Here is a 121,896-nt window from a genome sequence, read left to right on the forward strand (position 1 = left end):
TCAGAATTTAGCATGCACTTTTTCATATTTTGAATGTTTGAGAAGTTAAATTGGATAAGTGAAGGTATATACTAAGTTCCTAGACTGGTCTTGAATTAGATGGTTTTAAGACTTGGCATTACATAGTTTGGAGTGACTGGCATTGTTAATTGTTTACAGGCAACAGCGAATGACAAAGTCACCAGCACCCATGCACCGAGGAAATTCCTCTTCCCCAGCTCCCGCTGCCTCCATCACGAGTATGGTCAGTGACGTTTAATTAATTGCTTGGCTTCAAGATTCTTCATCTGGTTATCTGTGTTGCACCAGTGTGTTAACTATATATCTCTGAATGCCTTCTAGAGGAATACTGACCTCTCGTAGCTGTCTGTTTACTACATCTTTCCCTAACCCACTATTCTAGTAAAGAAAGTATGCTCTAGCAGATAGGTGAACTTATGCCACAGTACAACTCAGCTTAAAAAATAGCTGGGCCTGGCTCGGTGGCACGCACCTTGAAAGGCAGAGGCAAATAGAATTTAAGGCCAGTGTGGGCCTCATGTGAGGGTCTAGTGTGACCCTCCAAAAATAAAACCAAACCAAAAATAAAATAGCTGTTATGGGAAAGTAGAAGGACAAATATGAGGCAGGAAATGAGAGGAGTGACTGTTCACATGGCGGACTCCAGTGGTGGGTCTGTAAATTGTTCTCCTTTGGGTTTGTTTTATCTGTGATGATAAGTCTAGCTTTACCAGTGGGTTGGGTTTTTTGTTTTTTTTTGTTTTTTTTTTCAACCCGATACAGATGACTTATCCAATCAAAGCTGATAGGCAAAGGGGAAGAACAATTGTTCTGTGCTTCAGGACTCACTCCATAGGGGACTCTGCACTAAATACCTTGCTTTAGACAAACTCTGGAAGGAATTTTATTCATGAGTTAGGTCCTGTCTCTTCCTTTATAAAGTTCACTATAAAATTATGTAACATCATTATAAAATAAGCAAGAACAAAGAACCCTTAAGTAAGTCCTGGTAAGGTGACAAAACCTGTAAGACAATTGAATTTTCCTATATGTAATTTTAAAAGAAAAATACGAAGAACAAGGATTCTGAGGTTGTCTCTGGAACATTGCTTCCCCATTTATTTCCAGCCATGCTCTTCCCGCTTACTAGCCCTATTTCAGGATTGAGAAACATGGGAACATACACAGGCCCATTTTACAGGGTGGCAAACATGTGTTTGAAGCTCCTCAAGCAATGACTACTTTCCCCTTGGTGTTCTCTTCTAGTAGCTATAGACCAAAACATTAGCGTTGCCTGTGCCAATCAATGTAAGGCAAAATGGGGACTCTTCACCATGTTGACCATGACCAGACTAAGGGCAAGTGCTTCCAAGCATGTGTAAGACCCTAGATTTAATCCCCAGTGTCCAAAAAAGTGAAAAATAAAACACTGGCTTATTAGTATTAGGGAAAAGACACTTGAGTATGCTGATGTCTGCCTCCTCTTCTTTGCAGCTTTCTCCTTCCTTCACCCCTACCTCAGTGATCCGCAAGATGTATGAAAGCAGAGAGAAAAGCAAGGAGGAAATAGCACCCGGAACAGTGGTTCCTGGTGATGGTAAAGAGGATGCTCAGAAGGCCAGCGAAGGTACTGCTGCTCACCTTGTCAGAGCATAGGCATGCATGACTGCACTGTGAGGGAGAGGAGGTGATAGGCTCAGTCAGACTTGCTCACTTGACACTGGCCAGCTGGGGTAAAGATGTGCTTTGGCTTATGATTCTTAGTCTTCCACATTGAATGACAAATTCATTTAGCATACTGATATAGCTCAGTTCTTTGTTTAATACACGTGTTTTTCCTGTGAGTATGTCTGCACCATGTGCATCCAGTGTCAAGAAGGCATTAGAACCTCTAGAATTGGAGCTAGAGGTGGTTGTGAGCCACATGTGGGTGCTGGGAATAGGTCCTCTTCAACAGTCTCTGGGTAGATGGATGCAGGTTTGTCGTTCAGTTGTTGTTTCGGTTACAGGTTTTACTTGCAACAGGATCTCACTGTGTAGATGTGGCTAACCTCAAATTGACAGAGATCTTCTTGTCTCTGCCTCCCACGTCCTGGGATTAAAGGCACCACAACTACACACCTGGTACTTGTGCTTTTTGTTTTGAAACACTAGTCAGGAGGGTTTGGGTTGTATCAGAAGTCTCTGTGCACTGGGAATGCAGCTCAACTAAGCAGTGGAATACTTGCCTTGCTGTGTACAAGGCCACGGGTTCATGTTTACTTCCCAAGAAAGGAAACAACTACAAAAGAATTCCAACAAAGAATTTGAAGACCTTGTCATCCTTGGGCTGGAGGGATAGCTCAGGGCCATGTTTGCTCTTCCAGAGGATCTGGCTTCAATTCCCAGCACCCACATGATAGGTTACCACCTATGAATCTGTGACTTCAGCCCTAGGTTACCTAGCACCCTTCCCTGGCCCCTATGAGCACTGACCTCATAGGCATGCAAACATACATGCAGGCAAAACACCATCCACATACATAAAATAGGAAATCAAGGTAAGCAAAATTTTGGCATTTAGTCCTAGCTCAAGGCCTAACTACTCTGTGACCATAACTCAGCTCCTGGGGTTTTAGAGAGTCGTAGGTTATGCGTCTGTCTGCATGACTTTCCACAAAAGCATCTAGCCTGATTAAGAGGAAACAAGAATTGTCAGATTTTTAAAAAGATTTGCTGGGCTGTTGGGAATTGAAATTGATAAAGGATATCAATACCAACATTCTGTGAATGAATCCTTACAGAGAACCTGCTGTCATCCAATTCCATATCCAATTCTGATCAAGACTCTTCTCCTACGGCAAATCCTAAACTTTCAACATTACAGCGGTCTTCATGCTCCACCCCACTGTCCCAGACCAACCGTTATACCAAAGAACAAGATTATCGCCCTAAAGCAGCTGGGAGGAAAACACCTACCTTGGCATCCCCAGTCCCAGGAACACCTTTTCTCCGCCCTGCCCACCAAGTTCCCCTCGTCCCTCATGTTCCTATTGTTCGCCCTGCACATCAGCTTCACCCAGGATTAGTCCAGAGGTTGATAGCCCAAGGGGTGCATCCACAGCATCTTCCAGGTTTGCTCCAAGCTGGTGAGTTTCTGACTAGGTGTGGGCATTGGTTATTGGTCCTAGTATTAAATCTCCTACATTTTGCGTTGTATAAGGTATTCCAAAAAGGCATTACTAGAATAAGATTCTTCCACCTACTTAAGTAGTGGGCCCAATCCATTGTCATTCCCTTAGTGTGCAAAAAGATGGGAAATAAGACAGTGGGGGTACAGCCTTTAACCCCAGCACTCAGGAAGCAGAAGCAAGTAAATATGAGAATGGCCAGGGCTACACTGAGAAACCCTGGCTCAAAAAGCCAAACAAAAAAATGAGGAAACCTGGCTTTGTTCATTTAAAACTGTCTGTGTATGTATGCTCATGTATATATGCTTGTGTATATGCATATTTGCATACCTTGGCACACCCACCTCCTTAGAAGTTTCCAAATCAACAAAAATGTTTGAGAAAATTGTAATTTTTTTTTTTTTTTGTTCTTTTTTTCGGAGCTGGGGACTGAACCCAGGGCCTTGTGCTTCTACCACTGAGCTAAATCCCCAACCCCAAGAAAATTGTAAATTTTTAGGAACATTAACATAACTCAGAAACTCAGAAGTTTCTTCTTTCTCCCCATCAGGTGTGCTTCCTCCTGGGATAGACATGGCTCCTTTACAGGGACTATCTGGCCCACTCCTAGGTCAACCCTTGTACCCTTTGGTCTCTGCTGCTAGTCACCCTCTCCTAAACCCTCGTCCTGGGACCCCTCTGCATTTGGCAGTGATGCAGCAGCAGCTACAGCGCTCAGGTAAGGTTTAGAAAAAGGCCAGTGTGGCTGACCACACTGCAAGTTTCTGGGATAAATACTACTGCAAGGACAGTGGGAGCCAGGCAGGCATGCTCTGGCTTTGTACTTCACCTCTTAAAAGGCTGAGACTCTGCTGAAAGCCTTGGTGGGCTTTCCTATGTCATCTGGCATTCTACACTTTAGGAAGCTTCTGGTTAAATCCTGATAAACTTCCCACCCCCAAAAGTAACAAACCATTCAAGTAGATCAGAAAATACTGTAAATAGAGCAGGTCTTGGGAGTGAGAATCCAAGGGCCTTCTTTGTAGACATGTGAGGTTCTATGGGTGAGTGGGTGAGGTGTAGATGAAGGCCTAGTGTAGATCTATGCACTGACACTCTTCTCTCCATAGTTCTGCATCCTCCAGGCTCTAGTTCCCAGGCAGCAGCTATCAACGTTCAGACTCCTCCGAATGTACCCAGCCGGTCAGGCCTGCCCCATATGCACTCCCAGCTGGAGCATCGCACCAGCCAAAGGAGCAGCTCCCCCGTGGGCCTTGCCAAGTGGTTTGGCTCAGATGTGCTACAGCAGCCTCTGCCCTCCATGCCCACCAAAGTCATCAGTGTAGATGAACTGGAATATAGACAGTGAACAGGGCAGGCTGGCCCACCCATACCTGGACCTGCGGTGGCATCCTGGCCATGACTTTCATTCCCCATCTTTGTAATGGGCTTTTTACATTGGAGCACGCTGTGTGAGAATGTTAAGGGGATCCACATACCTACCATGATCTACATTATGACAAAAGGCTGTTAAATAATCGAATGGAGCCTACATGGTTCAAATACAAGGGACACAAGATTGTCAGTCCTGGAAGTCTTTCTTTTATAAAATATGTGAATGAAGTGTTGGTGTCTTCTAGAGGTGACACCTAAGGGTTCTGAGAAAATAAAATGTATAGACCCTTATGTACAGAACTGTGTATAAACTTTTGTACATACAAATAGGATAGCTTTTTTGAACTTATACATACAGCTGTACATAAAGTAACTATCAGTTAGGCCTGTGTCAACTGTTTGGATTTTTTTCACTTGTATATTTGGGACTTTTTCTTTGGTTTATTAAAAGTTGCATATGCCACGCGTGTGAACCATAAAACTGGTACTGTGATTATTTCCTCAATGAACTAAAAGACAGTTTACTTCCTTTCTTTCATGTTTTAATTTCACCTTAGAAATTCTAGAATTTTCTCCTGCACATAAAGTTCTGATAGCATCAGTTTAAGCTGGACTAACCCTGAAAGTAGCTGTGGCAAATAACAAGGAATCAATATTATAATCTTTACAAAACCAAACTGACCTTTAGGGAAGTCATATATGGTAATTTCTCTGAAACTTACTGGCATAGTTAATCCAGCCTATATTAAGTCTTTATCTTGCCTCTGCTGTATTAGTTCCTCTCAAAATTTTTACTTATGGGCTGAAGAGATGGCTCAGTGGTTAAGAGCACTGACTGCTCTTCCAGAGGTCCTGAGTTCAAATCCCAGAAAGCACATGGTGGCTTATAATCATCTGTAATGGGGTCTGATGCCCTCTTCTGGTGTGTCTGAAGACAGCCACAGTGGACTCACATAAAAATAAATCTTTAAAAATTGTTTTTTTACTTAGAACTCGAGGTCCAGTACTATGTAAATTGTATGTAAAGCATTCTGAAAGATAGTACACTGATTGCAGGTTTTCCAGTCCTTTTGTTATATTTACTCTCAGGTTCATTATTAATTAGCCCAATCATTGGATTAATTGTGGATTTGGGGCCATAAATGCTATTTTAATTCCAATGTAGAGATTAAAATAGTCCATTCTCCATTCTGTTGGGCTTTCTCTGTAGGGCTCCCAAGTCTTGACGATACTGATTATAATCCTTCAGCTGCCCAGTCTGCTTGCTCTGCACTGGGACACTTTTCAACAGAACCTGGCCGTGAGTCAGGGCAGTCTGGGACTTCCAAGCTCATTATATGCCGCCATGCTCTCAGTGACTCCTCGGTTTCTAGAGGAATCTGGAAAAAGCAGTTCCACAGCTTATCCTGTGTGTCCTGCTGAGCCAACAGTGGTAGTAAGGTATGGGTAGAATTTGTCAAATTATTTCAGGCTGAAGCTGGTGGAACAGATAAGACAAAGGCAAACACTAATTGGCCAGATGAAACACAGAGGGAACAGAATATTAAATGTGTGTACAAGGGCTGGAGAGATGGCTCAGCGGTTAAGAGAACTGGCTGCTCTTCCAGAGGTCCTGAGTTCGGTTTTCTCATGACCATCTATAAAGGGGTACGATTCTCTTGTCTGGCAGGGTGTACTTGCAGAGCATTCCTAAACATAAATGAAATGTAAAAAACGTGTACAAAAGCTAACTGAAAAGGTGGAAGGAACTCGAGTATTCAAGATAAGCCCTATATATAGTGAGGTTCAAGGCAAGCTTTGTCTACCTGAAACTTAGTCTCAAAAATGAATGCTTAGTCTTCCAGGGGATCAGAACCTTACAGAAAAAGCAGAAATGCCTAGGGCAATTTCCTGGTGCCTCACACATGGAACCCAATTACTCAATAAATTTAACAGAATAACCTAGAGCAAGGCATTCCTGTGTCAGAGAGGGCAAGGGCTCTTTGGAGCAACGTTGCAGTCATCAGGTATGTACTGCATAAGTTTAGAAGCATTTGGGGCTAGAAAAATGTGAGAAACAAAGCTTTAAGAAAAGTTAAAAATTAAAATAAATAAATAAATAAAAAGCAGCAGCTCTGCCTGTTCTAGAGGACTCAAGTTTCATTTCAAGCACCCAATGGCTCACATCAGTCATTAACTCTAGTTCCAGGGCATCTGACACCCTTTTCTGGCCTCTGCAGTGATCCAAGCCCACATGTGGTATGTAGATATATATAATCAAAACACACACATATTTAAAAAATAAAAACTAACATTAAAAGAGGGCAAGTGAGCTGTCCCAAAGGAAGCTGAAGAACCAGGAGTCCTTGGGAAGATAGTAGAAATTAGAAGTGGGAATAGTATTCAGGGACCAGGTCTTGCCATGTTTATAGGCTAGGCTAGTCAGTGATAGACACTAGCCCTCTTTGCGACATAATTTATAGGACTAAACACACTTCCCTTTCTCAGCAATTTTTTTTTTTTTGGAGCTGGGGACCACTGAGCTAAATCCCCAACCCCCTTTCTCAGCAATTTAATGAGACGTAGACCCTGTCTTGAGCAAATACTCTGTATGATATTCAGCTCAAGGCTCTGCGGACATTTTGTTTTTTGAAGGAAGCTAGCTGACCAAAAATGCCAACGAGCTGTAGTGAACAGAGTAGATGAAAAAATCTGGCTTATTTTAAATTAAAAAAAAAAAAAAAAATCTGGCTTATTGAATGATCTAATGAAAGCCATGGGAGCACCATGACTTCTGTGAAAATGCCTTTTCAACCACTGAGCTTGTGTTAGCATCCTAACTAACGAGTGGTGCAGAATAGTGGGTCTGCTTAGCTATACTAAAGCCAAGAAAACAAAACAGGAAATTCATTCCATGTCATGAGATTCATACTCCCAGTCTTCCTCAGGCCTCAGGAGAAAAGTCTGGCTGTAAGGACACACCTCAGTGGATGCAGTAAATTACACCTTAATCCATACACTTGGGGGGCAGGAGGATCTCTAAATTCAATTCTAGCCAGATAAGACACACACACATACCCACACCTTTAGTTTTGGGTTTGTTTTGTTTTGTTTTAGTGGGGTTTTTTTTTTTTGAGAACAGGTTTTTCTATGTAGCCCTGGATGTTCTAGAATTCCATCTGTAGACCAGGCTGGCCTCAGAGAACCACTTGCCTCCTGAGTGCTGGGACTAAAGATATGCACCACTACCACCCAGCTGTGACCTTGTCCCAAGCCAAAGAATGAATGAGAGAACGAACAAACGAACGAACGAACAAATGAATAAGTAAGAGTGCAACTCCAGCAGCCTGAGGCAGGAAAGCCTAAGAGTTTGACCTGAGACCCTACTTGGTTTGTCTTCCGCTTGTCTTCTCATAGTGGACTCTATACCAAATACACTATGCACTTACTCCTCTCCTAACACCAGAACCGCTTTCAAACCTTCAACTGCAACAGGCTACGCACATTCCCACAGCTGAACAAACGTGGCTGCCTGTGACGATAAATCTAGAAAGTTCCTCTTAAAGGTATACCATGTTTTATAGGTATGAAGGTATAGAAGGGCTGTCCTGGCCTTAACAGGTTCTGGGTATATATGAGTAATGCAAACTGTCTTCTAAGTAACTTTTAGGGGAAATTAATAAACCATCTTATGCTTACTCATGATTGGGCACACAGATGACTAAAATGAGATGTAATTTGGGAAGTGACATATGCAATAGAAAATGTAAAACCTATAAACAGGAAACACCAAGGCAGGCGTGGTGAGACACACCTTTAATTAGCACTCGGGAGGCAGAAATGGGATCATCTCTGTTAGTTCAAAACCAATCTAGTTCCAGGACAGCAAGGACAGCAGAGACCTGCCTTGAAAGAAACATTTTAAAACTTTTTAAAAATAGAGGACCTCAAACTCTGCTCATTTGGTAACCCACCCTTCCTTTCTTTAGACACCTTGAGACCCTAGCCTTGGGTCCTTGAGTACCCAACTCACTCAGCCTGCAGTTAATCTTTGACAGTGTATCCTTCCACAATCTACACTACTGTTTTGCTCCAAACCTTGCTCCTAGTGCAAATCCATGTGAGGCCCTAGTTTCGATTTTTTGGATAAGAGCCTGGAACCCTGGAAACACCTGACACAGATCCCAAAACACCAGCAGCACAGTCCCAGCTGGTGTATCTGACACAAACTGCCTTCCCTTCAGAACCATCAAGTCTAAGCCCCAAAGAAGGGCAAGAGTGAATTAACGTTTGTTAGAGGGCTGGCCGGAGATAGCATTTCATGAAGTCAAGGCCAGCCTTGAACCATTATGCATGCCATTGAGCACGGTCTTGAACTCCTAACCCTCTTGCCTCTACCTTCCAAATTCTAGAATTACAGGCATTTGCCACGCCAGCTTCAAGTAAAGCTTCTCAAATGTGTGAGACTGGCAACTGGGCAGGAAGGTGGGGGAATGGAGAGGGGAACTAAACAATGGACTCAAGGCCTCTTTAAAACCACTGAGGCCTTGCACAGGATTTGGACTTCCTTCTTTCTTCAGCATCCTGAAGTGCAAAGTTTAAGCAAAGTGAATCTTGCTTGGCCTAACTCCCAAAAATCTAGGCTCTCACTAGGGATGAAACCTAGCTGGAAATTCCGCAGTTCTGAAAGCCAATTCTTCTTCATCAAGCATAACTTTCAAGCATAACTGGTTTGTCACTGGGACAAACCAGTCTATATTCTGAGGCTTGAGGGGCCTGCCTGAATCCAAGGACAGTGTTAAACGCTAAGAAAAAGAGCTAACACTAGGGAGCAGGCCAAGCCCTGAGCAAAACAGAGTGTGTGGTGTGCCCCACAGCTTTCCTCAGACTTCTAAAGGCCCTAGCTCGTCTCCTTTGAAGACAAAAGCAAAGTTTGCTTTCCTACAAGCCTGCTCTTGTTTTTCTCAAGGCCTTCTCTATCAGCCCTTCAAACTACATTAAAATAACACAGAGAAGCCCTAACCCACCCCTTAATGCCAGCAATCCCAACTTTAAAATGTAATGCCATTGTCCCACTGTCCCTGAATTACACAATGAAATTGAGGCTCACAAAAACTGAGTAATCTTTTTAGGTTTGTGGAAAACTTCTAATCAAACCCCCCTGTCTCATTACAGCCGTTCACTCAACTGCTATGCATATACTATACAGCCTGAAAACAGAGCAGCACTGGGGAAACACGTAATTAACTTTACCTAGTACACCTTCCTCTCTCCAATGTCCTGAGAAAGGACCACTTGAAAGGACAGAAAGCCAACCCCAGGGGAAAGCCTATCATTACTGCACACCACCAATGGACACATGGGACACCACATGTCACATTTTCTAGGTCCCTTTCCTATGACCTTATGACCGAGCAGACGTTTTCTCAGTCACCTCATCCCACAGCAAATCTGACAAAAACAGTGAATGACACATGGCCAACAGGCCCACCAGGTTTTTATACAGCTCAATGACAGTGACACCAAAGTAGGGAAGGTGACATTGCTGAGGTGTTGCAGGCACAGCATCAGCACTTGAGATGGAGGCTGATGAATAAAGAATTCAAGGCAAGGGGTTGGGGATTTAGCTCAGTGGTAGAGCGCTTGCCTAGGCAAACTAAGGCCCTGGGTTGGTCCCCCAGCTCCGAAAAAAAAAAAAAAAAAAAAAAAATTCAAGGCAAGCCTCAGCAGCAAAGAGTTCAAAGCCAGCCTGAAATACATGAGACTCTATCTTTAAAAAAAAAAAAGAGTGGTGTTTCAGTTGGAAGTCTCCATCCCTATATGCCAATCCAGAGGCTGCCAGAGACAGAAGGGGCTGAGGAAGGTACTTGGTCATAAGGAACACTGCTGTGGTCGGCCAGCAGACAGGATCAGGATTTCACTTCTTCACGATCTGAATGACGTCTTCATCTTCCAACGTATGGTCTTTACCCACTTTCTGAGGATTATGTTTCACAGAGAGACCCCAGACCAAAGCGCTGTACAGAAAGGAATAAAGAGTCAGTGGAGAAACAAGCAGCTGCTGCCCTAACCGCCTAGGTGCCAAACATCAAATTTAGCTTCCTGGATCTTAAAGGACACTGAACTACAAAAGCCCTCCTTTGTAGAGCTTTCTGGAGCAGTGTTGCACACTAGGTCATGGGATTGCTGTCATTTCATAGCCAGTTAAAGTTTAAATGAGCTGAGGCAGAAATGGAAGATACTTTTAATCCCGCACTCAGGAGGCAGAGGCAGGTAAATCTTTGTGAGTTCCAAGACAACCAGGGATGTTACACAGAGAGACGACATTTCAAAAACAAAAGCAAAACAGGCTAGAAAGGTGGCTAAGCAGTTAAGTGACTTACAACTTCGCCAGGAGGGCTGAGGCTGCTAGCCATCAAGCTTGCAGTCGCCACCTGTCTCTAACGCTAGGCTTACAGGCATGTGGGCCATGCACAGCTTTTATGTGACAGCAGGGGATTTGAACTCAGGTCTTCTTGCTTTCAATGCATGCACTCTTATCCACTGAGCCATCTTCCCAGCCCCTAAAACTAATAATATCTGCCAAAAAGATGAAAAATAAATAAGGACAAGGCAGAAATCTATGTCCCACCAAACACTCCTGAGTTGAAGATGCCTCTGGAACTCCTCTTGCTCCAACTAGGCATGGCTTTAAGAACATACTAAGAAAGTTAGGCCATGGAGGTACACATCTTCAGTCTCAACACTCCAGGGGCAGAGGCCAGCCTGGTGTACAGAATGAATTCCAGGATAGCCAGGACCACACAGAGAAACCCTGTTTCAGAGACACTGAGAGGGAGCTGGAAAGATGGCTAAGTGGTTGCGGGCATTGATGCTCTTACAGAGAACAAAAGTTTGATTCCCAGCATCACACTGAAACATACATACATGCATGCATGCACACACACACACACACACACACACACACACACACACACACACACACTAAAAAAAAAAACCCATTAAGAGGAGGGTAGTCATGGCAGTACATACATATAACCCCTGTTGTCAGAAGGCAGAGGTAGGCAGATCTCAGTGACCGGTGAGCTCAAGGCCGGACTAGCTAGAGCTACACAATGAAGCCTTGTCAAATTACAAAAAAAGAGAGAAATCAAGAAATCTCTTCAGAAGCCTCTTTGTTACCTGGTTTCTTTAATCCTCCTCTAAGAATTAGTACTATTAATGAAATCAGGAACTCGTAAGAAAAGGAGACAACACGTGCCCATGATTCTTACTATTTAAATTCTTTGATCAGATTTTTGTGAATCTTCATGCAGAAATCTTCCACCGTGGTCCTAGAATAAGGCAGGACTACTGGAGACGTGTAATCTGGTAACTGGCCTTTGGGTTTGGTGTAACTAGAATAGAAAAGAGACACAGGGTTGCTGCCTTCTTAAAAGCGTGCATGAGCTGAACATAAACCAACCCTCTATCACTCTGAGACCAGGCCAGGTGATCTCCAACCTGAGGACAGAGCCCTCAACATGACCAACTGTCTATAGGAAGCACGTCACTTCTACCTCCAGAAAAGAGCCATTTTATTAAAGCTCCCCAAAAGCTATCATTAAGACTCACATTCTCACTAGTTTCAGATAGTCCCAGATCTTCTCCAAAAGGTCATCAAAATTCCAGCGGTGATGAGCAGAGATGGGTACACAGTGAGGCACCTTATATATAATATCCAACTCCTCAATGGAGATCTGATCAATCTTATTTAATACATAGATACAGGGAATATAAACTCTATGGAAGAAGAAGAAGAAATGGTAACTTGGATTGCTGACAAAACAGTGACTACCACGAGCGCTCCTGCACCTAAGCCCCAAACCCAGAGGCTCCCCAAAGCATCCATCATCCTGGGTCACAGGAAGTAGCATATATAAGTACCTCCTGGGCAAGCCTGATGCCGAGTCTGATCCCTAGGACCGAAGGTGCAAGATCACAGTCAATATATTTCTTTAGTTCTCTACAGAAATGAATGCAAGCAGCTAGAGAGAGCTCAGCAGTCGAGAGGACTTGCTGCTGCTCTACAAGACCTCGGTTTGGTTACCACCACCCAAACTGGACAGCTCACTACCGCCTGCGACTCCAGTGGATACCCCCTTCCGGCCTCCGTGGGCACTTGCACACGGGCACAGGCACATGAACATGAAAGTAGAGCTCTGTGCATGGTAGGGCCAGCACTGAGTCAAGGAATTATAGCCCCAGCTCATGGTAATTCTTAAAGACTAAACTTTTATTCTTTGAGACAGTTAGTCCATGCTGTCCTAGAACTCAATCTGAGACCAGGCTGGCCATCAACTCAAAAGATCTGCTTGCCTCTTAAAGATGTATGCCTTTATTTATTATTTATTTTTAAAGATTTAGTTTATGAGTACACTGTCACTGTCTTCAGACACACCAGAAGAGGGCATCAGATCCCATTACAGATGGTTGTGAGCCACCATGTGGTTGCTGGGAATTGAACTCAGGGCCTCTGGAAGCACAATCAATGCTCCTAACCAATGAGCCATCTCTCCAGCCCTAAATTTACTTTTAAAGTATATCATTTAGGGGTTGGGGATTTAGCTCAGTGGTAGAGCGCTTGCCTAAGAAGCACAAGGCCCTGGGTTCGGTGCCCAGCTCCGGAAAAAAAAGAACCAAAAAAAAAAAAAAAAAAAAAATCATTTAATAATGTTAAACCTCTAGTGTCCAATCAGTATCACCAAGCTAAGATTACAAGTAATTAGGCAAGTTGCAACTTCTCAGTGTTTAACTGCTTCACTTAAAATGCCCAAAGCATTTGTTTTCAGTTAAAGTCAAATTCTTCTTATAAACACAAAAAGTAAGAAGATTCTCTGTAAATGTTAGGAATAACTTCAACAGAGTGGTTCAAATTATTCAAGTGCTAACAGTAGTAGTATTTCACAGAACAAGGGTTCAGCTCTCTTGACTGCTGCAAAATGGCCTATACCACTGCTCATTTGGGCAACTGGAGAGCAGACCGACCTCTCTCTTTAACAGCCACTAACAGAGCTCAAGAGGAGGCAGCACAGATCACAGCAAGTAAATGAATCAAGAAACATCATTATTAATCAAACTGCAGAGGGAAGAAGTTAGAAATGGAGACCAACCCACACCTGACAGCTGAAGAACTCAAGGCTCCACTGTAAGGGACACCAGCTCAGCTGGGGTTGTCTTGACCCAGATCTTCCAGATCCATGGCCCACCATTTCCTTCAAAAGCTTTAAACTCAGCACAAAGTCACACTAAGTACCTGTTTCCTTCAACCACGTCGATGAGGTCATCAGCTGTGGCATCACTACGCAAAGTTACATCAGCATTATGAATTTTATATTCAGCCAGAATGCTCTTCACCGTTTCAGCATCTAGTTCACTCTGAGGACACTGCACAGACAGAGTAAACAGTAAGAAATCAGGAAGGACGGGCAACCACGTCCTTTTCTTTTTGAGACAGTATCTTAGTACATAGCTCTAGGTGGCCTGGAACTTACAGACATCAACCATCCTCTGCCTGGGTGCTGGAATTAAAGGCATGCACCACCATGCCCAGCCTCCATGCACTTTACTCTTTCAGAATGATTTCAAATTCACCAAGTAGCCAAGAATGACACTGATCCTAACTATAATTCCCAAGTGATTGGACCACAGGCATGCAACCCCATGCTCTGTTAATGTGGTATTGTGAATTCAACCCAGGGCTCTGTACATGCTAAGCAAGCATCCTACCTACGAGCTGTAATCCAGTCTTACACCTAAAAATTCTAGCTTAAATTTAAAGTCATTACATTGCCCTGGACGAGAGTTAATAATTTATAGTAGACCATAACTGAAACCCCTTTCTAAACTCAGAGGCAGTGTGTAATGTGCTAAACTGTATGATGTACCCTCGCCCATTCCCCGTACTCATACACTTTAGTCCATACTCCGTATCTCAGAATATGACAGTAACTGATGGCATCATCTTTAAGGAAATAATCAGAGGGTCATTAGGACAGAGTCCTAGTTTCAGTATCAACCTAACAATCACTTTGATAATTCTGTTGTTCAAACCACCTAACAGAGTTATTTACAACAGCTATAGCATACTAAATTCAAAGATTTCATAAATTCAAATATTATAACAAAATAAATGGGGATATCTCCTGGGAAAGATAGCTTAACCTTTGTTCATCTGAACTCTCAGGTAATTCTCAGACCTTAATTCATTGACCAAAACTGCAGCATTTGATTACACTGCTCAATTTCCTTCTACCGGAAACATTTTCTTTACTTGGTCTCAATAACAGTCTAATTTTCTCCAGTTTTCTTTCTTAAACCATCTTGTCTTAATTTTTTTTTCTATTTATACTAATATCCTTAGTGATATCAGCTAGGCTTCTGACTACCACCAAACTTAAATCCTCCTCCAGTCTAGAGAACTCCAAAGGCATTCCTAAGAGAAGCACTGGATATCTAATTAGTATCTCAAATCCACTGTCCTGCTCTTCCCATGACTTTGCCCTGCAAATGTGTTAAAAAAAAAACAGTGCAAATATATAATAAAAGTACAGATGTGGGGTTGGGGATTTAGCTCAGTGGTAGAGCGCTTGCCTAGGAAGCGAAAGGCCCTGGGTTCGATCCCCAGCTCCGGAAAAAAAAAGTACAGATGTATAAAAGTTCATTTTTCTAGTTCAGAAGAAAATTCATAATCACCTTTTATACTACTATACTACAAGACCTAGTTCTTCAGAGAAGCACAATCACCTCTTATTCATAATGAGGTTCTAAGTCCTACTGGCTGCATTCAGAATCACCCACCTCTCCTCCTGTTACAACCCCGCTTTAAGAAGTTAGGGAGGGGGCTGGAGAGATGGCTCTGCAGTTAAGAGTACTTGCTGTTACTGCAGAGAACCACAGTTCATTCCCAGTGTCCACCTAGGGAGGCTCACAAACACCTGTGACTCTTTTTTTTTTTTTTTTTTTTTTTTCCCGGAGCTGGGGACCAAACCCAGGGCCTTGTGCTTTCTAGGCAAGCGCTCTACCTCTGAGTTAAATCCCCAGCCCGTGACTCTTAATTCTAGAGGACCTGACACTATCTTGATCCTTGGGCACCTGAACTCACAAGCAAATACTGGACCCCTCCACATAAACACAAAATTAAAAAAAAATAAAATGAAGACATTTTCAGGGTGAGATGCTCGGTAGGCAAAGGGGCCTGCTGCCAAGCCTGACACCCTGAATTCAATTATCAGGACCTACAGTTGGAAGAGAAAACTGATGTCTGCAATTCCTCTTCTGACCACAATGAACACCCACTTCACCACTCCCACACACATACAAAATAAAATGTAATTTTTTTTAAAAAGATGTCATTCTCTAGCTTTGGTGATGGACATTTTTAATGACAGTATCAGCAGGCAGAGGAAAGCCTCTTTGAATTCAAAGTGCTCTTTTGAATTCAAAACCAATATGGTCTCCAGAGACTTCCAGGCCACCTAAAAAAACCATCCTTTGGCCTCCTAGCACCAAGCATACAAGTCATGCACTAATGTTTCATGCAGAGAAAACAGCCATATGCATGAAATAAAAATAAAACCTTTATTGTTGTTGCTTTTTTTTTTTTTTCAAGATAGGGTTGCTCTGTGAAGTTCTATCTGCCCTAGAACTCAGGAGAACAACCGGCCTCTGCCTCCCCACTGATGCATTAAAGGCGTGCACCACCACCACTGCCCTACCAAAGCCTTTAGTGTGTGAGACAGGATTTTGCTATGTAGCCCAAGCTATCTTACAATTGGTCTGCCTCCATTTCCAAACTACTGAAATTACAGGAATATGCCAGTATACTCCAAGACATAGTTCTTCAAAGAACCACTGTAATACTCTCTTATGTGGTTCCTTCATTCTATCTCTTAAACCAATTCAACACAGAAGCTTATTTGGGTAGCACTAGAACCTAAGTCTAAAAGTCAGGTGTGGTATCATATGCCTATGACTCTAACATCTAAGAGGTGAAAGGAGAGTCAGGAGTTAAAGGTAAGCCTTGGAAACATAACAAGTTCATGGCCAGCCTGGTATATAAGAAGCCTTGTCTCAAAACACTAAAATATAAAGTAAAAAAATAGGGCTGGAGAGATGGCTCAGCGGTTAAGAGCACTGACTGCTCTCCCAGAGGTCCTGGGTTCAATTCCCAGCAACCACATGGTGGCTCACAACCATCTGTAATGGGATCTGATGCCCTCTTCTGGTGTGTGTGAAGACAGCGACAGTGTACTCATAACATAAAATAAATACATAAATCTTTTTAAATAAAGTAAACTAAAAAATAAAGGCTGGGGTGGCGAGACGGCTCAGCAGTTGAGCGCTTGCTGCTCTTGCAGGAGACCTGGTTTCAGTCCCCAACTCACAAGGGGTGTGAGACTCCAGGGAACGAGGTGCCCTCTTTTGGTCTCCTCAGTCACTATGCAAATGTGATACACATAGATGCAAGCAAAACACTCAGACACATAAAAAATGAATAAAAACTTTTAAAAATATTCAAAAGCGGGGTTGGGGATTTAGCTCAGTGGTAGAGCGCTTGCCTAGCAAGCTGAAGGCCCTGGGTTTGGTCCCCAGCTCCGAAAAAAAAGAAAAAAGAAAAAAAAATATTCAAAAGCATGCAAGTCAGTCAAGGTTACTGGGCGGGCGGGTCAGAACACAGTGAACAGCCTATGCTGTTTCTGGCTACTTTTCCAGGCTTGTTCACTCTTCCTGTCTATACAGCAGGAACTCGCACCTCACCAGCACCAAACAAACTCCCCAGGATGTGCGACTGCTTAACACCCTCAGGTCACCAGGGAATATTTCACTGACAGTGCACTTGGAAAGGCAGCCCCAAAGCCAGGTATGGTGACACAGGCCTTTAATCCCAGCACTAGGGAGGCAGAGGCAGGCTGACCTGAGTTCAAGGCCAGCCTGGTCTAAAAAGCAGGTTCCAGGACTACAGAGAAAAACTGTGTCTCCACAAAAAAAAAAAAAAAAAAGGAAAGAAAGAAAAGGTAAAAATGCACTTAGGTAGGATACACAAAACCCTGGGTTCGATCCCCAGAAAGCCCATAAACCAGGCACAATGGGCCACACTTTTCACCCCAGCTCTCAAAGAGGCAGAAGCAGGAAAAGCTGGAGTTCACTGTAAGTCTGAAGCCCACAGACAGTGTGGGGAGGGGACAATTCCAGCCTCCTCACTTTCTCTATTTTCCTCTGCATCTTAAACTTCTCAATCTATTTATTTCCTCAGTAACTGTTCACTTACCCAAAACCAGAGTCCGTGACTACTTTGTGCCTTCCTCTATATCCTCCCTCCCTTTGTCACTGTCCAGAGCTTAAAATAATCCTTAGCCTCTGGTTAGCTCTTTATAAGTCACGATAAATAAATGAAAGCACAAGATATTGGCAACTAATTCGTAGAAATATTGTTCCAAATGTCTGCACCATCCTAGGTAGAGAACCAAAAAGAAGAAATAAAGTTGAAAAAAGTAAATCTGAGAATAACTCCTGTCTTAACTTGTCTTTATCAGTCATTAAAAGGTCACAGAATGATCTCAATAAAGACAGGAGAAAGCCAGAAAATTCCCAAATTATCCATTTCTGCACATTTGAATCCACTCTTCACCGCAATCCCTCAGTCAGCGGATCTGCCCCATGTCACCTTCCCTACTTACAGTGGCTGTGAGATTAATGCCTCCCTTGTCTTTCTTCTTAAAGCCAATGTTGGGGGGTTTGCTGTTCAAACGAATCCCAAAGCCTTCCAACTCATTTTCAATTATCTTCTTGTGCCCCAAGGGTTTTAGGACATCCAGAACAATCAAGATCAAATTACACGTTCGGGCCACTGAGGGTAAAAAAAAAAATGATACCCTAAGTTGAATACACACAGCCTCAAATAGAATCCAAAACTCAGACACAAGTGTTTCTGGCCCTGGCTGAGATGGCTTCACTTTGTTATATACATATAAAATGGTTAAGATTTCCAAATATTTATACTATCAGTTTGTAGTTATGTCTTACAGTCACCAGGCTACCACCCAGAAAACTGGCCCATCTTTTATATATGATTAAGACAATCAAAAGAAAGATACACATTGGTCTTGAGAGATGGCTCAGCGGTTAAGAGCTCCGACTGCTCTTCCCTCTGGTCCTGAGGGAAGGTCCTGAGTTCAATTCCCAGCAACCACATGGTGGCTCACAACCATCTGTAAAGAGATCCGATGCCCTCTTCTGGTATGTCTGAAGACAGCTACAGTGTACTTATATATAATAAATGAATAAATCTTTAAAAAAAAAAAAAAAAAAAAGAAACACATCAAATAATAAACTACAAATAAGTTTAGGAACATTTTTGAAAAGTACAAACTCTAAAATTCCATTGTTTTTTTTTTTTTTTTTTTAAGATTTATTCATTTATTATAAAGTACAAACTCTCTGATCTCTTTACAGATGGTCAGGAGCCATGTGGTTGGGAATTGAACCCATGTTTCTTAAGAGCAGTCGGTGACCAACTGCTGAGCCATCTCCAGCCCAATTCCATTGTTTTAATGTGACCAAGTGTCCGCCTGAACACTCTCCCTCCCAAAGGCCGGAAGATCCAGAAACCGGAGACACAGAGGGCTGCAAGCTGCCATGTGGGTGTTGAGAACCAAACCCGCATCCTCTGCAAGACCAGATCTTAACCACTGAGCTCTCTCCTGCCCTCAATTAACATAATTTAATCAATCTTACTGAATTACAATTTCACAAGAACAATTTGTAGCAGATGGTTTAATGATATATAATCACCACAGTAGTCAGGACAGTCAAGATATTTGTAGCGATAGACACTTGCAATCCCAGCACAAAGATCAGGACAGGCTCAGCTACATAACAAATTAAGGTCAACCAGGCTACATGAGACTGACTATGGTCAAAAACAAGCCAGTCAGGGCTGGAGAGATGCCCTCTATTACTGTAGGTAGTTTGTACCTTTTAGAATTTCACAAAAATGCAAATGTCACCTTTTCTGCTCAAATCTTTTAATCTGACACTTAATATTCAATCACATTGTATACATGTCAGCCATTTGTTTCTTTTATAACTAAATAGTAATCTATCCCCTGATATTACCTATGGAAGGACATGTATTACTTTTTACTTGGAAGTACAATTTGAGTCTGCTATAAACAGTCATGGAGAAGTCTTTCTGTGGGTAAGTTTTCATTTTTCCTAGATAAATACCAGTGAAACTGTTGTGTCAAATCACACACACACACACACACACACACACACACACACACACACACACACACACAAATGATTAGAAACTGTTAAACCGTCACTTAAGTGTTTATATCAGTTTATATTCCCATTAGCAGTGAATAAAAACTCCAAGTACTTCACATCCTTACCAACAGCCAATGGTAATACTAATTAGTATTCAATGACTTCTCTTGATGGTGGCAATGACAATGTTGAATCTTTCTGTGTATTTATTAGACTGTCCCCTCCTCATCCTCTCTCTTTCCCTCCACCTCTTCTCCTGACCAATATAAGATGTTGTTAGGTCCTCCCTGACATATTAGATGGACAGCTCTTGAAACATCAAGCCAAAATAAATCTTTTCTCCTTTTAATTTTTTGTGACATATTTTGTCACAGAGACTAAAAACATTATAAATATTAACAATATTAAGTTCCAGGGCTGGAGAGATGACTCAATGTTTGAAAGCACTTGCTGTTCTTGCAAAGAACCTAGGCTAGGTTTGTTTCCTAGCGCTCATAACTACCCATAATTCCAGTTCTAGGGGATCCAATGCACTCTTCTGACTTCCACGGGCACTAAGCTACACATGCATACAAACTAAATGCTCACACAAAAAATAAATAATAACAATGAAACTTAATGAAAGATTAAGGATAAGAGCTTCCAAGGCTGGGGAGATAGTTCAGTAAGTAAATACTTACTTCAGATCCTGAGTTTAATCCCCAGAACTGATGCCGAAATTTTTTTTAAATTTTTAAAAATTAAAAATAATAAAAATGCTGGGCATGGTGGCAGGCCCTTATAAACTCCAGTTCAGGGGCTATGACCACCTCTTCTGGCCTCCCCAGGCACTAGGCACACGTGATACACACATATACATGCAGCCAAAGCAATCCTTATAAATAACATATAAAATAAATCCAAAAAATACTAGAGGCAAATTACAATCTATCAAAATTAAGGATTTCTACTGAATAAAGATCACGCTGGGAAAAAAAAATGAAGATGACCTGTGCACTGGCCAGAACTCACAGGAGTGGGTAGTTAAAGAGTGTTAACAGAAGCGATCTGTGATACCCCAGGGGATAGCCCCAGACCACTGACCTGCAATGACCTGACGACCTCTACCTTTCCCATCCTTGGCACCTTCAATAATACCTGGGAGATCCAGGAGCTGCAAGATTAAGAATGGGAAAAAAAAAGAACAACCAATTATTGACCAATCACACTGACAAGTATCCTCTTTGATACTCGTATTTCTCTAATATCTAAAAGTTATTAGAACTAAGTCCAACCTTTCTTTGTGTTAGGAGCACAAAGGTCCTTGAACTCACAGATAACATTAGTGAACCCAGAAATGTTATGCTCACAGGGTTGTCTTTTCAAAGGAAAAAAATGGATAACCTGTTTTCTGCCCTTAAGACTGGGACTAGAAGTGGCTAACAGCCTAGGTGATCCTTGTGCTATCTGAAGGGCCAGGCCATACCAAACTCACACAAGCCGACCAGACAGGGCTATCAGTCTATGCGACCTCTACATTATCTGTGTAGCCAGGGGCTCCCCCAGCTCCCACAATTAGACCAGAGGTGTAATGGTCTAGATAACCTCTATACTACCTGTATGCCTGAGACCAGAGTTCCAGGACAGCTAGGGCTACACAGAGAAACCCTGTCTCGAGAAACTAAAAAGATAAAACAGAACAAACAAACAAAAACTTTCTAATGGTCAAAGCTGGTAAAATGTGAGTATATACAACACTGATTTATAACTCATAAAACAAAATATCCACAACCCAACATTTATATAAATTATTGAATAAATGGGCAAATAGCAGCTCTTACATTAGAAATCCAGTTAACAATTGCAATTAAAAAAAACAAAACAAAACAAAAAAACACTGAAAGTCACAGAACAGACACCAAAAAGAAGTAGAGGAAGTTTAAGGAATGTGCATGATTCGGGGTTGGGGATTTGGCTCAGTGGTAGAGCGCTTGCCTAGGAAGCGCAAGGCCCTGGGTTCGGTCCCCAGCTCCAAAAAAAAAAAAAAAAAAAGGAATGTGCATGATTCTGAAACACATATATGAACAGTGCAATAATACAAAGGTTAAGCAGTTGGAGAGAGGGCTCAGCACTAAGAACACAGGCAGGGGTTCAGTTCCCAGCACCCATACGGTTGTTCACAATCACCTGTGACTCCACTTCAACACTCTCTTGTGACTCTACAGGCACCAGACATAAGAATGGCACACAGGCACGCATGTAGAAAAATACTAGCACACATAAATAAATAATAAAATTAAATCTTGAGAATTACAATGCAGATTTTTTTCAAAGTATTTCCCTGGAAACATTTACTAACTTTAAAGCTCTGCAAATACCACTTTAATAAACTCACAGAAACTAACATGCCCCTGCCTCCAGAGTACTGGAATTAAGCACATGATAGCCATGTTCAATGTATTTTTACTTTTCTGGCTGGTGGAATTCTTCATCTTGCTGCCTAGTCTTAGGCCAACTTGACACAACCTAGAATTATCTGAAAGGAAGAAACCTCAATTCAGAAAATGCCTCCATAAGATCCAACTGTAAGGCATTTTCTTAGTGACTGATGGAGGGCTCCAGCCTATTGTAGGTGGTGCTACCCCTGGGCTAGTGGTTCTGGCTTCTGTGAGAAAGCAGGCTGAGAAGCTGGAGAGATGGCTCATCTGGCTACTCTTCCCAAACCCACAGAACAGCTCACAACTGCCTATAACTCCTGTTCTAGGGATCCAACAACCTCACAGACATACATGTAAACAAAACACCCATGTCAATAAAAAAAAAATAAAATAAAATAAAATAAATAAGAAAGCAGGCTGAGGGCTGGAGAGATGGCTCAGCGGTTAAGAGCACCCGACTACTCTTCCAGAGGGCCTGAGTTCAATTCCCAGCAACCACATGGTGGCTCACAACCATCTGTAAAGAGATCTTCTGGTGTATCTGAAGACAGCTACAGTGTACTTACATATAATAAATGAATAAATCTTTAAAAAAAAAAAAAGAAAGCAGGCTGAGCAAGCCATGGAGAGCAAGCCAATAAGCAGTGCCCACCCATGACCTCTACATTAGCTACTGCCTCCAGGTCCTGTCCTGACTTCCTTCAGTGATGGGCTATCATGTGGAAGTGGAATCTAATAAACTCTTTCCTCTCCAATTGGTCATGGTGTCTGATCACAGCAATAGAAACCATGACTAGGACATATACTAACTTCAAGACACTGCCAACCCAAGTATAGTGTCACACACTTATAATTCTAGCACTTCACAGGCTGCATAAAGGACAAACCTGGGAATTCAAGGCTAGCCTTGACTGTATAAGACCTTTCCTTGGGCTGGAGAGACGGCTGAGTGGTTAAGAGCGCTGACCGGTCTTCCAGAGGTCTTGAGTTCAATTCCCAGCAACCACACGGTGGCTCACAGAGAGACCTGATGCCCTCTTCTGGTGTGTCTGAAGACAGCCACAGTGTACTCACATACATAAAATAAATAAATCTTTAAAAAAAAAAAAAAACCTTTTCTTGGGCTGGAGAGATGGCTCAGCAGTTAAGAGCACTGGCTGTTCTTAACCCGAGTTCAATTCCCAGCACCCACGTGGCAGCTCACAACTGTCTGTTACTCTAGTTCCAGAGGCAACTACACCATCACACAGAATTATATTCAGGCAAACCACCAACGAACATGAAATAAAGATAAATAATAAAATTTTTAAAAAAGACCTTTTCTTAAAAAAGACTGACTTCTACAAGTCATTTTATGTATAAAGTCCTGTCGCAGATGTTCTTCCCTCACTGTCAGATGAAAAAGAAACCCTATTTTCTTATACTTTCATGAGCCCTCGTTCACTGTAATAACTTTACTGCTAAGTGTAGCAACTGTTAAGAGATGAGGGCTGACATACTGTGGGCTACTAATAAAGTGCTTCCTCAATGAATGAGAAGAATGCATTTCTTCCCTTTCTTGGCCTGAAAAATCGTACTCACCTGGATCTTGGCCCCTTTGTATCTGATGACACCAGGTACTGTGGTCAAAGTAGTGAACTCGTAGGCTGCCACTTCAGAATACACTCCTGCTAAGTTACTTAGCAGAGTTGACTTCCCAACAGAGGGAAAACCCACAAACCCAATTCGAGCATCACCTGTCTTGGCCACATCAAAACCTAAAACAGTAAAGAAACATCAAAAACACAGGTGTTTTCCTTAAGTGTAGTACACCTCACCTAATTCTTTTCATATTGTTGCTGGTCTGGTTTTCTTTCTAACTTACTTCTAAATACAACTCAAGCATGAAATTCACAATTCAATTTAATGAAGTACTTGACTAAAACAAAGAAATCCTTTATCATTTGAATTATAACAGTTTTGCATAATTTTTAAGGCCCAAAGACTGCAAAAGAATTCATCTGCCAGGCAGTGGCAACACATGCCTTTGACCCCAGCACTCAGGAGGCAAAGGCAGTGGAACACTGAGTTCAAAGCCAGCTTGGTCTACATAGTGAGTTCCAAGACAGCCAGGACTATACAGAGAAACCCTGTCCCAAAAAAAGAAAAAAGGAAAAGAGGAAGAGGAGACAATGATGATGAAGGTTAGCCAGGCATGGTGATACATGTCTATAATCACAGTACTTGAAAGGCAAAAACCAGGAAGAACTAAAGTTTAGAGGCCAGCTTGGAATAGCTGAGATCCTTTCTCAAAAGCATGAAGCACTGGGGCTGGAGCACTGACTGCTCTGCAGAGGAGCAGACTCAATGTCTAGCACTTCATCACAGCTAATGAGCATCTGTGCTCCAGTCTCAAGGGGTCGGACGGATACAATATGCCCTTCTGGCCTCCAGGGGCCCTTCACACACCATACAAACACACAAGATAGCATAGGGGTTGGAGATGGCTCTTTGCTGCTCTTGCAAAGCACCCAGGCTTAGTTCTTAGCATGTGTAGCTCTATGTGCAGTTCCAAGGGATTTTATTCCTTTGTTCTGGGCTCTGAAAGCACTGGTGCACATACAAACAAGTAACAACATACACACACAAATTTATTTTATTTGTTTTTTTTTAATTGTTTCTTTTGAGACAGGGTCTAACTATGTAGCTCTGGCTGTCCTGCCCCCTACATGCTGGGATCAAAGGAATATACCACTAGCCCTGGCACATATATAAACTTAAATTATTAAATTAAAAATATCAAAACCATAAAGCCAGGATTAATGGTATACACCTTTAATCCCAGCATTCTGGAGTCAGAGGCAGATGGCACTGTGAGAGTTAAGGCCAGTCTAGTCTACAGAGTAAGGGTGTCTCAAACAACAAAACCAAACCACAAAAAACAAGATGCAGATTTGGGGCCCTGTGTTTAACTCTGGTTTGGAGTCTCTCCTGTCCCTGGGAATGGTATGATCAGATTTTTTGAACTAGGATATACCTACGTAGCCCAGGCTACACCGCAAGGCTGGATTCTGCACTCTCCAGCCTCATTCCTGAGTACCGTGATTACAGGTATGTTAGTAGCTTTTGAAATTGTGTGTGTGCGCATGTAGCTAGAAGCTGATATCAGTTTTCCTCCTCTACCCTCTAGTTCTCACTTCTAGCCACCACTTTCCAACTAAAAACATCAATTACAGCCTGATGTGTGGTTACACACCTTTAATCCCAGCACTTGAGAATCAAAGACCAGCATATTTCTTTGAGTTCAAGGCCAACCTGGTCTACAAAGAGAATCCAGAAAAACCAGGGCTGGTTACACTAAGAAACCCTGACTCAAAAAAAATAAAATAGGGGTTGGGGATTTAGCTCAGTGGTAGAGCGCTTGCCTGGGAAGCGCAAGGCCCTGGGTTCGGTCCCCAGCTCTGAAAAAAAGAATAAATAAATAAATAAATAAATAAATGAATAAAATAAAATAAAAATAAATATTAATTACACAGGCAAGATAAATGAATTTTTAAATGTTAAAAAATTATTGGGGTAGGAGACAGCTCTGTGATCAGTGTGCATGCGGACCCAATTGGGTTCCCAGCACCCACAGGTAAAGTTTGGCTAAAGGAACACGCACCCGGAACCCACTGCTGCTCTCCAGAGCCTATGAATTCCTCGAGGGTCTAGTTGAACTGGTGAGTTTCAGAATCAGTAAGACACTACCTCAATTTAAAAAAAAAAAAAAAAATAAATAAAAGTAGTAATGTCTGGTCTTCCTAAGCACATAAGCACACACAGACACATACTCAGAAGCCAGGCATAGTGCTGTGCACTTTTAATCCCAGCATTTGCGAGGCAAATGGATCTCTGTGAGTTTGAGGCTAGCCTAGACTATATAGTGAGTTCCAGGTAAGAGGTATATAATGAGACCCTGTCTTGAAAGGAAAACCAAAAAAATTCTATGGCCATATGAATAGAGAACACACAGATACATACATTAGATAATTGTATTAGCTTAACAGAAACCACACATCCATATTACGTATATGCACACATTACATGGAGCTACAAACCTTCTCCTGGTCCACCACCTCCGCCACCTTTTGGAGTGATAAGCTCTCTTCGAAGCTTAGCAAGGCGAGCCTTAAGCAGTCCAAGGTGATGTGCTGTAGCTTTGTTCTTTTGAGTCCGAGCCATCTGTAAAGGAAAAAAAAACACAGCCATAAAATCTGCATTTCAGGAAAAAAAAATCCTGAATGTTCCCAAAAGCTGAGAACATTATGTTTTGGTTTTCTAGTTCCTACTAATGTCAGTGTAACCATTTTAAGATTTCTTGAGACAGGGTCTCTTTATGTAGTCCTAACTGTCCTAGACGTTCTATGTAAACCAGGCTGGCATCGAACTTGTAATATTCCACCGGCCTCTGACACCTGAGATCCACCTAAGTATTTTTAAAAGAGAAAAATCCAAGCCTGGCTAATGCCAGCACTCTGGAAGCAGAGGCAGATCTGAGTTCAAGGCCAGCCGGTCTACACAGTGAGATCCATGACATCCAGCAAGACCCTGTCTCCCCACAAAGGAGAGAGAGGGGAGAGGGAAAAACCATTGGCCAGTTAGGCAGACTCAGAGTAAGTGGACTTGCTGCCAAACTTGAAGACCTAAACTCAATCCCAGAAGCCATGACTGAAAAGAACGATTTCTTCAAGTTTATATATACATACACATATATAGAGACATACACAAAAATAAATTCTGAATTCCCTCTTCTCACCATCCAGTTCATTTTCTTCACCACAGAAGAAATGAGGCCCAAAGTGACAGGACCCAAGGTCATTCCAATTCCTATCCACAGATGGAATTAAAATCCATCTGCTGATTGCTTTCTACCGGACCTGACCTAAAAGAAGGGCGCCTCTTTACTGACTTTAAAAAGCCCTGAACTTCTCAGGGACGACACACTATCCAGGTAGAATCGATTAACTTCCAGATCTTACCGCCACAAGCAGTGACGTGCAAAAGGGGCGAGTAGGCAAGGAATAATGGGACACGATCTTAAAATACGTGATCAGGTCACGGAGTCTGGGAGAGAAGTCGTGTGGCTCAGAGAAAACCAAGAAAACCTGAAATAATGTCGAGACACGCGCCGAGCACCAGAGCGAGTATTGGCCAAGGGCTGGGTGTGGGATGTGGGAGGCAGAGCAAAGGAGCTGGCTGACGGAAGCTGAGAAGCCCAGAACCAAGAGGACCTCAGGGAGGGGGCTGCATGGGTAAGGGGCTGAAGCGGTAGTGCAGGTCTTGACTGAGGGAGCGATGGGAATTGGTGGACTTGGGTCGGAAACCAGGCCCTGACGCCGCGGATGGAAACACCGGAGGAGCGGCGGTGCCGCAGAAGTGATGCTCGGGCCGGCAGGGAAGCGCCGACTGTGCCCTTTACCTCGGCTTCGATCTCCGCAATCTTCGCTAAGGTCCCACTCATGGTGGCAGGGGCTCAAGGCCGAACCGGCCTTCACACTAGCTAGATCTCCTTCACGCGTCAGCCGCGCCGCTGGCCGCCGCTGCAGTGCGCAAGCGCGGGACTTGCTGATTCTCGCAACAGGATTCCGCGAGAAGTCCGCGCTGACGCGCTCGGTGCCCGGCGGTCTCCGCCTTCTCCACTGACTCCTCCCAATTCCGCCAGCCAGAGCGGTGTCATAGAGCCCACGGCCGCGGTGACCAGAGCGGTCGCTCGGGCCAGCTTCCCGGAGCGCGCCGAGGGTCGCGCGCAGCTCGGCCCCACCCCGCCGGACCTGCGCTCGCCTGCGCTCGGCCTGTCGGCTCCGTGCAAAGCGTGCGAGCCGTAAAAGACCTAGACCCGGCGCCCAAAAAAGTGCGCGCAGATACTGGAGGCCCCCTCTCCTTATCAGGAGAGACGCCCGGGTAACCTCGGATTCCTGGCTTGTGGAGATCCGTGGGGGTGGGCGCAGTTTTTGAGGAATCCTTTGTTTACTAGGAACCCTGAAGAAAGAGGGTGGCACTCAACAAGCCACAGTTAGTGGATCCAATGAGCTATTCCAGAGAGAACCGTTACTTGCAACAGCTACAGTGTTGAAAAGTTGGAAATTATGTTAGAACTCATTAGAAGGGAATAGATATAAAAGCATCTCTGTTCTGTAAAATAGGGTTACAGCCCCTGAAATGTGCTCATGTGGTCTGACTTGGAAATGGGTCCCAGGCTTGTCAGATGGACAAACAGAACTGTGCCTCATATCACTCTACCCTTTAGGCTGCTTGTTAGAAGTACGCTTAGATGGCAGTGGCAAGAGCATGAATGCGAACACCATCACCAAATGAAGCCACCTTCTCCCTGTCCCCGATGTAATGTTAAATAAAGTTCCCGCCTTATTTTTTCCTCAAAGAAAAAAAAATTACGCTTAGAGAGGCGTAGTTAAAAAGTACACGAATCTGTTTCATGGTGCTGATGATAGAACCTAGGGGTCTCCTGCGTTCAAGGCAAACACTCGACTACCACACACCAGGTCAGGAAGTACATCCTTGGAAAAGTAGCTAAACCAGCACGCCTTTGATCCCAGTAATCAGGAAGCAGAAGCAGGTAGATCTCTGTGAGTTCAGTTCCAGGCCAGCTTGGTCTACAGAGCAAGTTCCAGAACAGTCAAAGCAAAGAAACCTGTCTCAAAAAGCAGGAAAAAGAAGAAAGGGGTGGGGGGAATAAAAGAATGAATCCTAAAGCAAGGTTTTTCCTGTAATGCCAGGGACTCATGAAACTTAAATCTGGAGGGTCCCTTGGACCCAGAGGGAAAAGTGCTCAGTCTCCTATGGGTATGAGATGAAGGACACAGAGGGACCCTTCACCTTGTGTAATTGTTTACTTGGGCTTTGGGGGGCAGGGGTGTGTATTTTCTTTTATCTCACTGTAGCTTTGGGTGACCTGAAATTCATTATGTAGACCAGGCTGGCTTGCAACTCACCCAGATCCTCTGATTCAGTGCTGAGGTTGAAGGAGTATACCACCACTCTACTTTTTACTTTTAAGTTTTTGTATTAGTTTTACACAGACAGAAATCTCTGTGTAGCCCTGGCTGTCCTGAACTTACTCTGTAGACCAGGCTGACTTCGAACTCAGAGACCTTGCCTGCCCCTTAGTCCTGACTGCTAGGATATTTTGTTTTCTGATTTTTTTGTTTGTTGCTTATTTTTCTTGGTTCTACTTCCTCTTTAAATTTTTAAAATTATATATTATATTGAGGGTATGTATAATTTATATATGTAAAATATATAAATTATATATACATAAATGATCTTTATGCATTGGTGTGAGATACATGCATGGTGGTGAGAGCTGTGAGGTACATGTGCGTGGTAGGAATGAAACTTGGATTGTCTGGAAGAACAGGCAGTGCTCTCGATGTCTGCGCCATCTCTCTAGCCCCATCTCTGGAACTCTGTGCTCCTGTGGGCCTGGGGATCAAACCTGGATCCTCGGGCTTGGCAGAAGGCACCTTTACACACAGAGCCATCTCACTGGCCCCATATATATTCCTGTCTTTCCGTTTTATACAAGATCAGTGCTCCCACAATTACTATGTAGTGATAAAGTTTAAAAAGACTTCTCGGGGTTGGGGATTTAGCTCAGTGGTAGAGCGCTTGCCTAGCGAGCACAAGGCCCTGGGTTCAGTCCCCAGCTCTGAAAAAAATAAATAAAAATAAAAAATAAAAAGACTTCTCGTCTTCAAGTGTCTTATGGAAAGGGAGCCAGCGTACCCAGGACTGTTCTGCTGTTCTCTGAGCAGCTTGTTCTGTATACGTGAGTTTGTGTTGATAGATTAATCCGTTGGGAATGGACGAAACAGGCTTACCCATACAGATGGCCTCCGCCCCGCCCAGAGATGGGTTTATTTATATTAGTTTGTAAATAAAAACTATTCCAGCTTGCCAGAGGTAACGATGAGAAATTGTATCTGACTGCAGGGAGGGGAAAGGGAAAGAAAAGCTTTTACATAAAGTTCCCAAAGGACCAGGGGTTTGCTTCTTTTCTTTAACCTCAGCCTTTTCATAAATAAATTAAGGAATAATGAGGTAACTTGATCCAGCACCATTAGTAATGGAGAAGGGAAGAGGAGGCAGGAAGTCCAGCTGGAAAGGGGCGTGATCAAAGATCAGTCTTAATAGACAGATAAAATCAAATCAGCGGCCCTTCCAACCTGAGTGCTCATGGAGCATGGGACACTCTCAAAGCATCTTCTCTCCGAGGAGGTTCTCAACGAATCACTCAATAGGGCCTGCAGCTAGATTAACCCCTTGTTCAAAGGCACGCTGGAACACACTGTCCACAGTGTGCCAGAGGGGAATGTTAACCTTTAGAGCGTTGGGCAGCCTTCATATTCATCCAGTAATCATTTACTGAGCACTGATGCTACCGACACTGACAGGTCTGGGGACAACAGAGAGCAAATCAGACACTGTCCCTAATGTTATTAAGTGTGCGTATCAGGAGCAAATCTAGGCCCTGCAGATTCAGCTCTGTACAGTCATAGCCTAGGTCCACTCAGTGTCACTGGCTTGTTGCGGGGAGACCCTGTTACCCCGGTTACCAGAGGACGGGGGAGGGATGAACCTGCAAATCTGGGCGCAGCGGCTCACACTGTAGCTTCAGCACTTGGGAGTCTGAGGCACACAGGTGCTGTGGGTTTGGAGCTAGCCTGGGTTACATGTTAAATTCCAAGATGGACTGCTTCAAATAAAACACCGGCGTTAGATGTGGCAGCATACCCGTACTTGGGAGGTGGAGGCAGGAGAATCGGGAGTTGGCAGGGTGTTATATTTGACCTCAATTTAAAAAAAATAAAGGCGAAAAATAGAGGAGCCTCGTTTCTTGCCAGGAGACTGGGGGCAGGAGGTAGGAGGGGCTGGTTGGGCTTCTCTATATGACTGTCTTGGAACTCACTCTGTATAGACCAGGCCTCCTGAGTGCTGAGACTAGAGGTGTGCACCACCAGCAGCCATCTTGCCGGGAGGTTTTAACTGTTATAAACTACAGTTGTCAGGCTTTCTGTTTGTTTGGTTGGTTGCTTGCTTGCTTGTTTGGAGTTTTGGTTTTTTGGGGTTGTTTGTTTGTTTGTTTGTTTGTTTGTTTTTTAAGGTGTATAAGGTTTCTTTCGTGAGACAGGGTCTTATGTAGCCCAGGCTACAGCATTGCTTTTGTGTGTGGCACTTCAGCACATCTTTCTGGTCAATGCTTCAGTGTTTAAGTGTTCCTTGGCAGTCGAGGCGGGGTAGCGGCCATATCTTTTGCTTCCCCAGTGGCACTTTTTTTTTTTTTAAGATTTATTTATTTATTATATAAATAAGTACACTGTAGCTGTCTTCAGATACACCAGAAGAGGGCATCGGATGGTTGTGAGCCACCATGTGGTTGCTGGGAATTGAACTCATGACCTCTGGAAGAGCAGTCGGGTGCTCTTAACCACTGAGCCATCTCTCCAGCCCTCCAGTGGCACTTTTGTTGTTGTTGTTTTCTTTAAAAAAAAAAAAAAAGTGCCGGGGTGTCTAGTGTTGTGTAACAGTGGTTCAGCACTTGCTGCTCTTGTAGGGGACCCTGGTTTGATTCCCAGAACCCAGAACCATCTCATAACCATCTGTAACCCCACTCCCATTCCAGGGGATCTGATCAATGCTCTCTTCTGGCCTCTGTGAAGACCAGGCACGAGTGAGGTACACAGAAACACAGAAATATATACAGGCAAATTAATTCATATACACGAAGTTAAATATCTTAAAGAAGTGTGTGTGTGTGTGTGTGTGTGTGTGTGTGTGTGTGTGTGTGTGTGTGTATACAAGCAAAGATGAACATCAGGGGACAACTCTTTTCCACTCTGAGACCCAGGATGGATGCATGTCATCAGATTTGAGCAGAAAGCACTTTTACCTAATGAACCATCTGCTAGTCTTTGTGGGGAAGATACATGGTGAGATCTCCTGCAATCCAGGCTGACTTTTGTTAGGTTATAAAGCACAGAGTAAAAGAGACAAAAGGCAAGAAAGAGACCAGAGCACCTTCCTCCGCAGATGATACTGTGCTTTTGGTACACACACCGAGGGACATAAACCTCCTCAGGGACGGAGAATGGAGGGTTTGAAGGGTGAGGAGTATTTGAAGGTTATATAGAGGGATGAGGAAATTGATGTAGCAGCTGTAGGAGGCTACTGAGATCTGCAGTCTCTCTCCCAGAGCTGTTGGTTCAAGCAAGACAGACTAGCCTCTGCTACAGGATATTTGATCACTGTGAACCCTGAGACTGGGTTATTTCCTGGGGGGGGGGGTGTTCCTAGGTGTGGTATGGCTCAGCCCTTAGCACACGCATTTAATCCCCTGGCTGGAATACAGATACCATGCCCTTGGTAAATACCTTTAATCCTAAACAGTGAAGGTAAGGTTAGTTTGTAGAAGGAAACAACAGCCATGTTCAAAAGTGTCATCTAGTTGAGAAGCAAAGTGATGAATCAGAGAAAGATTTGACTAGAATATACCCAACTCAAATGAGAAGAGAGAGGACAAAAAGGCTACTTAAGAGAACAGCACAAGGTTGGGGATTTAGCTCAGTGGTAGAGCACTTGCCTAGCAAGCGCCAAGGCCCTAGGTTCGGTCCCCAGCTCCGAAAAAAAAAAAAGAAAAAGAAAAAAAAAAAAAAGAGAACAGCACACACAAACACTCACATACACACACACATGCACACACACATACACACACATACACACACACAAACACACACACACACACACACACACACACACACACACACACACACACACACACACACACACACACACACACACACACACACACACACACACACACACACACTCACACACACACACACACACACACACACACACACACACGAAGTGGGGGAGGCAATTTTCTCAGGACAGTTATAGAGAGACAGGTGAATATAGAATGAGCCAAAAATAAGAAGGATCCAGAAGATTAGAATAAATTCTCAGTTAGTTTGAGACCAAGCAGAGCAATTCACAGAGAGAGAGAGAGAGAGAGAGAGAGAGAGAGAGAGAGAGAGAGCAGATTGAGCCAGACAGACAGACAGAAATCAGAAAGAACTAGAAAGAATAAGCATATTCACTCTCAGAAGCTGAAAATATTCTAGGCCTGGATTAGATTGTACGAAGGCCAGAAGCTTCCAGGACAAGGCATAATTCTCATAGATGACAATTACATCAAGCAAATAAAAGGTACTTTTACAATCTTTGGCTACAGGCTGTCTCAGCAAACATTTGTCTCAGGATTGTTCATGTATATGGTTTAGCAAGGTCAGCTGTAATAGAGCAATTCTGGTTTTACAACCAAGGCGCACTCTCAGCTTTGAACTTGGTTAGCTGAGAGTGCTGAAGAACAGGTATGTGCCCCCACGCCTGGTTTTTATGTGCTGCTTCGATCCAACCCAGGATTTGTCCTATTTATGTATTTATCTTTCCAGGGTCTGTGGTGGTTTGAATATGCTTGACCCATGGGAGTGGCCCTATTAGGAGGTGTGGCCTTGTTGGAGGAAGTGAGTCACTGTGTAGGCAGGCTCTGAGGTCACCTGGTGCTCAAGCTCCACTCAGTGCAGAAGAGACCCTCCCTCCTGGCTGCCTGCAGAAGACAGGCCACTTCTGGGATGCCTTGCATCAAGATGTAGAACTCTCCCTCTCTCCCAGTGCTGGGATTGCAGACATATGCTAAAATGCCCAGTTTAAAAAAGAATTAGGGGGGCTGGAGAGATGGCTCAGTGGTTAAGAGCACTTGTTCTTCCAGAGGTCCTGAGTTCAGTTCCCAGCAACCACATGGTGGCTCACGGCCATCTGTGATGGAATCTAATGTTCTCATCTGGTGTGTCTGAAGGGAGCAACAGTGTACTAACATACATAAAGTAAATAACTGAATCTTAAAAAAAAAATTAGGGACTAGAGAGATGGCTCAGTAGTTAAGAATACTGACTGTTCTTCTGGAGGACTGGGGTTTGAATCCCAGCGTTCACGTGTCAGCTCGCAATTGTCTGTAACTCCAGAATCTGACGCCCTCACACAGACACACATGCATGGAAAACCACCAGTGCATATAAAATAAAAATAAATCAAAGAATTTAGCTAGGTTTGGTGGCACATGCCTTTAAGATCAACACTCAGGAGAAAGAGACAGAGAGATTTCTATGAGTTCCAGGACAGCCAGGACTATGGAGAGAAACCCGGTCCCCCAAACGCTGAAGTAAACAAAATGGCCCAGCAAACAGACGCACCTGCTGCTGACACTGCATTCGTTTGCAGCAGCCATGTTTGCAGCAGCCATGTAAACGGACCAAGAATGGATTCCACAGAGTCGTCTGCTACCTTCAACGCTCACGCTACAGCACGCAGAGTATCCCATACACAATACTTTTTTTATAGCTGGGTTGGGGTAGGGACATGTAGGGACAGCTCAGTAATTAGGATTACTGACTGCTTTTCCAGAGGACCTGAGCTCAGTTCCCAAAGTCCACATGGCAGGTTACATCCCTCTTTTACTCCAGTTACAGGGGGATGTGATGCCCTCTCCTGGCCTCTGTGGACACTTCATGCACACGGGGCATAGATATATACACGTGAAATAACCACATACTAAGATAAAGAGGATATTACTTCTCCGTGCCCGGGCTGTGGTAGACCAACCAAACTGGCCTCAAACTCTCAGAGATCTCCTTGCCTTCCAAGTGCTGGGATTAAAGGCCGCGATCAGCCGATATTTTAAATTTTAGATTTTATTTCTTTATTATAGATGAGTACACTGTAGCTGTCTTCAGACACACCAGAAGAGGGCATTGGATCCCATTACAGATGGTTGTGAGCCACCATGTGGTTGCTGGGAATTGAACTCAGAACCTCTGGAAGAGCAGCCAGTGCTCTTAAACGCTGAGCCATCTTTCCAGCCCTATTTTAAGTTTGAAAGCAGGGTCTGAAGGGATGGCTCAGGAGCTCATATTACCCTTCCATAGGACCCGACTCGGTTCCCAGCATTCTCGTCAGCCGGCTTACAGCCCACTATAACTCCAGCTCCAGAGGATCTAAGGGCACAGCCACATGGCAGTTTACCTTCCATAACCCCATTTCCAGGAGATCCAATGCTGTCTTCTGACTTTCCAGGGAACACTCACGTGCACGTAGATGCAGATAAGACACAGATACACATAGAAGTATTCTTCAATTTTTCTTTCATCTTAAGCAGAACCAGCTATTCTTCGTTTTTGTTCCTGCTGAGATGGGGCCTCATTCTGTCACCCTGGCTGGTCCAGAACTCCAGGCTGGCTTTGAACTCATGTCTCTGACTCCTGAATGCTAGCATCACAATGCCTGGTGAAGTGTATGGTTTTTTTTCTAAGTGAGTATTTATGCAGACAGCTACATAATTTAGAACAAATTGAGTCTCATTGACCCAACAAGATAACAATACTTGAGAAGCCTTGTTAGTCTTGTTACCCATGTTGGCATGTATGTTGCTGCATATGTAACACAGTGCCTTACACATGCTAGAAAAGCACTAATACTGAGCTGTGCCCTTGTCTGCTGTTACTTCTTTTTTTTTTTTTTTTAAGATTTATTTTTTTATTTATTTATTTATTTTTTTTTTTTTTGGTTCTTTTTTTCGGAGCTGGGGACCGAACCCAGGGCCTTGCACTTCCTAGGCAAGCGCTCTACCACTGAGCTAAATCCCCAACCCCTTAAAGATTTATTTTATGCACATGAGTACACCATACCTGTCTTCAGACACAACAGAAGAGGGCATCAGATCCCATTACAGATGGTTTCAAGCCACTGTGTGGTTGCTGGGAATTGAACTCAGGTCCTCTGGAAGAGCAGCCAGTGCTCCCAATCACTGAGCCAACTCTCTCAGGCCCTGTTACAATTCTAAACCCATCAAAGTTTCCAGCCCTATCACAGCAGGAGAGGGCGGGAAGTCCTCAGTGATGGGTGCTTACTAATACTATTGGCTGAATAACCAATGTTTTATAACCCGGATGGTCAGGCAGTCTACATACTGAGTTCCAGGTCAGCCAGGTCATCATGAGACCCTGCTTCATACAAACAGCAGCAAAGAGAGAGATGCCTCCAAGAGAGAGAAGAGCACTGACGGTTCAGGAACACCCAGGCCTCAGGAATACAACGCCCAGTATAACAAGTGTCAGGAGAAACAGGAAGGTCCCTACAGGACATCTGGATTATGTGAGAGAGGGGACAGAAAGAGATGAACTTAGGGAGTCAAAGGCAGAAATAGAGAAAACTTTATGGGCAGATGATCAAAGAAAGGGGTATGGATGTGTTTGCAAGAGCCCCACATTGCCACTGGGTGTGAAAGGCACACGTGGGGAGAGAATACTGAAGCCAGTCACTCTGTCTCCCTCACCCCCACCCACCTCTCTCCCTCTGAGACAACATCTTGTAGCACAGACTGACCTCAAACTGTCAATCCACCAGCCTCAGCCCCCTCTCCTGTGCTGGCAAAAGCTTACCTCACATCATGGGTCTACTTGATATGAGCAATTATGTAAGCAAGGAAAAGAAGAATGTTCTAAAATATGTAACTCTCTCTAAATTTTTTTATTATGGTGTGTGTATGTGTGTGTGTTTGTGTGTGTGTTTGTGCGTGTGTGCATGTATATGTGCATATGAGTATGTGTATGTTTGTGAATAGTGTGTGTGTGTGTGTGAGAGAGAGAGACAGACAGACAGATAGACAATATACACACAGGGACACATGCAAGGTACATGTATGCGGGTCAGAGGACAAGGGAATGAAGTTATTTTTCTCCTCTCACCTCTCTGTGGATTCCCCAGTGGGAAAATTTTTATTCATTTTTTTCTTTAAAAACATCGTTTTAGGGGTTGGGGATTTAGCTCAGTGGTAGAGCGCTTGCCTAGCATGCGCAAAGCCCTGGGTTCGGTCCCCAGCTCCGAAAAAAAGAAAAGAAAAAAAAACAAAAAAACAAAACAAAACATTGTTTTAGGGCTGGAGAGATGGCTCAGAGGTTAAGAGCACCGACTGCTCTTCCAGAGGTCCTGAGTTCAATTCCCAGCAACCACATGGTGGCTCACAACCATCTGTAATGGGATGCTCTCTTCTGAAGTGTCTGAAGAGAACTACAGTGTACTAACATATAAATAAAATAAATAAATCTTTAAAAAAAAACAAAAAAAAACATTGTTTTAAATTTAGGGAATGGAGCAATCACTCAACAGTTAAAAGGGCTGGCTGGTCCCCTGGTTCCACTGCTAGCACGAGGGCTCATAACCATCTGGAACTCCAGTTGCAGCGGATCCAACAAACACCATCTTCTGGTCTCGGAGAGCACAGACACAGGAGGTGTCTCCTTCATAGCAACAGAACAGTGGAAGGACAGACTCCGTGGCCGCCAAGGGTAGGGGTGCCTCCTCCTGGGCAGGGGTGCCTCCCTCAGGCTGGGCATCTTAGCATCTGTTTGCCTTGTTTCGAGGCAGTGAAACCTTATCATGTCCAAGTGCTTCTTTCAGCATCACACGAGTCATGTTCCAAGTGCCCTGCCGTGCAGGTTCAGTTCACGTACTGAGCATAACTACTAAATGTTTTCCACAGCAGCATAACAAATAAATGATCTGGAATTAACTGTGGGGGGAATTTCAAAGGCTACACTCTCTAAACATGATCCACCAAAGAAGCAACAGCAAAGATGGAAACCAGGGGAGGTGGTGAATGTCTTTGATCCCACCTCTCAGGAGGCAGAGGCAGACAGATCTCCAACTTCAGGGCCAGCCTGGTGTGTGATACAAAGCCAGTTCCAGGACAGCCAGGGCCACCCAAAGAAACTCTGGGGGGAAACGCATTTTTTAAAAAAATGAAAATACTGTATAGCAATGCCAAAAAATATTTCTAGAGCTATAATTAATGGAAAATTTGTAGTGTTAGTTTTTTATTTTTATTTGGAAAAGGATACATAAATTAAAAGTTCAAATTAATTACTTGAGGGGGTGGGGAGTGTTGGGGAGATGGCTCAGTGGTTAAGAGCACTGACTGCTCTTCCAGAGGTCCTGAGTTCAATTCCCAGCAACCACATGGTGGCTCACAACCATCCGATGACCTTTTCTGGTGTGCCTGAAGACAGAGACAAAGTACTCACACACGTAAAATAAGCAAATCTCTTTTTTGTTTGTTTGTTTGTTTGTTTTCGGAGCTGAGGGCCGAACCCAGGGCCTTGCGCTTGCTAGGCAAGCGCTCTACCACTGAGCTAAATCCCCAACCCCGCAAATCTCTTTTTTTAAAAAGACTATTTATGTATGTGAGTACACTGTCACTGTCTTCAGACACACCAGGTAAGGGAATTTATTCCCAATACAGCTGGTTGTGAGCCACCATGTAGTTGCTGGGAGTTGAACTCAGGACCTCTGAAAGAGCAGTCAGTGCTCTTAACCACTGAGCCATCTCTCCAGCCCCAACGAAGCTCTTTTAAAATAAAAAATGAGTTACATGTATGCTTTTTCCCTAGTTCTGATGACTGAACTCAGAGCCTCAGGAAGTGCTCTACCACTGAGCTACATCCCTCAAATGACTTGATAAGAGAACCAGGCAGGCGGGGCAGTGGTGGTGCATGCCCTTAGTCCCAGCACTTGGGAGGCAGAGACATGTGGATCACTGTGAGTTTGAGGCCAGCCTGGTCTACAGAGTGAGTTCCAGGACAGCCAGGGCTGCACAGAGAAACCTGGCTTGGGAAGAACCAAAAGCAAATCAAAATCAATAAGAAAGGAAAAAATAGCAAAATATTAATAAAATGACAATTTGTTAAAAATAACTGAAAAGAAGTGAAAGGAACAGCGGATAAGGAGGGAGTGTATTTGAACACGCTGTGAAAAGGGGCAAGGAGAAGAAAACACACAGGAAAGACACAAACATAAGGCTAACACGCTGAAGCAAACTTACACACTGTCAGGCCTCCACCATTTGTGACTGACTCACGGCCTCTCACACAGACATCTGGAGCCCCACTGGGAGTGAGCCGAGGCATCTGTCACAAATAGCCAGTCTCAAAAATCTACTACTCAACAAGATAATGCCCAGACAAGGACCTCGCACAAATGGTCTGTGGGATAAGACCAAGTAGCTCCCCTCAGAACTGCTAGGAAAAGCACCTCCTGTCCTTCTGGATTATCTTCCCCAGGTCCTCAGCAACGCTGTCTGGCACCACACGTGTATATCCGAGCGAGCTCTCTCTGATTACTCTAGGCCTGGTGAATTCCTTTACCAGTGCTGTCACTGGTCTGTCATATTAGAAAAAATTAATGGTTCTCTCTCTCTCTCTCTCTCTCTCTCTCTCTCTCTCTCCTCTTCTTTCTTTTTCTTTTTTTTCTTTCTTTCATTTTTTTCAAGACAGGGTTTCTTTGTGTAGCTCTGGCTGTCCTAGGATTTTCTTTGTAGACCAGGCTAGCGTTGAACTGGAGAAATCTACCAGCCTCTGCCTTCGAGTGCTGGGATAGGCGTGTGCCACCATCGCCCAGCGGTTCTTCTTATTTTTACATCTTTTTATGTGCATGCATCCATGGTGAAGTGGGGGATACATGTGTTCATGTGCACATGTATGTGAAGGAATCAGAAGTTGACATTTAGTGAGTTCCGCAATTATTCCATTTAATTTTTTTGAAACTGGGTTTCTTTCTGAACCTACATAGAGTCAAGGCCTTTAAAAAAAAGATTAATTTATTTATTATATGTAAGTACACTGTAGCTGTCTTCAGACACACCAGAAGAGGGCATCAGATCTCATTACAGATGGTTGTGAGCCACCATGTGGTTGCTGGGAATTGAACCCAGGATCTCTGGAAGAGCAGTAGGTGCTCTTAACCACTGAGCCATTTCTCCAGCTGGAGTCAAGGCCTTTTTAAAAATACATTTTCTGTGTTGAGTTTCAGTCTGAACAGAGCAGCGGGGTGGGGGGGTGTCCCCCCACCCCACCCCGGGGCTCAGAGGACCCCCCTCCCACTGTGCAGGAAAGCCAGGCTCCCCAGGGCCACGCTCCTGCAAGCCAATGGATGCTTCTGTCCAGACAGGCTGTGAACAGTTACACATTCCCTGCCGAAGGGGACCCATGTCGTCGTCCCTCTGGGTTACAGCTGAGACAGGACCGCCGGCCCCCGCCCCCTCCCCACGGAGGCACCCAGTTCCTTTCCCAATATGAAAATAAACTGTTACTGAAGGAAAAAAAAATACATTTTCTGTGTATACACATCTTGCCTGCATATATGTCTGCACAATATGGAGGCTTCAGATGTCCTGCAACTGGAATTAGAGTTGTGAACCTCCGTGAACCCAGATCCTGTCTTAGTTAGAGTTTCCATTGCTGTGAAGACACACCATGACCAAGGCAACTCTCTTATAAAGGTCATTTAATTGGGGCTGGCTCACTGGTTCTGAGGTTCGGTCCATTATCATCATGGCAGGAAACATGGCAGCATCCAGGCAGGCACAGCAGTGCTGGAGGAGCTGAGAGTTCTACATCTTGTTCCAAAGGCAAACAGGAGAAGACTCTTGCAAGCAGCTATGAGGAGGGTCTCAAAGCCCACCCCCACAGTGACACTTCCTCCAACAAGGCCGCACCTCCCAACAGGGCCACTCCCTATGGGCCAAGCATATACAAACCACCATCTCCTCTCCAGATCCTATAATGAATGCTATTAAATGTTGTTTGTTGAAACAGGTCTAGGGTATCCCAGGCTAACCCTGACTCTCTATATAGCTAAAGATGACCTTGAATTCGGTCTGCCCCCCACCCTCCTGCCCACTGGGTGACAAGTCATGCAACCTCACCACACCAGTTAATGAAATGCTGGAGATTAACCTCAGGGCTTCATGCACGCTAGGCAAGCACTCAGCCATCAGCTGAGCTACAATGCCAGGCCCCAGAAGTCTTTGGTATTTTGGGGTTTTTAGGAGATAAGTACATTGTACTTTTTTCTTTTTTTGCTGAGAAGGAAAAAAAATTTTTTTTTAAATTTTATTTATTTAGTATATATGAATATCAGATACACCAGAATCTGTTATAGATGGTTGTGAGCCACCGTGTGATTGCTGGGAATTGAACTCAGGACCTCTGGAAGAGCAGTCAGTGCTCTTAACTGAGCCATCTCTCCAGCCCCAGGAAAAAATCTTAAAGAACAAAATGCTTACTTGAAATGAAGTTTTGTAAAACAAATTTATATAAATTCTTTTTTTTTTTTTTTTTTTTTTTCCGGAGCTGAGGACCAAACCCAGGGCCTTGTGCTTGCCAGGCAAGCGCTCTACCACTGAGCTAAATCCCCAACCCCTATATAAATTCTTACATACAAGGCTGGTTGGCGGTAGAAAACGCCTTTCATCCCAGCACTCCAGAGGGAGGCAGAGACAGGCAGATCTCTTGAGTTCAAGGCCAGTCTGGACTACAGAGTGAGTTCCAAGACATCCAGGGCTACACAACAAACCTTGTCTCAAAACAAACGAACAAATAAATGAATGAAAGAAAAGAGGATGGGCTGGAGAGATGGCTAAGTGGCTAAGAGCACTGACTTCTTTTCCAGAGGTCCTGAGTTCCATTTCCAGCAACCACATGGTGGCTCACAACCATCTGTGATGGGATCTGATGCCCTCTTCTGGTGTGTCTGAAGACAGCGACAGTGTACTCATAAATAAAATAAATCTTGAAAAAATAAAAAAAAGAAAAGAAAAGAGGCAAACTCCCTGCCCCCCAGGCAGAAGAATTCCAAATGCCTGGTTCAGGCTCACTGCCCTTAAGGGAAAAGGGGTGGGGTACCCCACTTCTTAAGAGGATATATATATTCTCGCTGGCTGTAGTAGTTTCTGAAGAGTGAATGGGGAGTAACTTCACAAGGGAGAAATTAGACAAATGCCAGTTGATGCCACAGGGGTGACTCGGTACTGTGGTTTGGATCCTGGATGTCTCCCATATGCTGATGAAGGCCTCGCCCCTAGCTTGTGGCACTTTTCAGCGTGGAAGAGACTTGAGAGGAGAGTCACCTGACTATTGACAGAGATGTTAAAAAACCAAGTCATCAGCTGCTCTGCCCATCTCCTAGCAGGATCAGATTAGCCATAGCTCAACTCTTAGCAGAAAAACTTTTTACGTTGGGGATTTAGCTCAGTGGTAGAGCCCTTGCCTATGGCGAAAGGCCCTGGGTTGGTCCCCAGCTCCGAAAAAAAAAAAAAAAAAAAAGAAAACTTTTTTACGACAGTAAAATACAGTAAGAACAAAACAAAACACAGAACCCCCCCTTTTTTTTTTTGGTTCTTTTTTTTGGAGCTGGGGACTGAACCCAGGGCCTTGCGCTTCCTAGGCAAGCGCTCTACCACTGAGCTAAATCCCCAACCCCCACAGAATCCCTTTTTACAACTGTAGGTGACAGTGCACAGGGAATAAGAGACTGAGGGGTGCTTAGCCCTAAGTGGGACATCTACACCACACCCTTCCCGCCAAGGCTGGAGAATCATGTGGAAGAGGGCCTGGGAAAACTGTGAGAAGCAGAGGCAGCCCATTGAAACAATCAGTGTTGTTTTTTTTTCCTTTTTTGTTTTTTGTTTTTTTTGTTTTTTTTCCGGAGCTGAGGACCGAACCCAGGGCCTTGCGCTTGCTAGGCAAGCGCTCTACCACTGAGCTAAATCCCCAACCCCGAAACAATCAGTATTTGCTGAACTCTACAGCACCTCTGAGCACTGCTGCACAAATAAACTCACAGCAGCTGTGACACAGGTACAACAGCTGCTGAGGTCAAGGAGCCAAATCTCCAGCATGGACAGGGAGAGACTCAGCAAGTCTCACACCCAGCTGAGGAGAGCCTGGCTGGTCTAGGCTGCTGGGGGAGGAAGTCCGGTTCCTCAGAGGTAAGGCCACTGAGAGGCTACCCTCCAGCAGACTGTCGGTAAGCCCAAGCGGCAGCACCAAGTGGATGCCTAAGTGGATGTATCGCTGCTCCGCGGTATGGTTGAAGGGAAAGATTTGTATTGCACGTATGAGAAAGAGGACATTCAGAGGCATCTGGAAGAGCCCAGAGCAGACGCGTGACTGAATATGGCCAGCAGGCTGGACATGAGAGAAGCAGAAGCAGGATAGGTAGGGGGTGAGGATGGGGAATGCCGACAACAAGGGATTGGTCAAAGAGAAGGAACATATAAAAAACAGCAGGGTTAAAAGCAGAATGAGAGAGAAAAAAAAGAGAGAGAAAAAAAAAGAGAGAAAAAAAAAAAAAAAAGCAGAATGAGTAACGCAGGAGGGAAGCCTTGAACTTGGGATGCTGAGGGAGCCTGGAGGCCAGCATGCTCTTCGGTATGCTAACAGGTACAACGGGTAGCCATTTACCCCTTCTGTGTTTTGGGATTCGAGGAAACAGGAGCATTTGTTGCTCTTCTAGAGGGACCAGGATGGGTTCCCAGCATGCACATGGTGTCTCACAATCACCTGTAGCCCCAATTCCAGGGACTCTGAGGCCCTCTTCTCACCTCAAGTGCCAGTTATGCGCATGGTGTACATGCATACCTGCAGGTAAAATACTCATACATGTATAATTAAATGTAAAAAAAATTTTTTTAAAGACTATATGGAATTGAGAGGGGAAAGTAGAGGTGGTGGGAGATGTTGCTTAAATTCCTTCTCCTAAGGTCCCAAAGCCTAATCGAGGCGCCATTCTTCTAACGTTCTCTCTGGGGAACACATCATGTGTTGGTCTTTCTTACCGGAGTGTGGGTGCTCTCCCTTCAGCTGGTCTCAGCTGGAAAGCTTTGCCCAGCAGAGAAGATGGTGGAGCCCGTCCTCTGGGGTCACATGTACTTCAGGCAGAGTTATACACAATAGATACTTTAGAGCAGCTGGATAATCAAGAGATGGTCCTGTAACTCTGCCACCCCTCCATTGAGGTGGTGTGAATGTAACAAGAGCAGCTGGGAAGATCCTTTCGTAAGCTCTGAATGTCCCAAGATGGCAGCTACTTGGCGAGGAGGACAGTCACACCCAACAAGGGATGGAGCAGAATTGGACGGGAAGGAAGTCGGACAGATTTAATCAAAATGCATTGAAATTATATATATATACACACACACATATATATATATGTATATGTATATGTATACATATATATATATACATATATATGATTTGTACATAACACCTGTATCCTACATATACTTCCCACTGCTTTTTTCTTTTTAAAGATTTATTTTATGTATGAGAACACTGTAGCTGTCTTCCATCACACCAGAAGAAGGCGTCAGATCTCATCACAGATGGTTGTGAGCCACCATGTGGTTGCTGGGATTTGGACTCAGGACCTCTGGAAGAGCAGTCAGTGCTCTTAACCACTAAGCCATCTCTCCAGACCAGGCCCTACTTATTCCCCCCCCCCCCAGAGCTGAGGACCGAACCAGGGCCTTGTGCTTGCTAGGCAAGCACTCTACCATTGAGCTAAATCCCCAACCCCAGGCCCTACTTTTTTTTTTTTTTTTTTTTTTTTTCTTTTCTTTTTTGACATAAAATCAGAGCTCATCCTTTACACCTTTTAGTTGTATCTTTTGTCTCTCTGACTCAGCATGGTTCCCTGAGTACTGTTTCTCTTCACTAACAGGTTTTGGTTGGTTAAAATCCCTGTTGATGGACTCCTGGAGCTTGGCCTCATTCAGACCTATTTCCCAAACCTGTTTATAATTGAGAGCCAACCTAGCACACTGCAGTTCTAGCAGCACTTACATTCAAATCTGGCTAAAGTAGATCTGAAATAAATATCACAATTTGGAGCAAGATGAGGTGGTTTGTGGTTGTAAGTAATTCCAGCATGGGAAGTTGAGATCAGAGGAACGCTGTGAGTTCAAGACCAGGCTAGGGTACATAGCAAGTTCCAGATCAGCGTTAGACTACAGAGTGAAAGCCCATCTCAAAAAAAAAAAAAAAAAAAAAAAAAGAGCACCAAGAAAACGAAACATCATCAACGACACACTTAAGGGGCTGGGCAGATAGCTCAGGGGTTAGGAGCACCATCTGCCCCTTCTAGAGTACCCAGGTCTGGGTTGGGGATTTATTAGAGGTCGGTGAGTTCCAGGAGGCCCCTGCAACCTCCTAGTGTTGGGCTACAAATCTGAGTACTTGCCTAGCTTTTCCAGTTCAGGATCTGGGGAGCAAACTCAGGTCTGGCTGAGCTATCCCCATATTTTTATGTTTTTAATTATGTGCATATATGTGTCTGTGTCTGTGTAACTGGGAATGCAGATGTTCACAGAGTAGAGGAAGGTATCAGATCCCATGGAGCTGGAATTACAGGCAGTTGTGAGCTACCCAACATGAACGTGAAAAGAACTCAGTCTCTTCTTTTTTTTTTTCCTTCGGAGGTGGGGACCGAACCCAGGGCCTTGTGCTTCCTAGGCAAGCGCTCTACCACTGAGCTAAATCCCCAACCCCAAAGGTGGCAGTTCTAACCCAGCTAGTTCTGAAATAATTGAGTCAGAGACCTACTGACGTATTTCAACAAGCCTTAAGCACAGTAACTAAGCAGGTGTTCCTAGCCCTTCTGTGCGATCCAGATACTTCCCACTCACGTGAATGTAGATGCTCGGTCTGTTCTGGCTCGATCTGCTGTAGCTCTCTGTCCTCACAGAGAATGCCCTTGGCAACTCCTCATGCCTGACCTCATGGTGACTTTCTTCCTCTACCTGCCCTGTGGCCCTTCTTCTCCTGGACCTGCTGAACTCCTTCTTCCTGGGACCCCCAAGTCAGGTTAGAAGTTTCGATCTCCTCTGCCCACTCATTGGCTGTTCAGCCTTTTATTTACCAATCAGAGATAATTGGGGAGCATTCTTTATACCGCACTGATACAGGAGACTCTTCAACATCCATGACAGTGTCTGTGTTAGATTGTTAACACAGAAGTCAGCATCTAAGTACACAGTGCACAAGACCCTCCTCCAACACCATGTTACGGTATTTGCTCAATGCATTAGTGAATTTAATTAGACAGTGTGAATAAAAGCCAGACGGTGTGCCACACACCTTTAACCCTGGCACTCAGGAGGCAGAGGCAGGTGGATCTCTGAGTTTCAGGCCAGCCTTGTCTACAGAGTGAGTTCTAAGACAGAAAAACCCTGTCTTGAAAAACCAACCAACCAACCAACCCTTTCTGATCATGATTTCCTTAAAAGGAAAAGCTGTCTGGTTTTTCCCTGTGTTGGCTCTTCTGGTGTGAAAGTAGATATTCCCTTGGCCCTGCAGCCAGGGCATAATGTAAAAAGACAGCAGGAAGATGCCTGGCTGTGCACATCCACACACACCATGATAACCCTATCTTTCCCTTTCTTTCTCAGACAAAAGCTCATATAATTTAGGTTCTCCTTGAACTCCCCATGTAGCCAAAGAGGATCTCCAGTTCCTAATCCTCCTGCCTCAACCTCCCATGTGCTAAGATTACAGGTATACCAACCATAAGGCACAGACTCAATGAATTGTTCTCTTTGAATTTGCCTCTCTCTGAACTTGGTGGGCCAGAGCTGCCTTTTTAAAAAGATTTTATTTATGTTTATGAGTACACTGTCACTGTCTTCAGACACACCAAAAGAGGGCATCAGGTCCCATTATAGATGGTTGTGAGCCACCATGTGGTTGCTGAGAATTGAACCCAGGACCTCTGGAAGAACAGTCGGTGCTCTTAACTGCTGAGCCATCTCTCCAGCCCCAGAGCTGCCATTTGATGACAATGTGAGACAGACAAGCATATGAGTATGCATGTGCGCGTGCACTCACACACACACACACACACACATACACACACACACACACAAACACACACACATGGACACACACACACACATGGACACACACACACACACACACACACACACACACACACACACACACACACACACACAATTCGCCACCACCATTAGGGAATAATGGCATAGCTCACATTGCCAAGCCAAAGGTGCCATAGAACCTCAGATGCTAGTGGGAATCCTGATGTTCAATGTGTCCTTGCTTCAAGAAAGAGAACAATATCCTTTTCTGTCTTGTTTAATCTTTCCAGACCCCAAGGCACACAGATGGCACCCACGCATGTTAGGGCCTATCATCCCCACTCCAAGTCATGTGTCAATCTCCTCTGGAAACACTCGCAGGCCCCACCCAACCCAAGAGAATGCTTTATCAGCATCCTGGCTTTTCCTTAAGGAAGCTCAACCTTCACAACTTTACCTGTGACAAACGAGCTCTGATTCTCAGTGTCTTTGTCTATTTTCTGCTTCTGTAACAGAATGCCATAGATGGACTTTGGGCCTCTGTGTTGGAGCATCGGGAGGCAGAAAGGTGGCTTAGCCTTTGAGGCAGAGAGGCGCAGGACTGAGCACTACAAAGAGCTCACTTCTAGAATGATAACAGCACCAAACCATGCACGTGGCCTTGGCCTTTGTGATCTGATAGATCTTGTTGTAAAAGATACTTTAATTTGACAGATGTAATTGTTGTGTCTGAGGCTCACTGCCTCCGTCTGCTAACCTAGGCCCAGTCCTGGAAGCTTTTGGCCTCCGTATAATTGAATCTAGGCCTAGAATGTTTTCAGCCTCTGAGACTTACTGCTGAATAAGCCCACCCTTTCTAGCATTTTCTGAACTCTGGCTGGCTGGTTCAACTCAGTTGTTTTGGCTCAGGACTCCTCTCCACTGACTGATTCAAACTGGCTTCTTTCAGTTTATGCCTGAATTGCTCTGCTTGGCCTCAGACTAACTCTAGCAATCTGTTCTAATCTGCTGGCTCTTCTCACTCTCTGGCTCCTTCTGTCTTCACCTGTGTCTAGCTTGTTCTCTCTTCAGCTGTCTCTGTACAACTCTCCTGGCGAATCTGTCTGCTCTTCTCTCTCTGCCCTGCTCTCTTAAGTCACATCTTTTTCCCCTCTGTTCTCCTGAGAGTTGGGCATATGCTAGTCTGTCAAACTTTTTCTGATTTGTCACTTGGCCTGACACTCAATTAGACATCACTTTCAAACATGGTGCTTCTTTCTACAAACTAACCTTACCTTCATTGTTTGGGATTGAAGGTACTAAGCATGCGTCTGCATTCCAGCCACCGGAATTTAAGGTATGTACTAAGGGTGTGTTTGTATTCCAGCCAGAGTAGCCATGTTGCTGAATTAAAATCTTTCTATACCTCCTCTCTTCCTCCTTTTTCCCCCCTTCTTTTTTTCTTTTAAGCAGGGTTTCTCTGTGTAATATTGTCTGTTCTGGAACTCACTCTGTATACCAGGATGGCCTTGAACTCACAAAGATACACCTATCTCAGCCTTTCAAGTGCTGGGAGTAAATGTATGTGCCACCACTGCTCGGCCAATGTCTCCTTTTAATCAGCCCTTACTACAACAACGTAATGTAGTGACATAGGCAGTTATATTTCAAGAGGAGTTTAAAAGGGATACTTAAATCTCTAAAAAAAAAAAAAAACTATAAAGGACTGAGCAAAGAAAATGTAAGGTGAAAACAGAAGCAGAAAAGTACTCATAGCTGGGCAGTAGTAGTGACCACCTTTAATCCCAGCACTGAGGGGTCAGAGGCAGTTAGATCTCTGAGTTCAAGGCCATCCTTGTCTGCAGAGTGAGTTCAAGGACAGCCAAAGTTATACAGAGAAACCCTGTCTCAAAAAAACAAACAAACAAACTAGGGTCTCTGACAGAACATGGGGCTCACCAGTCAGCCCTGGGCTAGGTTGGCTGGTGTGAGCGCTGGGCATCTATCTGCCTGTGTCCATCCGCACATCTCTGGGGTCACAGATGCTCACTGCCCTGGATCTTCCCATGGCACGGGAGACTAAACCCAGCGCCTGTGCACACTCGACAACTACTCTTCCACCTGAGCCACGGTCTCGGCCTGAAGTCTTTACATTTTAGTTATTTACAGGGGAGCAGCATGCCACTGTGTGTGTGTGTGTGTGTGTGTGTGTGTGTGTGTGTGTGCGTGTGTGTGTGTATGTATATGTGTGTATATATGTTTGTATGTGCGTGTATGTCTGTGTATGCGTGTATGTGTGTGTATGTGTTTGTGTGTATGTGTGTATGTATGTTTGTATGTGTGTATGTGTGTGTATGTATATGTGTGTATGTGTATGTATGTATATGTGTGTATGTGTGTATGTATATGTATGTGTGCATGTATATGTGTGTGCGTGTATGTGTATATGTGTATGTATGTATATGTGTGTGTATGCATGTGTATGTGTGTATGTGTATGTATGTGTGTGTATGTATATGTGTGTGTGTATGTGTGTATATGTGTGTATGTGTGTATGTGTGTGTGTGTGTGTGTGTGTGTGTGTGTGTGTGTGTGTGTATGTGTGTGTGTGTGTGTGTGTGTGTGTGTGTGTATGTGTGTATGTATATGTGTGTGTATGTGTATATGTGTGTGTATGCATGTGCATATGTGTGTATGTGTGTGTATGTGTGTATGTGTATGTATGTATATGTGTATGTATGTGTGTGCATGTGTGTATGCATGTGTGTATGTGTGTTTATGTGTGTATGTATATGTGTGTGTATGTGTATATGTGTGTGTATGTGTGTGTATGTATGTGTGTGTATGTGTATATGTGTGTATGTGTGTATGCAGAGAGGTCCTGGGAATCACTCAGGTTGTCAGACTTGGGAGGAATTGCCTTACCCTTCTGAGCCATCTCATTAGCCCCCAACTTCTCAGTTCTTTCTCTGTGTAGGGCTGGCTGCCCTGGAACTCTATGGACCAAGATGGTTTTGAACTCACATAGATCTGCCTGCCTCTGTCTCAGAAATGCTGGGCTTAAAGATGTGGACCACCACACCCAGCCCCCTTTTAACTTACCTTGTTATTTTTATGTATATTTTGTCTATGTGTATGTCTGTGCAGACATTGTGTGCTTGGTGTTTGTTGAGAGCAGAACAACTAAAATCACAGACAGTTGTGATTTTATCATTTCTCCAGCTCCTGATTTCTAGATTCTTGAAGACTTGGCCACACACAAGAGCCTGGGCTCCAGGGAGATCCTATTTCAAAAACTGTGAGAGAAGAAGGAATATGAGTAACAAAAACAGAACCTAAAAAGAACGGCATTACTTTGTAAGCTGATTTTAAAGTCAGTTGTAGACAAGGGCAACGCTGCAGGAAATGCCTGAGGCAGAGACCAGCATGGCCAGCCATCAGAAGTCAGCTTTGTCCACATCTTGTTGACTCCCCAGCTGGGATCAGCTCAGTTCAACAAATGTCACCTACATCAAGCGACCACTGCCATGTGGCAGGAGTGCCCTAGCCACCCTCTTGGCCTTCCTTCCCGTGACTGTCCAACATAGACAAAGGGAGCTAGAGGGATCAGACATCACCCAGGAGTCTCAGTTAAAGCTTTGTCACTGTTACCCATGGTGTCGGGGTCCTGGTGGTGGCCACACAGAAGCTCTCCAGCTTTCATGGTGGCTCACGGCCTCTGTAACTCCAGTTCCAGGGGAGTCAGTGGCCCTCATTTGCATGGGCACACAGCACACAGATACACGGTTCATATCCTTAAATGCATCTTCAAAAACAAAAACAAAAACTAGGTCATGAGTATTGTGCACACATGGAATCTCAGCTATTTCCAGCTGAGGGCAGGAGGATCAAAAGTTCAAGGGTCTGATGCCAGTAGGTGGTGGCACATGTCTTGTTCTTTTTTTTTTTTTTTTCTTTTCTTTTTTTTCGGAGCTGGGGACCGAACCCAGGGCCATGTGCTTGCTAGACAAGCGCTCTACCACTGAGCTAAATCCCCAACCGGCACATGTCTTTAATCCCAGCAGAGGCTGAAGTGGAAACTTAAGGGTTCTTTGGAAAGTCAGTTGGATGGTGTTTTGCTGGGGCAAACTCGTGAAGGAACATTTCATTAAAGTGGGCACAGGAGAAAGGCTAAGGCAGCCTTGTGAAGGACCATTTTGCTGAAGCAGACACAGGAGAGAGACTGTTCTCCTACAGCAAGCACGTGAAAGGACACGTGATAATAAATTCTTTGCTAAGGACATGCATGTATTGGTCCGCCTTACATTGTGTAGCTGAGCTGCATTTGTCCAGATGCCATAGAGAGGAACACACCAAAAAAACTTCTGGTGGTGTGCTGCAATTTCTTGCCTCTTCCTGGGACTCAGGGTGATTGGACATACGTGCTAAGGCAAGGCATATGGAGGACATATGATGTTTGGAGGGTATAAACCAACAATGACAGAGACTGAACTAGGCTTGCTTATAGAGCTGGCTGTGCAATGCTTGTTGGTCTCCTGTCTTCACTGATCTTAGCTTCCCTGAGAGAGGCACAGCCAAGAACTTCTGGTTTTCCTGTTGGTCCCTACTGCTGACTCGAGCCAAGGCTGAAGTTTGGCTGTCTCTGGTATATTGCTGGTGTATCCCTGAGGAGTGTGCAAGTGGATCGAGCTGCCGCTGCCTGCTGACCTGTGAACTGAACTATCAATTTCCAGACAACACAGGCGGGAGTTGTACCAAAGAACCTTTTTAAACAGGTCCACTTCCCCCATATCTTTCCAACAACCTTTGGTGAGTAGTGGGCTAAAGAGAGGTTAAAGCATTTAAGAACCGTCATTAATGGTAAATAGGAAAATCATAGGGGTTGGGGATTTAGCTCAGTGGTAGAGCGCTTGCCTAGGAAGCGCAAGGCCCTGGGTTTGGTCCCCAGCTCTGAAAAAAAGAACAAAAAAAAAAAAATCATAAATAGGATTTGAAAAAATTAAAGTTACAGAGGAAGGTGGATCTCTGTGGTACAAGGCCAGCCTGGTCCACAGAGCAAGTTCCAGGACAGCCAAATCTATGCAGAGAAACCTTGTATCGGAAAAAAAAAAATGGGTTGGAGAGATGGCTCAGGGGTTAAGAGCACTGACTGCTCTTCCAGAGGTCCTGAAGTCAAATCCCAGCAACCACATGGGGGCCCACAACCATCTGTAAGGGGATCTGACGCCCTCTTTTGGTGCGTCTGAAGACAGCTAAAGGGTACACACATATAATGAAAAAAAAAAAAAAAAAAAAAAAAAAAAGAAAAAAAAAAAAACAAAAAAAAAAAAAAAAAAAAAAAAAGAAAGAAAAAGAAAAAGAAGAGTTTAAGGTGGGTGTGCAGGATGATTGAACAGTTCAAAGCATTTTACTGGATTAATGACCTGAGTCCCACATGTTAGAGAGACCTCACTGCATCTCCAAGTTGCCCTCTAATCCCTCAAGTGGCACCTTCAAGCCCACAAGTTCAATCACCCGTATGTACCGCCAAGTGCAGCTCCCACAAGCCTTTCTGTGCTGTTTATCTGGTCCTGGGAATGACCCAGAGCCTCGCCCGCAGCCCAGCCAAGGTACAGCTTTGATGCCTGACTCACAGCACACAGCACACTGACTGTTCCTGATATCAACAAACGAAATTACTGGATCAAACCTAAATGCATTTCCAAGTCTTTAAAAACAGACTGCGGAACCTCTCCGCAGAGTGGCTCCAACTCACCCTGTGAGCAGCAGTGTCTGTAAACACACAGCCCTTCCTGTTTATGGCAAGCAAAATATTTGGTAGTTTGAAAGCTGAATTTTTTTTTTTTTTTTAGTACCAGGATTGAACTAGAGCTCTGCATATGTTAGGCAAACAACTCACCTGCTGTGTAAGGCCGTTACTCCCTCGAAATGCTGTTTTTCATTTATTCAACAAATATTTCTGAGTGTCTTCTATGTGTAGTACATGAAGCTGGGCAATGGAGATAAGGGTATGTGTCGAGAAGAAACGGACAAGCAGACACAGTGACACAGGCTTGTAAATCCCAGGGTGCGGGGCAGGGCAGACTAAGGTGGTAGGGTCAGGAGTTCAAACCCTGACTCAAAAAAGAAACCAAAGTTTGCGGAGTTGTCAAGACCAGAGTTTGGATCTCTCAAAATCCATTTAATGGCCCACCTGTAAATTGCAACCTTGAAAAGTAGAGTCAGGGTGCTCAGAGCCAGCCTGCTGGCCGCACTGCTCATGTTGGTGAGTTCTGGGTTTGAGTGACAGGCTCTGCCTCACTACCAATCATAGCTCCCAACATTAACCTTGCGCCTCTGTGTTCTCATGCAAATGAGTGAATTCAAGACCTCTCACATCTAAGTAGCTTCACATGGCAAAACACGAATGAATATACCAGAACTCCACATGCAAAATACAAAAGCCACAAAACAAGCAAACGAAGGCCTGGGGAAGATCACTAACCCATCAAGGTGCTTGCCTTAAAGTCTGATGACCTGAGCTCAGTTTCAGGGACCCACATGGTACAAAGAGAGAACAGATTTCTTCAAGTTGTCCTCTGATCTACACATACACCACACACACACACACACACACACACACACACACACTCACAGAGAGAGAGAGAGAGAGAGAGAGAGAGAGAGAGATCTGCACACACAATTTTTGTGTCTGCTTAGCAGCTTATTCCTATAATCTCAGCATTTAGGAGGTGGAGGAGGAAGGAAGGACAAGGAGCCAGCACAAACACTTGTTTTTAAAAAGTAAAAATGAAACAAAAAGGTTGTGGTCTGGAGAAACACTTCAACTCATAACAATTGTTGTACAAGTGTGAGTACCTGAGTGTGGATCCCAGCACCCAGGTGAAAAAAATCTAGGCATGGACATTTGTGCACCTGCAACGCCAGTGCTGTGGGGGATGGGTGCAGAAGGGTCACTGGGCCTCGCTGTCCACTGGCTTACTTCTGGGTCTCAACAGAATTAAAGAGAGCAGGACATTCTCCCCTGGTCTCCATGAGTGCTTTACACACACACACACACACACACACACACACACACACACACACACACACACACACACACATCCAAAACTATTTTTATATTACATTTTATTATTAAAGATACTATTTACCTATAATATACAGTGAATTTTCTTCAGTTGATCATTTGGTTGTGAGGCGGGAGGGGGGAGGGAGAGAGAAGAGACAGAGACAGAGAGACAAGAGAGAGCACATGCAAGAGAGCTTGATTATATGTATGCCCTATTTGCCCAGCGAAAATCCTTGACTCTTCAGCTGGGAGCAGCAGCAGCAGCAGCAGCAGCAGCAGAACCAAAGCACAAGTGTGGAGGCTCCTGCCTGAAGCCGGCACTGGGAGGCTAAGGCTAGAAGATTGGAGAGTTGGAGGCCAGCCTAAGTAACAGGGTAAGATTCTGTTAAGCTCCTGCCTGCTTTCCTAAAACAGTTCTGGGGCTGGTGATGGGTGTGTTTGATATATATTCTGTGATGTATATATATCTTCATAAATACAGAAATGTATTTCTGTGCATCACTTGAGGGGGGTTTTCCTTGTTTTCTCCATGTTTGTTTCTAAAGGTCTCCGCTAGTCACACAGAAACGTGGCAAGGATAAATGACCCACTACGTCCTTACCAGGACCCCGAGACCACGGTGGAGCAGGGCTAGATGATAACTCCTCAGGATGGAAGGTAGCAAGCAGAGAGAGCAACTTCTAATCTCCTGGCTCCTATCACAAGGATGTGTCCTCTACAGCAAGGGCGTGACCTTCTCCACTTCTCCACAGCCACGAAAGCTTGTCAAGGAAAACCAGAGGAACTGAGCACTTACTTACCTCACGTGCATAATAAGGTCCTGGCTTTGATCCCTACACCACAAAATCCTCCCAGGATTTTAAGGCCATTTTGGGCTGCCTGGAGAGACCCTGACTGAAACAACTCCCAACGCATGACAAAAAGGTGGCAAGGATTCTACTCTTCAGAGGAAGGCTGAGAAGACTAAATGAACAGGTATCTTTTACCCAAAGCTCCAGTGTCAGCAAGAGGAAAGCTGCAAGTTGTACGTACAGCTTGCGTCAGCCTGTTTGCGCTCCATTCCCACCTGAGTGCCCTTCTTGCTGCTATGACCAGAGAGCCAGCTTTTCAGAGCCTTTGCTTCTCTTCTCGCTGCCTCACACCCATGCTGTCCTCAGTGAACCTCAGGAGGGGCCCAGGGTGTGTGAGCGGCTTTCTCACCTACCTAGTCTTCAGTCTGTAAAATGGGAATCGTCGGAGTAGGTACCTCTTAGGCTCCTTGTCCAGGGTAGCTTGCTTGTTTCATTAGTGCCTAGGCCTTGTCCTTGTGGAACTTGGGGAGGTGCTGGGAAAACATATTTGTTTGTTTGGCATTTTAAAAATGTTTTGTTTTAGACAGGGTCTCAATATGTAGCCCTGGTGGGTCTGGTAATCACATATGTAGAGCAGGCTGACCTTGAACTTGTGGGCAGTCCTCCTGCCTCTGGTTCTTAAGGGCTGAGCCTCCAGATACGTGCCACCATACCATGCAGAAAACACATTTTAAGTTTAAATTAATTTATCTGCTTGTGTATGAGGGGGTTACAAAAGCCAAAGGGCAAGCTTTGAGTGAGCTCTGTCCCTCCACCACGCTGGCTCCCGGGGATTCAACTTGGGTCATCAGGCTTGGCAGAAAGCACATTTTTTTTCTGCTAAGACAATATGCCAGTTTGTACAACATATTTTTGAAACATGATTATAAAATAATACATAGAGGAAATACTAAAAAAGGTTAGGGAAACTTTGAGATTGGTGGGCAGAGCTGTATTCCTAGTTATTCATTGGAGGTGTGAGTGGGCGGGGTGGGGCGGGGCATCTGGCTGTGAGCTAAAAGCCAGTCTTATTTTAAGTGGGAGGGGTGCTGTCACAGGCTATCCACAGGACAGGACTGGGGTCACCTCCAGCAGGATCTCACAACAACTGTGGTTACCTGGAGATCAAGCCAGTTATCAGGCAGGGATGGAAGGGTTCCATCACTCCCTGAAGAGTGATGGACAGGTCACAGCTGCTGGGGCAGAAGGCCTCATTTCCCTTTGAAGGTGTAGTCAGTGCTAGGCCATCAATGCTCAGGTGGATGGCCCCAAACCCTGGGCACAGACAGCACCAACTGGGCTCACCGAGTTATTGTACTGGCTGGTTTCGTTTGACACAAGCTGGAGTTATCAGAGAAAGGAACTTCCCTTGAGGAAATGCCTCCATGAAATGGAGCTGTAAGGCATGTTCTTAATCAGTGACTGATGGTAGAGGACCCAGCCCATTGTGAGTGGTGTCATCCCTGGGCTGGTGGTCCTGGGTTCTAAAAGAAAGCAGGTTGAGCAAGCCATGAGGAGTAAGTCAGTAAGCAGCATCCCTCAATGGCCTCTGCATCAGCTCCTGCCTCCAGGTTCCTGCTCTGTGTGAGTTCCTGTCCTGATTTCCTTTGGGGAGGAACAGCAATGTGGAAGTATAAGCTGAATAAACCCTTTCCTTCCCAGCTCCTTTTTGGTCATGATGTTTTGTGCAGCAATAGAAACCGTAAGACAGTTATATAAAAGAAAGAAAGAGAGAGAGAGAGAGAGAGAGAGAGAGAGAGAGAGAGAGAGAGAGAGAGAGACTGGTATTAATCACCTGTTACCAGGGGAGGAAGAAGCATAGCAGATTTTTAGATTAAGAGTTGTAGAACAGGGCTGGAGAGATGGCTCAGTGGTTAAGAGCACTGACTGCTCTTCCAGAGGTCCTGAGTTCAATTCCCAGCAACCACATGGTGGCTCGCAACCATCTGTGATGGGATCTGATGTCCTCTTCTGGTGTGTCTGAAGACAGCTACAGTGTATTCAAATACATAAAAATAAATATTTAAAAAGATATGAAAGTGAGAGGGAGAATTATGGGGGGTTGAGGTAGTAAGAGAGACCATTTATGCTAGATGTGATCAAGATAAATTATACATATAGTATATATGAAGAAATAAATATTCTAAAGCATTATAAACAAAAAACAAGAGAGAGGCTGGGTGAGGTGGCACAAGCCTTGAATCCTGGCACTGGGGAACCAGATGCAGGCAGATCTCTGTGAGTTTGAGGTCAGCCTAGTCTACATAGTGAGTTCCAAGGCCACACAGAGCAACCCTGTGTTGAAAAACCAGAGAGAAAGAGAGAGAGAGAGAGAGAGAGAGAGAGGGAGGAAATCACGGGCTCTTATTTGATTTTTCTTGTTGCTTTCACATATGTTCTAAAATTCCTATGGTTTTTACAGTTGGGGAAAAATAATTAGCAAGAGAAAGGAAGCTGTAAACGCTGAATGGGCTTTTGCTGAGGATGTTTCAGGAGAGGGGCTCCATGGGAAGGGGGACTTGGACTAGCCAGAGAGAAGCAGGGAGAGGAATTTTTTTGTGTCCTTATTTTTTGTCTTGTCTGTTTGCCTCTCTGGGCTTTGGAATTCTTGACGGCAAGGTCTGGAGTGTAGTTTGTTTACTACTGTACTCTGTAGCATCTGAAACCCCCACAAAATAAAACAAAGGAAGTCTGGTGCTTAGTAGGTGCTCAATCAATACCAATCTAATGAATGAATGGATGACCTTGACAGCTTCGCTTAGCCTGAGAGACAACGACGCTCTTCAGTTTGCTAACCATCTGGTTCAGAGCCAAGACTGAGGTACACAGTTTCCATGGCAACTGAAGAAGGTCCAACAGACCAGCAGCAGGAGGCAGACTCAGGGATTGTGAGCTCTGTTTCTCTTCAAGGTGTAGCCTAGAAACTGGGACCGAGACAGTAGGCTCTGTCGACAGATGTGGAGGGGGAAGATCATAAATACAGTTATCTTAGCCAGGCAATCAATGAGTGCAGGTAAGACAGCTTTAAAGACTGGAGGCTCCAGTTCTGACTCCTTTGTGTCTGTCATCTTGGACCTGTTATTTAACACTGCCGAGCCTCAGCTTGTTCATTCTTTGTGTGTGTGTGTGTGTGAGTGTGTCAAGTATTGAGATTGTATAGGCACATCTGGAAGCCCAAAGATACAGAATAGGTGCCCTGGGACCAAGAGACAGGCAAGATGGAAAACGGGTATGGAAAAACTCTGGCCCCTGTATTATCAACTGCACCTAGGTGACATGGAGGATAAAACTCTGGGCGGGGGTCAACAGTGGTATTAATCACCTGCCTCTGGCTGCTTTCTCCAAGGTGGGGTCCTGAACCACTAGGCTTACTCCAGCATTGACATTTGCAAAGTGGTGCTAATATGTGTCCCTTGCTTTCCTCAGAGCACTGTGGGTGAGGAACCCTGTGAACTCCAGTTTGAACCCTCTGGACATATATCCTCCAGTTTTCTTTTTTTTTTTTTTTTTTTTTTTTTTTCCGGAGCTGAGGACTGAACCCAGGACCTTGCGCTTGCTAGGCAAGCGCTCTACCACTGAGCTAAATCCCCAACCTCCTCCAGTTTTCTAAATACAGTCTATTGTGACCCACAGAAGCCACTAATGGGGTTCAGTTCCCTGGGGAGGACGACGCACAGTTGGATTGAGTCCTGACTCTACTACTGACAGTGTGGCCTTGGGCAAGTCACTCACTTTTCCATTTTTCTCTAACCGGGGAAAGGTATATAAGTACAGTGAGGACTGAGTAAGCAGACCTTCCTCGGTCTGCTCCCCAGCCCCTGGAAAGAACGGGAGCCTAGCACAGTTAGGTAAACGATCTACCTCGGAACCCTTAACAGCACAGTTGAACACAAGAACTTCTAGTTCCCAGAATCTCCCTCCAAAATACTGTGACCGAGAAATTAAAGCAGTAACTAGACTGCTCTAACACGGGATTTGGGCTTAAGGGGACAGATCTTCTTTCAGGGTAAGAGAATTTTCTTTTAGCCTCATTCCTCATTTTATCCAGTAAGTCTGGCGTTGTACTGTCTGAGGAGGGTGAATTCTCAACTTTGTCCGGGGCACAGGTTACGAAACTCACAGAAGCTAAGTAACTGGCCCCAAGACATAACGAGAGGAGAGATCTCAGGTTTAGGATTTGAACTAGGGTCCTCTTTACAGTACCGCGCCAAAAACCTTCAATGAGCTGAGAGGCTAGGCGCACGGAGGTGGGGGGGGACCCCAAGCCGAGTTGAAAGCCGGTTCCGTTCATTTGCATGCTAATACCCAGAATGCTTTTCCACTCACACCGCTATATTTAATGGAAGCGCTCAGTTTGGAACCGTGCAAAGTTTGGAATGCGTACTTCGCTCCACTTGCAACTGTGGGAACTTCGCGCCCGTACACGTGCTTTGCCTACAGGCTCTGAGACCAAGAGCTCAGCGACAGCCCCAGCAGACGAACCTGTGTCCAACCCTCGCCTAACAGCATCTTCAGGCGTTTTAGGGACAAAGCGCTCAGGCCTGGCCCCGCGGTCCGTGGTCAGAGTGGCCGGCATTTTGCCGGGCGGCAGGGGCTAAGCATGCTTCTGGCTTGGGGAAGATCGATGGGACTTCTTGATCTCTGGATTCTCTAGTTTTCTTACAAAACTGCCGGGACATGCAGGGGCCGTTGATTTTGTCCATCGCCATCATACTGTCCCTTCCCTGAGCTGGCTGGCGACTTCGCGCTCCCTGGGGCACAAAGCCCATGTAGCAGTGGGTGGGGAAAACGACCTATCCCTAGTTATCCAGGCGTGCAAGGCATTTGCCTCGGTCAGTATGAAGCGGGCAGAAGGTTCCGCCTGCATCGGGTCGGGATCCCGCGTCCTTCCTACGGCTGCAGAGCGGGAGGTCCCAGCCGACTTCTAGGGATTTCGGCCATCAAAGGAAAACTAGGCAGGGTGCTGATGCCCGTCCGACCTGCCGGTACGCAAGGCAGGCTGGGGGGCTCAGATCCACTGGCTCTGGCCGCCCCTCCCGCACGCTCGCCTACACTCTGGGCGGGCATCGGAGGGGCGGCTGTAGCTGGTTTGCTGGCTCGGCGCTTGGATCGTATTGGTCGGGGTCGGGGGGGTTGGGGGTGGCTGAGGCTGCAGCCCCCGGCCCCGCGGGCGGGGTGGGGAGGCGGAGGATCAGGCTGTGCGAGCATTGGCGGAGCTGGGGAGTTGGGAGGGGGGGCAGGAAGCGGGGGGGAGCGGAGCTGCAGGGGGGGTGTATAAATAGGGAATGGGGGACGTGCATCCTCCGCTGGGTGAGGGGGGGGCGCTCGGCACAAAGAAAGTGGAAAGTTTGCAGCGCTAGGCGGCCCAGGCTAGGGAGCCCGATGCGCACGTGCTGGGCCGGGGCCACCGAGACCCCCCACGCCGAGCTCACTGCTTTTTTCTTTCTGCAAGCTGGGGGGGGTGTTGTTGGTATCGCCCCCTCCTTCTCCTCCCCCCAGGGGTGAAAGTGCAAGAGGAAGTGCAGCCGCTGCCATCTTTCCTCCGTTCCGAACGCACGGAGCCTGGGGCCGCAGCGCCGCCGCCACTCGTGCCTGGCTTGGGAAAGGGCCCACCCTGCTGCAGCCACCCGCTCGCTTCGGTCGCCGCCTTCGCCGGGCTCCAAGACCCGGCCTACGCCACCGCCCCCGTGCGCGCCGACCGCCGCCTTCGCCTTCGCCTTTTGTTTCCTTTGCTCCGGCGCCCCCACCCCGGCTCGCGCTTTGCAGGGGACGCAGCGCGCGCCCCCAGCGGGCCCGGGAAAAGCCTCGGAGCGCGCGCTTGCGCTTGCGCGGCGGACCCCTCCTCCTCCCCGCGCGCGCGCGCCTTTTGGCTGCGCGCCGGCGCCGCCTGGCGGGCGGGAGGGGAGGTGGCAGCCGCGTTTGCAGGAGGGGCGCACCTCTTCGCTCGTTTACCCCCTGGAAGGTAGACCTAGAGAGGGAGGCGGGCAGGCGGAGAGGGAGTGCTACGCGAGTCCGGGGTAGGTTAAGCGCGGCTATGTGGGGGGCAATGCCCCGCTGGGTCTAGCCCTTTTTATTAGAGCAGGGGGCGTGTGCGCTGGGCGCACCTTAGAGTACTACCGAGCCCTGGGCCGCACGTGCCGGGAGTGTGAGTGGTCCGCTGCACAAGGCGTCTCGCTGCCTAAGGGAAGGGACTAGGGACTGGCGGGTGCCGGGCCCGGCTAGTGGGGAAGGGGCAGCGACCATGGAGCGGGTCAACGACGCTTCTTGCGGTCCGTCGGGCTGCTACACCTACCAGGTGAGCAGACACAGTACGGAGATGCTGCACAACCTGAACCAACAACGCAAAAACGGCGGGCGCTTTTGCGACGTGCTCCTACGGGTAGGCGATGAGAGCTTCCCAGCGCACCGCGCTGTACTGGCTGCCTGCAGCGAGTACTTTGAGTCTGTGTTCAGCGCCCAGTTAGGCGACGGCGGAGCTGCAGACGGTGGTCCTGCTGATGTGGGAGGCGCGGCGGCGGCTCCAGGCGGCGGGGCTGGAGGCAGCCGCGAACTGGAGATGCACACCATCAGTTCCAAAGTGTTCGGAGACATCCTGGACTTCGCTTACACGTCCCGAATCGTTGTGCGCCTAGAGAGCTTCCCCGAGCTCATGACGGCCGCCAAGTTCCTGCTGATGAGGTCGGTCATCGAGATCTGCCAGGAAGTAATCAAACAGTCCAACGTGCAGATCCTGGTGCCCCCTGCCCGGGCTGATATCATGCTCTTTCGCCCTCCTGGGACTTCTGACTTGGGCTTCCCTTTGGACATGACCAACGGGGCAGCCATGGCAGCCAACAGTAATGGTATTGCTGGCAGTATGCAGCCCGAGGAAGAGGCTGCCAGGGCCACAGGTGCTGCTATTGCGGGCCAAGCTTCTCTGCCTGTGTTACCTGGGGTGGACAGATTGCCCATGGTGGCTGGACCTCTATCCCCCCAACTACTGACTTCTCCATTCCCCAATGTGGCATCCAGTGCACCTCCTCTGACTGGCAAGCGAGGCCGGGGACGCCCCAGGAAGGCCAACCTGCTGGACTCCATGTTTGGGTCTCCAGGGGGCTTGAGGGAAGCAGGCATCCTTCCATGTGGCCTGTGCGGTAAGGTGTTCACTGACGCCAACCGGCTCCGGCAACATGAGGCCCAGCACGGCGTCACAAGCCTCCAGTTGGGCTATATCGATCTTCCTCCTCCAAGGCTGGGTGAGAATGGGTTACCCATCTCCGAGGACCCCGACGGCCCCAGAAAAAGGAGCCGGACCAGGAAGCAGGTGGCTTGTGAGATCTGTGGCAAGATCTTTCGTGACGTATACCATCTCAACCGGCATAAGCTGTCCCACTCTGGGGAGAAGCCGTACTCGTGCCCGGTGTGTGGTCTGCGGTTCAAGAGAAAAGACCGCATGTCGTACCATGTGAGGTCCCATGATGGGTCAGTGGGCAAACCGTACATCTGCCAGAGCTGTGGGAAAGGCTTCTCCAGGTGAGGATGGCACCCTCCCCCCACTCCCTGCTGTGTATTATCTTAGTTCTGTTTCAAGACAGATCCTTGCCAGGATCGGGGGATGTGGATCTTGTCCGGGTGGAGGGTCACTGGACCTTAACAGGGCATACCATGTTTAAATGTTTTAAGATCCCCGGCTTTGACGTGGTGTGGCCAAGAGCTGCATCTATGCCTTCAGGCAAGTTCTCCGGCACCAGGGTGCCCTACTAGCTTCACCCTCCCGGGGGCCTGTAGGAAGGGGCCAGATTCCTTAGGCCAGAGCCATTGGGCCTCCCCATTCTTCTCCCCTGGTTCCCTTTGTGTTTCCGGCACCAGGCGTGGGGCCCCCTCTGGGGGCGGGAGGCTGGGCTCCTCCCTCGACTTTCCCCGCCTGAATGGCTTCGGAGGGAGGAACTGAACAAGTGTGTCTAGGACTCTTTACAGTCTCGAGGCCCAGATCCTCCACCAGTTTGAGCAGGCCGACCCAAAGCAGTAGGTTCCAGCTATGCCCCTCAAGTGACCCTAGGTTTGAGAGGCGTAAAAGCCGGCTACACAGGGCTGTTTTGCAATAGTAATACTGGAATCCGATGCTCTGTGACCTGGTGGCTGCAGAATCCAGTGGACCTACAGGTCGTCCGTCTGTTCTCAGGACAGACCTTCTTTTCAACTTTTAGTGAGCCTTCTTAGGAACTGAAGACTTTCCTGGGAGCAGAGGGCTGTCGTTTTGTTTTTTTCTCTCAGTTTGAGAATATTGAATAAAAGGCTGGTTTTAACTTAAATCCCAAGGATCTTGTATGTGTGAGAGCTTAGGGACAGAATTCCCCCAGAGAGGCCCCAACTAGGAACCAGTCTTACCGGTCGGACAGCCCCTGCCCACCTGCTCTGGCGGGCATCTGGCTTGCCAGTCCAGCTGGGGACTTAAAGCTCTGTCCCTGGCCTCTGGGGACTGAATTCCATCCGGGTGGCATTCATTGGCTGCTGTGGCGGGAGAGGCTGGGGGGAGGGGAACGCAATGCTTCTAAGGGGCTTTAGTCTGGACAATGAGTCCCACACCCACCCCTCCCCGAAAGGCTGGGCAAGGCATCCCTGTGTCATTCTAAAGCTGCTGCCTCAGGTCCTAGAAATCATTGAATTTCTGCTGGGGGTGGGGTGGGGTGGGGTTAGCTAGATCTGAGCAGAACATTTGCTTCCCCTCCCCCTCCCCCCCCAGGGGTGGGGGGGAATGGCCGAAATGCTTGGGCCCCTGGAGCTAGAGCTGGGTGGTGACTTTGTCTTTGTCTTGCTGGGGTGGAGTTCTCTCTAGAAGAGGGGGTGTGGTGGGAGTGGAGGAGACTGATGTCTTGTTTTTAAAGTCTGTTTTCTCTTTGCAGGCCAGATCACTTGAATGGACATATCAAGCAGGTGCACACGTCTGAGCGCCCTCACAAATGTCAGGTAGGGACGGGGCCAGGGTACAGTTGGGTGGAAGAGTGCCGTCCTCCCAGCCTTGCTGAGCACTGCTTTGCACACACCTCCCACTCTTGTCGCCCCTGTCCGTCCTCTGGCCTCCTTTGTTCTATCCCCAGCCTCCTCTGCTTCCCCAGGGCCACAAGCCTCTTTTTTGGTCACTTGTTTCTAGTTTCCAGTCTTTGCCTCCATTCTGTTGCTTAGCTTTTCTGTCCTGGCCTCCGTGGGCTCCTCGGCTGGTGGGTCACACTGCACAAGTGTCCTGGTGGATCTGACATCTCGCTGGGCCTGGCTGTGGTTCCCAGTAATTTGTGTGAGCTGTAGGGGTTTTAAAAGGGCTTCTGGGGGCCCAGCCAACAACCCCTTCCCTGGTTTGAGCATCGTGGGAACTCGTGGGTTCCTTCAGTGGAGAAAGTGTGGCAGTAGAAGAGGCTGTAGGTAGGAGGAGGGGGATCCCATCTCCAGCACAAACAGCAAGAGCAAGGCAAGGCAAGGCATGCTCTTCCTGTGTGGAATCACGTAGGGCAGGCTGGACCGCATTTTCTCCCGTCTTCAGCTCTTATCTGGGGACTGCTGGCACCCAGGAAATGAGTTTTCTTTCTGGCCTCTGAGCATTTCAGTGTGATGCAAAGCACACCACTGTCTTCTTGGTTATCTCCCTTCTGCTGTTTGGAGTGCCTTCAACTGATGTCAAGACAGTGTCATGAGCTGTCCCTTGGCCTCTGACGGGGGTACCTGCTTCTCCTAACCGGCTGTCGAGGGTGGGTGCCAGAGATCATAGGGAGGACTGGATATGTGCAGCAGCACAGAGCTCCAAGGAGTAGGGGGAAGCACTGTTCACAGACGCTCGGCCAGGCAGCCTCTCCCAAGGATGCTGACTCCAGATAGGCCTGCTGGGTTCTGTCTTTGCCTTGCTGCTTTCTGCCTCTCCATCTCTGATCTCTGATGTCACAGAGCACAATCTGATTCCCAGGTAGTGTGCTGACCAGCCCCAGACAGGACAGGAGAAACCCAGAGGGCATTGGGGGAATGCCCGGTGGCCTGGGTGGGTAACCTGCACTCTCTGCCCTTTTTCCAGGTGTGGGTTGGGAGCAGCAGCGGCCTGCCGCCCCTGGAACCTCTTCCTAGCGACCTGCCATCATGGGACTTTGCCCAGCCTGCTTTGTGGAGGTCGTCCCATTCAGTTCCTGAATCCGCCTTTCCCCTCTCTCTAAAAAAGTCCTTCCCAGCCCTTGAGAACCTGAGTCCAGCACACTCCAGCAATACGCTCTTCTGCTCAGCTCCACCAGGATACCTGAGACAGGGTTGGACAACCCCTGAGGGCAGCCGGGCTTTTACTCAGTGGCCTGTGGGCTAGCCTGGGCCCTTCTGGAGAGGTGGAGGCGAATGGTGGCTGACTGGAGAGCCCTGCTTTGGCAGAGGCTAGCTAGCGAGACTATTCCTGCCCACCACTCCCAGCTCCTCCCAAGATGTCCGAACATTTTTTTCCAGCTCAAAGCTCTCACATAGCAATAGGAAGGCCCACCTTTCTGAAGGTCTCCCTCCCCTGGTAGGCTCCATGTTCCTTTCTGAATGCTTGTCTCCCCTACCTCAACAGGGCAGCCAACCTTGTCTGGGGATTTAGAAGTTGGGAGTTGTAGGGCGTTAAGCCCCAGCTTCTGTGACCCTTCCTCTGGCCTCACTTTTCACACTCACTGGGACTCCTGGTCATCCTCCTCCTATGGGGGGGTGTCACCCCACCTCCAGAGAAGCCTCCAGCACAGCGTCAGCTGGGTTTGGCTGTGCTGCTGAACTCTCCACCTCACAAGGGCCTGCTTTCAGTTCTGGCTCCTGAGTTCTCGTGTCTGAGGGGTTTTAGCTGGTCTGCTCTACACTAACCAGTAGTAGCCTTTGTACTGTGATTGACGGCTTTAGGGGCTGACAGAGCAGGTAGACCCTCCCTTCCCCAGAGCCCCTTGGTGTGTCCCTTAGCCCCTGGAGATCAGGATCGATGATAAAAGTTTTCATTCTAACATTCGAGGCTTTGTGTGGTTTGTCCTTGGTCTGTCGTGACAACTGGTATCAGTGTCCCTTGGTGTATGAGCCAGCTTCTGCCCTGCCTCTGCCCTTCAGCACAATCTCACAGACTGACCCTGCAGCCAGAACCTTCTAGAGGACCCAGCAGCGGGTATGCTGGCTGTGACTGTAGGCTTGGTCAAAGTGCAGGGACCTCTTTAGCCACAGACGATAAAAGAGGCCAGTTACTTAGACTGATAGAAAAGCCTTTTGAAGGTAAGGGCCAGGGAGCCTCAGGCTTGAGTCTCCCTTACCTGGTCCAGATGCCCCAGCCATTGAAGGTCTGGTATTTAGCCAGAGCTGAGAGACTAGAGTGTCTTAGCCATCTCCCATTGCTTCTGGTGGCCCCGTGTCTGAGGCTGGTTAGATAAGGGTACCTGGAGGGTGTACAAAGGGGTTAAAGCTAGTGGAGCTGGACTTTCATGTGTTACCCTTAGAGTTTTCTCCCTGGCTGCAGGAGGCTTCCCAAGATGCACCCTATTGCTTTCAGACTGCTAAGGCTACCTAGGCTTGGGACATGCTAGTGTTCTTGGGGTTTCACTCAACTGGAAGCTTTAGGTAATGGGGGAGAGCAATAGCGAGTAGTGTTAGTTTGCCTCCTAACAGCAGACTGTGAGTCTTGGCTGTGTGCACAGTAAGCACTTACAGCCAACAGGCAGTCATACTGTGCCATTGGCTGGCTGGCGTCCTCTCAAGGCCCTTCTGTTTACTCCCTATCTACAGATTCAGGCTCTGGGTGTCCTCTTTTAAGGCCTGTCTCCCCTCAGCCCCTCTCATCTTGCCTGAGTCTTGTGACTAGCCTCTTATGCTCTGTTGTCTGAAGTTCTGGTTGGTCCAGACTTGGACTTAAACACAAAAAAAACCTGGGGATTCCAGTCACAAGATTAGTTGAACAGGGACGCCAACAACTACTTTAGGTTAGGTTGGCTTTGTGACAAGGTGGCCATTTCCGTTGTGGCTCCTTAATCCCAGCAGAAGACTGGTGCTCCTAACTATGTCTGCTCTGGGCTTCTTAAGAGATGATCAGTGGAGGACAGGGAGGGGAAGCCAGCTGTATTTGCACTTTTAGTGTTGCTTAGTTAATCCCCAAATATTTAATCTAGTTGGGGATAATGGAGCGTTGGCTCTCCATTATCTTGGTTCAGAGTATGACCCGGCAAAACTTTTACAGGAAAGATCCCAAATGGTAAAGGAGCCAGGTAGCTTTAATTCCTCTCTGGAAAAGGGAAGGCAGTCCTGGTTATTCTCACCTGGTTCATGTCAGTTCCTTAGTTCTGGCACTTTAACCTTTTTTGGTGGTTGAGGTGGTGCATACGACTAATTCCAGCACTCAGGAGGCAGACAGAGGTAGGTAGATCTCTTGAGTTCAAGTGTGGCCTGTTCTACAGAGTGAGTTATAGGACAGCCAGGGCTACATGGTAACACCTTGCTTCAACCCTCCCCCTCCCAAAAAAACCAAACAAAACTGCCCCCACTCATAACTGCAGGGTTAAGGTAGTTCTTGGATCTTTGGCAGAGCCAGCTCTTGTCCTTGGCTAAATGGGCATGTTCACAGTCTCCCAAGGTGTCTATGAGAGCCCTTTCCATGGTTCACAGATTGCAGGTTGGGTGGAAGACTGAATTCCCGTCACCGTGGCCTCTCACTGTGTCCTGATGATAATCCCTGAGCTGGGTCCTCCTCATGCTTTCTGGGTTGCCCAGATGCTGGACTTTGCCTGCCCTGGCATAGAACTGGATACCAAGTACACAGGGTCAGGGTTGACGCCTCTTTCCTAGAATGTACCTGCATTGACATCAGAAACAATAAGGGCATAGATTTGAGGCCTGTTCTCAACTTGATCATCTTGCATCCTCCAGCTATAAATTGGTCAAGACAGAGATCTGTTTGGCTGGGAGGACTACTTAAAGACTGGTCTGGTCCAGGTGTTTAGATTGCTACTTTCTCTAGTACCTGAGTCCTGTGTCTTGGGCAAGTTCATCTTTCAAAGCTAAGTTTCCTTTGTCACAGATTAAACATAAAGCATAAAGCAGTTTCACTGGGGTGAGCTGTCTTGTTTAAGTTAGGACTGTTTGCCTGTGACTACGGGGAACAGGGAAGCTTGTGCTGCCCATGTCTGGGGTTGAGGGAAATTGTGGCGTCTTCTGCCTTCACAGCACTGCAATGGAGTTTGTGCTTTGACCATTCAGTAAGATAAACGAATGTGAGTGAGTGTGCGTGTGCGTGTATGCGTGTGTGTGCGCGCGTGTGCGTGTGTGCACGCGCGTGTGCGTGTGTGCACGTTGATGGTATTATGACGCTACTCACCTTGAGAGTTCAGGTTAAGTGGCACCTCTTCACCCTCTGATGTGAAAGCTGCTTTCACTCACAGTCCTAAAGCAGAGAGTACACACAGAGAAGAGAACTAAGTCCAGTTTGACGTTAGCCCCTGAGGCATCCCTGTGGAACCAAAATAGCTTGAAAGCCACTTGGTCCACCTTTTTTTCAAGGCTTCATGACATTCTGTGTTCCCCAAGGCAGCCCAGCCTTTGCTTGCCCCAGCAGAGGGAAGGATGTTGGGGAGATAATGGCTAGAGAGCTAGACCCTCATCCTCAGGGTGTAGATCAGAGCTGTACCACCTGTCCGTGAGCTGTGCTGGGGTGTGCCTTTCAGTGGCCACACATTCCTGGAGCATGAGGGGTAAACAGCCTGTCTTGGAGGCTACTCTGTGGATGAACTACACAAGACAAATGTCTCTCTCAGTCTGCTCAGAACCTGCTCGGTGCTGTAGGCAGGCCGTCCTTGTCCTTACCAGCCGACACCACACGGATGCTCTGCCCTGATGCCTGCAGTCTGCTTTCTCCACTCTCACATCAGCAGAACCGACACTTGTTCATTTCATAAGCTGCTTTTTTATTCACATTACAAGATTATGAAGTGTTATCTTTGTACTTTGTCCTGCCTTTTCCATTTCCCTGTGGCCAACATGAATGTCATATTTGAATGAAATAGATACGTTGGATTCTTTGTATAAGGCAGTAAGGGGAACCCTGAGATGGAGAACAGGAAGCCTAGTTTATATGCTGTAACTCACTTAGGGCCAGTGCTCCTGCAGTCAGTGCTTGGTGGTTAAGAGCGAGGGAAGAGGGAAGAGGGAGGGCGGTAATGGGGGGAGGGTGGGGAGGGGAACATCCATAGAGAGGGGGAGGGGGAAGGGCTAGGGGGATGTTGGCCCGGAAGGGGAATAACAATAGAAATGTAAATAAATACTCAAGTTAATAAAGATGGAGGAAAAAAAAAAGCGAGGGAAGAGAGGTGGAGATGAACACCTGTGATCCCAGCTCTGCAGGAGCTGCAGTCCAACATCAAGTTCAGCTATGTAAGAGTCAGGTAGACCTTGAGACCTAGTCTCAAAAACCAAGGGGCTGGGGGGTGGGGACTTAACTCTTCACACAGTAGAAGTGCAAAGGACTTAGCTTGCAATGTCTTGAGTTTGTCTGGTAGAGAACAAGTAATTCCAACTCGGTTGTACCATGGAAGGTATTGTGAGCAGCCACTTGGCACTGTGAGTAGAGCCATACTGAGCTGTCCAGCTTTCTAGAGGGACCGCGTTCACAGGCTGACCAGGAGTGCTTGCGTGGTCAAGTGTGGGATGTCTTATTCCTCACGCTGTTCTCCTTTCTGCACTCAGACCTGCAATGCCTCCTTTGCTACTCGAGACCGCCTGCGCTCCCACCTGGCCTGCCATGAAGACAAGGTGCCCTGCCAGGTGTGTGGAAAGTACTTGCGGGCTGCGTACATGGCTGACCACCTGAAGAAGCACAGCGAGGGGCCCAGCAACTTCTGCAGTATCTGTAACCGAGGTAATTTCCCACTGTTTCCTCACTTCAGAGGATGGGCCTGATCTTGTGAGGAGCCCACCCTCTCTACTGAATGAGAAATGCCCTCACCCAGGCTTTGACCACTCACTCAGCTAGTTGTTTGAGACCTCTTCCTTTCCAAGAGACTTAATGATGGGAACAGAAGGAAAGATTCACGTGATTTCCAAGCTCGAGGTCAGATGCACCTGCTCAATTGCATGGATTCACAAATATATTTAGCGGGTTGGCTGGGAGTCATTAGCCTGAATGGGCTATAAAAGGTTCCTGCTAGCCCACTCACTGGCAAAGAGGCTGGCTCTGGAGATGAACAAGAGACAAAAACTTTCTAGTATAAATGTTTAAAGAGATTCCAAGTAGATTGTGGCCTTGAGGAAAGGCAAACGTGGCTGGAGTTCTGAGTAGGGCAGTTGGCTGGGCAGGGGCGTGTGCCCGGGGCTAAGGCTGGCCCGCGGAGTGTCTAGCTGTGGCTGCAGTTCTGTGTTGGGTGAACTCCAGCGTGTTGAGGGTCTGCTGGGGGAGTTGGCTGTTGGAAGTGCTGAGTTTGTTTACGAGCACAGTGCCTATGCTTAGGTTGGGGCAGCCGTTGTGTGCTTGCTTTGGCCTCCTTCTATGCTTGCTTTGGCCAGTGGGCATGAGGCTTGTTGTTTTCCTGGGGGCACTCTGGTGTCAGTGTTTTTTTTATAAGTCTATGACTTAACAGGTTGAGCATCGAGTCAGGAGTCAGGAGACTGAGGGTTTAGTTCCAGCCCCTTTCTGGGTAGCTTTGGGCTCTCCTTGCCTTGCTTCTTCTCGTAGAAGTGACTAAGACCCTTCCCCTTTCCATCTCATGGGGTTGCTGTGAGACCCTAAAAGGAGGTGGCTGAGAGTTCTCTGCATCCGCAGAGTTGCACCTTCAGGCCGCCTCTCCTTACAGGGTGAGATGGTAAAATGGTTCGGTAATGTGCAATGATAGTGTGGTTTGGACAGGGTGCTGTCCCCAGGGTTCCCAGAGTTCTTGATGGAGGCACTCTTGCTGGGTGGATGGTTTTGTTGGAGTCTTGGAACCACATGCTGTTCAGAGACGACACACACCCACCTCAGATGTGCCTTGGTGGTCACTGATCATTGACGTTTGTTCCACTAGGAAACCTGTGAATGCACAAAGGCCCTGGCGGCTTTAGCTGCTTCTTGTTTCCCTCTAGGAGCAAACGGTGGGTGGTGAGGACAAGGGGTGTTGTGGGACAGCTTCAACTGGGGGTGCTCCAGTCTTAGAAAGCTGGCTTCCTCCCTTGCTTCATCCTAACCTGGCTTCCAGAGAGTGCTCCCAAGAGACTAAACTTCCTACAGTGCACGGTCAGCAGGACCAGTTCCAGAACTGGTTCAGTGGGCAGAGCCGAGAGCTGCGGTGAAGAATGTTAAGGATAAAAACCTGAAGGTCAACAAAACAAAACAACCCAAAATGGAAAGTCCTGTCCAGGTGATGGGATAGGGCAAGGACGACCGGATACAGGACAGCAGACTCGGGGCTGTGAGGAAGCCCAGGTGACCGACCGACCGGCTGAAGACCATTGCTCCAAGTCTAACTGGGTGCTCAGAAGAGAGGAAGATGTAGCCCGTGGGAAGAGGGAAAAGTAGACACTACTCTGGACTCACTCTTTGGCAGAAATACCAAGTAGCAAGAGCAGCACACTGAGGCCAACAGAACCAACAGGGGAAGGAAGGCTTCTTTTCTGGAAGAGGATGAGGGGGCTTTGCCCTGTGCCAGCCACTGAGGCTTAAATAAATGGATGTTCTGAGAGCTGGGGCTGTGATTCAGGGGCGGAGCACCTGCCTGGTATGTTCCAGGCACTGCACATGAGTCTCAGGTAAGGCTGAGTCAGATGCCTTACAAGTGTCTTCTGAAAGCTCTCAGGCCCTGATACTTTACTTCTCAGTGTTTATTTTTAACTTTTATGTATGTATGTGTGTGTAAGGAGTATATTGTGTATATACCTATGTGTTTGTACCAGTGTATGTATGTATATATTGTGTGCCTATGAGTGTATGTATGTATGTGTATGACGAGTGTATGTATATAATGTGTGTGTATGAGTTTATGTATGTTGTACCATGTGTACTCAGGAACCCAGGGAAGTCATTGGGTCACCTAGAACTGGAGTTATAAGTGGTCGTGAGCTGTGATGTGGGTGCTGGGAACCAAACCTGGGTGCTCCTACAGAGAAGTGCTCCTAACCACTGAGCTGTCCTAACAGCCGCGCCATAAAGTCCAGTCTAACCTCTCCATAAAGCTCAGGCTGGCCTCCAAGTTGCCCTCTTGCTTGTAGTCTTTGCGTTTGGGCGACTAAGAAAAGAAGATAGCTCAAATTCCAAGCCAACCAAGGCTGCACAGGTGAGACCCTGTCACAGAGGGGCAAAGGTCAGACTAGTGGCCTGTGGCACTGAGACCGCAGAGCCGTATTCAAGAATTCAAGTCTCGCCTGGGCTAGACAGCAAGTACCAGGCCAGCCAGGAGCTTCTATCATAAAGCAAAACAGCGATAACCGAGAGCACACAAAGGGAACTTCTTCCCAACAGATGACCGCACAGCAGCAGGGCAGCGCTGTGCCTTTGTCCTGTGTCCGCACAGTCTGAAATGCACCGGTGGATTTGACCCCCTGGGGTTTGGGCACAGAGAAGGCAGTCCCCAGTCTCTGCATGGACAAGGACTAGAGTGTGAATTGCAGGGACACCAGGCAGGAAAATAGAACTGAAGAACAGTGACTTTTGACATTAACAAACTCTTCCTCTCTGGAGAGGGAGGGCCCTGCTGATGTGGGCACAATGCCCCATCGGCGCCATCATCACACATGGAGGCCCTGCATCAAGCTGCTTTGGCTCTTGGTCAGAGAGTGGGTAGGTGAGCTCAGAGTTTTAGCTAAATACATCTGATGTGCTCTGCTCAGCTTCTCCGTCCTCCCAACACCCGACTTGCCGAGCTGCTTGTTTAAGCTGTGGGCTTTAAGTGGCAGCTGTGGATCCGTTCTTGCTGCTTGCCAAGTGAGTTTGCTATAGATAGTACAGTTTGCAACGGAGCAGGCAGGAGGACCAGCCACATTTCCCTTAGAGTGAATGACTTTTAGAACTCTGCAGGGTGTTTTATGGCTTATCTGCTCTATTTTGGAGGGACATAGCTCTCCCTACACAGAGTGAATAGATAGTAATTTGTGGTGCTTTTTCCCCCCATTCACTTGGATTGTAGTGGACATGCCCTGGCATGCCACGAGAAGGGCTTCATACTACTTCAGAGGCCCCAAAGGAATGAAAACCAAAGGAAAATTCTCTTGTAAAGTGGTGGCATTGTATCCTCACATAGTTCTCATGTCCTGTGCAGGTTTCTGGAGCCACTATGCCTTGCTGCCTTGTGTTTAAAGGGATGAGAGCCTCCTTCTCTTTCCCTTACTTAGCCCTTGCCTACCCATTCCTGACTGCAACCTGCTTCTTCGGAATGTCTGTCCTCCAGTGTCTGGCCCCAAGCCAAACACTTAAGTACAGCCCAAGGCAGCTTCCCAGGAAGTCTAGAAAGCTTGCACCCAATCCCGGGCCATCTTTGAAGTAGCTGTGTTAGAAAGGAAATACTTTCCCCATCCTAAGTTGCCTCTAGGACCACTACCACCACCTGCTGTCCTCAGGGCTGTTGGCTGGCAGCCTATTCTAACATTTATTAATTAGAGTTTGAAGAAAAGTATCAGAGCATATTAGTCCAGTTCTCTAGAGGAACAGAACTGATAGAATGTGAAAAAGTAGATACATGAAAAGGGGATTTATTAGAATGATTTACAGGCTGTGGTCCAGTTAGTCCAACAACGGTTATCTGCCAACCAAAGGTCCAAGAACAAGACGTTGTTCGGTCCACGAGGCTGGATGTTTGGTCGGTCTTCAGTATACAACAGAATCCCAAAGAAGTAGTCTCTAACAATGTCATGGAAGAATGGACTTGCCATCGAGAGAGAGAGAGAGAGAGAGAGAGAGAGAGAGAAAAGAGATCTCGACCTTTATACAAGTTGCTAGCCAAGGTGTGGCCCAGATTAAAAGTGGGTCTCCCCACTTCAAATTATTTAATTAAGAAAACTCTCACAGGTATACCCTGCTGCTTGGATTTTAGTCAGATCCAGAGGTAGCCAAGCTGACAATCAAGAACAGCCATCACATTGGAAGACACAGCTGCTGGGAGAAGAGAAGTGCAGAAGAGGAGAAAGGTTTTGCCTTTTAAATTAGGGACGAATGTCAATCTGAAAAAAGTGATAGGAAAATAAAAAAGTATACTGTTTTGAGTTAGAACCCAGAAAAGTGGGCAGGCTTGGCCGCAAGGTGTTTAAGCAACTGTCCCAGAGGGTGTTTTTATGGCTGTGGGTAGAGATGCAGGTCCATTCAAGAGACCAGTGGTAAGGGCCAAGTTCTGATAGCATCTGATATCTGATAGCATGTATTTCTGGGGTTGCTGGAGTCAGGTGAGGTTGGGTTCTCCTGTTTGGTGGCCGTACATGTTACATGTGATACACATGAAAATCACTTTACTACGTTAAGCCTTTTCTCTGTTCATTGGCAACATGGGTATAATAGTAATTTACAGTGGGTAGAATGTTTGAGAGACTCAGTGTAAGACATTGGGTCCTAGGGCACCATCAGCATTTAAAAGTGAAACTTTGAGCTGGGCAGTGGTGGTGCAGGATCTCGAGTTCCGGGTCAGGCTGGTCTACAGAGTGAGTTCCAGGAGAGCCAAGGTTACACAGAGAAACCCTGTCTGGAAAAACTTGAGACAGAGAGAAAGAGGGAGACGGAGAGAGAGGGGTCGGGGGAGACCTTTTGTCACACTTCAAGCAGTATTCAGAAGTCTGCCTGGGGAGCTGGTGTGGGAGGATGCCACGAGTCTCAGAAAAGCCTGGGCCATGGAGGCTGTTGTTAAAAACTATCTTATTAAAAACAAAACCACCAAAAAATGAGTGAATGTATGAATACTGTAGCAGCTCACACTTCTTTGTTTTGTTTGTTTCTTTGTTGAGACAAGTTTTCTCTGGGTAACCCTGACTGTCCTGGGACTCACTCTGTAGACCAGAGAGACCCAACTGCCCCTGCCTCCTGAGTGCTGGGACGTGCCACTCTGCAGTTCACACTTTTTAAAAAGTTTTGTGCAGAAACTTTCTTCCTCTGAACCTTTAGCAGGGGAAATCTCACTGTGCCTACCCTTTTAAAAGGGAGCAAGGGGATGTCGGGCAGCATGGCTCAGTGGGTAAAGGCACTTGCCACCGAGACTGAAGATCTGAGTTTAATGCAGGAGACTCACATGGTAGGAGAGAACTCTGACAAACGGTCATCCGACCCCACCTCCTACCCCCAGGAAATGAATACAAGTAATAAAACAAGCTTAAGTGCAAGTGCAAGTGCCTGAGGCATGTGCTGGACAGATCTGGAATAAAGGAACACGATTGGGGCGCTGACACCCCGAGTGAGCCTTATATTAAAACACTTTGGTTCCTGCTCGGTACTTTCTGACTTGACCATGGTGGGATTCAGTGGCATACCTCTTTCTTGTGAAACGAGTCATTTTATTGCCTGAAATTGGTGGCTGTCATCCTCCAAAGGCCGTGTGACATTTGTGGAAATTGGCTTAGGATCTGCTCTTCCAGCTTGAGATACTTACGCCTTAAACTGACCACAGCATGAAGGGGAAAGTGGAGCCTACTTCAAGATGGCGAGAGATCATTCTAGGTGTACTTGGATTTTCCAAAACCAAACTGAAAAGAGCACCATGGATAAGGATGACCATGATGCCACAGTAACTCACTGCCTCCATTCTTCGAAAGGTGCAATCAGCTCTTAATCGTTGCTGTGAAGGTGGAGAAGTTAAACTAGAGCATGCTCCAACAAGCAGAAGAAAGGGGATCCTCTGGAAGCACTCGTGGGGGACGTCACTTGTCTCCATCTGGTTTCCCTTTACATTTTAAGCAGGTTTCTGCTGGCTGGAGTCCCATATAGTTGTCTGACCACATTTCTAGCCATGATCTCTGCAGCTGAAATGGGCCTGTGGAACCTCTACTCAAACCACCTGGTACTGAGCACCAAGAGAGCCAAGGTGGCTTGCCTGGGCTTCCATGTAGCCGTTACAGAGAAGCTGACTCATGGACAATGGCGGTCTCCATCCTGAACCTCATGTGATGCTTGCAGATGCTTTTGAGCCAAGGAGAGAACCCCTTCCAGGTGCAGCTGGCCAGGGAGTGCTAGCCAGAGCTGCCAAAGAAAAGGCATGGGGAGCAGAGAGCTATCTCTTGCTGGCTGTGGGATCTCATCTCCTTTTGTCTTGTTTAGGTTTCTCCTCTGCCTCCTACTTAAAGGTCCATGTTAAAACCCACCACGGTGTTCCCCTTCCCCAGGTCTCCAGGCACCAGGAACCCATCCTGAATGGGGGAGCAGCGTTCCACTGCGCCGGGACCTATGGCAACAAAGGCAAGCGACCCCTTGCTCTGCACTTTGCTTCTCTGCGCAGACTGTGTTGTGGGGGCGCTGGGCTGGGTGGTGGGGAGGCAAGAATCGCAGTGCTCTCTTAAGACAAAGTTTGCCGCGGGTATCTCACTCCAGGACAGCGAGTGAGGCTTTAGGGTACTGCTGATCCAGCCTGCCTCCTCTTCCCCAGCATTCCTTCCTTCCTTCCTCTTGGCTAGCCCCATTGACTGGAGCCCTACAGGGTTGCCCTAGGGCAGGAAGAGGAGCACTGCATGACAGTTACTCTGGCCTAGATAGACACTGCCTGTTGCCCGGTAGGGTTGTGGACCTGTCGCTGAATGCTTTCTCCTTGGTTGATCTTGTGGGCGGGTGGGTGGGTGGGAGCCAATGGCTGGCTTTTTCTATGATGTTGGTGGTTGGTTGCCACACGTGGCTGCACTTGTGAGATGCATGGCAGTAAAGGAGCTACCTGATTGCCTCTGGTTTGGAATTGGTGTGACGAGAGTTTCCAGGCTCACTGTTGTTGGTCCATGTTGTTTGGGGTGTCGTGTTGTTGCTGCCTTTTTGCCAGGGGACAGCAGATGGTAGAGGTGGCACGCTCCATGCTCCCATTGCAGACGTCCCATCTTGGCATGGCTTTTTGGACCCAGGCGGGAAGCTGGTAGTTGGTATAGACCCCAGTGTGGGCCAGGCAAGATAGGGCAGTGAAGGGCCATGTCTTGGTCTAGATGGGCTACCCAGCTGACTAAGTTGTTCAGGGTTGCTTTTTGTCTGTGTACTTTGGCTGCATGGCCCTGGAAAGGTCTTTGCAGGAGTGGAAAGGCAGGCCTTGTATAAGTGTTGGTTGCTGTATGAGCCATTGGTAGGGTGTAGCTGGGTAGAGGAACTCATGGTTCTAGTTCTGCCTGTGTTGTGAAGGTAGCCACTGGTTTAGTGCAGAGGACAAGCCACTGACACCTGTTTATCATAATCAGAAGAGTTTTACTCTCAGAGGCACCTCTGGAAGCACCTAAACATTGGGGATCTCTGGGTTGTTTTGGGCGGAAGTGGGGGGTCCCTTCTTGGCCTTCCTTGAAGCAGGCTGAGGTGATGGTGAATTCTACACACACATCTGCATGAAGAGTTTATATGAGAGAGGCTGGTGGCCCCAAGGGCACTGACCTCTTGCCCCTACATGCATTCCATGCTCCTAATCAGACCAGCCAGACCTCCATGGGTTCTGCCAGGTTAGTGACTTGACTAGCCAGGGTTGGCACTCCAGGGCCTGTGAGCTGGCCTCTCATGGCCCCTCCAGAAGGGGACAGCTCTAATGCCTGGCCTCATCTCTTCCCTGTTTTGTTTTTTCATAGAAGGCCAGAAATGCTCACATCAGGATCTGATTGAGAGCTCTGATTCCTATGGTGACCTCTCAGACGCCAGTGACCTGAAGACTCCAGAGAAACAGAGTGCCAACGGCTCTTTCTCCTGCGACATGGCAGTCCCTAAAAACAAAATGGAGTCTGACGGGGAGAAGAAGTACCCATGCCCTGAATGTGGGAGCTTCTTCCGTTCTAAGTCCTACTTGAACAAACACATCCAGAAGGTGCATGTCCGTGCCCTTGGGGGTCCCTTGGGGGACCTGGGCCCTGCCCTTGGTTCACCTTTCTCTCCCCAGCAGAACATGTCTCTTCTTGAGTCCTTTGGATTTCAGATTGTTCAGTCAGCGTTTGCATCATCTTTAGTGGATCCTGAGGTGGACCAGCAGCCCATAGGGCCTGAAGGGAAGTGAGAGATGCTGTGTCCCCACAGAACAGCCACTGGGGACTGCTGAGCAATGCTGTGAATGCGGAGGGAAGTGATGTCTTTGGGTTCTGTAGCTGAGAGATTTTTATTCATTTTTAACCCCTGTCCCTGCCCCTCCCTCCCTTCATTACCCCACCCCAAAGTGGTCTTAGAAATAGACTCTCATCTGATACTCTCTGTAGAAATACCTGAGAGACCCAGTATGGGACAAGGGCAGAAAGCACTACATGGGCCTCTGAGGCAGCACCAGTCCTGATCTCTCTAGTGGTCTGAAGCCAGATTTCTGGTGCCCAGTTATTGGTGATCCTAACCCCAGCTCCCAGGCACCTTGGGCCTCGCTCTGTAGCTTTGGCCCCTCCCTCTTCTTTCATTCCTCACTCCCCTTCCTCTGTCCTCAAGACGTTAAGTAGGGTCTCTACCCTCTTATGGCAGCCACTTTTAAGGAAGCCAGAAACCTACAGCATCCCACGGACCACAGGATGAGTGTCCTCTGAGGTTGGCCCTGGTCTCCCCAAGCTGCTGGAAGCGAACATTCGCCGTCAGGGCAAGCCCCTCCACTGAGGATGCCTCTCCCCCAAATTCCAGTTCTTACTTGATTTTAACCATTCAACTTGCTGTTGGGTTTTGATTCTCTAATTCTTCTTATTGTTATTTTTAGGACCAGTTGTAGTGAATTGCTACTGAAAGCTACCCCAGGTGACACAGCTCTTTGTAAACCGCAGTCACACATTAGGGTTAGTATTAAACTTTGTTTAGGTGTACCATAATTAACTTGGCTAGTTGTTTGAAGTCTATGGAAGAAATAGTTTTATGCAAAATTTTAAAAAAAAGTTCCAGTCTGATCAGGAAGAGGGTTCAGTGCGTTGGGAGCCAGGAAGGTGGGAGAGCCTCAGGTAGAGATGTTGTTCACCTTGACTGTGTTATGCTTGAGCAAGCCCAGGTTGACCTTGTGATGTGAATTGACCTGATCAGACTATATTAAAAACGTTAGTACGATAACTGCCTGCTCCCCTGAGTCCAGTTTTTCAACTGTGTCTTTGGGACCTGCAATCAGCAGTCTGAACCCACTGCCCAGGACGGGCAGTGAGTGGTTCCAGAGACCTTTATACCTGTCCCAGTGTGCCTGGCAGAACACTGGGTAGATGTTCCCACCAAAAGACCTAAGTTCCAGGACTTGTTAACTCACAAACACTCGGCCCATATCTCGCTGCTGTGTGCCAGGCCTGTTTCAGGGTCTGTAATGAACAAAACAGCCCTCCAACTTAGTTGGAGAGAGAGTTAACAGATTTGGATGTAGCTTCTGAATAACGGGAAATACAGGAGGAGAGAAAGCAAAAGTGCCAGGTCAGCTACAGACAGCAGGAGAGCTCAGTGGGTGGGGTGAGTGAAGCAAGGGCTTGGGAAGGGACTCAAGGCAGTCATCTGCTGCCAAGGGAAATGGCAGGAAGAAAAAATTATGTGTGTGGGGGACGTGAGGTCCGCTCCCCCCGTGTTATCTTTAGCTTGCTTTGCTATTTGTTAGTTGTGAACGAATGAAGAAAAGACATTTCTTCTGAAGACATTCTTAGTTCTGTGTTCTGGAGACCTCCCAGCCTTTCTCTGAGTATGGAGGTCAGAGTGGCGAGCAGCGAACAGGACAAGAGTTGAGAAGTATGTCTGTGTGTGCGAACCTGCTAATGTCTGTGCAGATGAGCACGTGTGGGGGTCTCCAGTGCTGTTCTACAGGAGCCATCCGTTTTCTAATGCTCATTGATGTTTTGCCTGCATGTGTGTCTGTGATGATGCCAGGAGCTCTAGAACTAAAGTTACAGACAGCTGTGAGCTGCCATGTGGGTGCTGGGGATTGAGCCCGGGCCCTCTGCAAGAGAGCCATGCTTTTAACCTCCGAGCCACCTCTCCAGCCCCACCTTATTTTTTGAGGAGCTCTTTCACTGGCCCAGGGTTCACCACGTAGGCCATGCTGGCCAGCCTGCAGGGCCCTGGGCTTACTTGTCTTCCCAGGGCTGGGATTACAAGTGCACCCCGCTGTGCTTGGTATTTTTTTAAGCATGGGTTTGTTCTGGGGCTCACACTCAGGTTCTGTTTTCAAGGTAAGCACTTCACTGACTGAGCTTCTCCCAGCCCCACAGAGGATTAATGGGAACAAAAACCAATCTCCAGAAGGACTGGCAAGCTTACAGCACTCCAGGGATCCTGAGAAATCTCAAAATGAATAGAAATAGTCTTTCATCTCCAATTAGGAAAAGAAGAAGCAATCAGTGATAACGAGACAGAAACAGACCGGAAGGTCAAAGTGCAACTTTACTCAGCTCCATGTTAATAGTGATTATACTGCACTTCTGAGGTAAAGGCAGAGCCTTCTGGTCGTCCCCCCGGAGCTGGGGACTGAACCCAGGGCCTTGCGCTTCCTAGGCAAGCGCTCTACCACTGAGCTAAATCCCCAACCCCCTGGTTAGATTTTTAAAAACAAGCCAAGCAGTTACATGAGCTCTTAGGTGACTTGCTGGGCTCTGTGGACTGTAGAATAGAGGGTTGGCCATTTGACGTGACTTAGCAAAGAGGCTGATGTAGAATGTTCAAGTTTTATAGACATGTGGCTTTGTGACCATTACAGAATTTGCAACCTGGCCATACTTGTGTTAAAGTATGGCCTGACCTTGAGCCAAGTCAGCAGGCAGGTGCCTTTGCCTGCCCCACTCCCTGTATCCTTCATACCAGAGACAGCAGCTGTGGAGACCATGATGCATGAAGGGTGATGACGGCCTTCATACCTGCCCAGGATATGGGCTTTGAGCAAATTTCCAAACATCAGTTTCCCCATCATTAGACCAATGGGGAAGGCTGAAAGGCCACCATTACAAGCTAAGGTTCTACCTAACCTTCAGCACAACGAATAAAATTGGTTCTGTTACTATTGACCTGCTTCCAGCGAGTGAGAGGCAAGTGCAGAGGATGCGTGTAAGGGAAACTCCTCATGTTAGAGTGACCCTCCGCAGCGACTGGGACCTCGCCCCAAACTTCCCTGGGCTTTATTAAAGTAGATTTGTCTGCGCACACACCATAGAGCTAGCCCGGCTACTGCTGGACGGTCTGGGCCATGAACAAACTAAGACTGGGGCCCTGTATCACCTTCTATGGCAGATTACCCTGGGAAGGGAAGGGGAGGGAGGGAGGGAGACCCCATGGTCCAAATGAACACAGCTATAGAGAGATTTCCTCACCAGCAAAGTAGAAGCTGGAGGCCCAGCAAGGTGGTTGGCTTTGTGGGAGTTCCAGACCTCGGTCAGGATACTTTAGGCAACTCGGCAAGTCTCTGAGCCTGACCTTTGCTTGTAAAGTGGGTGACAGGAGTGACTGGGAGGGTTGTATTACCAGGAGGGTACAAATGCAGACTCGCTGTGGGAATGAGTAAATGGCTCTGACCCTGGCTTCCTGTTTCTTTGCTTAGCCGCACCCATCCCCCACCCCCAGACAACTCTGTAGCTCATCTCTGAACTTCCCAGGCTGCATTTGCTTCCTACTTGGTATTTCCAGAGCACAAGTCCACACTTGTGAGTCTTTTTTTTTTTTTAATGTCAGCCTTTATGATGTTTTCCAGTCATAATAAATAAATACACTAGCCATTAGTAATAATGACATACTAAAGGTGCCAACTCCCTGTCTAACCGTCACATATACCGGTTCATAGTCACTCCCAATAAGGCAGGCACTGTTATAACAATCCAGAGGCTTGATCCAAACAGCTATAGGCAAGTCAGTGAGAACGGAGCCCAGCAGTCCAACCTGAGCTGCTTCCTTGCCACTCCCCAGTGGGGCTGTTATGGCTTTACCCCAGCTGTCTTGTCCAGCTAGAGTGACCCCCAGCCTTGGGCCTCTTTGCCCTCCCCAAAGAATGTCTTTCACTTGAAGTCCCCCACCCCAATCTGTATGTCTGCATTTCCATGTCCCACAACCAAACCACCTTTAACTGTTGCTGCTCTAAGCACTCTTCAGTGGTCGTCATCACTGCCCTGGTTCATGCTCATCCTAGGAGACAGCCAACCTGGTTCAGACCCTACACGGCCTCTTTCAGAGTGACATGGGTCTGTTTCCTCACCAAAAACAGTAACAAAAAAGCAGTTCTTCCAGGGCTGCTAGGAGAACAAAGTAGCTGATGTCTAGTAAAGCACATAGGAAACACTCAAACCTCCTTTCAGTTACCTCAGTCATCTTTGCTCAACCCTTCATTGTAATGGACAGAGTGATCAGGACAGAACCAGCAAACGGTTACTGTGCAGTGCCAACAGGTAAGAATTTTGTCATTAAAAGAGGAAGATTTTGTTTTATTTATTTTGACCATTTAAAACTGCAGGTTGAGGGGTTGGGGATTTAGCTCAGTGGTAGAGCGCTTGCCTAGGAAGCGCAAGGCCCTGGGTTCGGTCCCCAGCTCCAGAAAAAATAAATAAATAAATAAAAAATAAAACTGCAGGTTGGGTGTTGTTAAAATCCCATCACTTCCCCAGAGGTAGAGGCAGGAAGATCAGGAGTTTAAGGCCTACCTCAGCCACAGAAGGCTGTGTTCAAAGAAAGTAAAGCACTTGTAAATAAAGTTGAATAAAGTCAAGTCATTCTGAGGTGGGGCTGGAGTCGGGCCTCCAGCTGCTGTTTGCTAGGTCTAATCTTGGTTTAGAGGGTTTAGCCTCCTGCCGGCAGGCTTGAGGTTCCTAGTCTGCTGTGCAGTGCCATATCCTCTAGCAAGGCTGTGCTAAGGAAGTCTACACAAGGAGGCCCAGTGTGTTATTACCAGGGCTGCATAACCAATTCACTTTCTACCCTGTATTTTGAGACAAGGTTTCTCTGTGTAGCCCTGGCCGTCCTGGAACTCACTCTGTAGACTCAGAGATCCACCTGCCTCTGCCTCCTGAGTGCTGGGCTTATGGCATAGCACACCTGGTTTACAGGACAGCTGACCTTCCGCTGTGGAGCCTACAGATCCACTCAAGTTTTTCAGGAAGCACTTTCCCTTTTGTGGGGTGGAGTGGGAGTGAGACGGTCACACCAAGTAGCTCTTGCTGGCCTGAATTCCCCATGTACTGGTACTGGGGTACTGGTATAAAGTCCTGAGCCCTTTAATTTCACTGCTTTGCTTATTTGCTTGTGTAAGCTGCTTCCTCTGCCTGTAAAGTTCTTATCTCTTTATCTGCCTGAGAAACTCCAGAGGCCCAAATCTGATTGTTGCTGTCTACAGTTTTCCCTGCCCCCAGCTCTACTGTAAGACAGCTGGCAATGCTTGCTGGTACCAGGCACTGTGCCCCATGAGGAAAAGTACTCTATTCGAAGGTTCAGAGAAGTGCAGTGACTGCTCATGTCCAAAGCTGTGAAGAGCAAAGTGAGGGCTCAGAGCTGAGCTGTCTCTGTGGAGCCATGTGTCACTCCGTGTCCTTCCTTCCCTGTCCTGCATTGTGTCCCCTTGTGATGCTCAGGCTCAAATGGGCAGGCACGCTAGACAAGCGCTCTGCTGCCCATTACATCCCCAATTGGTACACCACCTTCTTACGGCTCTTTGCCCCTATGAGACCAGGCTCCTCTGATGTGGGCTGTGAAGGGGCTGGAGAAAGGGCCCGATGCCTAAGACCACCGACTACTCTTCCACAGGACGTGTTCCCAACAGCCAGCACTCTGGCCTCCAAAGGCGTCAGGCATTTATTTAAGTTTAAAAACATAATTCATCTGTTTTCCTATTACCTAGAATAGTTCTCGACACTTTACAGCCACTAATCCATTCAACACCTGTTCTTTCTGAATGGCTAGTATATGCTAAAAAGGATTTTAATTCTTGCCTTAGATTTTATATATATAAAACAATTATATACATGTGTTTTAATGTTTAGTTATATATATATATAACTGTTATATAGAATATGTATAATGATTACATATATGATTATGTACTTACATATATTCAGCATATAGTTATAGGGGATGGGACATATGCATGAATAAATACAAGAGAATGTAGTGGAGGATGAGGAAAACCAAGTGCTCTAGTGTTCTGGCAAAAGCTGAGGTCTGAGAAACTGGTGCACTGGGTAAGGTCTCCAGAGCGTACTTAAGAGCCAACACATAGGGATGGATGTGGCAGGAACAGAGGGCTTAGCGAGGACAACATTGCCCCTGAAGTACAGATACCAACTGACATCAAAATGACAGACCCCTTCAGTCTACAGAGGAAAAAGCCTTGTCAGACTGCATAGAAGCCTTTGGGAGAGGCTGGCCAGTTACAAGGCTGAGAAAGAACCATGGTTGGGTGAGCACGTACTGAAGATGCATGCCAAGATGAGCACGAGATAAAGCAACCTAGCTTGCTCTCTCAGCTCCACCTGCCTCTCACAGGTCTCCTTGTAAAGCTGGGGCTCCCATGAGCCAGAGTAAAAGGCCAAGCAGAGATGCAGGGGAGAGGTGGAAGCCCAGGATGGGTAGACATCCCCACTCCTTGGGATCTTCCCAGGATTCCTTCCCCTCCAAGTCTTGGGAACATCTTAGATGCTGTAAGCTGTAAAAGGCACTCAAGAACTCCTTGTCCCTTGTGGACAAGGGCCTGGACTCTGCCCTCCAAGTCTCCCTACCTCGACAAGGAGATCACTCTTCTCACTAGTAACTGAAACCAGAATGTACCGATCCATCCCATAAGGATCAGCCCCAACACAGATAAGCAACCTTGGGGGCTCCTTTCTTTTTTTAAACGTTTTTTAGTGGAATTCCCTCTCCTTAAAGATGAGCCCTTCCTCCTCCAGCATCAGCTCAGACTTGGAACCTGGACCTTTTCCTTTACTTGGTTCTAAATCAGTGTGTGTTCAGATGTGGACACAGGTTCAAGGCAACAGAGGGTTTAAGTCTTAGCACAGATAAAACACCTACTGCTTTAGGCCTCCCATGGTTCCTGCCACAGAGAACACATCCCCGCTGCCCCCTGGTGGCTGGTCATTCTTCCTCTCCCTGCCGCCTTCCTCTTTATTAGCTCCCCTCCTTTTTTCCTTCATCCTGGGGCCAACATCATCCTTGGGGACTCAAAATTCCATCCCCCCTTTGGGGAAAAAAAAAAAAAGGGAATAAGAATACCAGTGAGAAGAATGGGCTAGGGATAGAGCGCAGTTGGTAGAGCGCGTGCCTAAAATGCATGAAGCCCTGAACCCTAGCCCAGCACCATGTTAAAAGTAGATGTAGTGTGCATACCTACAATAGCACTTGGAGGGTGCAAGACAAGGTCAAAGTCAGACTTAGCTATAAAGCAAGTTTGAGACCAGCCTGGGTTACACAAGACTGTCTCAAAAACAACAAAAAGCAAAAACAGAAAACATAAAATTGTCAACAATCTTAAAACATCCCCTTTAAATTAGGAATCCCACTCTTTGAAACTGTGCAACAAAGTAACTCTAAAGATCTCATTGTACAAAACTCATGCAGAAGGTCCGTTGTCAGTTAGCTCATATATACAGATTATTTCAAAACATTTGATACCATGAGAGAAAACTGCTTATCTTAAAAGTTGTTGGTTGGGGATTTAGCTCAGTGGTAGAGCGCTTGCCTAGCAAGCACAAGGCCCTGGGTTCGGTCCCCAGCTCCGAGAAAAAAAAAAAAAAGTTCAAAAAAAGTTGTTATGGTCTGGGCAGTGGAGGTGCATGCCTTTAATCCCAGAACTTGGGAGGCAGAGGCAGGCAGGTATCAGAGTTCAAGGCCAGCCTGGTCTACAGAGTGAGTTCCAGGCCAGGGCTTCACCAAAACAAAAAAAAAAAAAAAAAAAAAAAAAAAAAAAAAAACAAAAAAAAAAAAACAAACAAAAAAAAAAAAAAAAAAAAAAAAACCAGAAAAAAAAAAAAAAAAAAAAAAAAAAAAAAAAAAAAAAAAGTAATTATGGGGCAGGAGACAGCTCAGTGTTAAGAATGTCAAGAACACTTGTTGCTTTTACAGAGAACCTGAGTTGGTTCAAGGTACTCTCATGGTGGCTCACAACCATCTATAACTGTAGTTCCAGGATATCTGACACCCTCTTCCAACTTCTGCAGGCATACATAAGTGCAGACAATATACTCCTACACATACATAAAATATAAATCTAAAAATGGTATGAAGGGCTGGAGAGAGCGTAAATGTGCACGCTGCTCTTCCAGAGGACTTAAGTTTGACTCCTGGCACTTACCTCAGGTAGTTCACAACGGTAACACTTACAACTCTATAACTCTAGCTCCAGAGAATGTAACAGCTCTGGCCTCTGAGGACACCTGCACCCATGTAAACACACACACACACACACACACACACACACACACACACACACAGTGAAACACATTTTTATAAAAATGTTAAAAGTTATGAAAAAGCAGTTATTAGAAAGCAGCAGGGGCTGGTGAGATGGCTCAGTGGTTAAGAGCACTGACTGCTCTTCCAGAGGTCCTGAGTTCAAATCCCAGCAACCACATGGTGGCTCACAACCATCTGTAATGCAATCCGATGCCCTCTTCTGGTGTGTCTGAAGACAGCGACAGTGTACTCATATACATAAAATAAATAAATCTTTTAAAAAAAAAAAAAAAAAAAAGAAAGCAGCAGGCTCTAAGGGAACACCATTGCTTATGTTACAAGGTTTGAGCAGTATTAAAGACGCAGAAAAGACTGGTATGAAATGTAATTGCAGCTGGTTTGCTTGAGTCCCTCACACTGTTAACATAAAGCTGTGACACCCAGTCAAGCCCTTCTTTGCCATTGGGTAGCTTGATGTATACCAAACAGGTGTGGGGCGTTGGCTCAGTGCTAAGGAATAAAGTCTGGGTTTGACTCTGGATACCAGATACAAGACAGCATTTAAAACCAGCAAGAAATGCCTCCGCTGTTTAAGACTCATTAAAATGTTCACAGGTATAAAATGATCTACCTTGGGGCTGGAGAGGTGGCTCAGTGGTTAAAAGCTACCCTTTCAGGGGACCAGAATCAGTTCCCAGCACCCACATGGTGGCTTACAACTGTAACTACCTCGAGTTCTAGTGTATCTGTGCCTCCTCTGGCCTGCACAGGCACCAGGCACATATGTGCACAGACATACATTCAGTCAAAACACCATAAGTATAAAATTAAACTTTAAAAAACCCAAAATATTCATTTTGATTTTGGGTGTGTTAATGCTGGGGCTTGCTTGTGTTAGGCAAAGACTACCATCAGACTGCAATCCTAGCCCTAATATTTATTTTTGAGATATCTATCTCAAGTTTCCCTTTCCTGGTGACTCATGTGGAAGGCAGATGTTATAGTTTGGATCTAGAATGCCCTCCAAAAGCCTGCCTGTGTGTTAGAGGCTTGGTCCCCAGCTTGGCACTATTAGTTTTGGTAAATTTGAATAAAGCTGTCATAAACATCCATGTGTAGCTAGGTGGGCAGACATATGCTTTCAGCAACTTTGTGTAAATACCAAGGAACATGCTTGCTGAATCATATGGTAGGAGGAACATGGCAATTTTTTTCCTTTTTAGTGTGTGTGTGTGCGCATGTGTAAGCCAGAGGTTGATACTGGGTTTCTTCCTCTACCCTCTAGTTTCTTGCTATGTATGTATGTATGTATGTATGTATGTATGTATGTATGTATGTATGTATAGCTAACCTGGAGCTCACTGATCTGTCCACACTGGCTGGCACCCTAGTAAGTGAGCTCCAGTGCTGGGATTACACACCTGTGCCGTTGAGCTTGGCTTTTATGTAGATATAAGGGCTCCATAGAGTCTTTAAGATTCACATACTTTGACAATCCCTTTACCCACTGAGCCATTTCCACAGTCTCTGCTCTTCTCCCTCTTCCTCCTCCTTTTGGGGAGAGAGAGAGAGAGAGAGAGAGAGAGAGAGAGAGAGAGAGAGAGAGAGAGAGAGAGAGAGAGATCTCATTTAGCATAGCATAGCCTTGAACTCATAATCAGTTCTAGGAGGCCCCAAATTTCACACCTTCCTCTATTTCCCAAGTATTGGTTACAGGTATACAGCACCACGAACAGCTCTAATTTTGTTTTGATTTTTATTTATTCTCCTGCCTTACCTTCTGATTAAAGATGAGTGCTGGGGATGGAAGCCAGGCCCTTTGAATCTGAGTGAGAGCCCTGACACCAAGATTTGAGAAAAAACCTGTTCTAGTTGTGGTGTGGCTCAGCCCTTAGCACACATTTTTTAAAAAGTTTGCTTATGTATATGAGTACACTTATGTATACGAGTACACTGTTGCCGTCTTCAGACACACCAATAGAGGGCATCAGATCCCAGTACAAATGGCTGTGAGCCACCATGTGGTTGCTGGGAATTGAACTCAGGACCTCTGGAAGAGCAGTCAGTTCTCTTAACCGCTGAGCCGTCTCTCCAGCCCCCTAGCATATACTTTTAATCTTTCTGCTGGAATACACATGCCCTTAGTGCAGACCTTTAATCTCTTTTTTTTTTTTTTTTTTTTTTTCCCCAGAGTGGGGATTGAACCCAGGGCCTTGTGTAGCTTGCTAGGGCAAGCGCTCTACCTCTGAGCTAAATCCCAACCCCAGACCTTTAATCTCAAACAGTGGAGGTAAAGTTAGTTTTGTAGAAGGAAGCACCCTGGGGTTGGGGATTTAGCTCAGTGGTAGAGCGCTTGCCTAGAAGCCAAGGCCCTGTCTGCCCCAGCTCTGAAAAAAAAAAAAAAGGAAGCACCCATGTTTGAAAGCAATGTCTAATTGAGTGCAGACAAAGTGATGAATCAGAGAAAGATTTAACAGAATCTGCCCAATTCTCAGCAAAGAGAAGGAAAAGAAGCTACGTAAGAGAGAACAGCACAGGGCTGGAGAGATGGCTCAGCGGTTAAGAGCACCGACCGCTCATGAGTTCAATTCCCAGCAACCACATGGTGGCTCACAACCGTCTGTGATGGGATCTGATGCCCTCTTCTGGTGTCTGAAGACAGCCACAGTGTACTCATCTATAATAAAGGAATAAATCTTTAACAGCACAGACAGAGAGAGGAAAGGGAGGAGGCAGTTGTACAGAGACAGCTGAAAGGAGAACAGGATAGACACAGGTGAAGACAGAAAGAGCCAGTGAATGAGAAGAGCCAGGTTAGAACCGATCGCTAGAGTTAGCATGGGGCCGAGCACATCAAAAGTCAGAGGCTGAGAGTGAAGCCAGATCGAATCAGGCAGCTTGGAGAGGCTGAGTTACCCAGCCAGCCAGCCAGAGTTCAGAGAGAGCTAGAGTGAGTGAACTTACCCAGCAGTAAGTCTCAGAGGCTGAAAACATTCTGAGCTAGATATAGTCGACTGTATGGAGGCTAGAAGCTTCCAGAACTAGGCCCAGGTTAGCAGACTGAGGCAGTGAGCCTCAGAGATGACAACTACAACAGGCAAATAAAAGTTACTGTGACAAGTACAGCTTAGTGTATAGCTTAGTGGAGTGTAACACTTGTCCAAATAAAATAATCTTGGTTTAGTGGTCCATACTCTGATCCTAGCTCTTAGGAGACTAAAGTAAGAGGACTGCTGCTATGAGTTCAAGACCCGTCTGAGCAGTAGAGATCCTATCTCAACAAACACAAAAATTAAAAAAAAATAGTTTTGCAAATAATTAGGTCAGGTGTGCTGGCATTCAAGATAAGGCAGGAGAATTCAAAGTTCCAACACAGGGGCTGGAGAGATGGCTCAGTTTATAGGAGCATTTGTTGTTCTTCCAGAGGATCCAGGTTTAGTTCCCAGCACCCACGAAGTGGCTCACAACCATCTGTAACTCCAGTTCCAGGGGAGTCTTTGACCCCTCTTCTGACCTTTGGGGTACCAGGAACACACATGGAACACACACATACCTGTTGGCAAAACAGTCCTACACATAAAATTTATATATTATATATACTAGCCCTCAAGAGGTAGAGGCAGGGGCTGGAGAGATGGCTCAGTGGTTAAGAACCCCGACTGCTGGGATTGGGGATTTAGCTCAGTGGTAGAGCGCTTGCCTAGCAAGCACAAGGCCCTGGGTTCGGTCCCCAGCTCCAAAAAAAAAAAAAAAAAAAAAAAAAAAAGAACCCAGACTGCTCTTCCAGAGGTCCTGAGTTCAATTCCCAGCAACCACATGGTGCCTCACAACCATCTGTAAAGAGATCTGATGCCCTCTTCTGGTGTGTGAAGACAGCTACAGTGTTATTATATATAAAAAATGAATAAATCTAAAAAAAAAAAAAAAAAAAGAGGTAGAGGCAGGTGGATCTCTGGAAGTTTGAGGCCAGTCTAATCTACAGAGTAAGTTTCATGACAGCCAAAGTTCTGTGTGTAATTTTTTTTCTTTTTTTCGGAGCTGGGGACCGAACCCAGGGCCTTGTGCTTGCTAGGCAAGCGCTCTACCACTGAGCTAAATCCCCAACCCCTTCTGTGTGTATTTGCTTAATAGTCCTTCATCAGATGTGTTTCATGCAGATATTTTCTTCCAGTGTGTCAGCTCATCCTCTCCTTCTCTTGACCTTGCCTTCTCAGTAAGTCCACTGTTATCAGTGGTCTCTTTCATGCATTATGCCTTTGGCATTCTCTCCCTTACCTGTCTGTCTGTCTGTCTGTCTGGGATGTAAATGTGGAGCGCCTCCTGCCTCACCGTCCTGGACCACTGTGCTGCTGTGTTGCTGTCTCTATCACTCAGCCCTTCACTCAGCTCCACCTCCTTGGGGAGTCCCATGTTTGGTTTCCACTTTATAGTTTACTCTATGACACATTAATTTCTGTGAGGTATATAATGAGTCTATTTTTCATGTGGCTGCATAGTTTTTATGTACCGAGACACTGTGCTGTCTTTGTTTCTTTGTCAAAGATCAGTTTCTCCACTGGAAACAGGGGCAACATACCTGTAGTGCCAGCTACTTCGGAGGACACAGGCTGACTCAGGAGTTCAAGTTGGTCTAGGTAACATAGTGAAACCCACCTTTCACAAAATCCACCTACAGTATTTCTTGTTCTATTTGTGGGGCCGTTTCTTGCACTAATTTATTTGTCTATTGCATGAAGTATGTGCATGTCTTCTCACAATAGGAGGCTGTCTCAGTGTAAGAAGATTTTGTTTTGCATTTATTTATTTATGTGCATGTATGTAGCTTGAATGTGGAAGTCAGAGGACAACTTTCACTTGGTTTTTGGTTGTCTCTTTCTAGGATGTGGGTCCAGGTACGGAACTCAGGTCGTCATGCTTAGTAGCAAGCACCATTACCCACTGAGCCATCTTGGCACCCCCCTTTCCCCGTTTGGAGTCTGAAGACCAAAGAATTTCAATCCTCAAAGTATAGCCCCTTACTTCACTGGTTTGACTATTCTGTATCTTTTTCCTCTCTCCATGTAAACGTTAGGGTTCATCTGTCTATATCCACAAATAACTTACTGGAACTTTGGGATGGTTATGAATCTATAGGTCAAGTTAGAAGGACTCCCACATTTTGGTAACATTGAATCCTATCCACAAACATGGACAATGTTATTCATTATTTGATTTTGTTCATCATAGTTTTATAGGCACTTTGTTAAATCTATGTCTTGTGTTCCATTTCCTCCTGGCTCACTTTCAGTGCACTGGGAAGCAACTGAGTTTTGTGTATTACAAGTCCCACATGGTTATGGAAGGGACTACATAGCATGGTTCTCACCCCTAGTGCAGAGTCAACAGGGTGTGGGCCTCCAGGAGTGTCTACTGTTACTTGGGAGTAGGGTTTGTTTGTATAATAATGTACATATTTTACTTTCTGTTTCTCCTTCAGGAAATATTTCCCCTGCCAAGGTTAATGACTCCATGATAATTAGAAACAGCACAAGTTTGGGAGTTGAGGGTATATCTATGTTCCTCAGCAAAAATGGTAAACACTGTGACTTTCAGGACAGCTCTTAAGGCTGTGAGAAAGAACTCTGAATTTGAACATGAGTTCAAGAATGTATAATTTCTCAACTATGCAAAATATAAAGAAGCAATATGAATTGTATGAGGGGCTTCATGGACCTAAAAGAACAAAGGCAGCTTGTACTAATAAGCCAGTTTGTCAGAAAGATACAAAGGCAGGTAGATTCCTGAGTTCAAGGTCCAGGCATGGTGGGAATGGTATCAGGATGGGATCCCATCCAGCTAGTTTACTGTCTGTGCTTACAAAGGCAGGCAGCTCTCTGACTTCATTTGCAATGTTTAAAAAAAAAATGCAATTGCTGTCTTTTCTTAAGAATCAAGGGGCATTGGTCATAAAATGCTGATTCATGGTATAAGCAAAAGGGAACCTGGAGAAAATGACTGAATTGATATGTAAATAAAGACTGGGCTTTGGTCTGCAAGAGAGAGCTACCCTGGGAGCTGGAGAGATGGCTCAGTGGTTAAGAGCTCTGGCTGCTCTTCCAGAGATCCTGAGTTCAATTCCCAGCAATCACATGGTGGCTCACAACCATCTGTGATGGAATCCCTCGTCTGATCTGTCTGAACACACCTACGGTGCATTCATATACATAAAATAAATCTTTAAGAGAGAGAGAGAGAGAGAGAGAGAGAGAGAGAGAGAGAGAGAGAGCGCGAGAGCGCGTGCTACCCAGAGAACTGCTTGGAGAGTGAATACAGCTCTTTCAGAATTTTTCCAGCAGGATTTCTGACTTTGGTCAGAAAATCCAAGAATTTTTTTCTAGCAGCTTTTCTGACTTTGGTCGGAAAAATCTAAGAGTTTTTCCCTAGCATGAGAGAAAAAACTGTCTCAAGCAGAGAACTGTTTTGAGCAGACTACAGAGCCAAGAGCTATCTACAGAGCTGTCGGGAAGTCTCTGGAGAGCTGTCTCAAGCAGAACACAGAGCTGTCAGCTTGCACCCTCACTGACTTTGAGTTGTTTCTTTCCCCGCTCACAAACACCCCCACTCCAGGCTGAGGCTGGTCCTTGGCACACATCATTAGCCTTATATCCTGCAGCATGCTCCACAGTGGCTTATTAGGAAAGCTTGTCTGCCAGTTCTTTGGATTTTCTAGAAAGACTTATGTCACCTGTGCACACAGACGATCTCTCTTTCAAGCTTTGTACAGTTTTCATATTTCCTTTTGCTGTAATACTGCATCTACTACGACTGACTTCCCATAAGGGCAAGGAGGAGTGGAAGGAGAGAAAATCCTTGTCTTGTTCTTCACCTTGGTGGTGAAAAAGCTCATAGTTAACAATACTCTTAAACTGTTTCACAGATATTATCACATCAAAGAAGTTCCTGTTTATTCCTAGATTGTAATTTTAAAGTCATGAGTGGATATTAGAAATAAATGACCTTTATTTCGTGTGTGTATGCCATGGTGATGACGTATGGAGGTCAGAGGACAAAGGCGGGAGTTTATGACCCTTTATTTAGTGTGTGCATACCATGGTGATGACGAATGGAGGTGATGACGTATGGAGGTGATGACGTATGGAGGTTAGAGGACAAAGGTGGGAGTCGGTCCCTTCCTCCCACTATTGGGTCCTGGAAAACTCAGGGGTCAGCTTTGGCAGAAAGTGCCTTTACCACTCAGCTGTCTCTCTGCATTTATGTATGTGTATCATATACATGTCTGGGTGCTACAGGGACCAGAAGGCACTGGATGCCCTAGGACTGGAGTTACAGAGAGCTGTGGGCTTCCATGAAGGTGCTGGGATTTAACCTAGATCCTCTCCAACAGTGGCAAGTGCTCTCAACCACTGAGCCAGCCCCGCCAGCTCTCACATACTTAGTCGTGACAGTCATCTATCTCAGTGACCAAGCCCACTGGCAAAATTTATAAACTGGAGTTCATCTGAACCCCTTTCTTGTAAATCAGAGAAAATCTTGTTTATTGCTGTGGTCTGGAGAAACAAACGTATTTCTTTTCTGTTTTATTAATTTGATGCTGGCTGCTGATACTTCCACATTAAAAAAATATTTGTGTGTATAAATATGTGTGCAAATGTGAGCACACTATGGTGTATGTAGGATCAATTCCTTCTTCCCTCCACCATGTGGGTTTTGGTGATCAAAGTCATGTCCATCAGCCTTTGGGGCAAAAGTCTTTACCAGCTGAGCCATCCACTGGCCCCCAAAGCCTATTTTCTTTGTTCCAATTTAAGTGCTATCACTCTGGTGCTTGGGGCTTGGTATTGGTGAAGAGAAGTTCTACCCTTAGCCTCTGACCACATTTAACTCCCTTGCTGGAACCCCACCTGGCTGGAATCTGGAGAGCTTAATGCTGGGCTAGCTCACTTTCTGGGAGCTGTGCCTTGTGGAAAGACAAGAGTGTGTAAACAACTAGAAGCATGTGATCTTCCTCTACCATCAGGAGTATTTGTATGCATGTGACTAGAGGAGACCAGAAAGGGGAGCCTGGAAAAAAAATTAGATTCTTCAGCTAAACACAAGGCAAAACACAAGGACATGGTTACAGTTCCATAGAGGAGCATTGCCTAACATCTGTAAGGCCCTAGGCTCAGTCACCACCACCACCACCACCACACACACATACACACACACACACACGCGCGCGCGCACACACACAAAAACACAGATTCACTGACATAGACACACACAAAGACACAGATACTCATAGAGAGACACATGAACTCAGAGATACACAGACACACACAGATACACACAAACACAGACACATATGAATAGATACAGACACACACATGAACACACAGATATGCAAACAGACACATACAAATACAGATACACATGAACATACACATGAATACACACCTGTACATACAGATACACAGACACATGTGATAAACACAGATATGGGCACAGATATGAGATATGAACTCAGAGATACACATGAACATACATATGAAAGCACACATGAACAGATATACACAGATACACAGACACATGAAGACACAGATATGCACACACAGACACATGAGCACACAAACACACACATACTCTCATACACTCTCACATATACTCACATGCAGATACACACACATTCACACATGCGCATACAGAAAAACACGTCTCATAGACACATAATGACACACAGACATACACACATGAACACACACATACAAACACACAGATACACAATACTAAGTATGTATCTAAAATGGCAGTTTTGAGGTTCAGGTAGGTGAAAAGCCATATGGATGTTATATAATACTTTCCTCAGGGATAAAATATCGAATCTTGAAGTGAAACTGTTAAAATTAAATATGTTCTGGGCATTGTAGTGAATTTCCATCCTGAGGGCAAACTCATTAAAACTCTGGAAATATATAACTCAAAAGATTTCAGCGAGTCCCTGAAACAGACAAAATTCACTAGGTTCCTTTATCCCCAAGATATATAAGCAGTAGGAACTCATGAGAGATAGCCTGGACAAGACCAGCTACCTCAGAGAGGCTTGGAGCAACTGAGCTGCCTGAAACTTTCTCCGACCTGCCCAGATGCCCTGGTGTGGGGTGGATTTTGGTGATATGGTCTTTGAGTCTTTGTCTTGTAACTCTTTACCCATACTCCTGTATGTAACACCAAGACACTCAATCATTTGCCAGCTGGCTTTAGTGGTATCTTTTTTGTTCTATCACTGTTCACAGACTGAGATGAGTAAATATTGTGCACATCTCCCCATGAATAGTGTCACACAACAATGGAGTCCACCCATGAATTCATCAACAATTTAGATCAGCTGATAAAATGCTTCTTAGGAAGCATGAGGCCCTGTGCTCAATCCCTAACCTCTTGTATTACCATGAAGAACTGGAAGAACTGGTAACAAAGGTCTAAGCATGTGGGACAAAGTGGTAGGTAGGAGGTTCATGTGATTCAGGTGGGACAGACAAAAGAATATAACTAGAGCTGGAGAGATGGCTTGATGGTTCAGTGTACTCACTGCTTTTTCAGAGGACCTGAATTTGACCCAAGCACCAGGTGGCTCCCAACCAGCTTTAACAGGGTATTCAGTGCCCTCTTCTGGCCTCCACAGGCACCTGAATGGTGCACATAAACTCATGCAGGCACACACACATAAATAAAAAAACTTTTTAAAAGAAAGAGGCAAGCGTGATGGCACATCTTAACACTCAGAGTGCAGAAGCAGGCAGAACTCTGTGAGTTCAAGGCCAGCCTGCTCTACATATCAAGTTTCAGACCAGCAAAGGCTACATACCAAGACCTTGTCTCAACTTCCCCAGTCAACAACAACAACAACAACAACAACAACAACAACAACAACAACAACATAATACAGTGTGAGGCCAGAAAGCACTGACTCTACAGATAGCTCAATGGTAGAGCACTTGCCTAGCATTCACCAGGTTTTAACTTCAATTTACACACACACACGCACACACATAAGTGTATGTGTGCACACCCCAACACAGACTCAGAGAGAATGTTAGGTACAATAAAATTTCTAAAAAGGGCTAGAGATATGGCCCAGCAGTTAAGAGCACTGGCTGCCCTTCCAGAGATCTTGACTTCAATTCCCAGCAACCACATGGTGGCTCACAGCCATCTCCACTGTGATCTGATGCTCTCTTCTGGCATGCAGGTGAACATGGAGATAGAACACTTACATAAAATAAACAAACAACTTCCAAGAGCAATCGAAATTAAGCATATTCTCATCATCCAAGGGGAAAAGTATCAAGAACAAGCAGAAAACAACAGTGATGAATATACTTCCACTTCAGAACGTCCCAGTGAAGAGAAGGGAAGAGTAGGGGGGGCAGCTGGAAAGGGACTGCTATGTGTCTGTGGTCTCATTAGCTGACTGAGAGGTACCTGGAAGCTCAATGTGCTAATCTCTTCATTTTTTCATGGTTTCAAACTCCTGTAGGAAAAGGGGATTATTATCAATCTATAATGTACTCAGAACCCACCAGAGCCAAGTTTTACAGAGAATATCCCAGGAGGGGAGAAAACTGAGCACCTCTGCTCATCCAAAGTTCTTAAACTGTCTGGGACTCACTGAACTGTGGACATTTTTGGTCCAGTCCTCCAGTGTCCCAGGCCTGCAACCCTTAGAAAGCAGTGCCATGTGCAGAAGCTTCCCACTCAGCGCTCCTTACTTGTAATGTCATGGAGGAGACTGGGCCTGCCTCATCTTTGGATGCCCAGGTCCATGCCAAGAATCTCTTCAGGACTCAGTAAAAATCTGTGGAATGAGCATCCAGGATGTTGTGACTCTTTAAAAGAACTGTATATGGGGGTTGGGGATTTAGCTCAGCGGTAGAGCGCTTGCCTAGTGAGCGCAAGGCCCTGGGTTCGGTCCCCAGCTCCGAAAAAAAAAAAAAAAAAAAAAAGAACTGTATATGAAGAATGATACTGGATCATGACTCATGGCTGCCATGCTAACCCAGTTAGGATAATGACAATGGGAGCAAGGGGAAGGAGGAAAGGACAAGTATGGGGATATGGCAAAGTGTAATCTTATGCATTCACCCTTGGATGATGATGTTGGAGCTTGGGAGATGGCTTAGCAGTTAAGAGCACTCACTATTCTTGCAGGGAACCCAGGTCCAGTTGAGAACACCTTGGAGACTTACAGATTTCAAAGGATTTAGTACCTTCTTACCTCTGTGGGGCCAGACATGTACACAGTACATGGACATACATGCAAGGGGACCAGGCATGTACACAGTACATGGACATACATGCAAGGCAAACCCTCACATAAAAAATCTAAAAATAGGGGTTGGGGATTTAGCTCAGTGGTAGAGCGCTTGCCTAGGAAGTGCAAGGCCCTGGGTTCGGTCCCCAGCTCCGAAAAAAAGAACCAAAAAAAAAAAATCTAAAAATAAACTAAATATAAAGCTGGCATTGTGGCACAAGCCTTCAGTCCCAGCACTTGAAAGGCTGAGGCCAGCAGATCCCTATGTGTTCAAGGCCAACCTGGATGACATAGCAAGCTCCAAGCCAGTGTAGACTATGCAGTGAGACCCTGTCTTAAAGCAAAACAATGCCCTCCCCCAAATAACACAACATACACCAAAACTAAAGAAAGAAAAATCAAATGTAGCTTAGTGCTTACCAAGCATGCATGCATGGCCTCCCTCATTCAATCCCCAGCACTGAAAATCAGTATTAGTATCTAAGACAAGAAATATCAGGGCTGGGGAGATGGTTTACTCAGTAAAGTTCTTTCCTTAAAAGCATGATGACTTGAGTGTGATCCCCAGTACCCCTGTTAAAAAAAAACAACAAAAAAAAAAAACCCCAAATATCTGGGTATACCAGTGCAGTTCTAATCACAGTGCTTGTGAAGCAGATACAAGTGGACCCTAGCCTAGCCTAGTCTAGAGGTCCTAAATCAATGAAAACCCCTGTCTCAAAAAGCAAAGGGGATAGTGCCTAAGGAATAATACCTGAGGCTGATTTCTGGCTTCTGTAGAAGCATAGTTGTGCAGGCTTGCCGCACGGGCATACACACACACAGGCACGCACGCGCGCACACACACCATATACTTTCAAACCTCTTACCACAGATCTCTGCATAATCTTCATTTTGTGTGTGTGGGTATTTTGCCTGCATGTATGTCTGTATACTGTGTGCCAGTCTGGTGCCCCTGGAGGGCAGAAAAGGGCATCAGATTCCCTGCAATTGGAGTTAAATTCGTGAGCTGTCATGAGTGCTGGGAACTAACCAGGTGCCTCTAAAGAGCAGCCAGTCCTCTTAACTGCTGAGCCATCTCTCCAGCCCTTCCTCCCTTTTAAGCATGGTGCTGGGGGTTGAATCACAGGCCTTACAAATGCTCTAACATTTAGTTGTGTTTTTAATTTTCCCTTTGAGAGTCTTGCTAGGCAGTCCTTGAACTTGTGATCCTTCTGACTCGGTTCCAAGATTTCAGATTCACATTACCCTACCCATCTCATATGGTTTAATTTCATCTTGTATAAAGATCAATTCATTTAGCCCGTGCTAACTTCAATAGGCACAAAGACTAAAGAGCTATGTTACAAATAGTTATGGCACCAAGAACTTTACTGACATGGGCACAGAACCCAAAAAGGAATGTCAACTTGATTTTCCAGAAGGTGAAAAGAACTCAAAACAGTCTGGGAAAACCACTGAGATACACATTCTCTGTGCTGCTCAAGGGAACAGAGTATTCAGTAGACACAGGAAAGAAATCAGGAGTGTTCTGGGGGGTGGGGTAGGGTGGGATCGGAAGTTTAAATTCAGCCTGAATGACAGTGAGAATTGCTATTAAAAAAAAAAGGAGAGTCAAAAAGAACCTTTACAAAGCTAAATAAAATTGTATGATACTGGTATAGAGGATGTGTGTGCCTCAATGAACAAAACCAAAGAGTCTAAAATAAATACATCTATGAACTATTAATTTTCAACAATGGTATTAAGACTGCTTAAAACAGGGGTTGGGGATTTGGCTCAGTGGTAGGGCGCTTGCCTAGGAAGCACAAGGCCTTGGGTTCGGTCCCCAGCTCTGAAAAAAAGAACCAAAAAAAAAAAAAAAAAAAAAAAAAGACTGCTTAAAACAGAACTGCAGTTCAACAAGATTTAAAACTTTTGGGTTGGAGAGATGGCTCGGTGGTTAAGAGCATTGACTGCTCTTCCAGAGGTCCTGAGTTCAATTCCCAGCAGCCACATGGTGGCTCACAACCATCTGTAATGGGACCTGATGCCCTCTTCTGGTGTGTCCAAAGACAAATAAATAATCTTTAAAAACAAAACAAAACAACTTTTACACACAGAAGGACTATCAAGAAAGTGAAAGGGTGGCTGGAGATGTAATAATAGAGTGCTTGCCTAATATTCAAGAGGACCTGAATGAAAGCAGAGTGGGGGTAGTACACCTGCAGATGTGCATACATATATGTGTGAGTCACAAGAACAATTCAAGGGAGCATTTTAGTCTCCGACCCCAGGATTAGATCTGTAACACTGGCCATTGGCCACTGGCAACTGTTACAGACCCCAATACTGAAGCCTGTGAGAACCTTCACAAGTCAGACTGCTGCCATCTTAAGGGAAACTACAGTGTCAGAGAGTGAAGGAGGAAGACATCCAGTGTCCTTTCTGGCCTCATGCTTGCACAATTACTCTGACCCATTGAGTCATCTTCCCAGCCCTTTTCTTTCTTTCTTTTTTTTTTTTTTTTAATATTTATTTAATGTATATCAGTACACTATAGCTGTCTTCACACACACCAGAAGAGGGCATCAGATCTCATTAGAGATGGTTGTGAGCCACCATGTGGTTGCTGGGAATTGAACTCGGGACCTCAGGCAGAGCAGTCGGTGCTCTTAACCACTGAGCCATCTCTCCAGCCCCCCAGCCCTTTTCTTTCTCTCATTCTCTCCCTTGTTCCCCATCTCTTCTGGTTTCGTTTTGGATAGCATCTCACTGAGCCCAAGACAGCCTCAAACTTAAGGATCCTCTTTCCCCAGCCTCCTCCTGCTGTAAATACAGGCATTTGCGGCAATGCCGGGCTTCCAGTAATTCCTATATGAATGCAGGTCCCGTGTTTGTCCTTCTCCTTTCTCCACTTTGCACTGGAGCCTCACAGAAGCACAGCTTTCTTATTCTACCTTTAGCACTGGTGTAAAACAGTGCTTTGAAAACAGATGATGACATTAACTCAATGTTTCATAATTCAGTTACACATTGATTTTTTGAGATAGGTTCTCACTCAAGCCCTGGGTGGCCTTGAACTCACTATATAAACAGGCTGACCCCAAACTTGCAGCAATCCTCCTGACCCTGCCCTCCAAATGCTGAGACACAGGAATACACCACCATAACGGTCAAGTATAAAACATTCTTTTTTTTTTTTTTTTTGGTTCTTTTTTTCAGAGCTGGGGACCAAACCCAGGGCCTTGTGCTTCCTAGGCAAGCGCTCTACCACTGAGCTAAATCCCTAACCCCTAAAACATTCTTCACAGCCATCCTGTGACCGGTACATTACCATCTTCACTTACAGATAGGAGACTGACGTTCAGAAGGCTCAGTAATTTCTCCAAAGTCATTCAAGTAACAATCTGAGACAGTGGAGTGGGAGGTGAGACCAGACCTAGAATTCTGCCTCTCAAATCAAAGCTCCTCCCTGTTCACACAGTCGTGTGGCTACTGCACAAGTATGAGGTCACATTGAGCAAACGCCTGGCTATATTACTTATCTATTTACTGGGAGACGGCAATGCCAGGGATGAACCGGACCCTGGTGCATGCTAGGCAAGTGCTCTACCACTGAGCTCCACCCATAGCCTTCAGATTTTTTTTTTCTTTTTTTCGGAGCTGGGGACCGAACCCAGGGCCTTGTGCTTGCTAGGCAAGCGCTCTACCACTGAGCTAAATCCCCAACCCCTAGCCTTCAGATTTTTAAAGTGTCTTTTACATGATTTTTCTTTTCTGAGACAGGCTGGCCTGGACTCCATTTTGCACTCAAGACAGAGCTTCAGCCTATGATCCTCTGTCTCAGTGTTCCAGGCTGTGGAGAGCATGGGCTCAGCCAGCAGCCCGCTTCCACCATCCTCATGGGTTTCAGCAAACTGTTTAACCTCTTTACGACTGATTCACTTGACAGGGAGGTGTGGCTCCACACAGTTTCTCAATGACTGTAGAGATAGGGTATAGAAAGCACTAAGAGGGGCTAGAGAGATGGCTCAGCAGTTAAGAGCACTGACTACTCTTCCAGAGGTCCTGAGTTCAATTCCCAGAAACCACATGGTGGCTCACAACCATCTGTAAAGAGATCCCATGCCCTTTTCTGGTGTGTCTGAAGACAGCTACAGTGTACTTATATATAATAAATAAATAAATCTTTAAAAAAAAAAAAAGAAAGCACTAAGAGCAGCATCTGCCACATGAAAAACTCAATGTTAGATACAGTGTTCATTACTGTGTCGTGACAAACCATTGTTTGGAACATACTGGGTAGTCAGATAAGCTGTGTACCACTCTATGCAGTGACAGTTAGGTTACACATCCCATCACAGAGCCAAGTCAAGGTCAGTCTCTTAGCAATCCTGAGAGGCGAGGTTATGGCCTAACGTTAAAGTGAAATTACTTTGGCCCAACACGTATAAACTGACAAATGGCCTCAAGTAACTGAAAACCAAGAATATTTCCAGATAAGTTGGATTTGAATAAGCTACTTAACAAAGTAACTGCATGAGTAAAGATTCAACTGAGTTCTGATTCTAGGTTTAGCAATAACAATAATAATGGTTGGCTTTTTAATTTTTAATTTTGTCTTTTTTGAGAGAGGGTTTATACAGAACTCACTCTGTAGACCAAGCAGGCCCCAAGCTCACAGAGATCCCCCTGCTTCTGCCTCCCAGTGCTGGGATCAAAGGCGTGCACCACCACGCTCGGCCTTAGTAGTGGTTTATGGTTAATTAATACATATGAGTATACCTTGTTCCTGAGGTCAGAAGAGGGTGTCACAGTCCCCATAATAAGCGTTAGGGATGCTTGTGAGCTACAGTATGGTTGCTGGAAAATGAACCTCGGTCCTTTGAAAGAGCAGTCAGTGTTCTTAACTGCTGAGCTATCTCTCCAGCCCCAACAAAGGTATTAACCCGAGGCTGGAGAGATTGGTCAGTGGTTAAAACAGAGTGCTGGAGGCTTTTGCAAAGGAGCTGAGCTCATTGCCCACCCCCATAGTGGGCAGCTCACAACTACCTGTAAGTCCAGTTCTGGGGACCCGATGCCTTCTTCTGGATGGGCTGGGTTTTAGTTCTTGACTTTCCTGCCTCTGTCTCCCAAATGCTGGCATTACATATGTGGATATTCCCAAGGCACTCTCTCCATATATGAAACAAGAAATTCATGTTCATCAGAGCAGGCTCTCCTACCTTAGCCATGGAAGCAGAGGCTAAACAAACTGCAGGATGAGACAGAGCTGGTCTAGAACAGAGGCTTTCTCACAAACATGGCCACTTGTCAAAGAGAAAAAGGTTAGGGGGTACTAGTGCTGAAGAGGTCTCCTAGAAAGAGGAAATGCTGATTGGCTGGGTGGAACATGGCTGCAGCTGGGCAGAGGTCTGTTTCTCGTGTACAGTAAGGAGAAGGCTGCCACGAGTGCTGCACACAATGATAAGCCGTGATGCTTCCCACTGAGCCGTGAAGGTAAGTGAAGGGCAAGCTCTGGGGAGAAACAGGCTTAAGGAACTAAAACACAAAACAAACCAAAAACCCAAACCACAAAACAGCAGCACTGACTTTGAGGTTCTCATTATATTCTCAAAAACAGAAATACCTGAGCCTGGCACGGTAGCCAGGGAGGCAGAGGCAAGTGGGTCTCTAAGTTCAAGACCTGCCTGGCTTACAGACCTAGTTCCATGATAGCCGTGACTACACAGGGAAACCCTGCTTCAAAAAACCAAAGTAAAATATAACACCTTCCTAGTTTTGAACTCTGCGCTTGTTATTCTTGGGCTAATGTGATTTATTCACTGATGAGACATTCCTGTAATAATGCTTGTTTCTATTAACGAGGTTTCAGAGAGTGAGGAGTTGCAACCACATCATAGTGGCTTAAGAGATTTCTCTTGTCCTTTTCTTCCACACTCAGACTATGATCTTTCTGTACCTACATCTGTATGGTGCATGCATGAAGTGTGCAGACTGCATGCCCATGCATGTATGTGTATGCAATGACCAGAGGAGACACTGGGCATTTACCTCTACCACTCTGTGGTGGCTCGAATAGAAATGGTCCCCACAGACTCATGTGTGTGAATGCTTGTCCATAGCAAGTGTCACTATTAGGAGGAATAGCATTGTAGGAGCAGGCATGGCCTTGTTGGAAGAAGTGTATCACTTTGAGGTCTCTCATGCTCAAGTTATGCCCAGTGTGCCACACAGTCCCCTTCTGCTGCCTGCAGATCAAGACTTAGAACTCTCAGCTCCTTCCCCAGCACCGTGGAAAGCACGCTGCCATCTTTTCAACCCCGATGATAATGACTAAACCTCTGAAACCGTAACTCAGCCCAATTAAATGTTATTCTTTGTAAGAGTTGCTGTGGTCATGGTGTCTGTTCACAGCAATCAAACTCTGTACTATATTCTTTAAGACAGGTCTCCCAGAGGGCTAGAGACATGGCTCAGTGGTTAAGATTATTGACTGCTCTTCCAGAGGTCCCAAGTTCAAATCCCAGCAACCACATGGTGGCTCACAACCATCTGTAATGAGATTTGATGCCCTCTTCTGGTGTGTCTGAAGACAGTGACAGTGCACTCATATATAATAAATCTTTGAAGAAAAAAAAGGACAGGGTCTCCCACTGAACCAGAAGTTTACAGTTTATCCTATGATCTTGTTTGATATATTTCTCTTTCTTGAGCATTTTACTAGGTAAAATGGAGCAATAGCAGAAGTTCTTACTATATAAAAAGCACATGTGAAGGTGCATGACCTTTATCAGTCCTTCCTGACATACGAACTCTCTAAAGGACATCTCTTAGGAAGAAAGGTGGAGCCAATTCGGAGAAGGAAGTTGTAATTAGAATAGTTTATATGACAGAGCAGAGGTAAAGCGATGCCAGAAGAAAACCAGACTGATAAAAGAGAAAAGCTACCCTCACGTGGAGGATGGCTCTCGGGTTAGCAGAAAGAGTAAAGACGGCAGAGGGCTGGGACTACGGTTCAGTGCAGAGCACTTGCTAAGCATGTACTTGAGGCCCTAGACTCAATGGCAGGGTGGATATCTGTAAATCTAAGGTCAGCCAGACATACACAGCAATCCCTCGTCTCAAAAAAGGAAGAGAGTGAAATACCAGGACCGTGAAGGGAGGACAAAAATATTTTTGTCTGGTTCCAAGAAATTCCTTTTCCCAAAGTCTGGCATTTAGACAAGTCAGCATTCCCTCAGAGACTTAAGAAGATAGTCCCTACTTGCTAAAAGGCATCATTTTGATCTCTGGCACAAGGAATATATGGCTCCTTCATTCCCTATGCCTGTAGTCTCTGTCAGCGTACCCCATGCCTTGCGCTTGCTGAGGACCTGAGTTCAGTTCACAGCACCTACATCATCAGTGCTTGATCACCTGTAACACTAGCTCCAGAGGGTCTGATACGTCTGGCTTCTTCAGGCACTGCACTCATGGGCAAACCCTTTCCCCACTTACACACATACACCCAACTTAAAAAAAGTGATAAAAATCTAAATATCAGTGGTCTGTACTTACCAACTACCTCAAGTTGAGCAGCCAAGTTTATAGGCTCTGGTTTTAAAAACATGTTCTCACTAATGGGAAAGCTATGTGGTCCTCCTCCTTCTCCTTTTCCTCCTTCTCCTCCTCCTCCCCCACCCCGTCTTTCCTTCCTTTCTGTTCTCAGGCAGAATTTCATGATGTATCTCTAACTGTCCTGGAACTCACTCTGTAGACCAGGGTGGCCTCAAACTCAGAGATCTGCCTGCACCAGTCTCTGAGTGCTAGGATTAAAGATGTGTGACACTTTGTCAGGTGAAAGCTACATTTTATATATCCAGCCTCAAAACCAAAACTCACTTTTATTTGGGAACTTACTCTTCCCTTTATTCCTCAAATGCAGGGTAATGATTCCAAGATCTGTCTCTTCTCAATTCCAGAGTGGAATGTTGTTTTTGAAAGTGACTTTATGGGGTTGGGGATTTAGGTCAGTGGTAGAGCGCTTGCCTAGGAAGGCAAAGGCCCCAGCTCCTGAAAAAAAAAAAAAAAAAAAAAAAAAAAAAGAAAGTGACTTTGTTGTTTTATTACCTTCCCTTTAAAGAGTCCATCCTACAAAGGTTTTACAAAACCCCTCTTTCTCACACAGTTATTCTTTCTCCTTTATTTCAAACATTAAAGATTTGGGTGGGAAAGCTGAAGAGATGGCTCAGTGATTAAGAGACCTTGCTGCCATTCTAGAGGTCTGGACTTCTGGCCACTCCATAATCTGTTGCCATGGTCTTAATTTTTCTTTTCCAAAAACTTCCCACCACTCAGGAGGCAGAAGAGGCATATCTCTCAGTACAAGACCAGCCTTGTCTACATAGTGAGTTCCAAGACAGCCAGGGCTAGGTAGAGAGACCCTATTTCAAAATTAAATACCCAAAAACTTAACGTATTATATTCAGTGCTATGTCTTAGGAGCACTACTTAGAAAACATGAAAAGCTACAATTTTAAATTTTTTTAGTTTTTTTTCATACTTTCTTCCCCCCTGTAACTAATTTATCAAGCATGATTTAGTGCCCCCCCAACCCAATAATAGAAGATTTGTAGTTGTAGGTGTGGTGGCACATGCCTGTGGCCTAGCACTTGGGAGGTGGAAACAGGAGGACCAGGAATGCAAGGCTAGCATGAGACCCTGTCTATATGAAAATGAGCGGACATAAGGTTTTTCAGCCCTTTAAATGCACATTTTTTTTTTTTTTTTTTTTTTTTCCAGAGCTGGGGACTGAACCCAGGGCCTTGCGCTTGCTAGGCAAGCGCTCTACCACTGAGCTAAATCCCCAACCCCTTAAATGCACATTCTAATAGGTCTGATATCCAGCTCAATGAAGTGAGGCTGAGCTCACAGATACTCCTGTCTTCATTATTGATGTTTTGGTCTGTTTCTGATCATGCACATTTGAACTTTCCTTCATGTGGCATTGTATTATTTTATGAACTGTTATTCCAGACTTCCAATTCTTTCAAAATTGCTGTCTAAATAAACAAGCGCAGGCAACAGTTTTATGAATCTTGCTAAAGAAATATTTTAGTCAAAATATACAAATCGCAAGGCAGTCTCTTTAAAAGTATGGGCTTCCATTTCATGTATGCTTGGTGTATAGTTTTGGATTTGCAGTCCTTTCAATGGAACTCTCTATGGCCCTGTGCATGCTGGGTAACCATTCTGTCACTGAGCTACATACTGGGTCCCATGTTGTTCGTTAGTTGTTAAGACTCATTTTTAATTTCTGTATGTTCATGCTAAGGAGATGTGAGTGCTGGTGCTCATGGAGCTGGAAGAGGATGTCAGATCCTATGGGGTTTCTGATGGAGACATACTGGCATCTATCTACACATGGTGTACACTCTGCGTGGTAGACACTCTGCAAACGATGTAAGTGCTGACTAGCTGTAACAGCCATCTCTCTCTTCAGGAGAAAAATAGTCCAACAGAAGCACCTATTCTGAGTCACAGGAGGGGCATTAGATTAGGTGCTGAGGGGCAACCTCAAAGAACCTTTGCTAATGAAGAAGCTCACTTTTGCTAAGATTATTGTCAAACGCCCACCTCTGGTTTCTGTGGGCACCCCATAGCCATGCGCTATCCTTTACTTTCATTTTGAGACAAGTTGTCACTAAATTCCTCAGATTAGACATGAACTTGATGTGTAGCCCAGGTAAGTGTCTCATGATCCTCTATCAGAACAGAGTCTGAGAATGGAGTCATGTGAGAATTGTAAGTGCTTGAGAGAAAACTCCAGAAAATAAGAGTCTTGAGAGCTCAGTTTCTTCAAAGCACAGAACTGCACTTGGAATGTGCTTCTGTGCTCCTCCCAAGAGTAGCAAATGGGAGTGAGAGGACTTCAGCTGTTATCATTCATGGCCTCTATGGAAAAACATGTTTTTGTGACTTGTGGCTTATCCTTGTGATAACACCTTACTCATGTGATTCTTCTCAACCCTCAGAGTATAAATTTTCTGAGTAAATCTGTCTATTGCATGTGACTTTAGTCCACCTCGCTCTCCCAGACTCAGACCACCATCTAGTGTGGTAAACAGCCATCCTGCCTCCCCTTCCTAAGCCAGCCATGCTGCTCCCAGTTTGTACACATTCTTCATCAAGTTAAGCACATTCCACTTGTCTGTCTCTCGCCTTGTATTACTTTCTTTTGTGATAATACTGATGTTTTAAATATCATGCCTCTCCCAACTAGAATTTAAGCATCATGAGGATACAAATTCAAATATTTTGTTCACATGATAAAGTCCAGTATCTAAAAATACTAGTTAATATGCAGTAGGTTTTCAAAAATAAGTATTTGTAAAATTAACAAAAATGTTTATCAAACTTTAAAAAAATTTAAACAGGGTCTTACGTAGACCATGCTGGCTTCAAACTTCCTATATATATATATATATACCCAAGGATGACCTTGAACTTCTGATCCTCCTGCCTCCACTTCTGGAGCTGGGATTACAGACTGGCACTCCCCTACTCAGTATGTTGCATTAGGGATCAAACACAAGGCTTCTGGAATGTTAGGTAAACACACTATCAACTGAGGACATGTTTTAAAAGGACATGGCTCTGCTCCTGTGAGATCTGAGCTCAAATCCTCAGCACACACATTAAAAGCCAACGTGGTTCTGTGTTCCTATAACCCAGCACTGGAGAGCATAGACAGGGGGATCCTCAGAACCAGAGAGTATTGCCAGGAGGATCACTGGCCGGCCAGCCTCCCTTGAAGGTGCAGTAAGAAACCCTCTTTCAGGGTGGCATGACATCCTGTTCTGACTTCCTTATGTATACACATGGGCATACACCGCACACCATGTGTCAGACACACACACACTCTTCTGGGGGATGTTTATTTGTGTATGTGTTTGCCAGCATGTATGTATGTGCCCCAGGTAAGGGTAAGAAGACAGAGCTGTGTATACTATTACTAGATAGAGATGGCCTTAAGCTAGGGGTTGGGAACTGAACTCATGACCTCTGCAAGAGCAACAAGTGCTCTTATCCACTGAGCCATCTATCCAGTCTGGACATAATGTTTTTAAGAAGCATGTCAGGTGGGTTGGGAGGATGGTTCAGAGGTTAGGAATACTTGCTGCTCTTCCAGAAGAGCTGGCCTGAGCTCCCATGGCCCACACTAGCCATCACCCCACTTCTGCCATCAGCCCACTTCTAGAGGCCCTGAAGGTTTCCTGAGCACAGACACAAATAAAAACGAACCCTTTTCTTTTAAAAGACACATCAGGGTTCAATCACTTCTCATACTTAGAATCGCATTAGCTTTCCACTATGATAATGGCCATAAAACTTATTTAGTCGTGTTACTTTCCCTCCCTACACTGTGGCAAGATAAAACAGTCTCCCACTTCTATTCTTGGAGTTGCCCGAGTCACAAGGTAGTCTTGGCAAACCACTCTGTTCTATCTCTCAGTTTACTGAGGCTGCTGGGGAGCTTCAGCTGCCGGCCAAACAGAAAGAGCAAACAGAAAGAGCGCCTCCCTTTCCCTAACTCCAAAAGCCCCAAGTTGTGCAGATGTGGTTTAACGAAGGATACAAATTACTGCAACTGGATTTCCTATATACTGGCTGAGGGGAGTTAGAAGGAAGACGTTTTACTTCTGGGCTGGTAGAAAGGGTGGATTTTACAATATAGCTAAGCGAATCTAATGCTTGAGTAACGTGTTTTTCCACGAAAGATACCCTTTCGGTATTCCTACTATATATGGATACCCCAAACCTCGAATGTTAGTAAAGGAATGTGATGGTCTGGCCCTGGCAAAGTACACTTTAAATATATTGCTTCCAGACAGATAATACTCATTTGTGCCGCCTATGTGGTCTTAAATTCTTCCTGCTTCTGCAATCAGCATCCTCTCTTACAACTGTGCAGTGCTCTAGGGGCTCCTAATCCACCCCACTCCACGATGCCTTCTGACATAATGACTCGGTACTCACACTGATGGAAAAGAAAAGCTCTGGGGATGGAGTCCTGCAGGTCTCACACGGATCTGCTGCTAAGCAAAACCTCTCTGCCACTCTCCACTTGGCTGAGTTCCGCTCTTGGCTCAGGGTTAGTGATCTGGTACGGTCTAGGAGGCTTAGGACCCAGGGGGCGCCTTTCAGCTGAAAAACACCTCGGCTGCAGCAAGCTAGCTGGGAAGCTCCCAGTTCTAAAGAGAGGCTGTTTACCAGAAGAGCATAACAAGGGCCGGTCTGACTGCAAGGCTGGGAACTAGAAGACAAAACTGCTGCCAAGGAGACCCCATTCGGACACTGGCTGTTCAGTCACCTGCAAGCCGGAAGAGGCGAGGATGCTGTTGGCTTGGGTACACACATTTCTTCTCAGCAACATGCTTCTGGCAGAAGCCTATGGATCTGGAGGTGAGATTACATTTTTTTTTCCCTTTCTGCAGCAACTTAATGAAGCAGAATGGCTAAAGCCCCCAGATTTCTCAAATGTGGCCAGGCTGACAGGAAAGGATGATTTTGGCTGCTTTTCGTGCTATCCTACGAAAGCATTCTTCTCTCCTCTCCTTCCTTGCAGCTCCATATTTGCCATTAAGAACAAAGACAAGTAGTCACTTTCTCTTTCCCTCTCCTTTTACACGAGTGGATGGAGCTTGGGAATTCATCTCTTCTACTCCCCAGAGTCCTACCCTTTTAAAGTCCGTTTGTATAGTGTGGCAGGCGCACAGACCTCCCCTCTGCAGCCTCCTCCTGTGGCTCTCTGCTGAGGGGAGTGGGAGCTGAAGAGATGTGGCAGGGTCCCTCAGCTGGAGTCTCTATTGAATCTTTTGCTTCACTGAGTCAAAGGCTTTTGTGGAATTCTCTTGGGAGCCGGTGGTTTCTGTTAAACTAGCAGAAGGTGGCTGTATTCGTGGAGAAGGGAACGTCAGTTTATGTAACATTGACTTCTCAACACTGGGATGACTTCCATGTCTGACTGCCCAGAACTAAACTCGTCATCTCCACAGAAGGACCTCAGCCAGGCTTCCTGCACCTTCAAAGTGGTCCCAAGTCCAGGAGTAACAACCCTTTGCATTTGTGCAGCGATCTCAAGCTTTTTTTTTTTTTTTTTTTTTTTTAAAGCTAAATCTCACTGTTGTTGTCTGTGGACCAGACGCCGCTAGGGGCATGACACAAGCTCTCCACTTTTCTCTGAGGTACCCAGGGCTTTCGCCCACGGAGCCAGAGAGCCGCACTCAGGGTCCCGGGTGGGTTCCTCTTCCTCACAGGCTGCTTCTGGGACAACGGCCACCTGTACCGGGAGGACCAGCCCTCGCCCGCGCCGGGTCTCCGCTGCCTCAACTGGTTGGCCGCGCAAGGCAGCGGCGAGTCGCTCGCCCAGCCCAGTGAGTGAACGCCGGGGGTGACGGGCGGGGTTGGTGGGCGGCGGCCGCGGCCCTTGACGCCTCTTCTCCCCACCTCAGGGCCCGGCAACCACAACTACTGCCGGAACCCGGACCAGGATCCGCGTGGGCCCTGGTGCTACATCAGCAGCGAGACTGGCGTCCCTGAAAAGCGGCCCTGCGAGGACGTGCGTTGCCCAGGTACCCGCCCTGGGACCCCCGGGTAGAGGACGTCAGTCCCGTGCGCCGAGCAGCGCAGCAGCGGTTACACCCGCGGCGCACGTGCGGCTGCTCGACGCCGGTCCCGCCCCGTTCCACCCCCGCGCCGTCCAATTGGTCAGAGCTATCTCCAGGCCGCGGAGCCCAAAGCCCATTGGCCGCCGCAGCATTCGGAGTGAGCTCATCCTCTGCGAGCACTTGTAAACAACGGTGGGAGGCAGCTCGCTCGTTCCGCAGAGCGCTCCAGACCAGCCTTTACTGTGTGTAGCGTCCCCAGCTCACAGTCTCAGGGAAGAAGCTGTGTGAGGGACCTGAGTCACCCAGAAGTTTGACCACCTGCCAAAGGCAATGGGTGTGTTGTGATTTGAATTCAAAGCTTTTAGACTTAAGAAAACTAAGACAATTCTCTAGGATTAAATTAAGACAGTTCTCAAGGCTAAGCCCTTAACATTGGGATTGGCAGGAATCTTGCACTCAGTGTGGGTTGTCTCCTGCTGTGAAGACCCGCGTGCAGTCACTGGAGAAACCCTCTGGCAAGCCCAGCTGGGTGTTGGAAGATTGCAAGGACTTGAAGAGACAAGTGGGAGGCAGGAGAGAGGCTATTGTTTCTTGAGACCATTTCCTCAGATTTGCCTTGTAACATCCCAACCACAGTGCAACCCTTTCAGACTTGATTTTGCCTCTAGGGCAGGAGAGGTTTTTTTTTTTTTCCCTTTCTGTGTTTGTGATAGGATCTCACTTTGTAGCCCCGGCTTGCATGACTGGCTGGGATTCACGGAAATGCTTAATTCAGGTGTTCGCCAGGGCAGGATTTGATAACAGTTTAGGGGAGCATTTTAGGGCGGACCCTTCCTGTAACATCCCCAACAGTCAGGTCAGGTCAGGTCAGGTTTGACTGTAGAATGCACTTAGGGGAGTCCTTGATGAGACCTGTTTCTCACCTCACCTCCACCAGAGACCACTTCCCAAGCATCACCACCACCGTCCTCTACAACGGAGCTGGAAGAGAAGTTTGGTGCGCCCGGTGACAAAGAGACACAGGTGTTCCCTCCTGCTAACGCCCTGCCAGCCAGGAGTGAGGCAGCAGAGGTGCAGCCAGTGATCGGGATCAGTCAGCGTGTGAGGATGAACTCCAAGGAAAAAAAAGACCTGGGAACTCTGGGTATGGCTGCGTGTGTCAGAATTCGTCAGATGATGTCATTTGCTGCTGGTCCAGGGGGTGTGGCTAACGGGACCTCGTGTCCTGTCGTTTGCAGGCTACGTGCTGGGCGTTACTATGACGGTAATTATCATCGCTATTGGAGTTGGCATCGTCTTGGGCTACACTTACAAGAGGTGGGTAGTTTCTTTTCCCAACTCCCATGAAATAGGGCTGAGGAAGAGATACAGTATCAGACCATCTTCTTGGTGTCTTTCAAAAGGAAGTACGGTATTGAAGGAATCAAAACCAGCTCAAGAGTAGAGATTTGGCCTTCGTCACTGCCTGGTGATCTTGGTCTCTCAGGTTAAGGGCTTGGATACTGATTCCTCCCATCCCCCCCCCCCCAGACAAGGTCTCCATCTGTAGCCCTGACTGACCTTGAAGGGGTAGTCTCTTACTCATCATCCTGCCTCAACCCCTTGAGGAATGGGATTTCTGAGCCCTCCTCATCATGCTCTGAAGGAAGAGAGATTCATTTTGTTGAGTTTTTTTTTTTTTTTTTTTTTTTTTTTTCCGGAGCTGGGGACCAACCCAAGGCTCTACCACTGAGCTAAATCCCCAACCCCGAGGTTTTTTTTTTTTTAAAGATTTATTTATTTTATTTATATGAGTACACTGTCACTGTGTTCACATACGCCAGAAGAGGGTGTCAGATCCCATTACAGATGGTTGTGAGCCTATGTGGTTGCTGGGATTTGAACTCAGGATCTCTGGAAGAGCAGTCAGTGCTCTTAACCACTGAGCCATCTCCCCAGCCCCATTTTGTTGAGTTTTGAAATTCTGTTCCTAAGATAGGTGTCCTGCTTCATACATACTCTAATCCCAGAACTCAGGAGACTGAGGCAGGAGGTCTACAAGTTTGCAAACAGAGGCTCTGCTTCCAAAAGACCAAAAGAAAAACAAGTAACACCTCAATAAAAGCAAGACATGATCTTTAATCTGAGCAGACAGGTGGTGAGTTACCGCCATCTGTAAGACAGAGTGAGACCACTTGTCAAAACATTCCACTGTTAGGAAAGGTTCCTAGCCCCTGGTCTTTTGTATCAGTGGGGTGTCCTCTAGGGTAGGGAGAAGAAAAGAAATGATTAGGGAAAAGGCGGCTCCTTACCGGATATGAAAGTGCAAGAGACTGCTTGGGAAGCAAGGACAAACTTGCAGGCCTGTGGGACAAGTCTGTCACAATCGGTGACGTGCGGCTCTAAGAATCAAAACCATTGTTACAACACCGAGTGTTCTCGGACAAAATCCGGCATGAGTTCCAGCCCCACGAACCAGCTGTATTGCTCTGACGGGAGAAGCCTCCCTGTAAGAGAAGTGGTACAGTGGGCTTGGTTGTCCAGCAGTGGGAGCCGTGTCTGAAGTGTGTTGAATTCTCTCAGCCATTGTTTTCTTTTTTTTTTTTTTAAAGATTTATTTATTTAATGTATATGAGCACACTGTTGCTCTCTTCAGACACACCAGAAGAGAGCATCACATCCCATTACAGATGGTTGTGAGCCGCCATGTGGTTGCTGGGATTTGAACTCAGGACCTCTGGAAGTGCTCTTAACCTCTGAGCCATCTCTCCAGCCTTCAGCCATTGTTTTCTAAACCGGAGGTGTTCTTAGAGGTTTTGGAGCCAGCCACATTGCAGATGGAAAGGGGCAGGCGAGGCTTTGCTACAGAGGTGGCATGCTCTCATGGCCTTGAACTCTTACTGTTGTTGTTGTTGGAGGTTGGGGTTTTGTTGTTTTGATCCTGTAACTCTGGCTGTCACGGATCTCTCTAGACAGACCAGTCTGGCATTGAATTCAGAGAAATGCCTGCCTCTGCCTCCTGATTGCTAGGATTAAAGTGTTAAATCACCAAGCCTGGCTTCTTGAAGTCTGAAGTCTGAATCCTGCTCCCTTCTCCCGAGGGCTGAGATTACGCTCCCGATCACTCTTAGAAGATAAAACTGGTGTTCTTTCCAGTTCTCAGATGAGGAAACTCGAGGCAAGAGAATAGGCGCTCTGCCCGTGGTTACAGGTTCAGAATATGGTGGAACAGGTTGTCGTCCGTCCGTGTGGCGCAGTGGGGCGGGTTGCTTCTTGTTACCAGTCCAGAGCGTCCCTGCGGGGGCGGGGGTGTGTGGCTGGTGGCTGCTGAGCTTTGGTGTGTGGGCCACAGCGAGCGATCCATGAACAGTCGCTGGTGTGCTTGTCCAGAGGATGTGAGTACCTGACCACTTAGCTTTTCTGAGCCTCGGTTTATCCATCAGGTGGGGAGTTAGGGATGACAACGGCAGCGCTGTTTCTGAAAAGGGCACTGGGCTTGTACTCCTTTCCATCCCAGCCCTACCATTTGCATGAACAGGTGATTTTACGGGTGTCTCTGATTCCCCATGAGTCAAGGGAGCAGAGAGGTTCCGAAATTGACCTGAGAGAGAGCATCCTAACTCCCAGACTGAGGTCGTGGTCCTCAGAAGCATCGATGACTTGCAGGTCCAGGGACACCTACTTGTTCATGTAGAAACTCTGAAGAAAACAGTATAGCTGCTCTCTGCCTGTGCAGTCCACTGACCCATACCATGCTGGACTGAGCCCTGAGATTTTCCCATGTTCCTCAGCCTCTGGACAGCCTTTGGCTGCCTTCCAATCTTATGACAGTTTCCAGAGCTTCGGAAGCATGTACTAACTGCTCTTAATCCAGGCTCAGCAGGGGCCAGGTGCAGAGGCCAGCAGGCCTTTTTCTTTTAGTTTTACTTTTTTTAGGCTGTCATGGGGCTCCCATGTGACCTTGAGGGAACTTTGCTGTACACACAGGGGGAAGGCACTAAGTCACCAGACTCCCTGTCACTAACCTCCGGACCACCCCTTTCCTTAGCAAACAGGCTCTGAGAACAACCTGTACAACAGGAAACCGCATGTGGGCTAGAAGCAAGCTCCGAGCCTCCCCCTCTCCCCACCCGTAGGGAACAGTCAGTCGTCAGGGCAAGGGCTGTAAGCTCAATGCCATTTCAGACCACCCTGCTTGGTAGGTATCATGCCTGCTAAATGTGGACGTTTCCCCTGCACAAACATCGTACGTAAGCAGTGGGACAGTAATCAGATGCTAATCACAGGCCCATTGTTGGTTTCATGCTTCCTTGATAAGTCAGGCCCTGCTGTATGCGTTCCTCAGACGACTTTTTTTACCCAGTTCATCACCAGCCTTGAAGCTCTCTTCCCAATGAGGAGCTGAGACCTAGAAGAGTTAAACTATATCATTTCTTGGTACCCAGTCTAGACCGTATGTATTTGTGTGAGTGTTTCTTGGTTTGTTTTCAGATAGGTTCTTACTCTTTAGCCCAGGCTGGCCTGAAACTAGCTATCTATTTATGTGTGGGTTTTGCCTGCCTGTATGTCTGTGCACCCTGTCCTCAAAAGCCTGCGAAGGCATTGGACCCTCTGGAACTGGACTTACGGATGGTTGTGAATCACCATGTGGGTGCTGGGGTTCCAGTCTGGCTCCTCTGAAGGAGCAGCTAGTGTTCTTAGGCTACTGAGCCATTTCTTCGGCCTCGTTAAACTTTACTTTGTTTGTGTGGGTGTTTTTCTCGCTTGTAGGTCTGCACTGCGGGCATACCCAGAGGGTTGTGAGCTGCCATGTGGGGGCTGGGAATCAAACCTGGGTCCTCTCAAAGAGCAGCCAGTGCTCTTAACTGCCGAGCCATCTCTTGAGCCGTGGCCAGGAATTCTTGATCTTTATACCTCAGACTTCTCGAGTGCTGGGATTTACAGGCATGAGGCACGAGCCAGCATGGCTGGCTGGACAGGGAGATATATCTAAATACCGTCAGTTACCTCTAGAGCGCCTGACAGAACCCGGTAGCCTCATCTAAATTTAAACTACACAGGGCAATAGAAAAGTCTCAAAGAATGACTTTGTTTAGAAATTTAAAAAACGAACAACCCAAGATCTTACTCCAGAATCCCCTCCAATTGTTGATGCCACGCATTAGGCTCACTGTTAACCTTTAATGGGCCTCCCGCTTCCCATTAGGTCGGCTGTGAGCACTGACATTTCTTTAGAGGACACTATGGCTTGGTTTAACTCCTAGCCCTCTCTTGCTAGGACCAATGGTTTAACACTACTCCCGCCTTCCCTCCCTCCCTCCCTCATTCTCTTTCCTTTCCTCTCCCTTCCTCCCTCTCTCCCCTTCCTCCCCCTCTCCTTCTTTCCTTTCCTGTCCCCCCTTCTCTTCCTCCCTCCCTCTTCCCTTCCTCCTCTCTCCCCTCCCTCTCTCTTTCCCTTCTCTCTCCCTTTCTCCTCTGTCCGTCCCCCCCCCGCAGCCTTCTCTGGTCTGAGGTGATAGCGGGCACGTGGGCGTCCTGTGAGGTAGAATCAGTGTACGTACACTTGGGGATTCGCCTGTGCGCCTGTACAGTAACCGCCTTGGAAAACTTGCCCAGAGCAGCAGCAGAGTTGCACTGCGTGGCTTCTGGTTTGGAATCAGCCGCAGAGGCCTCTGTTTCCACAGAGGCAGGTAGCAGCAGCTCTGGTTCTTCACCCCTCTTCTCTCTGGTGAGCCCAGCTTGCATGAAGACCCAGAGCAATCAGTAATTCCTGCAAGTCTTGAACTCTGTAGTGCCCCAGGGTTTGACTGATGGAGCTTCCCAGGGTTCGGAAGGGTGGGTTTCCCAAGGCTTCCTCCTGGAAAGAAGAGCTAGAGGTGGGGGTGGACGGGGACTCAATCAGGCTGGGGCCTTTGTCCTGGTAACTTAGGCCAGGAGGTGCAGCCAGGCCTTTGGCTGTGCCTGCTCCCTGGCCCTGCTGAGTGCTGTTTTAGCTCTGCAGGGAGCTCTTAGTCTGATAAAAAGGGAGGGAAAACAGTAAGGCAACACCATTCCACCCCCTTGGGAGAGAAGCTGAGTCAGTGAGTAAGCCTTTGTTCTGTCTTGGCTGCCAGACAACAGCCAGACTGTCCCCTGCCCCCACAGCAGTGGGAGGGTGCTGGGCTGCCTAATGGTCATTTTGGCCTGGCAGCCTCAGCCACTGCATCTCCGGGATTCCTAGGCAGGGCTTGCCCCAGGCACGTGGGGTCAGGCATTCATCCAGGCTCCTGGATGGATGAGGCCCATCCAGACTACTGCTTCCTTTACCCTTGGTTGCTCTTCCAGCCCGCTACTAATACAAACTGATTTGGCCCCTATATAGACTGTGTGTGGTGAAGCCTGCCTTACCAGCTGCTCAGCAGGATACAGACGCATGCTCCATAGGGGAGGGAGTAGGGCAAAGCCAGGCTTCTGCATGTAGGAAATAGGGAGAAGTGAGGGCAGGGGTGTGTGGGGCGTGGCACCCATCGAAGGGGCAGCTAATCAATGCTTCTCTTCCTGGATGGTGGGACACTTCTGGTGCCTTGGTAGGTATTCTGGAAGCGGTGGGTTCCCGGCTTGCTTTCTTCCTCCAGTCTTCTGGTAGATTTTGAATTTTAGCCTCTGTTAAAAGATGTCCCCTACACAGGGTTTCTAAGTGTAGTCTTGGCTGTCCTGGACCTCATTCTAGATCAGGCTGGCTTTGAACTCACAGAGATCCTCCTGCCTCTGCCTCCTGAGTGCTGGGATTTAAGGCCTGCGCCTCCACCACCTGGCTTAAATGCATTATTTTTGTGAACCACTGCTAGCTGGGGAGGAGGGTCCCTTACTAAAATTAAACCCAGACCTTCTAGATTTTTGCCTCCATGAGCCTTCTTGAAGAACATGGCTTTATATTGTACAGAGAGGTGTTTCCTTCTGTATGGCAGTCAACCATAACTGATGGATGACTGCAGCTATGAGTAAGGGGCTGCTTATTCCAGAAGACCCTCTCTCTGTGAATAGTGTACCAGGTGGGAGTTAATATCCAGCAAAGGTGCTAACAGGAAGCACAGGCTAGGCCTGGGCTTCCATGTTGAGAAACGCGGTTGTCCTGGTCACCGGGTGGGTACCACAGGAGGATGAGTTTATCAGTCTCCTGTGACCTTCCAATGGGAAGGTTGTTTTAAACAAACAAACAGCATTTTATTTCAGTTGCACTGGGCAGGTCTAGGCAAGGCAGGGAGCAGAAAGGGGTCCCCACGGCATTGCCGGGAATGAGCAGAGCCATCTTGGAGATGCAGTGATTGGTTGGTTGACTGGTTTGGAAGACTTCTTGCTATTGTTGCTCTCGGGGTCCACATATCTGTCACATTCTCCAGCACCTCCTTGCAGTGGTGGCTGAAGTCCTTCCCCTGGCCTGGGAACTTGTTGTTGCAACAGTTGATGAACACCAGTGTTCTTGAGTGACTTCACGACCTGTGCCGACCTCATCTTCCCGCTTCTGCAGTCATCTGGCTCTTGGGTTTGTTGAGTGGAGGTTTCACTAGAAGATCGCTCCCGCCCGCACTGCATTGCTCCAGCCTCCACTCCTGAGACCTGTGTGGTTTTAGTCACCGACTTGGCTCCTGTCACCTTCTGAGAGCACTTCCCTGAGCTGAGCCCAAGTTGTTGGTTTCAAAGGATATGCCCTAGGTTGGGTAACTGGCTCTGGCGTGCAGTCTGTTGGACATAGTGCAGGGGGCAGGGTTCCAGTGGGAAAGGCCCACATGTGGGGTTAGAAGACCTAGGCTTGAATCCCTGTACCACCATGCCGTAGGGGCTGACTCGGGTCACAGCTTCTCTTAAGAGCAGCCAGAGCCGGGGTTGGGGATTTAGCTCAGTGGTAGAGCGCTTGCCTAGCGAGCGCAAGGCCCTGGGTTCGGTCCCCAGCTCCGAAAAAAAAAAACAAAAACAACAACAAAAAAAATAAAGAGCAGCCAGAGCCCAATGGACTTGTTGGAGTCTATCTTGTAACCTTGGAGCATTTCTTAAACGCTCTGGGCTGGGCATTTTTTTTTAAACTTTAAAAAAGGATTATTTATCTCATTTGTATGAGTACACTATAGCAGCTGTCTTCAGACACACCAGAAGAGGATATCGGATCCCATTACAGTGAGCCACCATGTAGTTGCTGGGAATTGAACTCAGGACCTCTGGAAGAGCAGTCAGTGCTCTTAACCACTGAGCCATCTCTCCAGCCATCCACCCACCCAGCTTTTTTGGTTAATAAAGTAACTATATCTTAGGGCTGAACAGAGACTGAAGTGAGACCTCTCTCTCTCTCTCTCTCTTCTCCACACGTGCGCACGCGCGCGCGCGCGCGCACACACACGTGAGATGTTACTTGAGACTTTACTCTTTGGGACTCAGGTTGTCAGGCTTGGTGGTTGGTGCCTTCCCTTGCTGAGCCATCTCACCAGTCCAGGAAGGCAGGTCTTGTAACGGGATGGTCTGGTTCATTTTTTGGACATGTGCATTGATGGGGATGAAGCTGGAACAGTGCTTTGGGTCTCTGGGACCCCTGGGCTGAAAGCAAAGCCCTGTCTTACCTCGTTTCTGTCTTGTACATTGTCCCCACTGAGTCCCATGCAGCAGGCACCCAAGACAGAGCAGCCAGCAGAGACGAGTGGCAGCCCGGTAGGATGGCCAGCCAACGTCTTTGTCCTGGGCTGGTTTAGTCCTGGCTTGGTCAGGTGATCACTGTGACCCGGTGAGCATCTGCTCAGACTTCAGGAAGGCTAACGGAGCAAAGCCATGCTAGAAGCATAACCTGAGTGTTTTCTTTTCCTGACAGAGGGAAGGACTTGAAAGAGCAACATGAGCAGAAAGTGTGTGAGAGGGAGATGCAACGAATCACCCTGCCCCTGTCTGCCTTCACCAACCCCACCTGTGAGATCATGGACGAAAAGACCATCATCGTGCACAGCAACCAGACTCCTGCTGATGTGCAGGAGGGCAGCACCCTCCTCACTGACCAGGCTGGCACCCCTGGGGCCTGAGCCCCTGCAGTGGGCAGGTGCCCACATAGACACTGGTACAGGACAAGCCACCCTCCTGCAGTTGGGAGGAGCTACATTTCGTGTTGTGGTTAAAACCTTATCCCATTTTTCTTTCAGGGGGAATGTGACTCCTCATGACACAAGAAGCAGCAGGTAGCATCAAGGGCCAGGCTGGGGAGGCTGGGTAGGGTCCTATCAATGCTCCTTTTCTATCCCTTAGAGCAGGATTTGCCTGCGGAGAGAGACTGGCACAGCGGCCACAGTGGTGCTGTGGCAAATAAGGGCTTCCACATTGCCTGGGCCAGGGAGAGACAGGGAGCTCGCTAAGGCTCCTCTGTGCTGTAAACTGAAGGTGGTCTCAGTCTCTGCCTTTCCCATCCAGGAACTTGAGTGGCATATACTGTTATTCATAGTTAAGGTCAAGCATTAAAAAAACAAAACTATATATTTACATATATATTCATGTGAATATATAGATGTATATGAATGAATGAAGTATTTGGCTAGAAGTCCCTTCTGACTTCTAAGAACCAGAGATGAATTTGTATAAAAGCTAGAATTTTGGGCTGCAAGTGGGTTCTAATGGGGACTGCTGGGCACGCCCCACTTGCTGGCAGCGATGTGCCTTGACAACTGTGGGCTGGTCCTGGGCCCAAGGGTCCCTTCCTGTTTTGTAAGGAAAGGGAAGAATTGCACTAAACCTTCCACTTAGGTGAAGGGCCCACTTCTGCCTTCAGCCTCACGCAGTAGATCTGAATATCCAGACTTGTCTTTTCGGGATGGATTGAGGAACCTCTCCACTTTGTGTTGATAAGAATATAGCCAGCCGACCCTGGGAATTACGTACTTCAGGGTCTTGTGACCTGCATCTGCAAGGTGAGCCTCAAGACTAAGCCAGAGGCTGGGTAACAAAGGCACGGTGGGTGGGGCTGGCTTTGTAGTCCAACCTGGCTTGCAGGCAGCCCTACGGCCTGGGACAGCTCCTTCCACAGGGCTAAGGTTGTAACTGGTACAAAACAATCACTGAAACACTGGGAAGGACCCAAAGGGTTTTCCAGAGAGGGAAAAGCAGCTTCTGAGTGTCCTGCAGAGAGCGCCCAGTCTCCTGGCCTTGGCAGTGTCTCCGCCAGGAGCCCCTCTACTCCTGACACTGAGAGCAGGCCTCACCAGGCTGCTCTCTAGAGCCATTTGTTGAGGGGGCCTGGACCTCAGGGTTCCCACGGTGGTGCCGACTGTGGGAGAGAACTGAACAACTTCCTACTTTCCTATGAAAGTATTTCTCTGTATGTTTTATATACCTCATTCTGACACCTGTGTATGAACTGTGGCAAATTGCTCTGCATTAGACTTATATAAATACAATCATGATTTTACCTGGCATGTTTCTGTGGTGCTAGAAATGGCCCCCAAACACCTCGTTTGTACCTCTCTGCCTTCTCAGTCATGATGGCCCAGTCCCTGGGAGGTATTGATAGCTGAACTGCTTGAAACCGAATGTCAAGGTCACCATGACTACTTAGAGTTGAAGCCACAAGGAGTTGCTGCTCCCTTAAGTCTTCTCCCCTTCAGTTCCTTTCCAAGGTAGAGCATCAAGGTGCTAGGATGACCCCTCACAGCCTCTGTCAGGGGTCAGGGA

The 121,896-nt window shown here is 46.5% G+C and overlaps 4 protein-coding genes, 1 long non-coding RNA gene and 1 other non-coding gene across 10 annotated transcripts in view; 4 read left to right on the plus strand and 2 right to left on the minus strand.

Moving 5' to 3' along the window:
• The window catches only part of Eif4enif1 (eukaryotic translation initiation factor 4E nuclear import factor 1), a 39,916-nt gene extending 34,891 nt beyond the window's left edge, over window positions 1-5,025 (plus strand). The window contains exons 15-19 of the mRNA XM_032916114.1: window positions 160-244; window positions 1,495-1,627; window positions 2,784-3,128; window positions 3,721-3,888; window positions 4,280-5,025. Of these exons, the coding sequence (XP_032772005.1) occupies window positions 160-244; window positions 1,495-1,627; window positions 2,784-3,128; window positions 3,721-3,888; window positions 4,280-4,518 (970 nt within the window). The 3' untranslated portion in view covers window positions 4,519-5,025. The remainder of the gene's footprint in view (window positions 1-159; window positions 245-1,494; window positions 1,628-2,783; window positions 3,129-3,720; window positions 3,889-4,279) is intronic.
• Window positions 5,026-10,338: 5,313 nt separating this feature from the next.
• On the minus strand, window positions 10,339-27,828 carry Drg1 (developmentally regulated GTP binding protein 1). Its single transcript, XM_032916585.1, has 9 exons — window positions 27,693-27,828; window positions 26,332-26,455; window positions 23,834-24,009; window positions 20,919-20,988; window positions 18,242-18,411; window positions 13,819-13,949; window positions 12,138-12,305; window positions 11,798-11,920; window positions 10,339-10,540 (listed from the first exon to the last, which is right to left on the minus strand). The coding sequence occupies exons 1-9, from the start codon at window positions 27,732-27,734 to the stop codon at window positions 10,441-10,443; spliced, it is 1,104 nt and encodes a 367-aa protein (XP_032772476.1). The 5' UTR covers window positions 27,735-27,828; the 3' UTR covers window positions 10,339-10,440.
• A 32,967-nt stretch (window positions 27,829-60,795) lies between these two features.
• Patz1 (POZ/BTB and AT hook containing zinc finger 1) lies at window positions 60,796-79,041 on the plus strand. Of its 5 annotated transcripts, none has more exons than XM_032917064.1 (5): window positions 60,801-62,444; window positions 63,815-63,878; window positions 69,615-69,786; window positions 76,126-76,263; window positions 77,610-79,041. In XM_032917064.1, the coding sequence occupies exons 1-5, from the start codon at window positions 61,174-61,176 to the stop codon at window positions 78,026-78,028; spliced, it is 2,064 nt and encodes a 687-aa protein (XP_032772955.1). In that variant the 5' UTR covers window positions 60,801-61,173; the 3' UTR covers window positions 78,029-79,041. The 5 variants fall into 5 exon arrangements, with proteins under 5 accessions (XP_032772956.1, XP_032772955.1, XP_032772957.1 ...); XM_032917066.1 differs by having other exon boundaries at window positions 76,191-76,263; XM_032917065.1 differs by lacking the exon at window positions 76,126-76,263 and having other exon boundaries at window positions 60,796-62,444.
• On the minus strand, window positions 67,352-109,693 carry LOC116912854. Its single transcript, XR_004389484.1, has 3 exons — window positions 109,613-109,693; window positions 68,251-68,316; window positions 67,352-67,728 (listed from the first exon to the last, which is right to left on the minus strand). It is a non-coding gene; the product is annotated as an uncharacterized LOC116912854 (long non-coding RNA).
• LOC116912936 lies at window positions 92,620-92,683 on the plus strand. The gene has a single exon (XR_004389506.1). It is a non-coding gene; the product is annotated as a U7 small nuclear RNA (small nuclear RNA).
• Window positions 109,305-121,640, plus strand: Pik3ip1 (phosphoinositide-3-kinase interacting protein 1). The gene is made up of 6 exons (XM_032917069.1): window positions 109,305-110,038; window positions 110,893-111,009; window positions 111,088-111,207; window positions 112,181-112,387; window positions 112,482-112,560; window positions 120,056-121,640. Exons 1-6 carry the CDS (start codon window positions 109,969-109,971, stop codon window positions 120,258-120,260), a joined length of 798 nt encoding a protein of 265 aa, XP_032772960.1. The 5' UTR covers window positions 109,305-109,968; the 3' UTR covers window positions 120,261-121,640.
• Window positions 121,641-121,896: the final 256 nt, after the last annotated feature.

This window comes from Rattus rattus, chromosome 11 (genome assembly GCF_011064425.1).
Source record: "Rattus rattus isolate New Zealand chromosome 11, Rrattus_CSIRO_v1, whole genome shotgun sequence".
NCBI lineage: Eukaryota > Metazoa > Chordata > Mammalia > Rodentia > Muridae > Rattus > Rattus rattus.

Bases quoted from the DNA above. Each gene is read 5' to 3' on its own strand.
- Pik3ip1 (XM_032917069.1), top strand. From the start codon at position 109,969: ATGCTGTTGGCTTGGGTACACACATTTCTTCTCAGCAACATGCTTCTG. The intron at 110,039-110,892 runs GTGAGATTACAT...TCTTCCTCACAG, and splicing joins AGAAGCCTATGGATCTGGAG to GCTGCTTCTGGGACAACGGC. The intron at 111,208-112,180 runs GTACCCGCCCTG...CACCTCCACCAG, and splicing joins CGAGGACGTGCGTTGCCCAG to AGACCACTTCCCAAGCATCA.
- Drg1 (XM_032916585.1), bottom strand. From the start codon at position 27,734: ATGAGTGGGACCTTAGCGAAGATTGCGGAGATCGAAGCCGAG. The intron at 24,010-26,331 runs GTTTGTAGCTCC...TTACTGTTTTAG, and splicing joins AGGTGGTGGACCAGGAGAAG to GTTTTGATGTGGCCAAGACA. The intron at 20,989-23,833 runs GTGAGTACGATT...TTAATCTTGCAG, and splicing joins ACAAAGGGGCCAAGATCCAG to CTCCTGGATCTCCCAGGTAT.
- Patz1 (XM_032917064.1), top strand. From the start codon at position 61,174: ATGGAGCGGGTCAACGACGCTTCTTGCGGTCCGTCGGGCTGCTACACC. The intron at 62,445-63,814 runs GTGAGGATGGCA...TTCTCTTTGCAG, and splicing joins TGTGGGAAAGGCTTCTCCAG to GCCAGATCACTTGAATGGAC. The intron at 76,264-77,609 runs GCAAGCGACCCC...GTTTTTTCATAG, and splicing joins CGGGACCTATGGCAACAAAG to AAGGCCAGAAATGCTCACAT.